This window comes from Neofelis nebulosa, chromosome 15, assembly GCF_028018385.1.
Source record: "Neofelis nebulosa isolate mNeoNeb1 chromosome 15, mNeoNeb1.pri, whole genome shotgun sequence".
NCBI lineage: Eukaryota > Metazoa > Chordata > Mammalia > Carnivora > Felidae > Neofelis > Neofelis nebulosa.
The window spans coordinates 32,254,759-32,398,937 of NC_080796.1; the positions used below are offsets into that span (position 1 = coordinate 32,254,759).

The following is a 144,179-nucleotide window of genomic DNA, read 5'->3' on the forward strand; positions in this document are numbered from 1 at the left end:
CCAGGGAAAAGAATCTGACAGACTCTACACTCGGGGAGACCGATCAATAAATTCTGGAAGCACATGAGTCCTTTTGAGACCTCACTCTGTGCAAGGTGTTGCTCTGTTCTGATAGACCCTGCAGAAGAAATTGCCTTCAAGGATTGTGGTGGTGTTACCATGGCATCACATATGTCCTAACTCCTCAAAATGCATACATTAAATATGTGTGATTGTTTTTATGTTAAGTATATCTCATTAAAGCTGAAAATAAAGGATTTCTTTGATAAATCATAACCTAAGGAAAGAATTAAACAATAGTTCTCTGAGTTATTTATAGTGAAAATAACAGTTTAGATTTAGTATGGGTATTGAAGAGAGTAAGGGTGAGGAGGTGGTTATTATCATAGGTAAATTATTATGATGTACTAAATGTAACTAGGGCTCAGTATGCTCTGGGGTGGGTGAGAATATTTATAAAGACCCAAAGACAGGATATAGTACATTTATTTTCATGCTCTCCTGGGAGGGATGTGAAGAATACAGAGAGGAGCAAGGCAAGCAGAATGCCTTGGTTGGAGTTGAGGAGAGAGTAGGGAGGTGGGGGAAATAGTTGGGAAGCTGAGAATGAAGGTCATAGTCACATATCTCTTGTGTTTCATTTGCCTTGCCTCTGCACCCTGCTCAGCAAATGAGACTAAGAAAAGCCAGAAGGGGTGAAGGGTATGCCCATCCCAGCAGAGTCTGTTGCCTCAGTCATCTTCTCTGACACCTGCACTTCCCACAACTTCTCTTCCAGGTATTCCAGAATGTGCAGGTGACAGAAACCATTCCTGGCTTACCCAGGTTCAAACATCAACAAATGTAACAATACCACAAAAAAGAGAAGCCATAGACCCAGATCATCAAAATGGCAATGGAAGCCACATGCCAGCAGAAGAAGGTGGTGACAAATATAATGTTGTTTTTGTCATCATCCATCCATTTATAACCAGAAATTGGTTTGTACAGCATAAAGCCTATCTGAATCAGCCAAGAGCCTGTCATCATATAAAAGAAGGCCTTCATCACCCAGAGTTGCAGCATATCAGGGGCCCACAGCTCTGCGATCACCACCAACGCCAGCAGGAATATGGCCTGAGTGAGCAGGATGTAAGACTGCAGCTCCACACCTTCTGAGTCCTGCATGTGAGACACCATCAGAGGCAGAAACAGAAACATGCCCAGGGCTTGGGCACCTTGCTCCAGAGCAGCACACCTCTGGGGTAGCACGTTCTGGCTCACCACATCTACACACCCGCTCAGGAAGAAGGTCATATATAGAGTGAGATGCTGCCACTGTTTGCGGTACAAAAAGTTTCTCTGATGATATATCTTGCTGATGAGTACAAACTGTCCATGTATGTTATGCAGCTCTTGAACTACTAAAATGCAGGCACTTAATATCTTCACCAGCCCAACATAGTGTATTTGTCTCAGCCTTGCCCATCTTCCTTTGCTCCAGGGATGGCGTGGCAGATACTGGACAGGGTAGTTGCATATCAAGGCCCTGGAGACTAGTCGTGCATGATAAAGTCCATAGAAGAAGAGAGACAGTCCGGGGTACAAATGACCTTCAAAGCCTCCCATGGGACTGAAGGTAGGTCTGACCAAAAGCAGAGACAACCAGCTCAGAAATGGTCGCCTCAGGTTCTAGAGTGTGGAGGGAGCTTCCTGAAGTCTACTTATATCCTCTCTCCAGCTCATTGCATCTACATACAGAGGGGAAATGGTTTTGGAGGAAACCCAAATTTACGGTGGGGTGGGTGTCATGGTTTCCGTTCTGGTCTTCTGCTCTGGTTCATTGACAGCTAACCATCCATTGCCAATGAAATAAGCATATTCGCCATCACAATGCCTGGGCATCTGCAGTTCTTGGAGATTATACTAAAGGCCCCCTTGCCTCTCTTACTTGTCCTTGACGTTCCTTACTTCCCTCTCAAAGTCACAGAACATAAGAAAGAACTGAGAGAAAGCATGGAGAATACACAATGTCTGGCATATCTCTTAAGACTCCTCGCATATAATCTCATATAATTACTAGGTATAAATAAATGTATTCTCACAGGCATAAACAGTCTTAAGAGTCACAAGTAAACCTACACAATACCCAACTACTCTGATGTTATTTGAGGATTACCAGAACGATATTCACTCCTGAGAATCTCCTGCTGATCTCCAGATCAGAAATGACATGCCACCACCTGAGATTCTTTCCTTTGGGCTGAAGCAATGTTTTTCCAAGTTAAAATGCAGGTGAATAGGTTCTACTCAGAGGTACTGATTCTGAATTTCTTGGGGGTGGTGTCTTGTAATAAGCATTCCAAGAAACGTTCCCAGGTAGTTCTCAGGCACATTAAATTTTGAGGATCACTGAGTAAAATGTAGGTACTGGTAAGAAAGAAGATCTTATTGAGGTGCCTGGCTGGCTCAATCAGTTAGTGTCTGACTTCAGGTCAGGTCATGATCTCACAATTCAGTGTTCGACCCCAGCAACAGGCTCTGTGCTGACAGCTCAGAGCCTGGACCCTGCTTCAGATCCTGTGTGCTTCTCTCTCTCATTTTGCCCGTCTCCAGCTTGTGCTTTGTCTCTCTCTGTCTCTCAAAAATAAATAATCATTAAAAGTTTTTTTTTTTTTTTAGGGGGTTCCGGAAGATGGCGGCGTAGGAGGACGCTGGGCTCACCGCGCGTCCTGCTGATCACTTAGATTCCACCTACACCTGCCTAAAGAACCCAGAAAACCGCCAGAGGATTAGCAGAACGGAGTCTCCGGAGCCAAGCGCAGACGAGAGGCCCACGGAAGAGGGTAGGAAGGGCGGAGAGGCGGTGCGCGCTCCACGGACTGGCGGGAGGGAGCCGGGGCGGAGGGGCGGCTCGCCGGCCAAGCTGAGCCCCCGAGTCGGGCTGGCAAAAGCGGAGGGGCCGGACGGACTGTGTTCCGACAGCAAGCGCGACTTAGCATCTGGGAGGTCATAAGTTAACAGCTCTGCTCAGAAAGCGGAAAGGCTGGAGGACAAAGGGAGGGAGAGCTGCTGAGCCCCCGGACGGCAGAGCTCAGCTTGGCGGGGAACAAAGGCGCTCGCCAGCGCCATCTCCCCCGCCCATCCCCCAGCCAAAATCCCAAAGAGAACCAGTTCCTGCCAGGGAACTTGCTCGCTCCGCGCAAACACCCAACTCTGTGCTTCTGCGGAGCCAAACCTCCGGCAGCGGATCTGACTCCCTCCCGCTGCCACAGGGCCCCTCCTGAAGTGGATCACCTAAGGAGAAGCGAGCTAAGCCTGCCCCTCCCGCCCCCATGCACCTTGCCTACCCACCCCAGCTAATACGCCAGCTCCCCAGCACCACAAGCCTGGCAGTGTGCAAGTAGACCAGACGGGCCACACCACCCCACAGTGAATCCCGCCCCTAGGAGAGGGGAAGAGAAGGCACACACCAGTCTGACTGTGGCCCCAGCGGTGGGCTGGGGGCAGACATCAGGTCGGACTGCGGCCCCGCCCACCAACTCCAGTTATACACCACAGCACGGGGGAAGTGCCCTGCGGGTCCTCACCACTCCAGGGACTGTCCAAAATGACCAAACGGAAGAATTCCCCTCAGAAGAATCTCCAGGAAATAACAACAGCTAATGAACTGATCAAAAAGGATTTAAATAATATAACAGAAAGTGAATTTAGAATAATAGTCATAAAATTAATCGCTGGGCTTGAAAACAGTATACAGGACAGCAGAGAATCTCTTGCCACAGAGATCAAGGGACTAAGGAACAGTCACGAGGAGCTGAAAAACGCTTTAAATGAAATGCAAAACAAAATGGAAACCACGACAGCTCGGATTGAAGAGGCAGAGGAGAGAATAGGTGAACTAGAAGATAAAGTTATGGAGAAAGAGGAAGCTGAAAGAAAGAGAGATAAAAAAATCCAGGAGTATGAGGGGAAAATTAGAGAACTAAGTGATACACTAAAAAGAAATAATATACGCATAATTGGTATTCCAGAGGAGGAAGAGAGAGGGAAAGGTGCTGAAGGGGTACTTGAAGAAATTATAGCTGAGAACTTCCCTGAACTGGGGAAGGAAAAAGGCATTGAAATCCAAGAGGCACAGAGAACTCCCTTCAGACGTAACTTGAATCGATCTTCTGCACGACATATCATAGTGAAACTGGCAAAATACAAGGATAAAGAGAAAATTCTGAAAGCAGCAAGGGATAAACATGCCCTCACATATAAAGGGAGACCTATAAGACTCGTGACTGATCTCTCCTTTGAAACTTGGCAGGCCAGAAAGGCTTGGCACGATATCTTCAGTGTGCTAAACAGAAAAAATATGCAGCCGAGAATCCTTTATCCAGCAAGTCTGTCATTTAGAATAGAAGGAGAGATAAAGGTCTTCCCAAACAAACAAAAACTGAAGGAATTTGTCACCACGAAACCAGCCCTACAAGAGATCCTAAGGGGGATCCTGTGAGACAAAGTACCAGAGACATCACTACAAGCATAAAACATACAGACATCACAATGACTCTAAACCCGTATCTTTCTATAATAACACTGAATGTAAATGGATTAAATGCGCCAACCAAAAGACATAGGGTTTCAGAATGGATAAAAAAACAAGACCCATCTATTTGCTGTCTACAAGAGACTCATTTTAGATCTGAGGACACCTTTAGATGGAGAGTGAGGGGATGGAGAACTATTTATCATGCTACTGGAAGCCAAAAGAAAGCTGGAGTAGCCATACTTATATCAGACAAACTAGACTTTAAATTAAAGGCTGTAACAAGAGATGAAGAAGGGCATTATATAATAATTACAGGGTCTATCCATCAGGAAGAGCTAACAATTATAAATGTCTATGCGCCAAATACCGGAGCCCCCAGATATATAAAACAGTTACTCATAAACATAAGCAACCTTATTGATAAGAATGTGGTCATTGCAGGGGATTTTAACACACCACTTACAGAAATGGATAGATCATCTAGACACACAGTCAATAAAGAAACAAGGGCCCTGAATGATACATTGGATCAGATGGACTTGACAGATATATTTAGAACTCTGCATCCCAAAGCAACAGAATATACTTTCTTCTCGAGTGCACATGGAACATTCTCCAAGATAGATCATATACTGGGTCACAAAACAGCCCTTCATAAGTTTACAAGAATTGAAATTATACCATGCATACTTTCAGACCACAATGCTATGAAGCTTGAAATCAACCACAGGAAAAAGTCTGGAAAACCTCCAAAAGCATGGAGGTTAAAGAACACCCTACTAACGAATGAGTGGGTCAACCAGGCAATTAGAGAAGAAATTAAAAAATATATGGAAACAAACGAAAATGAAAATACAACAATCCAAACGCTTTGGGACGCAGCGAAGGCAGTCCTGAGAGGAAAATACATTGCAATCCAGGCCTATCTCAAGAAACAAGAAAAATCCCAAATACAAAATCTAACAGCACACCTAAAGGAAATAGAGGCAGAACAGCAAAGGCAGCCTAAACCCAGCAGAAGAAGAGAAATCATAAAGATCAGAGCAGAAATAAACAATATAGAATCTAAAAAAACTGTAGAGCAGATCAACGAAACCAAGAGTTGGTTTTTTGAAAAAATAAACAAAATTGACAAACCTCTAGCCAGGCTTCTCAAAAAGAAAAGGGAGATGACCCAAATAGATAAAATCATGAATGAAAATGGAATTATTACAACCAATCCCTCAGAGATACAAACAATTATCAGGGAATACTATGAAAAATTATATGCCAACAAATTGGACAACCTGGAAGAAATGGACAAATTCCTAAACACCCACACGCTTCCAAAACTCAATCAGGAGGAAATAGAAAGCTTGAACAGACCCATAACCAGCGAAGAAATTGAATCGGTTATCAAAAATCTCCCAACAAATAAGAGTCCAGGACCAGATGGCTTCCCAGGGGAGTTCTACCAGACGTTTAAAGCAGAGATAATACCTATCCTTCTCAAGCTATTCCAAGAAATAGAAAGGGAAGGAAAACTTCCAGACTCATTCTATGAAGCCAGTATTACTTTGATTCCTAAACCAGACAGAGACCCAGTAAAAAAAGAGAACTACAGGCCAATATCCCTGATGAATATGGATGCAAAAATTCTCAATAAGATACTAGCAAATCGAATTCAACAGCATATAAAAAGAATTATTCACCATGATCAAGTGGGATTCATTCCTGGGATGCAGGGCTGGTTCAACATTCGCAAATCGATCAACGTGATACATCACATTAACAAAAAAAAAGAGAAGAACCATATGATCCTGTCAATCGATGCAGAAAAGGCCTTTGACAAAATCCAGCACCCTTTCTTAATAAAAACCCTTGAGAAAGTCGGGATAGAAGGAACATACTTAAAGATCATAAAAGCCATTTATGAAAAGCCCACAGCTAACATCATCCTCAATGGGGAAAAACTGAGAGCTTTTTCCCTGAGATCAGGAACACGACAGGGATGCCCACTCTCACCGCTGCTGTTTAATATAGTGCTGGAAGTTCTAGCATCAGCAATCAGACAACAAAAGGAAATCAAAGGCATCAAAATTGGCAAAGATGAAGTCAAGCTTTCGCTTTTTGCAGATGACATGATATTATACATGGAAAATCCGATAGACTCCACCAAAAGTCTGCTAGAACTGATACATGAATTCAGCAAAGTTGCCGGATACAAAATCAATGTACAGAAATCAGTTGCATTCTTATACACTAACAATGAAGCAACAGAAAGACAAATAAAGAAACTGATCCCATTCACAACTGCACCAAGAAGCATAAAATACCTAGGAATAAATCTAACCAAAGATGTAAAAGATCTGTATGCTGAAAACTATAGAAAGCTTATGCAGGTAATTGAAGAAGATATAAAGAAATGGAAAGACATTCCCTGCTCATGGATTGGAAGAATAAATATTGTCAAAATGTCAATACTACCCAAAGCTATCTACACATTCAATGCAATACCAATCAAAATTGCACCAGCATTCTTCTCGAAACTAGAACAAGCAATCCTAAAATTCATATGGAACCACAAAAGGCCCCGAATAGCCAAAGTAATTTTGAAGAAGAAGACCAAAGCAGGAGGCATCACAATCCCAGACTTTAGCCTCTACTACAAAGCTGTCATCATCAAGACAGCATGGTATTGGCATAAAAACAGACACATAGACCAATGGAATCGAATAGAAACCCCAGAACTAGACCCACAAACGTATGGCCAACTCATTTTTGACAAAGCAGGAAAGAACATCCAATGGAAAAAAGACAGTCTCTTTAACAAATGGTGCTGGGAGAACTGGACAGCAACATGCAGAAGGTTGAAACTAGACCACTTTCTCACACCATTCACAAAAATAAACTCAAAATGGATAAAGGACCTGAATGTGAGACAGGAAACCATCAAAACCTTAGAGGAGAAAGCAGGAAAAGACCTCTCTGACCTCAGCCGTAGCAATCTCTTACTCGGCACATCCCCAAAGGCAAGGGAATTAAAAGCAAAAGTGAATTACTGGGACCTTATGAAGATAAAAAGCTTCTGCACAGCAAAGGAAACAACCAACAAAACTAAAAGGCAACCAACGGAATGGGAAAAGATATTTGCAAATGACACATCGGACAAAGGGCTAGTATCCAAAATCTATAAAGAGCTCATCAAACTCCACACCCGAAAAACAAATAACCCAGTGAAGAAATGGGCAGAAAACATGAATAGACACTTCTCTAAAGAAGACATCCGGATGGCCAACAGGCACATGAAAAGATGTTCAACGTCGCTCCTCATCAGGGAAATACAAATCAAAACCACACTCAGATACCACCTCACGCCAGTCAGAGTGGCCAAAATGAAGAAATCAGGAGACTATAGATGCTGGAGAGGATGTGGAGAGACGGGAACCCTCTTGCACTGTTGGTGGGAATGCAAATTGGTGCAGCCGCTCTGGAAAGCAGTGTGGAGGTTCCTCAAAAAATTAAAAATAGACCTACCCTATGACCCAGCAATAGCACTGCTAGGAATTTATCCAAGGGATACAGGAGTACTGATGCATAGGGGCACTTGTACCCCAATGTTTATAGCAGCACTCTCAACAATCGCCAAATTATGGAAAGAGCCTAAATGTCCATCAACTGATGAATGGATAAAGAAATTGTGGTTTATATACACAATGGAATACTACGTGGCAATGAGAAAGAATGAAATATGGCCTTTTGTAGCAACGTGGATGGAACTGGAGAGTGTGATATAAGTGAAATAAGCCATACAGAGAAAGACAGATACCATATGGTTTCACTCTTATGTGGATCCTGAGAAACGTAACAGAAACCCATGGGGGAGGGGAAGGGAGAAAAAAAAAAAAAAAAGAGGTTAGAGTGGGAGAGAGCCAAAGCATAAGAGACTGTTAAAAACTGAGAACAAACTGAGGGTTGATGGGGGGTGGGAGGGAGGGCAGGGTGGGTGATGGGTATTGAGGAGGGCACCTTTTGGGATGAGCACTGGGTGTTGTATGGAAACCAATTTGACAGTAAATTTCATATATTAAAAAATAAATAAATAAATAAATAAAAAAACAAAAAAACAAAAAAACAAAAAAACAAAAAAAAAAAGTTTTTTTTTTTAAAAGAAAGAAGATCCTATTAAGCTAGTAACCTTAGTGTGAATTAGCCATCAAATATTTTCTCTCATGAAATAAGCATTTAGTTAGAATGTAATGGTCGTATTACCCTTCATGACAGTCAATCAAGTACAAGAATGTCTCAAGTTAAATTTGTGTCATATTGCTCCTATATATTTCCATTTTGGTTTATTTATTGGTAAATTCTCTTTTGTTCCTACTATCAATGGATCTTCCATTTTATTTGATCAGTTTTACAAATACAAAAAACTATAATTTTATATTGATCTTCATATTAATCGTCTTGTTGCATGTAGCTACTGCTCTTACTAATTTTCAAATGATTTTATATAATCATGTTATTTTCAGTAATGAAAAAATAATCTCCTCTTATATATACTTTTGTCTTTTCTAATTGCCTTTTCCAATTGCATTAGCATGATAGAATTCTATTGTTGTTTTAACTATGAAATCTCCTGGGAAGTGTCTCCTCAAGCCCTGGGGGTTTAGTGGGAGCTATCATTTTCTGATAAATCCTGCTTTCCCAGTCACAGATAAGACAAGGGACGAGCACCTAATCCAGTGAGGCTAATCTAAACCCTTCAGCAAAAATTTTTTTAATCAAAGAAAACACCTCCCAGATCTTTCATAGATTATATCAATTCTGTTCACAGCTGAACTAATTAGCATATTTGAATTTTATTTCCTTCTCCATGGATCCAATAACATATTAGTTATCTGTTGTAACAATTTAACACAATTTAATTTAGTGGCTTAAAACATCATGCATTCGGGGCGCCTGGGTGGCGCAATCGGTTAAGCGTCCGACTTCAGCCAGGTCACGATCTCGCGGTCCGTGAGTTCGAGCCCCGCGTCAGGCTCTGGGCTGATGGCTCGGAGCCTGGAGCCTGTTTCTGATTCTGTGTCTCCCTCTCTCTCTGCCCCTCCCCCGTTCATGCTCTGTCTCTCTCTGTCCCAAAAATAAATAAAAAACGTTGAAAAAAAAATTAAAAAAAAAAAAAAAAAAAAAAAACATCATGCATTCATTTCAGTTTCTGTGGGTCAGGATGCAAGACAGCTCTCTATGGGACCTCTGCTCACAAGTCTCACAAGGTACAGTCATGGTGACACCCAGGCTGCACTTCATGCTGAAGCTGAGTCCTCTTCCAAGTTCACATGGTTGTAGCAGAATTCCATAGGACTGAGGTCCCATTTGCTTGCTAGTTATCATTTCACATGTACCAGATAGACAAAAATGAGCTTGACAACAGTCTGACAATGTGAAATAAATAGAATGATTAATACATTGCTAGTGGAAATGTAAATGATACACTTTGTTAAAGAATTTGATGTTATGTGGCATTATGTAGTAAAGTTGAAGATACATATCCTTACTTGTATAAACTGTACAGTAACTCTCATACATGCATAAACGGATCATATTTAGGAATCTCCATAACAGCACTGTCTATAACTGGCAGAGAGAAGGAGGAATAATCAAAATGTCTTTCAACATTAAAATGTATAGATAAACTTTTTTTATAAAATGAAAATGATAGAGAAGTAAAGGTGAAAAATGAAAAATACAGCTATAGTCAACAACATTTTGATAGTTAATTTTATGTGACAACTTGACTGGGCCACAGGGTGCCCAGGTTAAATATTATTTCTGGGTGTGTCTATGAGATTAACATTTGAATTTAGTAAAGTAGATTATCCACCCCAATGTGGGTGGCTCATGAAATCTGTTGAGAACCTCAATAGAACAAAAGGTAGAGGAAGATGGAATTCATCCCTTTTTCTTCCTGCCTCTATACTGGACTGGGACATAGGTCTTCTTTTGCTCATGTACTGGGGCTTATACCATCAGTTCCCTTGGCTCTCAAGTCTGTAGACTCTGACTGGAATTATACTACAAGGTCTCTAACCTAGAGACGGTGAATGTGGGATTTCTGTGCCTCCATAATCACATGAGCCATTTCCTCATGATCAATCTCCTTTATATGTATACATCTATTGGTTCTACTTCTCTCGGGAACTCTGACTGATACCAATGTGGAACTTCAAAAATATAATTTTATATGGAAAAAAAATGTCACAAAAGAATATATACTGTATGCATATATATACTGTATGTATATACATGTGTGTGTGTGGATATATATATATAGTTCAAAAACACACAAAACTAAACAATGTGAACACATATGTGGAACATAAATCAAATTCAGGAAAATGTTTACCCCCCAGAGGGGAAGAATAGGATAGATTTGAGAAGACGCAGAGGCATGGAAAATAACAATGGTTTTCTGTTCTTATAGTTGGTGGGGACCACAGGAGTGTTGATTGTATCCCAACTCTGTAGAGTTTACATGTAGTCTATAAATGTTATTTTTTATCTACTGAATATTAATTTTTTTATTTGAGAGAGAGAGAATGAGTTGGGGGGGAGGGGCAGAGGAAGAGAGAGAGAGAGAGAGAGAGAGAGAGAGAGAGAGAGAGAATCTCAAGCAGGCTCCACATGGAGGCTGACTCGGGGCTTGATCCCACCAGCCTGGGATCATGACCTGAGCTGCAATCAAGAGTCAGATGCTCAACTGACTGAGCTACCCAGGTGCCCCACTATTAATTTGCTTTTACAGAAGTAAGAAGACTAAGTAGAAGTGCTGTGTAGGTAAGTACGAATTGATGTCTATTAAGTCCACTTTAGGGTGAGAAGGTGGGAAGACAGCTGTTTGCAATAGGCCTCTCCAAATGCCAAAATGAGTTTTTCTCTAGGACATCAACACTTACGTGTATCATTCTACAACTGGCTGTTTTTCACTTAGTCATAGAATGTGTTGGAGGCAGAGCTATTTTGTTATATGATAGCACTATTGATTCCATTTAATATTATCATATTTATCTAGCCCCATAGTGTTGGACATGTTGGTCTAGCTGATTTATTTTTTAATAATAAATTCTGATTAAATATTCTTCTTTAGAGTACATAACCATAAACAGCATTTCTGAGTCACAGACTATTTTTTTTAATTTAATAGTTAATTAATGAATCTCCCTTGTGGTCATACCAATTTTCAGTCACCCCTACAATATATTAATCAACAAGTTCTCTGCATTATTTATCCCCACCTACTGCCCTTGTCCAAGCATCACCAACTCTGCATTGTTGCAACATCTCTTAACTGAGTCCTAATCCTCATCTATTCCTGTCCCCATTGCAGCCAGAGTGAGCTTTGGGAATAAAGAGCAAATAATGCCACTGGCTAATTTAAATTCTCCAGTAGCACCCCATTAATTTATGGATAAAATCCATACCCTTAGAATAAGCTTGAAGGTGCCTCTTACTTTGGCCTGGCCTCATTTCCAGTCCCTCCTCACATGTACCATTGTCTCCAGGCATATCAGAAGCTTCCAGTTCAGTCTTGAATGGTCTTCCTGTTCCACATTCTTTTTCTATCCAGGAAACTCCTCCTTTCTCCTTTAAAGCTCTGCTCAAGTACTGTCTACTGTCTCTCCTTCCAACTAGGAAAGAAATCTCTCTATGCAACTTATACACATCTCTATAGTTACACTTATACACATACACTTATGCACATCTCTACAGTCACATGGTTTTACCACTCTTTATTTACTGGGAAGTATTTGAAGTTGGAGACCATGTTCTGTCTTCTTTGTCTCTTTAGAATCTAGCCCCACACCTGGAGATGCTCAGTGTTTAATAAATGAATAAATGAGTGAACTATCATATGAACACATGGTCTCTACCATAAAATGTTTTATAATCTAGTTATAAAGACAGAGTAGAAACATACAAATGACGCAAAGTTGCTAATTCTAAGAGCTAAATATCGAATAAGTGAAACAAATGTCCAGAACTATTTAATTAGAGGAAAGAGTTCACTCCTGCTGTCGAAGTCAAGACAAATACAATCATTCACAATGAACAGCTGGAGAGACTAACATATATAAGTTCAAATTTTATCTTCCAACTCCTTTGTCCTTGGATGAAAAGGGTGTGGAGGACTTGGCATAATTGTAACACAAATATTCACTCTCTTGGGGGGCAATATTGCCCCTATGGAGAGCACATGGTGTAAACCAATGGCAGAGTGTAATCCCAGAAAAGAGCTTAGTAATGCAGAACAGAGCTCATATTCAAAGAATGTCTGTCTTTCAGTGATAGGCGTTGAGGGTTCATTAGTGAGGGGTAGACTAGATGGTCTCAAAGAGTCTACCAGGTTCTGCATGTGTGGCTGTCAGAGCCCACATATTTCATGGTGAAAGTCCTGGTATAGTAATTAGGAAAGTCATGTGCTATTAGAGGGATGTAAGTGAAAATTTCTCTCCTCTTACTCCTCTCCAGACAATAACAGAGGGACAATTATATGGAAGATGAATGTGTCATCTAAAAGGATGAAAGGAATGGGCATACCCTATTGGTTGGGAGACTTATGGCCAAAAATAAGTGGAATGTAAATCAGGTCCCTCTGTTTGCCCAAATGTGGCAGAAGCAAGTAGTTTTCCCTATTGAGCCAGATATACCACTGATGGGGCAGACAGCTGGGATGGGAAAGGAGCAAGTGCCAAACTCATTAACTGATGTCTCATAGCCTACAAACAAGGCCTCCACCAGAGGCAACCCTCCTGGTACTACTGTAGATACTTGGCTACCCCTAAGAGAGGGTCTGGTGGGCACAAGTCCCAACAGTAAGGTATGAATCTTGCTGGTCATCATAATCATCTCAGAAATTTTTTAAAAATAGAGTACTAAATTTTTACCCTGACCCTACTAAATAAAGTCTCTGGGTGGGAAGCCTAGGAATCTGCATTTTGAATTATAACCACTGCCCCCCTCTCCTGTCCTACCACTGGTGATTCCAATTCAGGCCATCTTTCCTGAGGCTTGGAAACCATTGCTTTAGACTAGAAAACACCATCCTGGTCATTAGGCTACACTTGGGCTCCATCTTCCTGCTTTCACAAACCCACAGATTCACCCAGGAGTATGGGGTGACATCTTTATAAAGGCAGAACCCAGCAATATTTATCAAGAGAGGCTGTCATGCAGAAGGAAGAGAGGGAGGGCAGAGGTGGGAAGAGGCTAAATGAAAGATGGGTAGGGGAGGGAGAGGGAAGGGAAGGTGGAGGACAGAAAGAAAAATGGAGAAAACTGAAAGAGACATGGACAACAACTCAACAGAAAGGAAAGAAAGGGTGAAAGCAGCCCAGAGTCTGAGAAGAGAGAGACAAGGAAAAGAGGAATTGGAGGAGACAGAGGCTGTGCTCTCTCTCCCAAGGATGTGAGAGAAGTAAAAAATCCTCCATGTCCAGGCTCCAGGAGACCTTATTGGTTAGTGATTAAGAAAATAAGGAGTCTGATCTGTGTTTGAGACCTAGTTTGGCCATTTGTTAGGTAGATGCTTTAAGACAAGGTATTTATCTTCTCTAAGACTCATTTTCCACACAGGTAAATGTGGGATTGCAAGGTCTCCATGAAATACTGTAATTTAAAGCAGGTTATAAATATAAAGTACTTTAAGTTGGTAATCAGAGGGCTGAATGAGACTATAGAGTCAATTTCTTCCAAATCCCTCTTTTCACAAAGGAAGAAACTGAAGCATAGATGGTGACTCACAGGATGTCACACAGTTAGTGAGTTAGTTCGTAACAAAGTCTATGCCGAGATACTGGGTCACAAGCTGACTGCCTACAAGGAATACAAGAAAACACCAGCTCCACATGAAACAAAGCATAAGTGGACCAAGGCTGTGAGCCCCTGTGAGGAATAAGCTTAGGAATTCTCTGAGCCTGCACTGATGGGTTAATAAGGCAAAAACAATCAGAAAGCCATAGGATGAACACACCCAAGTTTTGGGTAAACAAGATTAGGTAAGTAAGATTAGGTAAACTGGGCAAAGGCCCCCAGTATAGGACAAATGGGGCAAAGACCCCCAGTATAGGACAAATGGGGCAAAGGCTCCCAGTATAGGACAAAGATGTACGACAATAGCAGAAAGCTGCTTTCACAGAAAGGAAGGAAGGACCAAATTAGGTAAACAGGTAAATAGGGCTATAGACCACAGCAGGGTAAGTTGCCCAGAGTGGAGCTAATTAGCAAAAGAAAGATGCCTTGTTGACCCTAAGGTAGCATGTTCTGTCTTTCTTGTCTCCTAGGCCAGTTTAGGTCATCAAGGGCCTCACGTTTGCTGTAAACAACCTTCCACCCAGCACCAGAATCTTGTTTTGTATTGACCAAAACCCCTAACACCTCATATCTCCAAAATCCCCTTTCCCCACACCCATGAGTTAATGTTTATAGTTTCAGTGTCTCTCTGTGCACGCCCATCATGCTTGTAAGCCTTCTGATTTAATAAAAATGGAGCAAGGACCCTTATTCGGGGCTCTTGTCTTCTCCCAGACATTAGCCTCTGTCACATTTTCAATCCTGTGTCTTTCTCTCTTGCTGGACAAGAGAAAACTTCAGACCCAGAGTCTACGACAAGCCCCCTTCTCAGCTAGCCCCTCTATTGATGGGGCCTGAGATCCCAAAGAGCCCAGCCCTCCAGCAAGCCCATGGGCTGGATCTGGATCTGTCTCACTCTGTCCAGTCCCGCAAATCAGTTATTTGAAGCTGGGCTTCCTGGTAGAAGGATGTGTTGGCTGCAGGGGGAGTGGCTTGTCAATATGGAGTACAGAAACAGATACTTGGTAACAAGAATTTATTTGTCTTTATCCAGCACCACCCAAGGAGAAAGACTATATTTGGGAGAAAATAAGTACCCTATTATAGGAGTGAAGTCTTTTTGGAAAAGGGACAATTTGTCAAGCCTTTTTTTTTTTTTTACCTGCAAGTTCATTTAGTTATCTACATTCTGAGTCAAGGTTCTGAGTTAAATTATCCCTAGGCTACCTTGATCCTAGAGTGAGGGGTTGGGTGGCAGGGAGCATAGATGGATGGTGGGGAACAGGGGAGTATCTCATTAGTGGGCACTGATATTTCTGTCACTGGAAAGACATATCCTCTAATGTTAATGAATAAATCCTGCCTTCTTAAGATCCCCAAGTCCTGCCCCTCCCCACTTTCTGCAATCCCAGATACAGTTGTCTAATGTTGCCCAGATCACATGTTTACATTTAAAGGAGACACCTCAGAAACACCAGTGCCTTGATTTGATTCATTTCAATTCCGTGAATGTGTATTAACTACCTGTAATCACCAAGACACTGTGCTAAAAGCGGGTATTACAAAGATGAGTAAGACATGACACCTGTCATCAAGGAACTCAAAAGCAGTATGTTGCCACTCAAAGTGTGGCCCACAGGCCACCAATGTCAGCATCACTTGGGAGTTGTAAAAATTCAGACTCCTAGGCCCCAAATCAGACCTACAGAATCTGAATCTCTAGGTGATTTGTATGCATATAAAGTTTGAGAAGCACTGATTTAGTAGGAAAGACCCAACAAAAGCCATTTTGAAATAAATTTTATGTTGGTGGAATAAACCAAGTATAATGGGAAAATAAAGAAGAATGTGGTTAATTAACTCTGATGGAGGGGCAGACATTTACACTGAAATTTAACTTGAGCAGGTCAGTAATGTGGGTGGGAATGGGGAGCAGATGAGAGATGATAGGAGCATTCAGGTGTGGAAAATAGCATGAACAAAGCTATGAATGTGTATGGTGTGTGAGGGCAGGAGTGAGGGTGAGGATAGGCCCCATGCAGAGCCAGACTGGGACAGACTGGAACAAAAGTCTTTCAAGAGCTTTTAGATGTCACTCTGGGATGGATGGCACCATCCAGGCTTAGACATTGTGTGCTCCTTTATGCTGAATTGGCTGGGGAGTCTCTTTCTACCCTTGTTACCAGCCCTCCATGCTAGGAGCTGATCAGTGCATGGACAGGAAGAGGCCTATTCTCAACCTCTAGCCCTCAGTGACCCCTCTGGGATGAGGGGCTGATGTTTTCAGTCAGCAAAGGATGCCGAATCTCAGATCTCATGCCAGGCCACCTGGTCCCTGGCAGCAACTCTGCAGAGCAACCTTGGGAGGGAGTGGATGCACAGATTCCCACAGATTCCCATGGACTCCCACGAATTCCTGGCAGCCCAAACAGTCTTTAGGGAGAAGGCTTCCCTCTTATTCAGGTTGTAAGGGAAGTTGACTGTGGAGAAAGTCAAGAAAGTAATGACAAATACTGGAAAAGGATCGAGGCAGGGTCTGGAGGCTGGATTTCAGTCCCAGCCTGGCCTCTAGACCAAAAGGAGGTCTCTGGACCTCAGCTGTAAAATGAAGACGATGGTATATGATTTCCAGGTAGCCCTGATAGCCTGTGATTATGGCATCTTCTAGTCTTTGAAAGGGCCACCATTTTTCCATTTTACAACTACTTACATTCTCTTGGAATTCACTGCCCAGTGGCAAAATAAAACATTCTTCTTAGGGACACAGTCTCTACCCAACACAAGGGCATCTGGGTTATACTGTACATTAGGATTAAATTCAGGTGAAAAAAAATTATCTATTTGTGTATCTATCTCTATATGTACTTAATCATTAAATAGATGTTAAGCATCTACTATGTGTTTTGTTTGGTAGCTGAATTGGGCACTAAAGTAGAAGCCTGAGTTCTGGCCAAAAATTTTCTCACATATATGTGGAGAAATATGACACATCTTAGTATAGAAGAAAGCAGTACATAATTCCATAATAAAGTGTTTTATTAATGATAATTGTTAACATTTCACAGTGCTAAACACCTTATAGGAATTACTGCCTTCATTCATATAGATCTGTGAGGTAATAAATCACTTAGGATGTTTGGGTTGTGAATGATAGAAAACACTGATTCCACTGGCTTAAGCATTAAGACATGTATTCTCTCACTTAATGAGAGCTTCACAGGTAGTGCAGCTCCAGAGCTGGTAGTACAGTGGCTGAGTGAAGTCATCAAGGACTCAGGTTATCTCAAGTTTCTCTCTCTTCTATTCTCATTGGTCTTGTCCTCAGACTAGCAAACATCATGGTTTCAAAATGCTGCCACACTTCCAGATAGCACCTCCATACAGAATATCCAGAGGCAGAAAAGAGAGCTTTGTTTTTCATTATGTATCTAAAATCACCCAGCCTGGAGATATACTCTATAGAGATAGATAGAGACAGATATATATAGATATATATATGTATATGTATAGATATAGATATATACAGATAGAGATAGAGATATATAGATAGATATATAGATAGATATAGATATAGATATAGATATAGATATAGATATAGATATATATATAGAGAGAGAGAGAGGGAGAGAGAGAGAGATACATAGATGATATAGATATATACATAAAGTATTTCTTTATGATGGGGACATCTCCCTTACTGAACCTGGATTTCATGCCCACACCTAAACCCAACAGCAGTAAGGGAACCACCACTGGGCTCAGCCTGCTTCACTCTCTGCAGCTGTGGCCAGTGCCCAGGTCCACCTCTTCTGATACATGGGAGGAGGAGAGTAACTAGCCCCCCCCAAAAAAAAAGAGGGAGGAGAGTATTTCTTTAGGATGAAAGAAAAGGCAGGTGGCTAGTAAGAAGGCAAATAAACAAATAAATGTTTCCATTTTACAGTTTGAAAAAACAGAAGTTTTGAGAATTAAGTAATTGGTCCACGGTCATACAATTTGTACAGAGTAAAATTGGAATTCCAAATGGAGCCCATACCCTGACACATTCCAAATCAGGTCTAAGTGACCTGCACCTTCCCTGCCTTCCTGACATCTACCTCCAAGCAGTTACTCACCCAGGGTCAGAGGTTCCTTGCCCCCTCCGGTGCTGCAAAGCACATCTGTTATTTGCTCTCCCAGCCTCCTCCAGGGCAGGGACTAGGTCTCATTCATCTTTTTATTTCTCTTTCCCCTCCACCCTCTAACACCACTGTGCTCACTTGCTTGTAAAATAAGTCTCCATCTATTATCCCTATTAGACCGATTTTCCTCCTCAGGATAGAGCACATGTGCTTCCTTTCTTTTGCTTCTTTCTTAGCATCACTGCTGCCCAGAACTCAGCCCTAATACTGGGAAATATTCAGAATAAGTAAAGGCGTAAACATTGGGTCCAGACAGGAAAAAGGTTCAATTCCAGCTCTGCCATTGACCAGACACGTGAGTTCAGGCAAATGACTGCACCTCAGCCTAGTCTCCTTATCCATAAAATGAGGAGATCTACCACACAGGGTTATGGTAAGGATCGAAGGAAATAAGAGTTTAGCACACCCCTCAGTAAATGGGAGTTCTTGTTTTTAATTAACTAAATTAATAAAAATGAAAACTCACATGAGCACAGTATATCACAGTTTGTAGAACATTCTTTACATGATCTCATCTGACCCTCATAACAGCCATGTTAGGTGAATGTTGCTCCCTCTTTGTGAAGGCGGAGGAAACAGACCCTGAGAGAGGTTAAGAGCCTCTTCTGTTTCAGGTTCTTTTAGTACATTCTATGGTACATTCTTGGGTGCTTTTCTCCCATTATGTGTGTCAGGGGACCCTTCTTGTTGTGGATTATCTCTGTCATGAGTTGAATTGTGCCTGCTCCCTAATTTGTACATTGAATTCCTAACTTCCAGTTAATACCACAGAATGTGACCTTAGTTGAAATAGAGTCATCACAGATGTGTCTAAGTTAAGATGAGGTCATAGTGGAGTAGGGTGCATTCCTAATCCAATATGACTGGTGTATTTATGAAAAGAGGACATTTAGACACAGACACACAGAGAGAAGGCCACGTGAAAATGAAGGCAGAGATGGAGATGATGTTTCTATAAGCCAAGGAACACTGAAGTCTACCAACAAACCACCGGAAACCAGGAAAGAGGCATGGAACAGACTCCTCCTCACAGCCCCAGACCGAACAACGCTGCTGACAGCTGGATCTCAGACGCTTCACCTCCAGAACTATGAGACAATACATTTCTGTTCAAGCCACTCAGTTTGTGGTACTTTGTCACGGCAGCTCTAGCAAACGACTGCAGTCTCCTTGGGCAGGGGACTACAGATTTGTGAACCCACTTCTCCTGGGTTGCTTTTCCCTTTTGGAATCTTGTTTGCTTCTGCTGGGCACCCCCTGGGTTTCACCAGGTCAGTGCTAACTATATTGTACATTAATTTCATGGCTTGAGATTCTTGCATCCCCCAGACTTGAATAGTGTGAATTCAGAGAGGCCCAGATTCTCACTTATGCCTTATTTTATTTCTACCCTGAGCTGTTAGCAGACAGCAGCTTCCTTAGTTCCTGAGCTGGTGGGAAGAGTTTATTTAGGCTCTCTTACACTGACAGGACCATTTCCAAATCCAGCCTTTATGCAGAAATCTGTGTTTTAGTTAGAGTCCAAGCCCTTACCTCCTGTCCCTCTATTGGCATGAAAACCCCAGCTAGTAGGGGCCTCTATCTGGGACCAGTCAAAACCTGCCTGCCGACTCATGATCTTGCCATCTAGCTCTGAGTTACAGTTTATATTTTATCACTTGGGGATTAGGGGTTTCTTCTTTAGATCTTGGATTTAAAAAATAATAATGTTGTTCTGCTACATCTTGTTTGTTTTATCCCCCATGTCTTTTCCGGTGGAGGTGGGACGGGGGTTAGATCAGTCTGTTACATTGCCAAAACTGGAAGTCCTTGGAGTAGTTATTAAGGACAAGCTCATCTTCTAAAGGGAGCAAAGGTGTTTGAGTTGGGGCAGTTCACACATCCAGGTGGGTGCTTTGCTTTCTTTCAGGGCATGGTGTTTCTGGTCTAGCCAAGCCACTGTATGCATGTGGCTGGGAGAGGATGTTCCACAATTTAGAAGGAGCCTCCTCTGGGGGCTCAAGTTGCTCCCACAGGAGGGCCCCTGATATAACTCTCTTCTTTCCCACCCATTCCTGTCAGATTTCAATACTCATGAGAAATCAGAGAACATCGCTGGATTGCAATGGAGTCTCAAACCACCTGAAAAGGATTTTGATTTCTCTATTCCTTGAGAGGATAGACATAAGGGAGCCAAGTACAGAAAATCCTAACTACTTAAATCAGGGTTAGAGCCATCAGAAATATCCCACTAAACCCATAATCTGTGTTAATGATCATAATTAAGAGGACCTGCCCATTCTCATTAACATTGTCTCCATCATGAGCTTAACAGAATCAAGCCCACAAGGGAGCCCGATTTCTCATGTGAGGGAAGCAGTAGAGGGACTGTTACTTAAGGCCTTCTGAGAACTGGAAGTCCCCCCAAGTGTCCTTAGCAATCCCATCTGCATCTGCTAGATTTGGCACGGTGATGCCTCAGCCAGCTAGTCAGCCAGCCGCAGACACTGGCCAGCTTTCAGAATAACCCTAAAAACTACAAGTACTCCAGGCAATATGGAAGCTCTCATTTCTCATGATGGGAAATGCAAGCAAGTTTCTCCCCTCAGAGAACCTCCAGGGCCCAGACTTAATTCTCAATGTGCTGCAACACCAGGCTATTCTGATATATCTTTGGCTGGCTAACTAGCCAGATGAAGCATCGCCATGCCAAATCTAATAGATGCAGATGAGACTGCTAAGAAGAAGAGCATCAAAATAACCATCTCCTTCGAATAGCCCTAAAAACAAATGGTCTGGTTATGTGAAGACCAGACATGAAAGGATATAGCCCTTTTCCCTGGTCTCCTAACTACCCAGATGTAAAAATATATATATGCATAAAGAGTTTCACACTCTCTGGACAGAAGTAATGTCATTCACTTCTGAAATGAAAATAGAACTGGCTCCAGCTGCAATCTACCAGATTGTCAGGAAATGGATCCTTCATCATCTACCATTCCCTATCTCCCTCTTTCTCTAAGAACCCCATGGCTAATACAGTCCCAGAAGTCTGTCAAACAGCCTTTCTTACAAAGAGAGGAGACATGGCATGGTGCTCATGCTTTTGATACAGAGACAGCAATGGTGTCTATGTCTTTGAATCTCTATGTCTCTAGTGATACAGCCCCAGTGAGGTAGTGGCTACCACAATCTAGTCCCTGCTCAAGCTAGCAGAGGCCTATGAAGGAGTGCCACTCTGAGCAACACAGCCACTCAGTGTGGCCTCAGACACTAAGGCCTGTTGCCTGGGCCCCGGGACCTTATCTTTCCATTCAATCCCTGGGGACCCTCTCTGAGGCCTACTTAGAAGAAGTGATTGCATTTACTCCCAATCCCTGAAATTTTCTCCAGGGCCAGGATGCTGCTTACTTCTAACTTCCTGAAGCCCAAGGGTCCATTCTGACTCCTTCTGCTTCAATAGTTTGAGCACCACCAGGAAAGGTCTGTATTTTCAGGGCAAAAAGAAAGTCATCCACCCTACTAGGAAGGAGGAGTTCCAAACTTTAGGAACACAAAAGCCTATCTGCTACCCTGGCAGTGTAGTCAGGGCAATACCTTTTATTCCTTCGGGATGAGTTTCCACTTTCTTCCCCAGCAGAGAAAGGGGGACTTTTAAAAAAAAATTATGTTTATTTGTTTTGGAGAGAGAGAGACAGAGTGCGAGCAGGGCAGGGGCCAAGAGAGAGGGAGACACAGAATCCGAAACAGGCTCCAGACCCTGAGCTGTCCACACAGGGCCAGACACAGGGCTCAAAACCATGAACCCGTGAGATCATGACCTGAGCCAAAGTCGGACGCTTAACCAACTGAGCCACCCAGGTGCCTGGAGAAAGGCAGACTTTTATTATAGCAGGGACACACATACACAACATGCAAATGACAAGTCCTCCCTGGTCTTCCTGACACACAGAAACACAAAATTCAAATTGAGCTTTTAATGGCTCGCTCTTTTGCAATAGGAAATGATGTGCCATGACTTTGAGATCTGACCCACTGGTCCACTGCACTTGATAATGGTTATGCAAACGAATTACTTTTTAGTGAGGATAAAACTTAAGTTTGTCTGCCATTGAATTGCCCAGGAAATTGGAATAAAAATAGGTTCTCTTTTTCTTCAGTTTTTAAAACAATTTTAGGCATCACTATTGCTAAAATGTATTAAGACACTTATCTGTTACCTTTGACAAGTTCTGATGAATATATTTTACTTTTTCGGCTTTTTATGGCTCAGTTATCCTGTTCTGCCATCATACAGGAAGGCACACCATGAAGCAGGGGATGGGATACAGAGTGAGCACTGTGGTTATCTACACTCAGACCCAAACTGCTAAAATCTTTTAAGTTTTATTCTGCTTGTCACAGCTTTTTTCTCTCGTCAGGCCACCGGCTAGTTCTTATCTGCTGTCAGTGGGTGAGTTTTCTTCTTCAGTGGTTATGCTGCTTCTAATCTATACCGTAGGGAACGAATCCGTAAGACAAACTAGCACTGCATATCGAGGCAGGATAACTTGACTTTGAATGAGGTTTTTAGGTGCCTCTCTGTAAAACTTGAACTTACAGAGTTCAAACTTACACTGCTTGAACCTTAGAACATTAACTCAAATGAAAATTTTTAGGGGTGTTCTTTTCTCTTGGACATTCTTTACATTCTGAATATGTGAGGTTTCCTATACATGGTTTTCCAAGGTGAATGGAGTGCGATTACATATGTATTCTCAGAGATTGCACTGGTTAACATCTAATTCCATGCATACAAGTATGAATGTGAGCACCCCCTTGCTTTTCCTTCTGTGTGCCCTCCCACTCCTACCAAATACTGCCCTGTCTCCTTCTCTCCAAGTGTTCATGCTGACAGTGTACTGTGATAAAATAAAATTGGCATTTGAAGTTGGACCACCCCACTGAATTCCTCTTTTTTTTTTTTTACTTGATACACTTGGAAAGTCACATAGCTTCTCTGAACCTCAATCATCTAGTTAAAAAAGAATGAAGATTGTTTTTAGATATTATAGTCTCCTTAGGTGTTAAGGTGTTGTGAAACTTGAAAGTGATCATGCTTGAAAAAACATTTTCTAAAAATGTCATTATCCTAATGTAATATTCTGGTCCTTGTTGCTAACATTTACTGAGGTAGTCTGAGACAAACACTGAGCTGGCTTTATAGTTTTTTATCATTTAGTCTTCGCAAAAAGTGTCTGAAATTATGCTAATTTATTCTCACTTTGAGACCGAAGGCCCTGATGCTGATAAAGCCTAACTAATTAGCATGAGTTCACACAGCTAGTGAATACTAGAGTAAGGGTTTGAGCTCCAGACACCAGCTCTGGGTCTCCATACAATGGCAGAATTCAGGTATTTTGGCTCGTGAGGGTCAGGTAAAGAGAAGAGGCAACTCAGGAGAAGAGATTATGGAAGGCTTTTCAGATCACATGCTTCTGTGTGGCTATCTCTCCACCTTTAGAGAGATATGCCCTCTCTCTATGGGCATAGAGGCAGCCCTGGCCCCCAGTTCCCATGGCCAGCCTTCAAAGTTCTACTTGAAGAATAATTTAAACTCCCTTCCATGTAGAGGAGTTAGACTCACCTCCCTCACTGGCCATAATGATTCCTGTGGTTGCCCATATGTAGCTAATTTTTTGGCTACATGGAAAAATTTTTGGCTGCATGGAAAAACTGCAATTTTTCCATGGTGGAGTGGGGCAAGCCAGGCTCTGACACTCATAGAAACATATCTGGTGCCTCAGTCATCCCAGCCAGCAGTTGACAATCTAATAGAAAGCTACAATCCAAACTGCTTCGAGAGCCAAAGCCACCTGTCTACATTTTCTTTGCCTGCTCATTCCCTGAAACTATGCACCTGTACAATCTCCCTATGCCCCAGGATCAAAAGGGATATTGAGTCATAATCTAATAATCTAAAAAAAAAAAATTCAGATATGACTGCAATCTCCTGTTGGAGCTTTCCTTATAACTTGTACCATGTGAGCAAAATAGGATTGCCAAAGAGTAGACTATAATCTGAGGTTGAGAGGGGCTTAACGAGGTTCAGCATCTTCTCTGACAGATAAAGTAATCAGGGTTCAGGGACTTGTCAAAGGTCACATAAGCAGGAGGTGAAAGACTAATTCAAACCCAGGTCCAGCTGGAGCCAAAGCCTGGCGCTTGCCCCCTGAGCCACACCACTTCTTAGACAAATCCTCACCACTCATTCCTCTGTGTCCTGGCCTGCACCACCCTACACAGTCAGGACCTCAATACTGTAAATGACAAGACGAAAGACGCTGACTAAAATATCCCTTGAGGTCACTGTTTCCTCACCCTGACTCATGGAAATAGGAGAGACACCCTTAAGGCATACACACCCCTGCTTCAAAAACCAGAGACTGCTGCTAGCAGCCAGCTGAGACAGCATTCCCCAGTTTCCTGCAGAAACAGTCTGTTTTTAAGCCAACATCAAATGTGCTTATTCAGGAGGACCCCTTCTCCCCATCCTTCCTTACATCCCTAAAGGGAGTTTCTATTTTCCATTAATCTTTATTCCCCAGAATTTTATTCCCAGGATTGTCCTAACCTAGGGAAGAAACTAAGAGTTGGAGTTAACATAAAAACATGTGCTTCTCATTTGATCGTCTGGAACATGAGTTGTAACCTGTCCAACTTCAACACTTGGAATAGAAGCACAGCATGTACTTGAAAATACAATTAATGTTATATTCCCATTATGTCCCTGACTGCTCAAGATCTCTGGCTCCCTACTGATTCATCAGACCCAAAATAAATGCCAGTCTGGCATTCAAGGTCTTCTGTCAGCTGTATCTCCAGGTCCTCCTATTCAAGCCTGGTTGTTCCCCCGCAAAGTCCCTGGCATGGCAGGCAGGCTGTCCCTCCCTCAACATTTCTCCTTCTTGGTTCCTTGGCTCATGACCGAAACGCCCTCTCAACCTCTGTGCTCCTCCTCTAATTCCATCATTTCTTTTAAAACTCAAAAGAAAAGACTCCAAGAAGCCCTTCCTGGCCAGCCCCTATACATACATTTCTTTTTGGTAGTACCTAGGCAGTAGACCATTTCCTGAGCACCTCCCAAGGGTCATCAAGCCCTCCTCTGACCCGAATGTACTGAGCCCTTTCTTGTCCTAGGCACTGTGCCAAATGCTCTGCCGATCACCCTATTGCTCTGCTTCCCTGATACAGAAAACCTCCTCAAAGAAGTTGTTTATTCTTGTGTCTCAATTCCTGTCCTCTCACGCTCTTTTGAACCAACTTCAAAGAGACTCTTGTCCCCACTCTGCACTGAAATTGCTCTTTTCAAGGTCACTAATGATTTCTACGCTGCTAAATCCAATGGTCAATTTCCAGGGCTCTTCTTCACTGATCTCTCAGCAGCAATTTGTACAAGAATCTGACTGTATTCTATCTTCTCATAATGCATAAGTTTTAAGAGAAGTTAGATAATATCCCCCCCCGCATCTCTTCATATTTGACCTTATGAAATAAAGACTGAATAAATGTATGTACACATACACATAAAACCACTGTAACTGTGTCCACTACAACTGTAGGCTGACATAAGTGTGGCTACTCAAATAACTGGTGCTGCTGGTAGCAATGTGTTTTTTTCCCCAAGTGGTGTATAACTTTCATAAAATTCTAAACAAAGTACAATGTTCCTTTGATATAAATGGTTAAATATTAAATGTACAGCAAACTGTACTAAGGATGTTTTATAAAGCAGAAATAGAGTCTAGGGGCGCCTGGGTAGCTCAGTTGGTTAAGCCTCTGACTTTGTCTCAGGTCATGATCTCGCAGTTCATGGGTTCAAATCCCACATCGAGCTCTGTGCTGACAGCTCAGAGCCTGGAGCCTGCTTCGGATTCTGTCTCCCTCTCTCTCTGCCCCTCCCCCACTTGTGCTCTGTCTCAATCTCTCTCTAAAATAAACATAAAAAATTTAAAATAAAGTTAATTTCTAAAAAAAAAAAAAGAAAGAAATATAGTTGGGACTCAAATAATTCAAATAATTATATATTTTTTTTCACTAAAGTGAATGCTTAACATTGAAAGTTGTATGGGACATGAGAGAAGTCTTTTTGTGTGACACTGTCCTGTACATTGCAGGATATCTAAAATTCCCAGCTCCTGCCTGTGAAATGACAGTAGCCCTCAATCATTATAAAAACAAAAAGTGCCCCTTACAATTTCCGTAGTGCTCCTTAGCGGGTGATACCATGTAGAGAAGATGATTCTCCATGGTCTCTTGGTTTCTGCACAGCTCATGAGCAGAGATGATGGCTGACTTTATTCTGAACTATCTTTTCAGGGATGTTTGTGTAGCAAACAGATTTGAAACCTGGAGGTAGTGTCCCCTTCAGGGCCAAGGGTAGGTACACTTACTGTGCGTTACAAAGATGCTGGTTTCCTCAGCCTGGGTTCCTCTCCTGTCACACGACCTATGTCATTTGCAGGTATCTCTGGCCCTTCCACATTGTCCTGGGGAAATGAGACTCAGGGTGCTGGGGCAGGAAAAAGCAGATACTCTGCCTACTCTGACTACTGTGAGTAATATAGGTCTTTATCTATGACTCTAGAGGTTCGTATCTTCTGCCAACATCCATGATGCTGTAGTAGACTCAGTTGTTGACTCATAAACTAGGTAAAATTCAGATACTTCACAGTTCTTGACAACCACTCCACTGACACTCACTAGAACTACACGCTCACTCCAAAATCTAGAATCTAGCCTTGACCTCTCCCTGAACTCCAGGCATTTCTAATTAATTGCCTTTAATACTTGAATATCAAACAGGCATCTCAAAGTGAAAGTGCCCCATATAAACTTCTTATCTTTCCTGCAAATCCTTTTTCTCCTGAAGCCTTTGCCAACTCAAAACTATGCAAATACATCTTTCCAGTTTTTCAGACTGAAAATCTTGGTGTCATTTTTGATGGCATTCTTGCTCTCATATTATTACACATCTAATGGTTCTCTCGATCCTTTTGAAAAAAACATGTGAAATCTGATGACTCCTCACCCTCATCACCTCTCCTCCTGGTCCATAGCACCATAACACCCCACGTGGATAACTGCCATAGTCTTAACCAGTGTCTCCCCTAGATATCTGCATGGCTCACCAGCTCACTGCTCAGGTCTCTACTCAAACATTGCCATTATCACATCAGGCTTCAGTGATATTCTCATTTAAAATAGCAATCTCTCACAGGCCTGGCACGTCCTAGTCCTTTTCCCTGTTTCATTTTCTATTTAGCCTTTACCAGCATCTAATATATAAATGCTCATTTTTAATTGTCTTTCCCCTTCCACTAAAATGTAATTATTTGTTGAATGAATGAATCAATCAATCAATATAATCACATAATCTCACAACACACCCCTATCATTCCAAAAGTAAAAAATGAAATAGTCTTTAGAACTGAACTGCTCATAACATGTGTGGAGGGACAGGATTAAATGCCATGGAACAACTAACAAACAACACTAGAAACTAGGAAGCCTGGGTTCAGTTGCTAGTTGTGTCACTGGCTAGCCCTGCACTACTGGGTAAGAGAATAACACTGACCCAGTTATTTCATTCACAAAAAACACACATTCCCCACCTATCCCATGGGTTGTGATAATTGTCATGAAATAAGATATCCACAAGAACTTTGCAAACTGTAAAGTGCAGTGAGAATTTTGTTTTATGGTTTTTATCTTTAAAACACTGCATTTTAATTCCAACTGCCATAGTCACAGCCTATATAATTTTGATCTCCAAGCATTCCTGCACATTCTTGTATTTTCATCTTGTCTCAAGCAGTTCTGTCTGTATTAAATGCATTTGCCCCACCCATACCATTTGCTCCAGCTCAGATCCCTTCCACAAAGGCTCTCATGGGGATCCTAAGATGGAATTTCTTTCCCATTTCCCTATATTCCATTGGAACATTACTGTCAGGCTTTTCAGGGTATGCCTTTTATTAAAGGTGTTCCTGTTCTCTAGCAGCTCCTGGATTGCAGGCAGTGGGACGTGTTTACCTCCGTGACTCCCACAGCTCCTAACACAGGTGCAGTTACAGCACAGACTCTAATTGGTTGAATGAGCCCAACCTATCCAGGTGCAAGCCAGAAGCAATGTATTCTTTCTTACCATGGCCCCCTAAATGTGCTCTGTGGAACTGATTTTCTTTGCTCCTGGGCCAAAATCTCAGTCACTCAGATAATAAAGGTCCAGTCTGATACACTCATCAAATAATCCAGCCCAAAGAGACTCTTAAATATGGAGAACAAACAGAGGGTTACTGGAGGGATTATGGGAGGGGGAATGTGCTAAATGGGTAAGGGGCATTAAGGAATCTACCCCTGAAATCATTGTTGCACTATATGCTAACTAACTTGGATGTAAATTAAATAATAATCATCACCATCATCATCATCCAGCCCAATTCACATAAATTTTCTAAACTCTGAACTTTTGTCCAGTTCACAACTCCTCATCTCCTAGCTTGGGCTGCTTTAGGCTCAGAAGTCCACAGAGGTGGTGGAGGTGGCTGAGGTGGCATGTGGTCAGCTACTCTCCCTTCCTCGCTTCACCTCTGCCCACTCTCTAGCTGCCCTACCCGGTCTGTCCCAGGTTGGACTCAGAGAAAAAGAGACTGGGGAAAGGAGCATGGTCTTATGAGGCTGATATATTTGTTCATGCCCTCTGCATGATCCTCTTTCCAAAGGATACCTCTGTCTTCCTCAGAGATTGTCCACTGAGCCACATGAGTACTGGCTAGGCTTTCTCCACATGGCCACCTGAGACTCCCCCTTTGAGCCCCTTAGGTCCCTTTGCCCCTCCAGGGTGCTTTCTAGGGGAAGAACCCTTGAAGAAGCCCAGGCCTGCTGACTTTCACAGGGTTCATATGCAGCCTTTGGACACTACTGCCATTGCCCTTCCGTCACTCCCTCTGTACCACCTCTCCCCACTCTGCACTAAGCAGGCACAACCCCATAAGAGCCTCTTGCCACTGGACTCCCAGGTGAGAATCAGACATTGACCTTCTGTCCCTCTAGGTAACACATGTACTGCTCTCTGTGTAGCACCCTTGGAGGCCCTGTTGCATGGCCTGGAGTAAAGGGAGTGCACCTTTATCCCTCTCACTAGCCAGTGGGGATGGTGCAGAGAATGCATAGGACACTGAAAGTTCTCTGCAAAGAAATCCTCATTTTCCAATCTCTTGTCAACCTCTACTTCTTAGATGGGCAAGAGGTAGGTGGTGAGCAAAAGCCAGCAGCATGACTCCAGGACTTTCCTTTAAAAGTCTGACATAGACCTCCCGCACCTCCCCTTGGAATGACAATGAGATTTACCACCAACAGTTTTATGACTAACCTTTGAAACTCAGAGACAGAAGGATGAGTCTCAGTTAAGATCCTGTTTTAAATGTTTGTTAAATTCGATACCAAAAATGGAAAATGACAAGATATGGCTCCAAATGAGTCCACTACTCTTGAGACAAGTCCAGAAGCCCAACTCTAGTAAGAACAGATCATCTGATGGATTCTTAAGCTCCTTTCTGGGAAAGTCTTCAACCAGACTTTCAACCAGAAGCCTGGGGAAGCAGTGAAGGAACTGTCCTTGAAAGAAGAGGTGTTAGGTGGTATAGCTGTGATGGACACTCAGAAAAGAGGACCATGCCATCCAGGAGTTTGTAACAAGGACAGGAACAGTAGGGATAATCAGTCCAGGATTGATTCTATCCAGGATAGGGCCCTTTTCTGATAGGAGGAAACTGCCTCTGCTGAGGACTGTCTGTGGCAATCCTAAACTCCTTATTTAAACATCAGTATTGACCTGCAGCTCCTTTTTTTTTTTTTTTTTTCCCCCAAACAAAGTAGAAATTCCAGTAGGGATGCCCAGTAGAAATTCCTGGGTATATGCTTCTCACCAGCTTAGGGACTGGACTAAGGAGAGAAATAAAAATAAGCATAAAGGGACACTAAACTACCATCATTCAACTATATATATATATATATATATATATATATATATATATATATATATATGAAACAGAGTAAGTATAACTTTCTATTACCAAAAAGTTCCCTGGTCTTCCCTGCCAGTTCTCACCATGTGCTCTACCTGAAAGACCACTGCTCACCCCTACCTGTCCAGATCCCACCATTCTTAAAGGGTAGCTTCAATCTAACTTCCTGCATATAACAGTCTTGGTTCCCTTCAAGGTGGAAGCTATTGTTCCTTCCTCAATCTGATGGAAATTTGTACCTCTTTTGTTACATGTCACAGTCCCCACCCCCTTCCCTCCAACACACAATGTGGCCATTTGTGTGCATCTTATTTCCTCTACTAGAACATAAAGTTCTTGAGGGCAGTGGCGGTGTCTTACCCACCTTGATATTACCCAAAGCATATAATAAAAGCATTTGAGCGCGATTCATGCTCACAGTAGGTATTCAACACATGTTTGTTGAATGAGGAACACAGAGACATTGCAAAAAATGAAATCTCAGGTATACTGAATTCTCAGAGCCCCTTGTTTGCAGCTCAAATGAACAAGATCTGAAGGTTCACTGTCATCAAAAGCAAACGCTGGCCCATCTCCAGAGGGCATCTACCCCATCCTGGCTTCTGCTTCAAAGTTTCCCCTAAGTCCTAGTCGCAGCCCTCTTGATCTTTCCCTGTTTGCTCATTAAAGTTAATTTGGGACATGAAAAGATCTAGGACTGAATATTTCATTAAGGGCAGGTCTTCTTAATGCAGCAACTGCAGACAAAATGTAAACATAGGACAGAGGTTGCCAGTATGAGGCCAACACCTGTAGCACCTGTTTAAACCCCAACTGCTCTGTTCACTGACTGACAACTTCAGTCAGCTTTGGGGATACTAAGAATACCAAGAGGAGTAGATTATGTCTCTTCATGAGTCCTCAAGGAGCTCCAAGGCTCTCCTTCAGGGAAAGGGGAGGACCATAAGGAAACAGCAATTTGTATGAAAATAGTCTAGTCTAGAGTCCTGGGTGTGGACTAAGATGATTGCTTACAATATCAGCTACCATTTTCTGAGTTCTTACTGCGTATCAAGCATTGTGCCTAGTGTTTTTACATGGATTGTCTTTTCTAAACCTCACAGTAACCCCATGAGGAGATACTATTATTGACCCCATATTATACTTATGAGGAATAAATGAAATTCCAACCATGGAATAAGAGATTCCAACCATGGCAGAGTAATCCTAAAGTCTGTACTATTAACCGCCTCACTCTATTGTTTCTTAGGATCTCTCAGAATGTTCTAGTCTTAGCAGGCAAGAAAGATTATAACCAATAACTGGTGCACTTGATGGTGTGGCTTTGAATGAGGTACCGGTGAGGTGCGACCTTCATTTTTCTTAAATTTGGGGATTTAATAAGTGAATTTTACACATAAGTGTAAAAATTCACTTATGAGGAATGAAAGAATAGAGGTTTTCACATCAACCACTGGTGCTATGAGAACCCACGGACAATTTTGACTTATGTGACATGCCAGATGGCATATGTCAAATTTCCAAGATTCCACAGGACTATTTGTAAAGTTTTACAAACCTGGAGCTGAAGGGGTATAAATGTGGAGAGCATAGAAACACAGTAATGTGTCACCAGTCTCAAGTCCCATAACCTTCAGTTCCAAGAGACATTTATTTATTTCAGTGGAAATTTTAATTCTGGGAAACATAAGTTACTCATTCCTATGGAAATATTTCCAAGGAGGAACTGGGGTCAGGACCAAAAAAGGAACACAGAACCATAAAATAAAAGGTTAAAAAGAAGTCTAAATATATCAATGATCACAATAAGAGTAAGTATCTTAAATTGCCCTGTCAAAGTAACACAGATTTTCAGAACAGGTTAAAATACAAAGTTAAGGTAAGTACAAGACATGCTTACACAACAGACACCAGAGGATTGAAAACATATGCATGTAAGTATACTATAAAAATAATAAAAGAAAATAAGATATTAAAAAACTAATATCAAAGAAAAGAAAACTAGAGATGAGAACCATAATAATTAAAAGGGAAAAATATGATTGTTTGTGTTTTTTTAGAGTTTTATCTTTTTTTTTTTTTTTTGGTAATTTTTATTTATCTTTTGGAGAGAGAGGGAGAGCAGGGGAGGGGCAGAGAGAGAGGGAGACAGAGGATCTGAAGCAGGCTTTGTGCTGACAGCAGACAGTCCAATGTGGGGCTTGAACTCACAAATTGTGAGATCATGACCTGAGCCAAAGTCAGATGTTTAACCGACCGAGCCACCCAGACACCCTTGTTTTCTTCTCTTATATTCACTTCACCAAAAAGATATGACAATTATGAATTTAACATATTAACATTAGGCAGCTATGTGCATAAAATAAAAACTGAAAAAAATAAAGAGAATTTTAAAAAGAAGTAAAAAGAGAATGAACAAATCCAGAGTCATAGTAAAAAAAAAACAAACAAAAACAAAAACATAATACACCCGTCTCAGTAGTCCTCATAAAAACCACATAAATAACACATAAAAATTAATAGGAATGTAGAATATTCAAATACTTCTCATGGAATATTTATGAAGAACAACATATTTGTAAAAAGCAAAATAACATCAACATAAAAAGGATAATTTAAAAAGGATGTGCAAATTAAAAGATGTTTTCCTAGATAACTTTTGGGGTAAGTAGAAAATAAGAAGACATGTAAAATTATTTAAAAGTAAGTGGTGATGAGACCACTCCATATATCAAAACCTGTGGGATGCAGCCAGAGTGAATTTAGATAAAAAATGAAGTGTCCTTGCCATTTCCCTGAGCCTTCAGACTCCCTATATTAGAACTGCATCATTCAATACAATGGCTACTATCCACATGTGGCTAAATTTAAATCACTAAAACTAAAAATTCAGTTCCCTAGTTACACTGGCCACATTTCAAGTTCTCAATAGCCATAGCTGGCTAGAAGTTATCATATCGGACAGCACAGATTATAGAAAATTCCCATCTTTGAAGAAAGTTCCATTTGGCAGTGTTTCTTTAGAGTCTGCCAGGGAAATTCCAGTATGTCAACTTCACTGACTGTAAGCCACCATGAAGTCCAGGTTTCAATTGGCCAACCTAGTTGACTTTTTACATCATTCCCAGATGCTTAAGCTGCATATTAAACCTAGAACCGCAGGAAAGTAAACTCATATTGATAACTGTGTCTCAATCAGCAATCCAATTTCACTTCATGTGGTCAAATATCCATGCTCCCCACACTCTTGCCAAAACTGATTTGTGGGGCCTTGTAATTCTTTTGGTGTATTGGTTTCCTCTCCCACTTCAGACTAGGTCCTGTACATACATGTCTGGGCTCTGTTGAGAGCTAGTCTTGTTACGGACATGGATCCATTAAGAGTGATGTGAGTGGGTCCTACAGAGACTAGCATCCCCTTGGACAGGACTCTCCCTGGTACAGTCATTGAAAGGTGGCCATGCAGAGGAAGCCTTTTTCTCTCAGGTAGGAAGAGAGGTTTCCTCCATCAGAAAGTCAGATCCTAAGGAACTGGGGAGGTCAAAGTTCTCAGCCTCACCTCTTTTCCCGTCCCATCCCAGTCCTACTCCTTCTCCCATAAGTGCCCTTGACTTAGCATTAGAGACTGATGGTGCAAGCACTTGATTGACCCTGCCATTCTAGAACACACATATCCTGGTTTCTTAGTCATATCTCCCCTGCAATGATAAGAAATGAAGGATTCTTTAAAAGTTGGTATAAAGGCTTTTGAAAGCATGGCACTAAAACCTTCCCTGAGTTACTAGCAGTTTTCTAGGACATATCTAAGGATAATTCTGATTAAACTTGAACCTCCCTCACAAACAACTCCTGTCATTGAAATTTGAAATGCCCTCTTCACACCACTCAGCATGACATTTACTAATTCTACACAATTCTGTAATGTATATTTGTATATTTTCTATGTACGTGTGTATCTATGTGTACTACACATTTAATTATATTGGAAGCTTTGTGAGAACAAGATTATCTCACAACATTTAGTAAATTCATGTTCACTCACTTCCTGAGGACATTCTTGCTCACTCTGGCATTTTGTACCAGACAAGTGGCAGTGGCTGTGCCTGAGGCCCCTTGAGAATGGGGGTGGTGGGGGGAGGTCAGGTCTGAGGGTAGTCTCAGTGTGGAACAGCCAGGACTTGTAGGACCTCCATGGGCTCCTGTGATCAAGCAAAGTTACCCCCATGAAACAGCTGTCCAGGTACTCACTGTCCACAGACTCTGGAGCTGTCTGCCAGTTCTGCTAATTATTCACCAACTTTGGCTTCCTTCTCAGCTACTCGTGGGCAGTGTACCACCTGGTTTGGGATAGGTGATTCCTATCTTCAGAGTCTGAAATCAGGATGTTCGTGTTTTAATGAACAACATGTAGTGCTGGTGCCTGGTCAACGTGGCGACCTGACGGAACCTGAAGTGGGACTGCTTTGTCCCCATACTTGCCACTTTCAACCTCGCATTGCTCTTGGGTCAGTACTGTTATTTTCTCATCTCCTCTGATCACTGCCTCACGGCTACCAGGAATGGCCAAAGCTGAAGATAAATGTGGTGGTCAGTTGATGGACATTTAGGCTCTTTCCATAATTTGGCTATTGTTGAAAGTGCTGCTATAAACATTGGCAATGAGAAAGAATGAAATATGGCCCTTTGTAGCAACGTGGATGGAACTGGAGAGTGTGATGCTAAGTGAAATAAGTCATACAGAGAAAGACAGATACCATAAGTTTTTACTCTTATGTGGATCCTGAGAAACTTAACAGAAGACCATGGGGGAGGGGAAGGAAAAAAAAAAAAAAGACGTTAGAGAGGGAGGGAGCCAAAACATAAGAGACTCTTAAAAACTGAGAACAAACTGAGGGTTGATGGGGGGTGGGAGGGAGGGGAGGGTGGGTAATGGGTATTGAGGAGGGCACCTGTTGGAATGAGCACTGGGTGTTGTATGGAAACCAATTTGACAATAAATTTCATATTTAAAAAATAAAAAAATAAAAATAGCCCAATTTACTTTTCCACATCAAATAAAAAAAAAGATGTGGTGGTCAGGAGATAAGTGGTATCTGCTTGTCCCTCAACATCTACTATGTCTATTAGACCCACAGAACTGAGGTGCTGGAGATAACACTACTAGTGACCCCAGTCTTTTCTGACACCTGCAGTCCATTCTAGGTAGAATTGAGCTACTCAGAAAAACACACCAGCTCTTTGATGATGGTAGATACTCAGTGGAGAAATGGGCTTTGCTGTACTGAGAGCCAATTCCCCTCAGAGCAGCTCAACAATTCCCCAGGTCAAGACAAGAACCACAGAGAGTACCAGAGATTTCTCCTCCCTAGTCCGCTGTATCACAATGTCATACTCTTGCTTCCCTTTATACCTCCTCTCCTTGACCGTTCCAGCTCTTTGAAGTTTTCTGGGTGTTTTGACCACTAGCTAAAAAGGAAAAATTGTGGGGTGACAAAATCATTCCCTATACAAACCCCCCAAGTGTTTCCCTCCCACCTCCTCCCCATCCATACTCTCTATCTCTCTCTCTCTCTCTCTCTCCCTCTCTCAACTTAAAGAATACAGATGCCACAGTTCTTTCCTTTCATTAATAGAGAAGCCAAAGTTCTACTCATTAGGTGGACATTGGGACTGGAATCCTGGTTTCTCAATTTCGTCATTTTTTTTTCCATTTCACAGCCCTGCTTTCATAAAGCTGGGGTTTTGCAGTGGTTATCATCAAGTTTGGAACTACAGGCACTTATTTTTCTCTCATTTTGCTTATGAATTTTTCTAAATTTTTTCTATGAGGTCTATGTGTTAGTTTTGCATTAGCTTGGGTATTCTAGCCACAATAGCAAACACATGTGAAAATTTCCATAGCTCAAGAAAAATAGCTTATTCCTTGTTTATTTATAGTCCAAAATGAGTGTTCCTGAACAAAAGTATAGGTTTCCTAGAAGGAGTGGTCCAGGAAACCTGTTCCTTCCAACCTAGAGTTCCTCTATTCTCAACAACATATAGTAAGCTGTGATGTTTTGTCTAAAGCCAGAGAAAGGAAAATAACATGGAAGAGTATGTAAGGGAGAATTTAATGAGTGAGACCAGGAAGTAATCTGTATCATTTCCATTTATACCGATTGGCTAGAACTCAATTGCAAAGCAGGGTAGGAATAGTTTATCAGTACGCAAAGGAAGAAAAGGATATGAATATAGTGAATTGCTGGCCAATGTATGCCACACTTGTGTAAGAAAGGAAAGTTGAAATTAAAATGGAAAAAGGAAGGTAAATCCCTCTGTAATCTTCAGCTCTCTCTCGTACAGCACTTTTATACTCAAATCCTCACTCTCCCACTGTCAAGAAATGGCCTTCATCCTCAAGGGCATGGACAGACTGGGTTCGGTTTTTTTGTTTTTGTTTTTTTTGTTTGTTTGTTTGTTTTTTTTTTTTTTTGTTTTGTTTTCTGATATAAAGTGGGTGTAGGAAAGAGAGATACTGGTCAGGGCTCAGAGTCAGTGCTGTGACTTGGGTGTAAGTCCTCCTCCCCACTGGGGGTGCTATCAGCATATAGGTGCTGCCTTTCTGCCCCACAGTATTGCTTGTACTCTGATTATGCAGAAGATTGTGATGTCTGCATTCTTTATCTCGAGTGATGAACTTCCTCCTCTTCCACACACCTATATCACTGTCAGAGTAACTCTATTCCCCGTACCTCTTGCAATAAATCCAGAACCACTGTGTGCCCAAGGGCCTGACTCATGTTCCCTGTACCTTGCTCTTTACCATCCCTCTATATGAAGCCACTTGCCCAGGATGTATTACCTCAGATGCAGCTGGCTATCAACCACTGCCTAAGACTTTTTCTACTTACAAGTATTAGGCACATAGCAAAAGTAATTAGAAAATAAAGTTGATGAACTTATTCACATTAAATATAAACAGCTTACTGAATCTATGTCTGAAAATATTTGCATTTTAACAACAAAGTACACCTTAACATTCCCAAATTCATCTCAAAAAGTGGTTTTTCAAGTTTATCTACTATCCAGTGGAGAGAGATTTGGGGGCAAATGAGGGGCTTTCTTGGTGGGTCCCCAAATCTGTTACAGAGAAATGAAGTGGCCAGGTAGGTACTTAGTATGCGTGTATGTGAGCATATCCCCAAATGTTTACAAATTTTTATTTTCAGGGAGAATATATTTTCTTTCAATATATGGTCAAAGATGTGAGTTAGCGTTCTTAAAAAGTACACAAATATTTGTGAGTAACCAAGGCCGTTTCTGGGTAATCTACAGTTCATGCACCACTCTACTGCTTCTCTAAGCACTGGACAGGAGCAGAAGAAAGCAGGTCATGGGAGAGAGGGACAGTGTGACCAGAATCATCTCAAAAGGCCCAAACACAGAGCTCATGAGAGTGCACATTCTCACAGGTACATACTAGGAAATATTCACCTTCCTTTTTTTGGCAGAAGTCAGTTTGTTCCCAGTGTACTAGAATGGAATGGAACAATGAGACTCATTACCAAAAGTGTAGGCTCTTGTCCAGAACTTTGAATTCTCTCTGGGAGCAGTGGGCAGAGAGAGATGATAAAAAGAGGTAGAAGTTAGCTTTGTATATGTAGCCTACAACTTGAAGGGCCCTCAATAGAGAGGAGAGCAGTGAGGTCCTGAGTTTTGTCCTCACTCCTTAGGAAGACAGAACTATAATTTCATGGGAAAATTCATAGGGCATATATACCCAGGGCTGTATCTTTTCTCCTATGGACTGTATCAGGCCACAGTGGTCTTTAAGGCCATGATAGTCAATGACTCTCTCCTCTGTCCTTCATGCCCTCCCAGGCATAAGGGAATATGGGTCAGGCTGTGGATAATATCCTACGGAGGTTTGCTGAAGATAGTGACTGGTTCCATCTTAACAATTTATGTAGTCTTCTGTCTTGATGATGGGATGGTGTTGATGAACAAGAAGTACCCACCAAGATTTCTGTACCCCAAAGAGTGGCAGCACCTCACTATGTTCATCCTCTTCACCCTCAATGGCTGTGTAGATGTCATGAGCAAGAACTTGCTACCTCAGAGGTGTGTGGTCCTAGAGAAAGGTACCCTGGTCCTGACCTTCTATGTGCTCCTGCTGCTGTTGATGTCACACGGCCAGGACTCAACCGGGATAGAGCTTCAGATTCATTATCTGCTCATCGTGGTGGTGTTCCTGTTGATGCTGGTGTTGACCATAGAGCTGTGGACTCCTGACACATTTCACCTCTTGCTGATTGAGACTTTTCTGTTTCTGACGATGGGCTCCTGGCTGATACAGGGGGGCTTTATTCTGTACAGACCAGTCACTGGCTACCCATGGCAGGATGATGACATCAGTGACATCATGTTTATCACCACCTTCTTCTGTTGGCATGTGATGATCAATGCTTTGTGTCTGCTGGGAATCTATGGAATCTCTTCCTTTTGGCATCATTGTTACTGTCCCAGCTTGAAGCTGATGGAATCCAAAGAAGCTCCACATCACAAGGGCACTACAGGACCCCTCTACAAATTGCTGCGGGAAGTGGAACAGTCAGAGAAAGATGACCAGGCTCCTCTCCTTTCAAAGAGCTCTCCCTGAGACAGGGCCTAGAATGCCTGGCCCATTGTCCACTCATCTTTTCCCTTGTGTGTTCTCTCAGACACGTGCAATGTACCCTTTTCGGTCCCCAGTGAAGGTAATGGCCATGAAGGAGAGCAGTTGGTCTCCATCTGCTGGTACATCTCCTGCCCTTGATCTTCTAGTTGCTGAGGAGACGAGGAGAGAGGAACCTGAGAAAGAGATGCTGATGGGATTGGTGGGGTGGTAGAGAGGCACCAGGGGAGTAGGAAAGTGTAAAAGCCATGAGGGGCAGAGGATGCGATAGAAGGGAGGCCTTCAAAGGGAGGAGAGCAGAGTCTAGCAGTCATGCCACCACCAGCTACTTCTCTAGGATTTTACTCAAGGAATAAAAACTTCTCATAAATCAAAACTGCAATATTGGGTGTTTCTCTTTTCCAGCTTAAGTGACAACACCATGTGGAAACAGATGTGGTACAATTCACTTATCCCATTGAAGTGGTAAGAATCTCATATATATTTTTGAATTTGGGTAGATTCATATCATTTCGAATTTTGCACATAAAGTGAAAATCAGTAATTTCATATCACAATTTTTCAAATTTCCATAAGCCAAATTTTCATTAAATGCCACCACATGTCTTATTCCTGACTTCTAATCCAGGCAAAGCAAGCTTATAAGCTACTTGTTTACCACCAGTCCCACCAGCAATCTACTAGATCCTAATTTATTATGTACTACTCTTGTGCCTTTGCCAAATAATAAGGTGTACAATTTAGAAAATGCCAGTGCCAGTATTTAGTACACACATATTTAGTACACAGTTATTTTTTTACCCAGCATTAAATCTCCTTGCACTGCTACCACCAAGAATTCCTTCTCCAGAAACATTTGTTATGTTCCTTTGACCTGTAACTCCTCAGCAACTCATCTAATTGTGCTTTGTGATTTTGCCCACACTGCTGATACATTCAGCTCTGTCCTATTTCTCATGAGGAAGTTTTGCCTCACTGAAAGTTAGGCTCCTTAAGAATGGAGAATTTGTCATATCCTAGTTACCTAATTTGCTTTGCATATTCCAGGATATAACATTGTCCTCTATGTGGTTGATACTTAAGGAAGTTTCATTTTCTTCCAGAGCCTCCTTTTCCTGTGTCTCCTAAATATAATGTTTGACTGCTCTGTGAACTCTCAGGGAGGCATCTACAGTCTAAAGTCTAAATCATCTAAGCAGTGTGTCCACTCACTTCCTGCTCTGTGTGTAAAATAAAACCTCCACTGACCTATTTGAAAAAGTTTCTCTGTATGTTATTGCTTAGTTTATCTGCATAAGGTACCCCCTGTTGGCTTTCCAGAAGTTTCTACAACTAAGACTCTGATAGGCTAATGTGCCCAAAGACTCATGGCTGGCCAGAGTCAGGACAGAAACCTAAGCTGGCAGGTCTGAAAGTCAAGTGCCTGCTTCTGTAGCCTGGGCTCCACTGACTTCTCTGTAGAGGAGGGGTTGACTGATCCAGACAAGGAATGGGCAGAAAGTAGGCAGTGAGGATACCCACTGTGCATGAATAGAACAGTGCAATTACCCATGCCCCTCCTCCTAAAGAGTATGTTTGTCTCTACCCCCTTGGCTCCTTGGGGTATGAAGAGGCTGATAGGCCCTTGCACTTCTGGCTGGGGCTTATATTTCTAGATACAGGCCAGAGCAGAGCCAGGAACAACATGTTTCTTTGAGTATTTCTAATCCTTCTTGTTTCTCCTGTTACACTTAGTTCCTGAGTGCTTTCCCATTAGTTTTCTTTGGGGCTCCCAATTTTTTTATTGCCATTTTAATATAATCATGGTAAATGATGAAGAAATACAGAAAACAACTCATTGGTCTTAACAAGTTATTTGTGCCCCATTTCTAAACTGCTAAGGAAATCTCTAATAATAAATTAATTTCTCCTAACATAATACACCATAAAACATACCTTCCAGGCAACATACTTGAATTTACAGAAATGTTTTTATGTATGTATGTATGTATGTATGTATGTATGTATGTATTTATGTATTGATTTTTATTTAAGTTTATTTATTTATTTATTTATTTATTTATTTATTTATTGAGAGAGAGAGAGAGCAAGTGGGGGAGGGGCAGAGAGAGGGAGAGAGAATCCCAAGTAGGCTCCTTGCTATCAGTGTGGAGCCTGACATGGTTCAATCCCGCAAACTGTGAGATCACGACCTGAGCCAAAACCAAGAGTCAGACATTTAACTGGCTGAGCCACCGAGGCACCCCAGAAACCTACTTAAATTAAATATACTTCTAATCAAAAAATTCTCCATGTTATTTTAATTGAATTCAGTAAACTTATTCTAAAATATATCTGGGAAAGAAAGATAGAGAAGACCCTAGGTCTTTTTTTTCCTAGAAGAAAAAAGTGAGGAATAAATTGCTTTACCAGCTTTCATAATACACTATAAGAATTCAGTCATTAAAACTGTGGTGTAGGAGAAAGCAAGTATCATCATAGAGCCTTAAATCAACATTGTGTAATGTGACAAAGTCTCCAGAAACAGAAATACATAGTGGAAAAATTAAATACATGTTAAGAATGGGCTCTTCAAAAAATGTGAGGAATAACTGGCTCTGCCCTTGGAAAAACAAAACAAACAAATAATAATATCCTAGTTTCTATCTCATACAACACACACACACACACACACAATAATAGATAGACTGAAGGAAATAAACATGAGCAAGTAAACCTAGAAAAATGTTTTGAAGGGATTAAAGGAGGATATTTTATATTAAAAGACATGAACATTTTTCTGGGAAAAAAAACTGAAAAGATTACCCATTTTATTTAAATTTACCATAACTAAAAGACATAAGCAAAAGAGATAAAAGAGATACTGTGAAGGATATTTTCAACAAATGGAACAGAGAAAAATAATCTGATGCTCAGGATATACAGAGATGTTCAAACATTAGCAAACAAAAAAGCAACATAATATTAAAAAAAACGGGCAGAAGATATAAATGACTATGTCTCAGAAGAACAAATGGGTAATAAATTTTTAAAAAATGTTTTAAAAATTGGTTAACCAATTTTGAGAAAAAGCAGATTTTTAAAAAGTAGGATCTTTATTTAATATCAGGTTGTCAAAAATTGTCAAAAGTATTAAAGAAATAATACTATCTGTTGCTGGAGACCATGTAGGAAAAAAGATGTAGGGAATTATCATACACTGCAGGTGGCAATGTGAATTGGTCTACGTTTCTTTGAAGTCAGTTTGGCAGAGGGTGCCAGAATTTAAAGTGTACATATCCTTCAACAGACAGCTCCACTTTATGCTGTCTGCAGTAGACATGTGTCATATGAGTCTAACACCATCTTTAGACTCATGAAAAGAGCTTCCCAACATTTGAACAATTTCCACTTTATCAGGCTTGCCTTCCTGGTAGATCTTTATTTTTAATTCCTGGTCTCCCTTGTAGCTAGCTAGGGTACAGTCATGTGACCAATTAGACGCACCCACTTAAGACTTCACCTCACAAGTGAGCAATGTAAGGAAACTGGCTGTGCACAGGGTTGCTATTCTGTAGGAGACTAGTGTCAATGTGTGTTTGTCAACACACTGGTCTGCCCTGTAGTTCTGGGGTCAGTGTCAAAAGCAGCAACCTAAGCCCATTTCGACAGTGCAATTCTGAGCATTGGTCCTTCACACTTAAACCTGAAGTCTTATTCTCCAGCCATCCTAATGATTCTGTGAACTAACTTATCTATTTAAACAAATTCCTTCTCTTAAACTAGCCAGAGTAGATTCTTATTGTCTATAGCTCTGACACAGTATCTATTCTAGAAATACTCACACATCTATACAAAGAGCATATACAAGAATGGTTACTGAAGTATTTTTTCCATGAGGAACTTTAAATAATAAACTATCACCAGTAGGGAAATGGTTCAATAAATTAGGGAGTACTGTACAGGACTTTAAAAGAACAGGGGAGATCTGTATGTCCTGACAAAAAAGATCTCCAAGATGAAAAAAGCTAACTTCAGAAAATATGGAGCATCTGATCCAGGTTTTGGAGACAGTTATGTTCTTGTTAACTTCAGAAGGTCTTAATTCTTCTTCTTACACCTACCAAGAGCAGTCAGGACCACAGGGCAATTGGAAGAGATGACATCCTGATGGTGTGGACACTTGCTTCATTTAACATACTGTGCAGAAAACTCTCTATCCATCTGAATACTAATCCAATTGGATTTTAGCCTATAACTAATGTGACCATGTAATTTATCATTCAAACTTGAACCCTTGAGAAAGAAAAGGCAAAATTAATACTTGTACTGGGACAACAGGTAAAAACCAAACTCCAACAGACACATTGGGATTCTTGGTTACTTTACCTATAACCTAAAAAAGACATACTGTTTATCTTAAGTTTGCCCCTCCAAATCCACCTTTCACTTCCATCCTGCTCTTTCCCACGTGACTGCCCTGGTCTGTAGCACATCATTATTCCTTACCCTTGGCTTCAGGCAACCTTTGGCCAACGACAAGCCCCAGCAGGAGGATTGTTAAGAGAATGAGATTAGGGTTTTGATTTTTTGCTTTTTGCTCCTGCCTCTGGGGTCACATCAGGCTGGCAGTATCTTGCCACCATGACACCATCAGTATCCATTTCCTAGACTACCATAACAAGTTACCACAAACTAAGCAGCCTACAACAGAAATCTACTGTCCCACAGTTTGGGATGCCAGAAGTCCAAAGTCAAGGTGAAGGCAGTGTTGAGTCCTTCTGGAGGATCTGAGGGAGAATCTGTCACATGTCTCTCCCTCAGCTTCTGATGACTGCTGGCAGCCCTTGGCATTCCTTAGCTTGTAGATACATCATTCCAAGCTCTGCTTCCATCTTTACATTGTCTTCTCCTCTGTGTGTTTCTGTGTCTCAAATATTCCTCAGACTTTCTCTTATAAGGTTACCTGTCATTGGATTTATACCCTACCCTAAAACCAAGAGGATTTCATCTCAAGGTCGTTACCTTAATTATATCCACAAAGACCCTTTTATCAAATAAGGTCACATTCACAGGGTCCTGAGGGTTAGGACTTGGAAATATCTTTTTAGGAGTGACCATTCAACCCACTACACAGTCCTAGCATATGCCAGAACTTCTCCTACTTAGGTACTTTGGTGCCTAGAGGTAATAACAGCTCCTACTGTTACTCAGCTCTCTCTTGTGATCTCCTTGCACCCTGCACACATATATATAAGAAGCACCTTTTATTAAACCTTTCTTGAACTATCCCAGTGTGTGTGGCCATCTATTTCCTAGTGGGACCCTATCTGAAACATCAGTGAAGTAAGTGTACAGGAGGCCAGAATCCTTAAATACAATTCTCCCTCCAGATATCTGGAACAGTGACAAGAGAAAAACTACAACCGAATTTCACAAAAGTGAACATATAATGAAGGAGACTAATTTCCAAATATGTGGGTAATAAATTAAGGGGGTCTTCCAACTTCAGTCAAGACAACCAAAGGATTTAATTAATGTATTCAAAAATCCTAAATAGCCGCAGGAAACAAAATCAATGTACAGAAATCAGTTGCATTTATATACACCAATAATGAAGCAGCAGAAAGAGAAATCAAGAAATAGACCCCATTTACAATTGTGCCAAGAACCATAAAATACCTAGCAATAAACCTAACCAAATATGTGAAAGAACTGTATGCTAAAAACTATAGAAAACTTATGAAGGAAATTGAAGAAGACACAGAAAAATGGTAAAACATTCCATGCTTATAGACTGGAAGAACAAATATTGTTAAAATGTTGATACTACCCAAAGCAATCTACACATTCAATACAATCCCAATCAAAATTGTACCAGCATCCTTCTCAAAGTTAGAACAAACAATCCTAAAATTTGTATGGAACCACAAAAGATCTCGAATAGCCAAAGTTATGTTGAAAAAGAAAACCGAAGCAGAAGGCATCACAATCCTGGACTTTAGCCTCTACTACAAAGCTGTAATCATCAAGACAGTATGGTACTGGTACAAGAACAGACACGCAGACCAATGGAATAGCATAGAGAACCCAGAATTGGACCCATAAATTCATGGCCAACTAATCTTTAACAAAGCAGGAAAGAGTATCCAATGGAAAAAAGACAATCTATTTAGCAAATTGTGCTGGGAGAACTGGACAGCAACATGTAGAAGAATGAAACTAGACTACTTTCTTACACCATACACAAAAATAAACTCAAAATGGATGAAAGACCTAAATGTGAGACAGGAAACCATCAAAACCCTAGAAGAGAAAGCAGGCAATAACCTCTTTGACCTCAGACACAGCAATTTCTTGCTTGACGTATCTCCGAAAGCAAAGGAAATAAAAGCAAAAATGAACTATTGGGACCTCATAAAGATAAAAAGCTTCTGCACTGCAAAGGAAACAATCAACAAAACTAAAAGGTAACCAATAGAATGGGCTAAGATATGTGCAAATGACATATCAGATAAAGGGTTAGTATCCAAAATCTATAAAGAACTTATCAAATTCAACACATGAAAAATAAATAATCCAGTGAAGAAATGGGCAGAGGACATGAATAGACATTTTTCCATAGAAGACATCCAGGTGGCCAACAGACACTTGAAAAGATACTCAACATCACTCCTCATCAGGGAAATACAAATCAAAACCACAATGAGATATCACCTCACACCAGTCAGAGTGGCTAAAATTAACAACTCAGAAAAAAACGGATGTTGGCAAGGATGTGGAGAAAGGGGACCCTCTTGCACTGCTGGTGGGAATGCAAACTGGTGCAGCTGCTCTGGAAAACAGTGTGGAGGTTCCTCAAAAAATTAAAAATAAAACTACCCTACAACCCAGCAATAGTGCTACTAGGAATTTATCCAAAGGATACAGGAGTGCTGATTCATAGGGGCACATGTATCCCAATGTTTATAGCAGCACTTTCAACAATAGCCAAATTATGGAAAGAGCCAAAATTCCATCAACTGATGAATGGATAAAGAAAATGTGGTTTATATACACAATGGAATACTACTTGGCAATGAGAAAGAATGAAATCTTGCCATTTGCAACAATGTAGATGGAACTGGATGGTATTATGCTGTTATATAAGTCAGAGAAAGACAGATACCATATGTTTTTCCTCATATGTGGAACTTGAGAAACTTAATGGAGGACCATGAGGGAAGGGAAGGGGTAAAAATAGTTTCAAACAGAGAGGGAGGTAAACCATAAGAGACTCTTGAATGCAGAGAACAGACTGAGAGTTGATGGGGAAGGGGGGCGAAAGAGGGAGTAAATGGGTGATGGGATTTGAGGAGGGCATTTGTTAGGGTGAGCACTGGGTGTTGTATGTAAGTGATGAATCACTAAATTCTATTCCTGAAATCATTATTACACCATATGTTAACTAACTTGGATTTAAATTAAAAAAATAAATTAAAACAAACAAGCAAACAAACAAAAAACATGTGTGGCCCCATTAGCGGAAGACTGTAACCAAAATGAAGCAGGGATCCTAATGAGAATGAGAAGCTTCAGGACCATGAAGTTCCTTTGCTCTCTGTCTATAATTAATTACAAGGCAGCCTTTGTGAATTTAGTTTCCTGAGCCCTAGAAACACTGGCTTGAACAGGGCACATGAGAATAATTCTAGACTTTAAGATACTGAAAGCAGAGAAGGGAGTTGGTTGGGAGAAATCAACTTAACCCCTCAGGTAATTTGTCGCATTAATGTTGATGGACAAGTGTTGAATTTACATGAGCTTCCAGGGTCCTCTTGGAGGCCTGGCAGACAATGTACACTAACTGATTTAGAACAGATAAATCTAAATCTTGTAGGCTTAACACAAAAGAAGGTTATTTCTCCCATACTTATAAGTCTTCTACCTGGTCTTTCAGATGTGACTCCTTTCATCTTGTGACTTTGTCCTTGTCTAGTGCCTCACAGTCCTCTGTATTCAGCCAGCAGATACGGAAAAATAAAAGGTGAGGAATAGGAGGAAGTTTCTATAGGTCCTGTCTTGAAATGGTGTACATCACTTCCCTACACATTTCACTGGCCCAAACTCAGTCACTGAGTGGCTGGGAAGTGTGGTCCCAGCAATACTCTACATTGTGGGAAGGGAGCAAGAGTCAGTGGTCAGATAGCTGTATCTCTCACAGGGAAATCTGAGATTTACCATGAGGTTCCCAAATTGCAGAATTAAGATTTCTGAACAAGAGGGAGCAAAAGTTAACTCCTAATTGGGGTATGCATATTCTGGTTTAGAAGAGAAATAATCTATGGAACAAAACAGACTCGTGGTCCTTGAGTTCTGTCCTTGGCCATAGGTATGCATTAATAGCATAGTCATAAAGGAATAAACAGGTATAACAGAGGTAAGTTGAGTACATACTTCTACCTTGCCAAAAGTTTCCAGAAGAAAAATAAATTTGCAGCTGTTGAAATGTGATCGTCAAAAAATACCTGAAATCAATTACATAAACTGTGAAACCTAAGTCATAATTATGCAATGAGGTATAAAGCTCACGTTTTAGAAAATTTCAAAGAGGAAAATTATAGGCTGGTGTGCCAAGAGAAATAAAGTATATATATCCTTTCAAACAAAGAAATTAGAATGTTGTTTTCCATCTTCTGTGAGCCTTGTTTTGAAAAGTCAATGACAAACCCCAAGGTTTGGTAACCCTTACTAGAAATAAGATGAAAGTTAGGCCCATGAACAATGGGCTATCTCTGACCTTATGCCTATTTTCATGGACCCACTTCCTGTGTTGTTCTGCTTGAGTTCGCAGCCTCCGTTTTTCTTTCTTCCTGTGGTGTATTCTGCCTTGCAGCAAGGTGAGTTGCAATCATTTTTTGTTGTTGTTGATGATGATGTTCCTCGTAAACAAAAGGAGGTAAATTAAAAGATGCTTTTGGAAAGCACCATAGTAAAACCCCATGGCTATCAAGAAGTTTATACTATAGTTCTCTAGATGCCATTTTTGACCAGACTTCTATCTCCTCCATAATCTGTTCTTTTCACTAAAACTTTAAAATTCACTCAACATGTCACTCCATACTGTCTAAATCTGCACAATCCAATATGGCAGCCACTAACCACATATAGGTATTGAGTGCTTGTAATATGGCTTGTCTGAACTGAGATGCACTATGAGTATAAAATATAGACTGGAGTTTGAAGACTTAGCATGAAATGAGGAATCTAACATACTTCATTTTTAATTTTTATATTAATTACATGCTGAAATAACATTTTAGATACATTGGGTAAAAATAATACTTCATTAAATTTCACCATTTTGTTTTTAATGTGCAAAATTCAAAATTTAAAATTACATGTCATATTTGATTTCTATGGAAGAGAGGTACTCTAAATAGTTCTCTAATGTCTGTATTGTGTGTGTGTAGAGATGTGTGCCTTCAACTAAATCATAAGCTCTTTGAGGGTAAGAACTATGTTATATATTTTTTTATATGCCCTATTATATTCAGTAGAATCCAGAGTAGTAGAAAATTCCTCAGGAATTTGAAGACTTTCTTGCTCATTCTAGCATTTTATGCCAAACAATCAGCAATGGCTGTGCCTGGGGACCCACTAGAATGTGGGGAGGGGGGTAAGGTAGGTCTGAGGGGAGTCTCAATGTAAAGCAACCAGGACATGAAGGAACTCTGTGGGCTCCTGTGGTCAAGCAAAGTTTCCCTAATGAGACAGCTGTCCAGGTACTCATTGTCCACAGACTCTGGAGCTGTCTGCCAGTTCTGCTAATCATTCACCACCTTTGGCTTCCTTCTCGGCTAGTCGTGGGCAGGGTCTTGTTTGGGACAGGTGATTCCTATCTTCAAAGTCTGAGATCAGGATGTCCATGTTTTAATGAACAAAATGTAGTGCTGGTGCCTGGCCAAGGTCGGGGGGGGGGGGGGGGTGCTGAGCATTCCAGACGGGACCTTAATGGGGGCTACTTGTCCTCATATGTGCCACTTTCAACCTCGCATTGCTGATGGGTCAGTGCTGTTAATCTCCCTTCTCCTCTGACCACTGGCACCTGGCTCACGGCTGCCAGAAACAACTGGGAAGATGAGTGTGGGACCTGGCCTGAACTCTGCTGCCCCTACTTCATTTGGAACACAGCCTTGAAGTATGAGAAGCAAAATTAAAAGTGACTGAATGCAGTTCCCTGGGGCCTGTGGACCATGCACACCCCAGCCAGTCCTCCTATTACTTAGGGGAGTGATGAACCCTGTGTTTCTGCCCAGAGCAAATCCAAAAACCAAAGAGAATCCCTGGGGTCCTCTCCTCCCTTACTCACCTCAGATGTGTCATGCAGCTTTTCCCTTTGACTCTCCTCCCTCTGAGCACTGAGCTCTACCATTCTCTCCAAGCGTTTTGTTAATTCACCAAAAGAAAGAAAGAAACAGGAGATAAACAGGCTCACTCTGTGTGACAACAGGCATGCTCTTTTATTTCCACATCAGTAGAAAGCTCAGTTCAAAATTCAATTTTTTTTTCACATAAGAGGTATGACATACAGCAAATGAAGAGAGAACTGGAATTAGAACCCAGATTTATGACTTCCAGTCGATGCATTTTCCACTTCCTTAGGCTTCCTTCTTAAAACTGTATTTCTAAACCTCATTGGTGGCAATGGTCACTTCCAGATTATAGGATTAAAGATGATTTTTAAGGTTGTTCCTTTGCTTATATATTTACCTGATTTTTCTGACATGACTATACATGAATTGAAAAATATGCCTAAAAATAAATTTTAAAATAAGCAAATCCCTTAATAAAACAGAATTAAGCTTCATTTTTCCAACTTGCCTTTACACTCAAATCTTAGTCCTGCCAAATCTCTCAATAGTAAGAAGCAATCTGAATTATTGCCATCTTCAAGGGCAGAGAGAGAGATTTAATTTTTCTGGAATTAAGTGCACTTGAGAAAGAGTAGGTATTTGGATGGGGGTGAGGGCTCAGAGGCAGTGCTATGACCCGGGTGTAAATTCACCTCCTCTCTTCTAGAGGTGCTGTCGGCATACAGGTGCTGCCTCTCTTCCCCACGACTATGCTTGTACTCTGAGGATTGATGGCAGAAGACTGTGATGTCAGCATGGTTCATGCTGAGTGATGGACTTCCTCCCCCCACTTAGCACAATTGCCACACTCCAAAAAATTCCTATTTCAATACCTCCTGCAATAAACCCAACTCCATGTGTGGACCTAGGGCATGCCTCACATTCCCTGTACCTTTCTCTGCACCATCCTCTCTGCCTTATACTCAGCTCCCTATTACCCAGTTCCTATACTCTGTCTTGTGAGGTGCATTAGACACTAGTGGAGTAACAGATAAATGAAGCTGATGGGCTAATTTGCACTGAAATACAAACGACCAACACCAATTCACTGGAGTCACGCACTCATCAGTATCTGCATCTGAAGAATTACACCTTAATCCCTTGTATCAGTTAAGAATGAATCAAGGGAGCAAAGGGTATGAAATATGGTTTTCTTATGGATATTAGACCTTATACATTTGTAAAAGAAGTCTACAGAAGGCTGTGGCCTTTCTGCTATGTGATGAGGCCTAAGGTCATTTCAGGTCAATATGGCAGCAGTCAGGAAAAGTATATTGCATGAAGTTAGGGAATATCAAGGACAAACCAAAACAGATGAGAACAAAATTGAGCCCATGTGTGCCTCTCACCACCCCATACTTCAACGGCAAGTGACCTGCAGAAGAAGCTGGTGCCCTTGACATGAAGACAAGCTGAGGGAGCTATAGGCCTGGCTGCTGCCCATGCCAAGGAGACGGGCATCAGTAACAGAACACATGAGTAACATGGCAGTGGCGCCTGGCACTCTATGCCTTCAGAGCATGTTTAGGTTGAAGTTTCACTTCCACCTTCTCATGTAAACCTCTCCTGTAGCCAACCCATCCTGGAAATGTCTATAAACAAGGAAATTCCGGAAAATATGGCTTAAGCATAGTTAGGATGACACACTACAAAACCACCACAATCCCTGAAAATCAATACCAAAAGACAGCTTTTCAGATCCATTTATCGGCCAGTTGAGATGTTGAAGTAGGGGTGTGGGCATGAATGGAGATCTGAAGAGGAGGTGGTGGTGAAGGAAGCTTTCTTGGTGATCTTTAGAATGTGTCTATAAGAGAACAGAAAACCCAAGCAGAAACTAGGTGTATATTATATGGTCACATATCCAAATGTCTATTATAAATACATGTGTCTAGAAAGGAAACCTTACAGTTGGACCGAAGTTACGTCTGAGAACAACTGAAGAATACTGTAGGGTTTGTGAGTGTCCAGGCTTCCTCAGGATACCAGAGCAACAACCCCCACCCCCATCCCATGCTCCTCTCCTTGTCTGAGTGCTGGGCAACACAAGGGGAGGGAAGCCATGGGAGAAAGGGACAGGTGTGAACAGAAGCACATCAAGGGCCATAGAGAGGAGTCTCTAAAATTACATTCACAAGTATTCTTCTTTGGCATAAGTCAGTTCTCAATGTTCCAGAATGGAATGGAACAATGAGGCTTTACTCCACCAAATATGTAGGCTTGTTTCAAGAAACATTTCCTCTGTGTGGGAGCAGTGGGTGGGGTGGGATGATAAAAGTTGGTGGAAGGCAATTCTTTCCAAAGCCCAGACCTTGAAGTAGTCCCAGAAGTTGTGGACTTGCCCAAAATTTGCTCTTCTCTCCTTCATTAGACAGATCTGTAGCTCAATGGGAACCTTTATTGGTCATGTGTACCCAGGGCTGTTTCTAATCTCATATGGACTGTGTCAGGCAATAGTAGTCTCCAAAGCTATGATATTCAAAGACTCGCTACTGGATCCTTCATGCCATCCTAGGAATAAGACAAGATGGGCCCGGCTATGGAAAATATCTTATGGAGGTTTGCTGAAGATGTTGGCTGGCTCCATTTTGATAGCTTATGAGATCAGCTGCATTAAAGGAGGGTTGATACTAATGAACAGAGAACTTCCACCAAGATTTCTGTACCCCAAAGAGTGGCAGCACCTCACTATGTTCATCCTCTTCACCCTCAATGGCTGTGTAGATGTCATGAGCAAGAACTTGCTACCTCAGAGGTGTGTGGTCCTAGAGAAAGGTACCCTGGTCCTGACCTTCTATGTGCTCCTGCTGCTGTTGATGTCACACGGCCAGGACTCAACCGGGATAGAGCTTCAGATTCATTATCTGCTCATCGTGGTGGTGTTCCTGTTGATGCTGGTGTTGACCATAGAGCTGTGGACTCCTGACACATTTCACCTCTTGCTGATTGAGACTTTTCTGTTTCTGACGATGGGCTCCTGGCTGATACAGGGGGGCTTTATTCTGTACAGACCAGTCACTGGCTACCCATGGCAGGATGATGACATCAGTGACATCATGTTTATCACCACCTTCTTCTGTTGGCATGTGATGATCAATGCTTTGTGTCTGCTGGGAATCTATGGAATCTCTTCCTTTTGGCATCATTGTTACTGTCCCAGCTTGAAGCTGATGGAATCCAAAGAAGCTCCACATCACAAGGGCACTACAGGACCCCTCTACAAATTGCTGCGGGAAGTGGAACAGTCAGAGAAAGATGACCAGGCTCCTCTCCTTTCAAAGAGCTCTCCCTGAGACAGGGCCTAGAATGCCTGGCCCATTGTCCACTCATCTTTTCCCTTGTGTGTTCTCTCAGACACGTGCAATGTACCCTTTTCGGTCCCCAGTGAAGGTAATGGCCATGAAGGAGAGCAGTTGGTCTCCATCTGCTGGTACATCTCCTGCCCTTGATCTTCTAGTTGCTGAGGAGACGAGGAGAGAGGAACCTGAGAAAGAGATGCTGATGGGATTGGTGGGGTGGTAGAGAGGCACCAGGGGAGTAGGAAAGTGTAAAAGCCATGAGGGGCAGAGGATACGATAGAAGGGAGGCCTTCAAAGGGAGGAGAGCAGAGTCTAGCAGTCATGCCGTCACCAGCTACTTCTCTAGGCACAAGTGATTGCCTTTTACCTGAAAGTATAATGATTTGTCGCAATTCAAAACTGGAATCATTCAAGTCTTATCCTGATAAAAGTGAGTACTTCAGTTTGCTCACTAAAGTTGCACTGCCATGTGGAAGTAATATAAACAATTTATAATTAATTTATACGTGTTGAAATTATTATTTTATACCCCCCTCCCGTTTTTAAGCATTGCTTTCATTTCAAATCCAAATTCATAAAGCGAGACTTTATTAATGCTTTAACATAGCAATATTTCAAATGTGCAGACTTCAAACATAGAATTCAAATGCTCAGTGCTTTTCCAACTTCATATTTTACTACTCCTATTCCAACCAAAGCTTACCTATTTCACTATCACCACCTTCACGCATATAGTTTCCTAGATCGTGTCCTTGGGTCATATACTTGGGTTTTTGGGGAGGTTTTTCCTCAACACCTAAAGCATAGACTCCCAAAGGGTAAGGACTTTGCTGTATCCAAGTTACATAATTTCCTATGTATGTGGCAAAAATGTAGTGTAGGTAATGCTTAATAAAGGTTTGTTTGCTTCCAGAATCTCTGCCTACCCCTGTTGCTTCTAAATGTGTTTCAGGTCAGGCTCAAGGTTCTGTGAACCTTGGGGAAACACCAACAGTACTAACACCTGAATCATCTCCTTAGTCATGACCCCACTCTCTTCCTCATTCTTGGGGAAATAAAATCCACTAACCTATTTCTGAATTGTTTACTCTGTTAGTGCTTTTTAATCCGTAAGGAACTTCCAGAAAACTGAGACTCAGCAGGTTGATTTACCCATCTTATAGCTGGTACAAGGCAAGACAGGAATTTGAGTGCAGGTATGTTTGACTCTAGCCAGTGACTGTGTCCTCTGGGCCACAGTGACTCTGCTAATGGCAATGGTGAAGGAAATGATCCTCAAATTGAAATTGTTTTATTTTTTGGTTTTTTTTTAATGTTTATTTATTTTTGAAAGAGAGAGAGACAGAGTGTGAGCAGGGGAGGGGCAGGGAGAGAGGGAGACACAGAATCTGAAGCAGGCTCCAGGCTCTGAGCTGTCAGCACAGAGCCCGACGTGGGGCTCGAACTCATGAGCAGTGAGATCATGACCCAAGCTGAAGCCGGGCATTTAATCAACTGAGCCACCCAGGCGCCCCATATTGACATTGTTTTCAAAAATAAGAAAGAAAAAAAGGGAGGGAGGGAGGGAGGGAGGAAGGAAAAATGGCCACCCAGAAGGCCCAGCTAGAACAAAGTGGCGCATGTACATACCCTAGACGCCCCCTACAGTGCGTGTCTCTGTCAGACTTTCTGTCCACCACCCAATACCCCCACCCCAGCCTCCCCTTTGAGTGAGAGTCTGGCCAACTCTCAACTTCTGGCTGGGTCTTAAATTTCTGGGCTCAGATCTGAGTGAGGGCTGAGGATAAGATTTGTTTGTAACCACGTTTTCTGATCCTCGCCATTTTCCCCTTAACTCTTGGGCGCTACACCCTTTTCCATTACCCTTCTTGGGGGACTTTGTCTTTACCTCTTCCACACACTGGTGGGAGATGATGAAAAAGCACAAAACACTGTTAAGCTGCTCTTTTCTAGTCATTTGAAGCCTAATTTTATAATAAACAAATGTCTGGTAATCAGTTGATACTCCCAACATAGTATCTCTTAAATATCCACTGTAGGTAATAAACGTGCATGTTATTAATTTACTGTATTTGAGATATAACACAGAGGCTCTCCCCTTGAAGGCCAGTCAGGAAAAAAATTCCCACCCACTCTTAAGCTTGGGGAAGATATTTGTAATTCTCAAAAATTACACCAGAGGGCGCTACGATCACACCGCCCCAGCCAAGCCTCTGGCTCTCCAACCTGGTAAACAAGTCTTCTCAGAACTGATTTAAAAGAAGGGGGGGTGGGGGGGAGGAGGTCAGGAAAAACAGAACTAAGTCTAAGTATTGCCCAAGCATCCAGAGAACATATCTCAGGGTTGTTTGTTTCCCATTAAAATTTGGCATATGAATGTGAAGTAAACAGGGATTCCAATCAACTAATGGGTTAGAGGTGAGGGAGACAGGACTGTGGATCCAGTTGAGGATATCTCTGGGAAGGGTACCAACTAAAGGACACACTCTGGTCCGAGCAAATTTTTTTTTTTTTTTTTACCACAATGCTAAATTTCCTAGGCTTTTAAAATTAAGCTTCACAACTGTTTAAATCAATCCAGAGAACAGAGAGAGATCCATACATATACTGGGAATAAGGAACAAGATTTATCTATGAAAATTTCAGATTCACAAAATAATGCAACTGCGACAGATTACTAAATATGAAAAATTATCTCCAAAGATTCCTTTAAAGAGAACCTGACATAAAGCATTTTTTTTTCCTGGTCATCTAGTTACTCACAAAGAATATATTGAATGTCCACCATATACACGGAAGGCACTGGGTGAGCCACAATGTAGGATTCAGAGGTAAACTGGTCGGTCCCCTCACTGAGTCCTTTCCTTAATGGGGACAAGAGGGATGGCAGCATTGTGATGGTGGTGGCGGCCCCAGAATGCACCAGCCGAGACCTGAGGACACTGGAGGAGAAACATAAAAGGCTCTCAAGGGAGTCACACCTGTGAAATGCATTAGGCTGCCCTAAGGTGACCTCAGCAAGTGACTACATGTGATAGCGGCCTCCCTCAGCCTCCTCATCTTGTAGCATGATGTGTAGACTAGTTCTAGAATTGCACAGCTTCAGTTTTCTCAGCAAGGCTTATTTTCCATGTTGTTAGCTATGATGAACTTCATTCTTCCCAGCTCCCCAGTTTCCTATTTGACTCAAGATTTAGGATAAGGCTCAAACACACCCAAACTTCAGCCAGAACACGCAATTTGGGAAATGGGGGTGTTCCCTATATTCAAATGATTTTGAGGGGCCTTCAACAAAACGCCTATTAGGCTAAAAAACAAAGAGCTGAGACCTGAACTTCTAGTTTCCTATCCGGAGCTTAAGAATATCAAACAATCAGAAAGGACATAAAGAACAATTCCTCTATGTTCAGTGTTTGGTACTGAATTGAGGTAAAACCTAGTCCTTCCTTCTTTCATTATGTAGGTGAAACTGGAAAGCTTGGCCAACTGTAGCTTCTCCCCAAAATTTGGTTTAAGAGTAATGACATCAACTTCCAAGGCTGTTTCTTTTGTTCTTGTTTTATTTTGGTTTTAAGATTATATTATAGTCTATTCTTTTGGAAAGAACTGGTGTTTATTTAAAAAATAATGATAATAAAGGAATTTATAATTCTGGGTTAGGTTTCCAGGGTGTTCCTCAAGCCTGGGTCTCGGCTATTTTTCTTTAGCCTGAGCTAAGAGTTTTGTTGAATGTCTATTAGGGAAAACTAATGTCTATATAGGGAAAACTCCATTTCCCAAACTGCCTGTTACGGCTGAAGGTTTGATTATGTTTGAGCCCTACACCAAATCTTGTCTGTAATGAGTGCAAAACAACCACACAGGCCCTGGGAAAGCACTTCCAGATCACTAGATGGAGAATTTTACAACTTGCAGAGTGAAAACGGGTCCTTTGGAAGAGAGAGAAAGAAATTGAGAGAAGAACTCACAGGTAAAGCCCACCCAAGACAAAGCCTTTACTGAAGGTTAGAGAACAACACTGAAGAAATGCTTTCAGTCCCCTGCCTGCTCTGCAGATTTGGAAGGAACAATTTTTACCTGTAATACTGCTCTCCCACTCCACTTACCTGGTGGATGCAACTACCCTACACTAAGAGAGAAAAACCAGACTTCAAAGCACAGGTAATAGAACCCGCAGTTGGCTTTGATACTGGGTGTACCAAGAGATGCAGTAGTTCACGGGTTCAAGCATTCTAATGCCCTTTTTATGGAGAGGGTGGGAAATGGGGGCGAGTGGCAATTTAGAAAAGAAGGGGGGAGAACAAAGGGCAGCAGACAGAACAAAGTCAAACTTCAGTTTGGAACAGACAGTCCTACTTTTAACTTCTTTAAAAGTACAGTCTGGGTTTCTGGGGGTGAACCAGTTAACTTCATCTGCTTTTTCTTCCCTCGTACTCTTTTAAGCTTCCCTGATCAGTCCTTGGACTCCTTTGAGCCCTAATTGGGTTGGTTTAAGTAAGTATGGGGCTGACCAAGGACAAGGCCTCTTGTTCCCTCCTGAAAGACTCAGTGGTCATGTATTACGTTTCTAACCTTCACAAAGTATGCCTCTGGTCACATGAATGGATCAAAGCAAATCCATTTCCATTCTTGGAAAAGCAGCTCAAAGCACATGTTCCCTTGATGGTGCCGCTGTCATTTCTGTGTGATCAACAAACATCATTTATTGAACACTCACTCGGGACACCATTGGGGGATAGAAAGATGAATGCATTGCTCAAGGAGGTGAAGATACCTAGCAAATGAAGCAGGTACTCACATAGCAAAACATAATACCATAAGTTTTAAAAACTGCATTCTCTTCCTACTATATGCATCTCAGATGCTGGTGGTGATGAGCCTAGAGGCTCTGGTTTATGCTTAGGCAGTTTGGCATCTGAAAATTAACATCTTTTAAAATAAAAACATCACCTTTCCTCTCTCCCTCCTCAACCATTTAACCTTGAGACTGAGTTAGAAAGTTGTACTTAATGGGGGAAAAAAATAATCCAATCTCTTTGAATTACCTTGATCTATAATAATTACAATTACTGTTTTTTAAGTTTACTCTATGCATATAGTGTATATGCTATCAGAATTAATCCTTACAAGGTGGCTGATCTCCCTATTTTGTAGGCAAGAAAACTGTGATTTCATGTGGCTAAGAAAGCTAACACAAAGTGGGTAAGAAGTAAAGCCCAGATTTGAACCTGTTTGTATGACCTGAAGCCCAGCCTTGAACCACCATACCTAATGCTTCAACACGCACTGAAACTTAAGATGGAATCCATCACATTTGCAAGACACCTTACCCAGTGCAGAATGTCACCTGTCTGAAATATAACAAAATCCCATTGGAGATGAAAGCTGCATCTGTCATTTAAATGCATTACAGTGTCAGACACACTCTGGGATGGAAGGATGTTGACCAAAGAAGCCAAGTTATGTGTGTGTGTGTGTGTGGTCACAGGCAACATTTCTTTTCCAAATTTGTGGTACAAAATATAACCACAAGAACAAACTTCTTCCCTTCCTCTTCCAAAGGCACTGAAGCCTAACTTCTCAGTCTTTACACAGAAAAATCTCAAAGTCTCAAATATTGGGACTCCTGAAAAGATGCTATAAAAGTGAGACACCATCAGGTGGTGAATTTCAGGCAATAAAAATAAAGAAGTCAAGTAAGGAGCACTGGTAGCAATGAAAATATCATATGTGTGTTGTGTTGAAACAAGCATCCGTTTCAATATTGTATTCACATACCTATTTTCTCAACCATCACAGAAAAACTGAGAGAAGGAAGGGGTCCCCACTCATTTTCCAGATGAAAAAGAAGGCACAAGGGGCAACTGCATAGTTTAGTCTGTTAAGCCATCAACACTTGACTTCAGCTCAGGTCATGACCTCAGGGTTTGTGAGTTCCAGCCCCCACATGGGGCTCTGTGCTGACAGTGCAGAGCCTGCTTGGGATTCTCTCTCTCACTGTTCCTCCCCCGCTTGTGCTCTCTCTAAATAAATAAATAAAGTAAAAAAAAAAAAAAGGCACAAGAACTTACTTGAAAAACAAAAACAAAGCATTATATAAAAAATTCTAAAATGTTGACATACCCTGGGCTTCAAAGGAGGCTCCAGAAGACCTCCCTTTTCTTTCAGCCGCCCTCCCTTGGGGGAACAGCTTGCGCACAGAATTTCAAATCAGGTGGGCAGCTCTAAAGGTGCTCTCTTGAATCGCTTTATTTGCAGATGAGGAAACCTGGGCCCAGAGAGTCGCTGAGAGACTGGTCTCAGGAGTGGCAGGCGGAATCTGACAGGTCTCCTGACCATTGCTAGGCCCGCCAGGATCCTCTCTAGGGAATGGCAGGCTCAGCACGTTGATTACAGACGTGAGACCGCCGACTGCCATTGGCGTCCCAGTCCCACCGCGAGGGCGGGCCGCCCCCTCGGACGCGCGCGGCGCGGAGAAGGGAGGGCTGGGGGTTCTGTAACAACAAAAGGCAAAATTACGTTCCTGGGGGCGGGGGGGGGGGGGGGGTCGGAATGTCCCCAGGGAGCCGTGGGGTCTGCGGCACGACCTCGAAAAACACAGGCCTCCCGCACAAAACTATCCAACCTGAAGGCTGCAGGGGCGGAGGCCGGGAGATCCACTGGGCGCCTCGCTCGGGCCCGGGGGTGGGGGCTGCGGGGACCGCCCGCGGAGGAGAGCGGCAGCCGGGCCAGGCGGGGTCCTTCCTGGCAGGAACTCGCCCGTCCGCGCGCCGCGGGCCAACCCTTCCTCTGCTCCCCTCCCCCCGCGCACCCCCTCCCCCCACGGCGCTTTCCCTTTCTTTCTTTCCTGGTCCTCGCGCCCCCACCCCGGCGGCGCCCGCTCGGCCGCTCGCCCAATGGCAGCGGGGCCCGGGCGTGCATCAGCCGATCCGCCCCGGCTCCCGGCCGCTGGGAGCCAATCAGGGCGCCGGGGGCGGTCCGGGCCGCCGATAAAGGGAGCGGGGCTGCAGGCAGCCTGGCAGAGCCGAGAATGGGAGAAGAGCGCGCCGTCTAGGCTGCACACCGGGCCTCCTCTTCTCGCCGCACCTCGCTCTCGCGGCCCGCCCGCCCTGACGCCTGCTCGCAGCCCAGGTAAGCGCGCCGCCGGCCCGGGGACTCGAAGTGGTGCGCGCCGTCCTCCGAGCCCCCGGAGTCGCCCGACACCCCCCCCCCCTCCCTCCCCGCCTTCTTCCTCCGGCCCTGGGGCTCGGAGCGGCCCCTTCCTCCTCCAGCCCTTACGGTGCGCCTCTACCCCTGCGCCCTCCGCGTGCTTTCGCCGCCCGCGGCTCCCGGCGGCTCTGGGCTGGCGTTTGTGGGGCGCGCAGGTCGCCTGGCTGGGAGGAGGGCGGGGAGTTGTTTTGATCTTTCTTTCGCTGCTTGCGGCCCAAAGCGCCGCCCCTGGAGGTCGCTAGGCGAGGCGTACGGTGGAGCCACTGCCCGGGCCCGGCGCTCCGTGTTGTGTGCGCCGTGGATGGAGTGGCCGGGTAGCCTCGCGGGAACCTCGCTCTCTGCTCCGCGGTGGCGGGTCTCGGGGGACCGTCGTGGTCTTGAGGATCTTTAGACGCCTACCTTGAGGCGAGTGGCGGTGAGCGTCGCTAGTCCTGAGGGCCCTGCACTGTGACTGAACAATGGGGAGTCCGGGCCGCGGCGTGGCCGGTGGAGAGGCCCGGCCGGGCAGAGGTAGGGGCGGTGCGCTGTCCTCCCCCGACTCCCCCACACCCCGCCAGCCTCGGCCCTCGGAGGGATATGGCCCCCGGGACTAGGTCCTGAGATCCGGTCGGGGGCCCGAGGGGCGGGGCGCCGACTTCTGGGACATTAAAGTGGGAAAGGGCTGCTCTCAAAGTGGATTATCCCAACTGCCCCGGGGGCGGGAAGCGGGGATCCCCCCCCACCCGCAAATCCGCGAAGACCTCAAACAACGAAGATGAAGACGACCTGGAGTTGCGGTCCTTGGAGTCCCCCTCCAACTGCTTTGGCTTCGTCAGCTACTCCATGAACTCGGGAGAGAAATCACGAGTCAAGATTAGGACCGTGACCCAACATCCTTCGTATTCCTGCTCGTCCCGGTGCGATACCGATCGCTCCCCGACCGCTTCTCCGTCTCCCTCACCCAGAAAGCTCCAGTGCATGGACCAGCGAGAGCTGGTGAACCAGGAGAGGCGAGACCGCCATTCCAAAAGGAGAAGGGCCAAAGAGGGCAACCCCAACGATCCGATTGCCCTTCTGTGGCTGGGGTGAGTGAAGAGACAGGGAGGAGGACCCCGGAACCGGCGACAGCTGCAGAAACCACTAGAAAGTGCAGAATCCCATCTTTACCCCCCAAGCATGTAAACTCAGCACCACAGCAGCACCAGTCTATGACAGTAGACTAAAATGTTGGCATCTAATTCGTCTCATCGAAAAGAGCGGGAAATCTGGAACTGAGGCTTAAAGGGAGAAAGTGTGACTTGATGTTGGGGGTGTAGCAGGTTGGGGAGGAAGGCCAGAGCCTGGGTTGTAGCTTTTAGTGGGAGCTGAAGGGATCAAGTATTGTTTCTTCTGGCCTTCAAAGGCTGGAGTGGGGGTGGGGAAGGGGTGGGGGAGGTGTGTGACCGACCTGGACCTCTGGAGGAGGTATGCAAAGGTTCTCCAATACAGGAGACCAGACAAGAGGAGGTTCTGCTCTTCCCCAAGGGAAGGGGTGAGGCTCTTGGAGAGGCAGTTCTGTTTTCAGCTGGGCAAACATGGACGGTTGCCCATAGAAACTTAGCCACTGTACTTCAGAAAGTTGCCCAAGTCGTTGGAGAACAATATGTTCCCTTTCCAGCCACTGTGGGCCACTGAGCTGGGAGGGAGGGGTACAACATTTCCTCCTGTGTTGGCTTTCTCTTCTTTCAGAGGTTTTGTGGCAGTGGCTTGCAGATTTAGCAGGCCTCAGCTTTTAAGAACCCGGTTCTTTTTGTTACCCAAGTGGGAATTTCCTCATTACTTGAAAAGTTCCTGGTGGAATCTGAGAAGGTCATTGGCAAACTTAAACCTACCTTCCTAAATGAGAAGACCTATGGAAATGATGGCAGTGTGCATCTTAGAATCCAACAGATCAGCTCTTTTGATGTTTTGGGGATTGGGGGATTGCAATAACTGTGCTGCTTTTCGGAAGTCCCCCAGCCTTTTAAATCTTCCAGCTAGCCCTCCGCCCCTTGTTTCTTCCTACCATATCAATGTGTGGGGTGCCTTGTGGAAAAGTGGAGGAATTTCCAAAAAGGGTTTTTTTGAGATGCTGGCTAGGATGCAAAGAAAAGGCAAGACTGCCCAAGAAACCTTGCGTGGTTTTGTTTTTTGGGTTACCTCCCACCCAGTGTCTTAGTATAAAAAAATAAAGGACTTCCCTCTACCTTAGCTACCCTGAGGAAATTAAGCTTAGTCCTCACAAATGTAGATTCTAGCTTGAGGAAGCCTGTAAGGAGATTTTTGTCTACTATCAAAACTTAAATCCCGCTGAAAGCGGAATGAATAAAATGTACCTTTAAGAGTGTTCCTTCCAAAGGGAGGAGGCAACCTTCCTACCTTCTAATCACTTTGTGATTTGATTGTCCCTATTGAGTCCTTCCTGCCAAGGATCTTAATTTTGGTTTTGCTGGTTTTTCTCTGCAGAACAGCTTCCACCATGGCCACCTCTGCGAGTTCCCACTTGAACAAAGGCATCAAGCAGGTGTACATGTCCCTGCCTCAGGGCGAGAAAGTCCAAGCTATGTACATTTGGATTGATGGTACTGGAGAAGGCCTGCGCTGCAAGACCCGGACCTTGGACAGTGAACCCAAGTGTATAGAAGGTGAGAGACTGAGCAGACTGGGAACCAGGTTGGGCGGGGGTGGGAACAGACTGAAACCAAGCCTCCAGATTTGGCTACTTTATTATTCTGTTTGTGAAGCTTTTCTAAGGCAGGGTTTTTCAGACTTCATTCTGTCGACTTTAAGCTCCTACTCTGCCTCAAAGCATAGCAACAATGGACTTCTTTATTGAAATAGAAGCTCACGTGTAAGCCAGTATATTGAAGAAAAAAGATTAAAAGTCTCGTTGGGGCACCAGGGGGGCTGGAGACTTTGCTGTCTTGGGCATCCCTACTTAGTTGGCTCTAAGGCGTCCCCAAGAACCTGATTTGAAAACCACCGCTCTAACCTGACTATGCCATCTGCTTTACGAACTCTTTGAATACTGTTGTGTATTCCTTATCAGTGAGGTTCTAGATGCAAAGCAAACTCTGTAAAGTGGTTTCTAAATAGGACTAGCCATTCATTTGTTTTTAGTTGATGCCACTTTTGGAAATTCCTAAATCACCTGATTGCCTAAATCACCTGATTGTTTATCACACTCTGAGCTATTTATTAAATAAGAGTTGTGTCCTTCATTTTTCAGTATAGAGCAAGCCATAGCCCTCTTTCTAGAAAAGGACCGGAGAAAAAATACCACCTCTTGCCTACTTTTAGAATGGTTTACTCTTTTGATAATATTCACACAGGAATGAATGCATGACCATAAAATAAAGTATATATTGTGCGTCTGCTATGTGGCAGGTATTAGACAAGCACTGGGGGTACAAGGTGAGAGAGTCTGCTCTCTGTGCCTTCAGAGAACTTGTAGTCAACCTGAGAGATGAAGAAACCAGCCTTTAAAACGTAGTGGGGAGGGGCGCCTGGGTGGCTCAGTTGGTTTAGCGTCTGACTTTGGACTCAGGTCATGACCTCGCGGTACCTGAGTTCAGGCCCCATGTCAGGCTCTGTGCTGACTGCACAGAGCCTGGAGCCTGCTTCAGATTGTGTCTCCCCCTTTCTTTCTGCCCCCCCCCCCCCACTTGCACTCTATCTCTCTCGTAAAAATAAAACACAAGAATTTTTTTTAAAAAACCTAGTGGAGAGGGGCGCCTGGATGGCTCAGTCGGTTGAGCGGCCAACTTCAGCTCAGGTCATGATCTTGGAATGTGAGTTCGAGCCCTGCGTCGGGCTCTGTGCTGGCAGCTCAGAGCCTGGAGCCTGCTTCGGATTCTGTGTCTCCCTCTCTCTCTACCCCTCTCCCACTCATGCGCGCGCGCGCTCTCTCTCTCTCTCTCTCTCTGTCAAAAATAAAAATAAACATTAAAAAAAAAACCTAGTGGGGAAATGATAATGGGAGTATTCTTGAGTAAGTTATCCTGTTGTCCATTTCCTCATCTATAAAATAAGGACATACGGAGCTAGAACAGTCCATAGACTCAGTGGGGAGAAGATTTAAAGAAGCAATACAGTGGCCTGGTGGGTGAATCAGAACCTTGTTTCTCCTATTCCAGTTTTTTAAATAATAACTAAAATGTCACAATAGTTCAATGTTTATTTTTGAGAGGTGGGCAGAGAGGAAGACAGAATCTCACGCAAGCTCTGCGCTGTCAGTGCAGAGCCCCACTCAGGGCTCCAACCCATGAACCATGAGGTCATGACCTGAGCTAAAACCAAGAGTCGGACGCTTAACCAACTGCACCACCCAGACGCCCCCAAAATATTTCAATTCGTCTCCTTATTGTCCAGTAGACTACTTAGTCAAGATAAGTCATTCTTAGGTTGTTTTTGTAACTGTTGTTTTTCTTGAGGAAGTGATGCGGTGGTGTTAACTTAGAACTCACACGGGAAGGACATTAAAGTACTGTGCAGTTATCTATCAATAGAGTTTGCATATTAATGCATCACTGAGTTCCTGGGGAAAAGAGTAGCTTTAGAGATAGAAAGGTCAATGAGGGGCTGTACTCTTATCCAAAAAGCCATGCATTTGTAACTTAATTGTCCCTTCTCTTTTTACCCCAGAGTTGCCTGAGTGGAATTTTGATGGCTCTAGTACATTTCAGTCTGAAGGCTCCAACAGTGACATGTATCTTGTCCCTGCTGCCATGTTTCGGGACCCTTTCCGCAAGGACCCCAACAAGCTGGTGTTCTGTGAAGTCTTCAAGTACAACCGAAAGCCTGCAGGTATGTATAGTATAGGTATGGATGTTCATCCCCAGTCCATGAGTGTTGTAAAGGGGAAGGACAGGGTATTCCAGAATTGGTACTGGGAACACTAGATAATCTCAGAACTGTTCCAGGAGTCTGGCCAATTGGACATACATCTCCACCCCGAACTTCCTCATTCAAAGAGGGTATGTGGCCCATCCTCCCACGGTCTCCCCTATTTGTTTTATAGAACAACAGTGAATTCCTTTAAATCTGTTTTCCGGTAGAATTCCCCCATGACACAGCCCTCCTGCCTACCTGTAGATTTGAAAAACCTGGATTCTGAAGTCACAATGTTGGGTTTGAATTCTGGATCTGTCACTTACTGGCTGTAAGCCTTATCAAGATATTTATCCTCCTACTTTCCCTGATTTTAAAGTGGGGGAAAAATCCATCTCCTGCCTAGGTTCACTGGTAACATACATGTGCCTCAAGGGTCACTGTAACTGGTTTTTGGTTTTTGCCTGATGTGGCCATTGATCTCGATTCTCAGCCATTCATCTTTTTAAACTCAGCTGAAGTCCCACCACTGTTAGGTCTCCCGCTGTGCTTGCAGCAAGTTCTAGTAGTGCCTGGACCTTAACTGCCTTTGTTGTGAGAGGCAGTGTACCATGTTGTGGTAAAGGGCATGAGCTCTGAAGCCCAGGTAACCATAGCTTTCCCAGCTCTGCTACTTGCCCTGATGTCTCAGAGCTGAGCTGCATTTTCTCCTTCATAAAAGTTGGAGGCTTCTCATACCCACCCCAGGGTGGCTAGGAAGATGTGGTTGTGGGTTTTCCATAAGGTAGAGGTCTTGAAATGGTTCTTGGGATGTAGTAAAGCTGATAAGTCTATATTTACTTACCTTCTTTAATGTTTATTTATTTTGGGAGAGAGTGAATGCATGAGAGAGTGGGGGATAAGGGGGGAGAGAATCTCAAGCAGGCTTCACGCCCATTGTGGAGCCCAATGCAGAGCTCTATCTTGCAAACCATGAGATCATGACCTGAGCCAAAAATCGAGAATTGGACACTTAACCTACTAAGCCACCCAGGCGCCCATATGTTTACTTGTTTTAAAGTTCTTTTCTAGCTTAGAAATTGTTTCCAGGTGAGCTCATCTCATTTTAATATTTTATTTTTGTGCTAGCCAACTTCTCCCTTAACTTTCTCACCTAGAATGTGAGGCCCCTAACAGACAAATGATTCTCTCAATGAAAATTGTAAGTTTGGCTCTAAATGCTTGAGAAACTAGGAATAAGTCTGACAACTAAAAGCAGCTGTCTTGTGAATAGAGAGTTTGAAGTGCCTGACATGTGGTACTTGGGAGGCGGCCAGCATGCAGATAAGGTGCATATTTGCTCTGTTCTGCATCTACTGTCATGTGATTGTTTGTGACCCAGCAGTATCCCTACATACAGATGTATGATTACTGCTTCTCCCATTTTCCCCACTTGGGTTGATGGGACACAAAAAAAGGTTTACTCTTCATCAGTTCAGCTTATAGTTTACACTTGAACTTTATGGAATCTGAAGACCTTTTTCCATTACGACCAGGATTCAGCGTGTTTGTCCATATGTCTCTAATGGCACATTGACTCTTTTTTTCTAGAGACCAATTTAAGGCATACCTGTAAACGGATAATGGACATGGTGAGCAATCAGCACCCCTGGTTTGGAATGGAGCAGGAATATACTCTGATGGGCACAGATGGGCACCCTTTTGGTTGGCCTTCCAATGGCTTCCCTGGGCCCCAAGGTAAGTCCCCTTGGTGAGAGATGAACCTCCTGTTCCCTACTTGCTTAATTGCCAGGGAAATTCCCTCTCCCCAGAACTGGGAGTGACTCTTATGGATCAGAAAAGCTGTGGGAGTATCCATCCCTGAGGCTGGCTGAATTAATACTGTAAAGAGACCTCCTATTACCCAAATCCAGACATGGATATTTCAACATTAACATGGAGGGAAACCCTTTGGCTCCACTGAGGTTATGGCCAAGAGGATGCCACAACCCACCCCCAGGTGAAGGCAGGCATAGTGATGCAAAGAGCAAGTGTTGAGAGCTTTCTGATTTCTGACTTGTGGAAAGCGATTTCTTGGTTTTCTTGTCTCTTGACATTTCATCTTAATGCCTCTCCAGGTCCATACTACTGTGGTGTGGGAGCAGACAAAGCCTATGGCAGGGACATCGTGGAAGCTCACTACCGGGCCTGCTTATACGCTGGCATCAAGATTGCTGGGACAAATGCTGAGGTCATGCCTGCCCAGGTAAGTGGCTCATTCATCTAGAGGACCTGTGGACAAGTGGGGAGTTTGCTGGTGCCCCTTGTTAACCAGAATCTTACGTGGGTTGGAATAGAGGTGAGAAAAGAGGCTTTGGAGCTTCTGAATTGGGGGAAGCAGTTGGCTTTCTTTTAAAAGCCAGCCTTGTTCTTTCTAGTGGGAATTCCAGATAGGACCCTGTGAAGGAATCGACATGGGAGATCATCTCTGGGTGGCCCGTTTCATCTTGCATCGTGTATGTGAAGACTTTGGAGTGATAGCAACCTTTGATCCTAAGCCCATTCCTGGGAATTGGAATGGTGCCGGCTGCCACACCAACTTCAGCACCAAGGCCATGCGAGAGGAGAATGGTCTGAAGTGAGTGCCTTCTGAGAGAGCCATCTTGTTTTCTTTGCCACAGGGTTTGAGGTATTGGGTCCAAGTAAGCCAGAATTGTTGGCTTATGCCTTAGCTTTTAGCACTTGGCTTCAAAAATTGTCTCCCAGTCCTATTGTTTTGTTCCTATTTGAAGAGTACCCCAAAATATCCTAGGAATAGAATTCAAAGATTGTGATTGGGAAAAGAGGACTTAGTGTGTTTGAAAATCTTCAATATAAAGTAGAAACAAAACAAGCATGTGAATGAATATAGTGCTTATGGGTGGGGTAAAGTCTTTGATTAGGGTATTTTCGTTCAATAAGTACCATCAACTGAGTGTCCACCACCATTCTGAAGCACTGGGTGGGACACACAGGTAACACGTCAAGAGTTGCTAGCCTCATGGAACATTTGATTTGTGGAGATCACAGATTTTGAATTGGAAACAGTCTTTGATAGAGGAGTCCCTCTGTTCTTAGATCCATACTTCTTCCCTTGCCCTTGAAGGGCAGATTTCCTGGTGCCAGGTTGGACTCCCATCTTGTCTGTTTCCTTCAGGTACATTGAGGAGTCCATCGAGAAACTGAGCAAGCGGCACCAGTACCACATCCGAGCCTACGACCCCAAAGGGGGCCTGGATAATGCCCGGCGCCTAACCGGATTCCACGAAACCTCCAACATCAACGACTTTTCTGCTGGTGTGGCCAACCGAAGTGCTAGCATCCGCATTCCCCGGACTGTCGGCCAGGAGAAGAAGGGTTACTTTGAAGACCGTCGCCCCTCTGCCAACTGTGACCCCTTTTCGGTGACAGAAGCCCTCATCCGCACATGTCTTCTCAACGAAACTGGCGATGAACCCTTCCAGTACAAAAACTAAGTGGACTAGACTTGCAGCCATCAAACCCCTCCTAGTTCTCCATCCTGCCTCCGTGTTTGCCCCTCTCTTGACTGTCCTAATAGCTATAACTCAAAGGGCAGAATATCAAGGTCTTTTTTTTATTCCTCATGCCCAGTTAACATCTCTTGCTTTCTTTGACCAGGATAAGAGGGGTCAAGTTCTTAATCTTTTTACATCCCCCCCCCCTTTTTTCCCTGTCACTGAAACTGTCTAGTACATTAGTGGGGAGGGGGTGGGGAGACATAACCACTGTTTCCATTTAATCAGGTGTGTTTGTCCAATAGGCGTAGCTATCCGGACAGAGCATAGTATTTGTGAAGGGAGGGGGAGGGCTTTTTCTTCGAGGTAGCTGAGTGCTGGGGTGGGGGGAGGGTTACTTACTCTGGGGTTAGGTTAGGATTTCTTCTCTTGGTGGGAAGTTCCACTTTGTTATAAAGTTATAAGCAGCTTTCTATTAAAAGTGAGATTTAGGAGAGAACCAGGCAGGAAAATGCCCCTCTCCTCCTGGTACAGCATTTCCCTTACCTGGGGCTATATGCCCTCACCTGAAGACAAGCTCAGCAGAAGGATGGATTGACCTACCTTAGAAGAAAAAGTTCTTACTGCTTGGTGTCCTCCATTTATAACACAAAGCAGAATAGTATTTTTATATTTAAATGTAAAAACAAAAAAAATTATATATATGGGTGTGCAGATATGTGTGTTTTTTTTGTTTTGTTTTGTTTTCCTAAAGTAGGAAAAACATTCTGGTCACTGGGGTCCAAAATTTGAGGTGAATAGTCTGGTTAGAAATAAGGATCTCCTTTTGAGTGGGGGTGAGGGAGGCATGCTTGAATAAGTTGGCTATCTAGGGCTGTCTGTTGTTCCCTCACCGTCACTGCAGGGCTTCTGTGCCCTGGCCACTCTTGGGAGCGGGTGGACACCACTTAGGTAACCGAAGGAAGCACCTTGTGGAAGGAGCAATCACCTGAGCCCCGTGGCTTCAATTTAAAAGACACACACATACACACAGAAGTTTAGAAATAAGAGTTGGCTGGTCAACTTGAGCATGTTCCTGACGGGTTATTGGGATTACTTTCTGGTGGGACTAGCATGTCACTAAAGCAGGCCTTTTGATAATATTAAACATTTTTTAAAAGCAAAACAGAAGTTTAGACTTTAATCCTATTTGTAAGGTTTCTGAGTCTTTTACAAAGGTCGCTTGTTTGCTTCACCTGTCACCTTCCCATCTCTGCTCTTTGAGGAGATGGGGGGGGGACCTCCCTGGCATCAAAACACTTATAACTTTGTATCCTGCTGTCTGTTCTGAGCATGAGATGCTCCTTTCCTTTGTGAAGATTCCTGAGGAGTTATTTCTTCCTTTTACGTAATAAAAAGCAAGCCCCGCCTTCCTCCCTACATTTTCCTTACTGTTTCTGGCTGTTTTCATGTTGGCTGCTGCAGGCCTGCTGTGGTTTTCTCTTGCCATGACGACTTCTAATTGCCATGTACAGTATGTTCAGAGTTAGATAACTCCTCATTGTAAACAAACTGTTAACTGCCCAGAGCAGCTTTCATAAATCAACCTAACATTTATAAGATCTATTCCGACTTGATTCTTTGTGTTTCTTTTAAATCTCCCTATGCCATTTCATTCTTTTCTTTCCTACCAAGAAAGGGGAATTTTGGTTTTGGGGTTTTAAAAGATGCAAAGTAAGCTCAGGTTTACCTATTCAAGGGATTAAAAAATCTATCTCGAGTCTTGTTGCCAACCAGCTCTTCCCTGTACTTTGGGTATTTGGAACCTCAGGATTAAGGCATATCCCAGCCCTAGAGTTTGGCAGTGGAATATAAAACCCAACCCTCCCCTCCCTGTGCTCCAGAGCTTGGCTTTGACTTACAATGGTACAACATTGTTTTAAGCGCCCCTCTGGCTTAATTTTATAGCAACCTGAAGTCATTAAGGTGTTATCAAGGGTTCTCACTATCCCTTCCTCTGAAGAGCAGGTACTGACCCTGTGGCTACCTTGGTTGAAGCCTCCCAAGACTGGCTGTGCTCCCCGCCAACCCAGATATGCCTTGGACCTGCCTTACCTTGCACTAGCCCAGTGAGCTGTTTAGGTTTCCCCTAAAAACCCCAAGTGCCCACGTGACACCTCCATGCCCTTGTCCTTGATCCCTTTACCTGGAAGTTAGTTCTCCCACCTAGTCCTGGTTCATTCTTCCCTTAGTTCATTTCCACACCATAGTAGGTAGGAGCACCCTTTTCCATAGTGCTGTGTATGTACCTCTAGCAAAAAAAAAATACTCATCTAACACTTTAACCTGATGTGCCAGGTATTATGGGCAATAATTACTGTCTTTTAAAGGTAATGTCCTCAGGGCACCTGGGTGGCTCAGTTGGTTAAGCATCTGACTTCAGCTCAGGTCATGATCTTGCGGTCAGTGAGTTTGAGCCCCGTGTCAGGCTGTGTGCTGACATCTCAGAGCCTGGAGCCTGCTTCAGATTCTGTCTCCCTCTCTCTGCCCCTCCCCTTCTCACTCTCACTCTCTCTTCACTCTCGCTCTCAAAAATAAAACATTAAAAAGAAAAAAGGGTAATGTCCTCTGAGTTTGGAGGTACTTGGGGCCAATCCCAGCAAACTTAGAGATGACCGTTTTCTTTGGGCAAGTGTATATTTTGCTCTAGTTTTAGGCAATCCTAGATACTTTTTTTTTTTTTTTTCTAGGAAGGTTGGCTCCTGACATAGTTTTCAAAGTAGGATGGTCTTACCGGTTTGCTGAGTATGGTCTTAGTTTGTACTGGTTATTTCAGCATGATTATTAAGAGTGTCCTCTGTCAGCATTTTCCTGGTTTTGCTGATAAACTGTGGGGTGTTCTTTCCATTGGAGCTCTACTTCCCTCTTCCCAGCTGAAATTGGCTTCCTTTCACTGCAGCACCCCTTGCAGTTCAGGAGGGTTTCGGGGGAGGGGGTGTTATATTTAACACAAGCACTAGATTGAGGCAATGGCTTGAGTGCAATTCCCCAGCAAAGATTACATGAAAAGGAATTTGAAGTTAATATGATCAAGAACTTAGGTGGAAACAAGTTTATTTCCTTCTCTACCCTCTCACCTAGAATTAGCTTTGACCTACAGGTCACAGTGCAATCCCCTTGTATTTCTAAGGTGTTTTTTTATAGCTCATTTAACAGACACTGGGTTACATGATAAGTTATCAGTGATAGATTAAACAGAATGGCAGCCAAGCCTTCAGTCTTAAAGGGACAGAGGCCAGTGTTCACAAAAGGCGTTCTCCATTTTAAACACGTTTCCTTAATTCCATCCTGCCAGTCACTGGGTAGGTGGTAAATGACTGCATAAGCTAACAGAAGAATGTCTGGGAGCAAATGGAGTATCACAAGGAGTTCCTTGGATGGTCACGTTGGCACCATTTAACAAGCCAGATCTGTGCTCCTGGGTGGAATCACACACAAGGAGAGAAAAGAAGTTCCAGAATACACCTGTGGCACCAAGGCTTCAAATATCTCACCAAAGAGTTCACTCATAATTCCAACTACTGCTTGGCCCTTAACACCAATAAAATCAAGTCTGGAAAGAAACTTGCTATCCTAAAGAAAGCCCATTGTTCAATAGGACTTTATGATTATAAGCTTCAGGAAGGCAGGGATCCTGGTTTTCTCTCTCAGCACTATGTCTCAGACCTGCCACGGTGCCTGCAATACTTGCTTAATGAATTATTTTTAAGTATCAGTTTTATGAGTTCTAAGCCTTTTAACTCTATTGGTGATGTCAAACCCATGAGGTCTTTGGTGGTTCGGCTGTATTTTAACCCTGGCCATGGCACTAAAGTTAAATTCTGTTTTCCTGAGCTTAATGACTGGTGACTTGGTTAATCCGGCTGGAGTCAGGCTGCCAAGAGCCTTGTGTTGCTTTATGAGTTATAACTAATATAAAGTGGCAATTCATTATGTAATTCCAAAGGCTTCAGGTAAATTGCAACTGTAAACAAATTTGAGCTGATTAGAGCCCTGCCATTTTATAGCCTTTAGCTCAACCACCAACCACTCATTTTAAAAAATGTCATACATGCAGATGTACTCACATTCACATAGGCACAGTATAGGCATACACCATATTTGGACGTGCATATATGTACACATCAGATATACAATACAGGTGTCTTACATGAACTTTTTCCCAAGACACAACCTTTCATAAAGGAGACAGGAACTTATGAATATCTCTTCGAGAAGCAGTACACACTCAATAGAATTCATGGGGCTGATACGCCATCACTAGCAGTGGGAAGGCAGGACATAGAAACTGTAAGTCTCAGAGCATGGTTCTGCAGCCAAGTCTTTCTAATAACACCCTCCCCTCAGCTTTATGGAAAGGAGGTTTTCAGGTACTGTCAGCTTAGAAGTATTTGTCTATGCTTCACTGCCCGGAGCCCTCCGATATCAGGAGCTGGTGCCTAGTCCCATTTTACCAGAGAAGTGTTTGCACGGTTCCTGTGGTCATTTAATGACTTGTTGTCTGGAGGCCTAGGACCTCAGCAAATTGTCCACCTTCTCATGGATTTCAGATTGAGTTACTTGCATTGTCTTGAGATTGCAACGGGTCTCAGTTTGCTCAATTCCTCCACTACAGGGCCCTGTAGTGTCCCTCAGGACACTCAACTAATCTGAACTCTGCCTGGAAGCTTTTCTGCATTTGCCTTTCAATACAAGTGCAGAAAAACTTCTCCCTTGTAACTATTATACTGCTATTATATTGACATTGAAAGGAAGAGGCATTCACATACCTCCAAAATTTAATAAAATGGGCACCAAATAGGCACTATTTTTGGTATTTCGGTGCAAGCACATGGCTAGGGGGTCAAATGAATGGACATTCTCTTCATCTTCTTATGCCCTCCTCCTCTTAAGCTAAAAGAATGTCATGGGACATGACAAGCCATATGGGACTTCTGGTCCTGTCACTGTGTGTACTAGCTTATCTTCAAACAATTTTACAGGCTGTTTTGATAACTCTCCTCAAATAATGTTATACATAAAGAAGTACAGTATTATATTTGTAGGAGGGAAAGAGGATTGGTTTTTGGTTTTTGGTTTTTGTTGGGAAGAAGTAAACATTTGTGTCTGGGAAGCAATCTGTGATTCATTAGGATCGAAGTTCAGAGAGACAGGAGAGTGGGAGAATCCACTTCCCCGAGCCTTCCTTTAGAAGAGATCATAAAATGAAGGTACTGGAATTCTCCTCCCCAAAGAACCTACCACCAGACTCTTTCCTAGGTGGGCTTAAGGATCCAGAACCGCCAACCTACGAACATTTTTATATACATTTTTATACATTATGACCTAGCCCACTTAAGGCACTTAGCCAAGTAAGCCTTCAGTAAATGTTTGTTGAATTAGGTTGTTAGAGAAAAGTCACTACCAGTAACACTGGCTAAAGGAAATGGATAAAAGCCCGGGGGGGGGGGGGGGGAGCAGTTTATTCACATGCATTAATCTTAGGTGTTAACGGTTTGTATGTGAGCTGCCCCACTCCTGCAGTTAATCCCAAATTACCTGCTCCAGATATATCTTCTCTCTGACTCCAAATGCAGGGCCATTTGGAGTGATCATCCCAACTGCTATATCCTGGTAGCAGCTGAGTCTTCAGGCTCTTTTCTTCCCTTGGTAGGGGATGAAATTCCTTCCAGATTTAGAATTCTATGCTGCGAACTATCATGTCCAGAACAGAAACGAAGCAGTTCAGTCTTAAATTTGCATTCTTGGAGGAGAAGAGTGGTCTTCCAATTTATGATTACTTATTTCTCATCAGGATTCTCAGCTGAATTCAGAAAGTCAGATATGTTAGAGAAGTGTGAAAGAAATGAGCAAGCCATATTTTAATACAGCATTTCTTTGGGGGGAAAATTATGAGATGACATTTTAGTATGAGCAGTAATAGGGATATTTAACCATAAGTGATTTAAAACTTATTTCTTCCAGGTTAGAGAGCATCATGTCCCTGTTTGAAGATCCAGGTTCATGTACAGGCATCCTGAAGCTGGGTAACAATCATCCTTAGGTGGCTCAGCCCACTGCTCTCCATCCCTCAGGGATATATATCATTTGAAAGCAACGTAAGTGTATTGATTATTGTTGCATAACAAATTACCCCAAAAGGCAGCTTTGAAACAGCAAATATCTGTGATTTCATTCAGTTTCCTAGGGCCAGGAATCTGGGAGTGACTTAGATGGGTGGTTCTGCCTCAGAGTTTCTTTGGAGGTTGCAAACTGTCAGGACTGCAGCCCATGAAGATTTTATTAGAACTGAAGGGTCTGTTTCCAAGCTTATCCACATGACTGTTGGCAGGAGGCTTCAGTTCTTTGCCACATGGACCTCTCCATAGTGCTGCTCATGACATGTCTTCCCCCAGAGTGAGTGAACCAAGGAAGGAAATCAGAGAGAGGTAGAGAGAGAGAGACACACACATACACACACACACACACACACACACACACACACACACACACAGAGAGAGAGAGAGAGAGAGAGAATATAGAAGCCACAGTCTTTTTATAACCTATTCTTAGAAGTGATAGCCCATCACTTTTGCCATACTCTGGATGCTAGAAGTGAGTTACTAAATTCAGTCCACACCTAAAGGAAAGAAAAGCCACACCTCTTTTGGAGAAGAGTATAAAAGAATTTGTGGGTAAACTTTAAAATTCACCACAATGGGCAGCTTTCACCCTGAGACAATAGTAAAGATTAAAATAATATCCTAGGGAGAAGGTCTTTTATTTAAGGTTTTGGGTTTCCTTCCTTTGACTCTAGTTCTAATTATACCCTCTTGTTTGTCAGAGGGTAGAATTAAGGATTTCCAGTACAATTTCTGTACTTCATTGGAAGTGAGGGATAATGGTGGATTACTTCTCTCCCTTTCTCCCTCCCAAACAGTAGGAGGGTCCTCTGGGAGCCATTCAGGGAGCCTGGAGCAGGAAGAAAGACACCATGTCTGCAGGGACCAAAAATGGCCCTAAGTGTGTGTTTATGCATGTAAAGTAATGGCTAGACTGGACTCCTATAGACCTTCCAAAACCACTTGCAACCTCTGCATTGACATTGACGTTGGAGCCCATGCCTGCGGGCTTCTCTGGTAAGAAGTCTTCTTCCCATCAAAGATGACCTTGAGAGTCTTTGTAACCACATTTGACCTGGATTAAAGTGTTAGGAGAAGATATATACATACAATGTGATCGATTCCCTCTTGACTCCAGGCTAATCTTTCTCAAATCTTAAAAGACAAACAAACAAACAAACAAACAAATTCACAGGCTTCCCTTCTTCTGATACTTAAGGAAGAAATGTAAATCCTCAGCAGAAAGAATATAAATTCAGATACCCCAAAAGACTTCTATATTCTTGCCTTAGCATTCTGGCAGGGAGCCTAAGGGGCCCGATTACATTTTCTGCCTCAATAATCAGGATGTGGGAGCCCGGGACATCTCCTAGGGGGCAAAGCTAACGTAAGTCACTTCGGGAAGCTTCAAAATATCAGTATGGCCCTGCCCCTTTGTCTACAGAGCTGTTGAAAAGCCAAGAACCACTTCCAGGGGCCACTACACTGATGTGAACTGGGCAGTGTTCGGGAGAGATGCTGACTAAGAATTCCAGAGGCGTCACAGAGGTGGAAGGCTCTTGTCTTAGTCGTCACGTAATTTAACAGTCAGGTCTCTCTCTACCAACACCCATTCTGCCCCCACCCTCCCTCGTCTCTGGCATGTTCTTTCTCTGCCTTTTAACAGATTGGGATACTCCAAGACCTGACTGAGTTCATCCTGGGAGAGACTCAGTTGTCCGCTGGACTCGGGGCCCATGAGCCCTCTGCTGCCCATCCTCCTGGCAAACGGTCCAAGAAAGTCCAGGAGCACCAGGTGTTTTCCTTTCACTCTGGGCTTCACCCAGCCTGGCACGGCAGACGGCAGGGTTATTTGCTTTCATAAGCCATATTATGTAAGATCTGGAACAGTGACACCGAGCCAACTTAGAGGTCACAACAGAAGGGGAGGAGAAGAAGAAAGAAATGGAGACAGAATGAGGAAAGAGCAAGAAGAGAGAAAGAGAAGAGAGAGAGAACAAATGGGGGGCAGGGGAGACAGACCGAGGCCATTTAATGTTTACTGCTTATTCATGTTCTTGGTCTCCAGTGACAGAATATACTACCTGAAAAGTTCTCCCCTCCCCCACCCCAATTTTAGCTGTGCAAGAGGCCTCCTTGTGTTCACTATCTGCGGAGGATCTTGCTGAGTGCCAGCTGCCTGCAAGCGTCACCCTGGGGCCCATTGGTGTCTCTGTTGGAGGCTGTATATGCAGCCTGGCATGGTGCAACACTGAGTGTTCTTGCGGGAAAACGAACAGGCATGACACTGTCACCATTCACTCAGCTTCCATTGTTATGCCCAGAATTCGTGATCCCCAAAGACCACTAGGGAGCCGAGTCCGATGCAAAAGCAAAGAGCCTTTATTCGAGCTCGAGCTCAATCCCCTACCTGCACCAACGCAGCGGTGAGATACCAGGGAGAAAGAGCAAGTTTCAAAAGGACAAAGGTTTTATTGAGGCCTAGGGGCAGTTGGTGAGGTAATGGCTATGGCCTCAGCCGATTGGCTGGGGAAGGTTCCTGGGGAAGGGTCCGAGTCCTGTTAGGCAGGTGGGGGGAGGGGGGGGGAGGTTACTCAAGGGGAGGAGGTGTGGTCAAGGTGAAGGACACAGAACAAGATGGGGTCGGCAGCGTAGGCCCACCCTTTCACCATCACCATACCATGCTTAGCACATGAGTCAGAGGTTTGGTGAGAGAAGTTCCAAAGAGGCCCGGAGACCTAGGCGTTTTTCCTTTGCTCTGTTTCAGAAAGTAATAGCCCGCTTCCAGGAACTTGGATAGACAGTAGGAGCAGGTGCCAAAGATAGGGTAGATGGTTCTGAATTCACACCCACAAAATGTCACTTCAAATAAATTCAGAGCCCTCTACCCTGTCTTTGGCACCTGCTCCTAAAGTCTATCCAATTTCCGGGAAAACACTCAATAAATCTTTCTCAATTAATAGATGAGTTTTATGGACGCAACCTACTCATCTGTATTCCTCTTCTACCTTTTTTGAACATCTGCTTTAAAAAATTATAAATGCTAAAAGATTCTATATCGTAAAAGACTTTATCTATAAAGATTTTCTGCACTCTGCCTTGGTAATTACTGCACGTCAGGTGCTGTTGACTCATTTCAGTGTTCAACAACACTTTGGAGTGGCATTACTATTATTAGTCCCATTTTACAGAGAAAAGGGCTGAGGTCCTTAAAGATGAAGTGATTTACCAAGGGCCACTAGTAAGAAGCCAGGTCAGGACCTGATTCCAGGTCGTCTAATTCCATGGTTTCCTGGGTCTCAGTATGTTTGCTCATCTTTCTTTCTTTCTTTCTTTCTTTCTTTCTTTCTTTCTTTTTATGGTTTTTTGTTTGTTTGTTTGTTTGTTTGTTTTTGAGAGAGAGTGCAAGCTGGGAGGGCCAGAGAGAGAGGGAGACACAGAATCTAAAGCAGACTCCAGAAAAAAAATAAAATAAAATAAAATAAAATAAAATAAAAAAAAATAAAGCAGGCTCCAGGCTCTGAGCTGTCAGCACAGAGCGCGACATGGGGCTCGAACCCATGAATTGTGAGATCGTGACATGAGCAGAGCGGACACTAAACCGAGTGAGCCACCCAGGAGCCCCCTGTTTGCTCATCTTTAACACGGCAATGACCACCAGCCTGTGTACACCATTCCATTGCTGTGAGCACAGAGTCAGCCAGAAAGTGCTTTGTAACTTGTACGAGGTGGCATCAAGGTACATTTCTCATACAAGAGATAAAGAGTAACAGACCCCTTACTCTGTGTTTTACCTTTTTTGTGTGACATGGCCACAGTTTTATTTTGGAACCTGTGTTCTTGGTGGCTGCTCATCTGCCGTCTTGTCTCACAGGAGAACATCTCTGATGCGGTAAGTTGTTTGACTTCTTGATGCCTTCGGTCTCCTCCCTTACAAACTGCAATCTCCCCAAACACACAAACAACAAAGTGCAATCTCCCAATTTATATTTAAAAAAAAAAATTTTTTTTTAACCTTTATTTTTGAGACAGAGAGAGACAGAGCATGAACGGGGGAGGGTCAGAGAGAGGGAGACACAGAATCTGAAACAGGCTCCAGGCTCTGAGCTGTCAGCACAGAGCCTGACGCGGGGCTCAAACTCACGGACCGCGAGATCATGACCTGAGCTGACGTCGGCCGCTTAACCAACTGAGCCACCCAGGCGCCCCTCCCAATTTAGATTTTTAATTAACACTGATTGGGAAGCAATTTGATGCTGGGATGGAGAGAGGAGATGACAGAGGAAGATCCTGAAGGGAATAGGTCTGACAAGAAGAAAGCCTGACAATGGCGACTCTGTTGTCTTCTTAAAGAACTGCGCATAGGAGCTAAACTTGACCAGGTGAATGAAGGAATTTTCCACTGTGATTCTCATCATCAACTTGGTTCCTCACATCTAAGTATTAGCAGGCAGTTGCCCTAGCAGGCAGCGTCTTGCATCTTTAGGCTATCCCTAAAAGGCAGGTGGAGAGGAGGTTCTAGTGAAGAAAGGAACGTGGGAGGGAACTAAGTGTGATGTGCCTGAGGTCCCTCAGAGAAATGCTTTTCTGGAAGTAGCGACTGCTAAACAGCGAGTGTGTTCTTTGACCATACCAATGTTGCTTTTCCAAAGGCAAAGGACTTATTTGTATGTTGTTTCTTTTTAATCCTCAGGGAGACATTAGTCTAAGTTATAACTCACTTTTCGCTTCCATGCCACCTTTTCCTCAAACTTTGTACCCGTATAAAAGATGGTCTTCCAAAATTCCAAACCAACCAAGAGTTCTAGGCGGCTAGCATCATCTTCTTTTCACAACGGTGGTCATAGGGGCGTATTGTAAACTTTCAGAATCTGGGACCTTGCCCTAGAGCTAACTACATTAGAATCTCCAGAGGAGATTAGTTTTTGGTCCCGTTATTTACCTGTTTTGTGATATTGTGGTTTACTTTCTCTCTCTGTGCCTTACTTTTCTCATCAGTAAAATGGGATTAACATAGCCTTGCAAGGTTGTTATTAGGATTAATGAGATGGCATCCATAAAGTGCTAAGCAGAGTTCTTCCTGCTACTACGTACTGGGCATGGTACTTCTAAAGATGCTCACTTTCATATAATTGCATCCCAAGTAAACTCATTTAAGGATTATTTAAGATGTCTTCATAAAAATGCCCTGTTTTTATGGTCTGAATCAAGGACATGCTGTGGGCAACTTCATCATGCAAACTAGTAGAATGAACACGGGGAGAATGGACATCGCCCTCGGAGAACAGACTTTAGGGAAGGAAGGAAAAGCTTCCTGGATCCATATAGTGAAACACTGCCAGCTATCTATACAAGCCCAGGAGATCCAGAAGAGACAAGGTCACATTTTGCAGTAGCTCCATGCCAGCTCTGGACTATGCGGCTCAGAAATGGGGCTGGTCATTGGAGCCTAAGTTGTTCAGTGATTTGTTCAGAAGGTTGGTTTGCTTTCTTTACTTGTAGGAGCTAAGCTAGGTAGAGACAGTAATGCTTCTATTGCATCTAAATTCTGCCTTTCTCCTGTGTCTTTTATACCTTGTCCATGCGGAAGATGATTTTTACATAAAAGAAAAAATAAATGCTAGACTTAAAACCAGAAGTCCTGGATCTGGGCACTGTTTCTGTTAGATGCAGATTCTGGACCTTTCTGGAAGGTTGGAATCACTGGCAGTCTCTCAGACATTGCTAGTGGAAGTGTGAATTGGGACATCCTTTTGGGAGGATGGTTTGGCAATTTAAATCATTATTTCCAGTGTACGTATCCTTTAAAAAAATTTTTTTAATGTGTATTTATTTTTGAGAGAGACACACACACAGCTTGAGCAGGGGAGGGGCAGAGAGAGAAGGAGACACAGAATCAGAAACAGGCTCCAGGCTCTGAGCTGTCAGCACAGAGCCCAACGCGGAGCTGGAACTCATGAAGCTGAGATCATGACCTGAGCCAAAGTCGCTTAACCACCTGAGCTACCCAGGCACCTCACCAATGCACATATCCTTTTGACACCCAACATTGTCTTCCTAGAAATGTATATGCTTGCATATGTGCATAAAGATGTGTGCAGGAAAGATCATTACCACATTGTTTATATTAGCAAACTATTGAAACTAATTGGTTAGATAAATATGGCTCATCCGTGTATATATTATGCAGTTGTTTACAAGAATGAAGAAAGTCTATTTGTACTGATAGGGAAATTGGAGCTATATTAAGTGAAAAAGCAAGGTGCAAAAGAGTATACTGTATTCTACGATTTGTGTGTGTGTGTCTGTGCATGTAACATACACATGCATGGACACACAAACTTATACACTTATATTCATAGACTATTCCTGGAAAACTTTACAAATACTGATGGTAGTGACTTAACTAGAGACAGGGCTAGGTAAGAATTGTTTGTGGTTGTTTTTCCCCACAGTTTTGAGTTAAAAAAAATTATGCATTTATGATCTTTTGAGAAAAGGTCTACACTTTTTAGCACCATGGTATTAAGTCTACAACACTTGGTTAGCAAAGGAGAGATGTCTAATCCTGTTATCTTTGGGCAAGTCACTTAATCGTTCTGAGAATTTTCGTCACCCATAACATGATTATAATGATGTACAGCCCTCGGGATTAAGCAAGGCCACTATGTGGACGTGCCAGAGCACGATAGTAGGGATCACAATAAATGTCTAACAAATTCTTGTCAGGCCCGCCTTCTGTCCCCCTGTCATAGGTAGAGCCATCGGCAAATCATCTCGCGTGGCTTGGGTCCTTTCTTAGGCCAGGAAAGTTGCTGTAGATGCCATAGCTATTTAAGTCAACTGACCTTTACTGTTAGGGCTCCAGGACATCTCTATCTTAGGCTGGAGATGACTAAGGTTGCTGATGACGGAGGTTGCTGGGGATGTGTTGGGAGGTGGGGCAGGGGTGGGGCTGTACCTTCCTCAAACCCATATGACCTACTGGCACTCATGCTCTCCAAATTTCTCTTGATAGAGATGCCTGCCAGCCAGACTGGTAATCTCTGAGAAGATAGAAATAGCAGAGCTCATGGCTCCAGCTCCCATCCCCTCCTAGGCCTGAAGTCTTTCTCCACTGTTGCCAGAGTTTTAATTTCCTTTCTCCACTGTTGCCTTGGCTGCCTTAAGCCCTTTCCTGAGGATGATGGAGATTTGTCAAAGCCGCAGGGTTGGGCTGGCAGACTTTCTGGAGGACAGAGGCCATGATCTAGAGAAACAGACAAGAACAATTCATTATTTCCTTAAGAGGCATGTCAGGATGTCATTGTCCCTCCCGGTTCCTTCAAGCCAGGTGACCCTACCAAGGGAATTCATGTAATTTAACCACCCCCACCACACTTGCTCCCGTGCCCATCATACAACCTAAACAAAAGCAGTGTGCTTGTTCACTCCAAGAGCGTAAACCCATTCCACTCACACCACCACCACTAGCATCACCTACTAGAAAACTCCTGGAATTAAGCTGAAATTGCTCAGGGCTGAACACCTGACATGGTTTCCGTAAAGCTTGGCACAAAGACCATTATGGTATGAGAAGCAACTTATAGAGAGGTTCATTTGATCCTTCTCACTTTTATTTATAAAAAGCCTTTATTTTACAAAATGTTAATTTTATGTATCAATGAGGCTGAGCCATGTGCCCAGATATTTGGTCAAACATTATTTTGGATGTTTTCTGTGAAGGTATTTTTGAATGAGCTTAACATTTAAATTGGTTGACTTTGAGTGAAGCTTAAAAATAAGGGTTGGCCTTTAGAGGCTCATGGGGCACCGGGGAGATCATGAGATAGAGCCACATTAGGCTCTGGGCTGACAGTGTGGAACCTGCTTGGGATGCTCTTTCTCTGTCTCTACCCCTCCCCCCTCTGCCCCCTCCCCCCGCATGCATGTGCACTCTTTCTCTGTCTCAAAATAAATAAATCAACATTTAAAAAAATGTGGGTCGGCCTCATCCAATCTGTTAATGGCCTTTAATGGAACAAAGGCTGACTTTTTCTGAGCAAGATGGAATTCTGCTTTGACTGGAACTGACTCTGGATCTCCAGCCTGCAAGCTCACCCTACCAGATTTTGAACTCCCCAAGCCTCCACAACAGTGTGAACCAATTCCTTAAAATAAATACCCCTCTCTCTTCTCTGTCTTCCTCCTCCCTCTCTCTCCTTGTCTTGGTCTCTGCTCACTCCTCTCTCTCTCTCTATTCGTATTTATAGTTTTGGCCCAAGAGCAAACAAAATCCAATTAGATTGTTTTTATCAACATCTTACCAAAGTCAAAATGAAGAAAAACATGCTTTGGTAAACCTGGAAAAAATATATTCAATGTTAAAATTAAATGGTGGAACAAAAGGTAGATTTTCCTCTAGACTTCGTAAGTGTGGAATCATGAAAATGCATTACTTTATAATGAAAACATTTACCATTCATGTCCTAATAGGGAGGTTTATGTTAGGACAAAACAGAATTTTGAATTAAAATTCACGTCAAAAAGCAACCCTCTGCTTGCTATGCAAATCCAGCTTTAAATCAAATAGCCCAAGGCTCGGGGCGCCTGGGTGGCGCAGTCGGTTGAGCGTCCGACTTCAGCCAGGTCACGATCTCGCGGTCCATGAGTTCGAGCCCCGCGTCGGGCTCTGGGCTGATGGCTCGGAGCCTGGAGCCTGTTTCCGATTCTGTGTCTCCCTCTCTCTCTGCCCCCCCCCCCCCGTTCATGCTCTGTCTCTCTCTGTCCCAAAAATAAATAAAAAATGTTGAAAAAAAAATTAAAAAAAAAAAAAAAACAAATAGCCCAAGGCTCTATTTCTACCAGATTCTGCCGCTGAGACCCTCCATCCTTGAGTCCTGCCGCGCTGGGGTCTTCCCTGAGACTAGGGCTGCAAGTCCCCCCACATTCAGCAGTCTGCAAAGGCTACCTGCCAAGCTTGAGCTAGGTGAGCCCTCACTTGCAGCCAGACTTCATCTGATTCTCACAGCTATGGGAGAGGAAGGATATTCTTACACGAGACAGAAAGAAGCTGAGGCTCCAGGAAGCAATGTGATTTGCTTCAGGCCACACAGCTAGTTAAGAGGCAGTCAGGGTTTGAACTCTAGTTTCCTAACTCCATCCCCACTGCTCTTGTCTCTGTATCACGGCCGAGTTTCCTGGGGTCCCAGGAGACTTGGGAGAGAGGAACCCCAACAGTCTGGTTCATTCTAGATCAGCTTTTCTATCAGAAGGGGAGGGATGTTTAAAAATGCATATGATCAGGATTTTGCATACCACTTCCTGGGGGGGGCATCTTCCCCACCTGACCAAGTCTCTAGGCTCTACACTACAGCTGCCTGCTCCATACTAAGGCCAGTTCACCCCTTATACTCAGGAGGGGCAGTAGGGCCTGATCCTCTTTGGCTTGGGCCTCAGCCCCTTCCTGGCCACCATGGTCCCTTTTATTCTTCTTTCATCCTTCTTGCCTGCCTCCATCAGAGGCTGGGAACAAGGTGAGGACTTCTGTTGACATTGAAAGGAGGTGGGGGTAGGGGACTGGGAGAGCAGGACTGAGGCACAGTGGGGGTAGCTTGGGAGAGTGGAGAAAATGCTGCTGAGAAACCCAAGGGAATAGAAAGAAGTGGTTAAGAGCACAGACTCCCTGGAGCCAGATTATGTGGCTTCAAATCCCAGCTCTGTCCCTTACTGTGTGTGACCTCAGGTGAATGACTTTGCCTGTCAGACTATCTATGTCTAGGGTTGACGTGAAACTTCAACGAATGAATGGATGTACAAGTGAGGAGTTACTGGTATATGTGCTCTGTATTTGCTTTTATAATTCCCAAACTAGCTGGGGTGACATTAATAACATAAGAGGGTTGGGGCGCCTAGGTGGCGCAGTCGGTTAAGCGTCCGACTTCAGCCAGGTCACGATCTCGCGGTCCGTGAGTTTGAGCCCCGCGTCAGGCTCTGGGCTGATGGCTCGGAGCCTGGAGCCTGTTTCCGATTCTGTGTCTCCCTCTCTCTGCCCCTCCCCCGTTCATGCTCTGTCTCTCTCTGTCCCAAAAATAAAATAAAAAAAAAGAACGTTGAAAAAAAAAAAATTTAAAAAAATAACGTAAGAGGGTTGAATTCGACGATCCAGATTCCTTTCCAACTTTCAAGTTCCAGGCTTCTGACCTCTTTTTAGTCACTGGAAAATACTCTCAAGTTTCTATCAAGGGCAGGTTCCATGGAGAGTCATTTAAATGATTTAAATGATCATTTACATAAAATGTCATTTAAATAAAAAGTCATTTCAATGATCACAGTGCCCTTATCACTCAGCATCTAGTGATAACTTTATGTCTTTGGACGTTAGAAAAGTTTTAAGATCTGCTAGCTGAAGTTCAAATTCTCTGGGAGGTCCCGAAAGCAAAAAAGATTGAAGGACCCTAACAACCAACAAGGGAGAGCAGGCACCATGGGAGGCGAGTGGCAGAGGGGGCATGGCTGCAGTTTACCCCAATCTAAAATTCCCTCTCACTTGGTCCCTTCAAATCCTACCAGCTACTTATTTTGCCTAGACAGGGCTTCCTTCCTCCTTTCCACCATGTTGGTAAGCTACTGCTATGTTTGTACCTTCGCCGGCAGACCTCAAGGAAGGATGGTCAACCCCAGCCACTGACTTTGCAGGCCAGCTTGGCCACATCCCCATCCTCCCTGGCCTCTCTAAGGAGCACCACCCAGCTGACTCTTTCTCAAAATGCTCCTCCCCTTTAGTGTTGGTGACTGACACTCCTGTCTCTTCTTCTGCTCTTTTCCCATCTTTTGACTTTCAAACAGCCTCTAAGTCTGCTGGAGCCGAGCCTTGGACCAGCCCAGCCCTTGGGGTGGGCAGGCTCAGGGAACTGACTAGGGGAACAGAACCTATGGAGACTTAGATCTCCCTACTTCACTCAGAGAACGGAGAGCGCCTGCCTTTCTTCTTTTCCCTGCTCCTCAGCTCCTTTTTCCACCCCCAGAAATGTCCCCCTCCCTTGCCTGCTTTTGAAACAAATGTTCAGGGAGCTGCCCGGGCAGGTTCAAAACAAACAGCTGCCAAAGCCCCGCCCTTCCCCCTGCGGCGCTTGCTGCTGCTATAAGCGGACTGGGATCTATAGCTCTGAACGCGGAGTCAAGTTGCAGATACGCAACACGAGCAGACTGACCTTCCGCCCTGGGTTTTTGCTGAGGAGGAGCTGAAGCGCCATGGAGCCTCTGGCTCCGTTCCACATTTCCCTGTGTGTTTGTGGGTTGTGGCTCTGTTTGCTGGCCCGCTGTGGCTGCCACATGCCCGGTGCCTGGTGGTCCCAAGGGAACTGGGACGCCGGCAGCAGGAGCAAATCTTTTCCATTTTCAAAACCAGGTGAGGCTAAGGCCTTTTAGGCATCCTGCTTTTTCCCCACAAGGAGCCTGTGTAGACCCCCATGTGTTCGTTAGACTACATGTGTCAGCATGGAACCTGACTGTGGACTTAACCAAAAAGAGGTTTCTTTTTCCCACACTAGTCAGAGGTAGCTCGCTGGGCTACTCAGCAGCTCCAGGATATAATTAACGTAGCAAACTCCTTTTAGATGGCTTTTGCATCTCCAGAAGTATTTCTGGAGAGAAAATATCAGGAAGGCAGAAACGGGTGATGGACAAAAGGCCAAAGTGGCACGTATCACCTGCACTGGCCTCTTGACTAGGTCTTCCTGCAAACATACTCTGCCTACATCTCACCCGCGGGCACCAAGCCTGCCCCTCTGTGCAAAGGTGGCTGTGAGAATTTTCAATGAGTGTTGACCCCTAGCACCCAGTCAAGGTTCTCTTCGTGAAAAAGAAAGGGGAAGTGGTTATCTGTGATGGGAGCCCTGTCCGCCATGACTGTACTCTCCCTCTGAGGACCCCCGTTCAAGTTCACAAACATCTCCAGCTCTACTGCCCTAGATCATCTATGGTCTCTCTACACTTGGGCAAGACAGCATGGAGGTTAGGAGTCTAGACTCTGTGGAGTCAGAAACACATGTGTTGAAACCCCTGTTCTGTAGTTGCTAGCATTATGGCCTTGGTCAGGTCACTCAGAGCTTCAGTTATCATACCTCCAAAGCAGGGGTAACAATTGGTCCTCATTCTGAGGTTGAGATCAGGATTGATGACTTAATCAGCAGACAGCCCATGGTACATAATAAGAGCTCAACAAATGTTAGCTATTATTATTTGATTGCTGCACAGATCATATTGAATTACATTTTAATGCATCATTTAAAAGATTGTGAGCCTGTGGAGCTGCCTTCTTCTCTTCTCTGCTTTTAAGTATGAAAGCAACTGTTTTAACTAAACAAGGGACCTATAAATTCACTTGCTTTGTAAAAATTAAAAATACTCCGGAGAAGGCTAAAGGCCCCTTTGACAATCCCATCTCTTCACCATCCCTTTTCCTAATCCCTGGAAATGAATACTGATATCACTTTTTGTTTTTCCTTCAGACCTTTTCTTATACATTTCATGTATGCATGTGTAACCATGGAAAACATGGGGCTTTTTCAAACATGTCATTTATATCATATGATATGGATGGTCCTTCAACTGCCTTTTGTTTGTTTGTTTTTAACTCAACCATATATCTTGGCAACCTATTCTTTTATTAGATGTAGCTTCCCCAAGTTGTCTTTTATTTTCCAAACTAGTTCATGGTATTTCCTAATATGGATATATAATACTATAGTTTATCTAGCCAATCCCTTATTAATTGACACATAGGTCATTTTCAACTCAGGCTATTCCAAAACAATGATGCAAGATTATCCTTATACATATGACTGTTTTGCACATGTGGATACTATAAAGTGAAATTTCTGAGTTTTAGGATGTGGGCATTTTAAATCTTTAAAGATACTGCCAGGTGACTCTCATTCCCTGGCAGAGATACCCATATCCAAGAACGTGGGTTTTTTTTCCATCTTCAACTCAGGTCTACCTGTAAGCCTAGCACAGTCTAAGCTCAATAATCTCTTGTTAAATTGCATGCTCCACCAAGATTTTGTATGGAGATTACAGGAAATTTGATGTATCCTGAGGCCTCTTTAGACTATTTTTTTTTCTTTCTTTCTTTCTTTCTTTCTTTCTTTCTTTCTTTCTTTCATTAATTTATTTATAGCACAAGCAAGCAAGGGAGGATCAGGGAGAGGGGGAGAGACAGAATCCCAAGCAGGGTCCACGTTGTCAGCACAAGGCCCAATGGAGGGCTTGAACCCACGAACGGTGAGATCATGACCTGAGCTGAAACCAAGAGTCAGACACTTAACGAACTGAGCCACCCAGGCGCCCCTAGACTATTTTCTGTGTTAGAAAATTCTTTCTGTTGAGTCTAACGTGCTCTCTCTCTTTAATGTTACACTTTGGTTCTTTTCTACTTCCAAGAACCAGGGAGAACAAACCTAATTCCTTTTCACATGATGTGCCCAGCCTGTATCAGGCTGTAATTCCTGCTTCCTAACTCCACTGTGCTCGTTTTTAATTTCTCAGGGTTTTTGTGAAGATAAATGAAATAAAGTTTGTGAAAGTAGCATGAGTTCTTTTCAAGGCTAGAATGTAAGTGTGGCAACAATATGTCCTCCATTTCAAGTAGCAGACATAGAAACACCTCATGGTCTACCAGCTAATGTCTAACCAAGAAGAACAATTAGACTGAATTATGATTTGTTTTCATTTGCTATGCCAGAGCCAACTGCTTGTTTATTTAACCAAGAAGTTCTAACTTACTAGTTTAAACAAGGTTTGGGAATCGAAATTAAAGCAGAAGGCTAATGAATGAATTTAATTCCTCTTTCCAGATGGTGACCTTGATTGATAATATTTCTTAGCAGTGACATATCACATGTACTGTTTATCTTTTTACCTCTGATAAGTCATATTCTGTGTATTTAGTTTGTGATTCAATGCCTTGTTTTCCACTAAATGTCTGGAAGTTAACTCTGTGAAATTGAAACATTTTTTACATGTGATATGAATTTGTATCCAAGTCTTGATTAATCTCTGCATCAAAAATTTTGTTTCAGTCTCAGGTCTTGGGGGCTCTCAGAATGTGTATTCAATTTTAGACTTGGCCACTGATTTCATATGAGAAAGAGGAGTATGAAGGAGTCTCCTTCATCCTCCTTTTTGAGAAACAATTTGTCTTCTTTGCAGAGGGAAGAATGGAACTGAATTTTCCCAACCTAGACTGTAAACATGCTGTCAGATGCCTAGAAATCCTGCCTAGCTTTGAAGGATCAGCTCCCTTGCCCACCCTTTTGTGAGGTTCCTGCACCCTGCTAAGCAAAATGGCCTGTTTGATCCTTTCTGCTCTGACAGTGTTTTAAAACTCTGCCTGAGGGGCATCTGGGTGGCTCAGCCAGTTAAGCACCCAACTTCGGCTCAGGTCACAATCTCATGGTTTGTGACTTCAGGGCAGCATGGGGCTCTGTGCTGACAACTCAGAGCCTAGAGCCTGCTTCTGATTCTGTGTCTCCGTCTGTCTGCCCCTTCTCGGCTTAAACTTCTCTCTCTCTCTTAAAAACAAATAGACATTTAAAAAACAAAAAACAAACAAACAAAAAAAACTCTGCCTGAAATCATGGTGAAGTGGGAATACATGTCCCTCTTTAACTTGGACCCTCTATTTGTCCGTATGCCCCTGGAGAGCGTAAACTCATTTACGGGAATTCCTGTAATCCCCAGTATTCATTATCTTACTTGGTACATATTAGTTTCCAAATAAATCTCAGTTTAGTTTGACTTGGTTAAATAATTGAACCCTCTCTTCTCAAAATTTCTGACTGCTTGACAAATATTTATTGGTTATTCCTTTTGGAGTTTATGCTTTTGGAATATTTCCTGTCTGCCCAGAGAGTGGCATTGCTGTGTTGCATTCAGTGACAGATGACTTTCATATTCCTCGTCCTCCTCATCCCCAACATCATCATCACTATGAATAAATGCCTCTTCTATGCTGGACATTTTACACATAATTGCATCTGAAATTTTGCAATTGCATTGCATGGTGGGTCTTCTTATATCCATTTTTCAGATGAATTAGAAAGCTGAAGCTCAGAGAGGTTGACAAACTTACCCAAGGTCACCCAGCTCATAAGTGGGTAAGCTAGAATACAAATTTGGATCTTTGATTGCTGAACATCTATCTGTTGCCTCCACTGGGTCATTCCATTCTGGGATAGAGGAGGGAGTCTGGGGAAGCTCCAATGTGGACTAAAAGCTTTGGTCAAAGACATTCTTATTTTCCTTTCTCACAGGACATTCAAAACCTTGGTGGTCTCTCAGATTTCTCCTCCACAGGAGAGTCCTTTATCTGTTAGGATTGGAAAGACATGGGTTGCCTGCACAGAGGTTTAGTTTGTTTTCAGTAATGCAGGGATCCACTGGAAGGGACATCTGGGGTGCTGAGAACCGTCTGGCATATTCCGATCTCATTTCCTCCTGTCCTATAGGTCATAGCTCCAGCATTGTGCAAGGAGAAGTATGGGCAGTTTGGAAGGGAACATCTGAGGCAAAGCCAGCAAGAGAAGTTGGGGTGGGGCAGACCCTGAGAATATTAAAGCCCTAATGAGGCCTTTCTATGCCGACTGCTCAGTGACCTCTTGAACAAGGTTTTTTGTTTTGGTTTGGTTTGGTTTGGTTTGGTTTTCTTACGTCTTTGCTTCTGGTCTATCTTAGATAGGAAGACTATGTAACTTACTGTCCAAAGTAAGACAGTTTTGAAAAGAGAGCCCTGTTAATAATACACAGAGATATCAGAACTCTCTTGGGGGAAACCAAGATGCACGGTCTCCCTATTTGGAAGTCCTATTTCCGTAACATTCCAGAACCCCAGAGGTGATTGTCTCTGACACCTTTAAACACAGAGAACACATCTCTGTACAGGCTAGCTGGAAAACCTCATAAGGCAGTAAACATTGATGAGGCCTTTTCCAAGTTGCAAGACCTTGCATAAGCCATTGAACTCAGTGTTCTCATGCATATAATGGGCACGATAGTATTTATCTTAAGGGGCTTACATAGAATAAATGAGGTATCATGTGTACTAGGCTGGGGCACAGTAGTGTTTTTCTCAGCTGGGTTGGGGACCCTGGTGGGGGTGGAGGGACCACTGAGTATTTGGTCCAACTTCAAGGGGAACTCTTGGAAAACTCGAGAGATGATGTGAATTTCAGGTTCTTGTGATTTGAGGATTCATGCCTCACTCTTAGCTGATGGCAGTGGAGCCCACTGAGTTTTACTGGTTAAGAACCATGCATCCACTAACTGGGAATGAGAGAACGAAAGAAGAGAAGAGAGAGCTTCAAGAGCTGCCGTACTGCCCTGGAAACAAGGCAGCGAAGGCACAGGGGAGGGACTGACACAATCCGCCCTGTGATACTGTGAGTATGTGAGTATGGGAGCTCATCTTGGCTGCTGTGCTGGCAGTTTCCAGCAGAATAAAAAAGGAACCGAAGGAAACAGCTAGGATCCTAAGCTTGGGCTGGAAAAGGCCTCACTTTTGACCTTTTACCTATTTTCTTGGCCCTGGCAATAGGCTGGCATTCTCCTGATTGGGCAATGATCCTTCAGTCATCCAAGCCCATGGAACATTTTCCAAGACGAATTTGAGTTTCAGAGAGACTGTTCAGGGCAGGATTTCCCTGTTAAAATGGCCTCCACCTTAGGCTTCCTTCTTCTAAGGGAAGGAGAGAGGGAGCACTGCATGCCTGAGACCTACTTAGGTTTGCTTAGAAAGTAAGACCCTTGAGCCTGACGCTTGCTTGGGTCAGTCCTAAGTTAACGTTACTTATGCTGGAAGAGCTAGAAAATGGGCGATGTGATGTCTGTTCCCTGAGACTAAGTTGACAACACCAAATAAATAATAGTCCCTAGTTCCATCCAAAGGGGCAAGGACGCAACCGACTCAGGTTACAGGCTTTCAGCACAGCCCAGCACAGCTGGGTCTGGTTGGCGCCTGGGGACAGGGACACTGTCACACATTGTCATCTTCTTCCCTACTTGTGAGCCCCTTTGCCAGGGACTGGAGTTGTCTCTCTCTCTCTCTCTCTCTCTCTCTCCCCCCCCCCCCTTTTTTTTTTGCCCTCCAGGCTTCTCTGCTCTTCCAGTGGGATGGGGAGCAGATGTGCTGAAATGCTAGAAGGCACATGGCTGGGGTGCTATTTGTGGCTTGGGCTGAACTCAGAAGTCCTAGAAAGAATGTTTCTGACATCGCTGGCCTTCTGATAATCCATGAGGCTCAAGGGCAAACTCTGCTTGGCTGTGCTCGGTACTCATTCACACAGGCTTGCAGACCCTGGTCCCTCTGGATGCAGGAGGATGGTGGAGGTGGTGACCTGGCACCCAAGTTGCTCCCCAGTGGCTGGCTCTGAGCGAACTGCACCCCTGGCTGCCTCATTTATTTATTCATTCATGCATTTATTAAGTGGCTACATCTGCCAGACATTGTTCTGGGCACTTGATATACTGAAAAGAACAAACCAGACTTCAACATTTCTGCTTTCATGGATTTTATATTCTAGCAGGGGGAAGACAGGTAATACACAGTAAGCATAATAAATTAGTGAACCGTTTGATGTTAGATGTTGAATACTATGGAGAGAAGAAACTACAGAGCAAAGGAAAGGGGACCGTGCTAGTGGGAAGGTTGCCGTATCAGACAAGGTAGTTAGACCAGATGTCGACGAGAAAGAGATTTTATTTTTTATTTTTTTTAAATTTTTTTTTTCAACGTTTTTTATTTATTTTTGGGACAGAGAGAGACAGAGCATGAACGGGGGAGGGGCAGAGAGAGAGGGAGACACAGAATCGGAAACAGGCTCCAGGCTCTGAGCCATCAGCCCAGAGCCCGACGCGGGGCTCGAACTCACGGACCGCGAGATCGTGACCTGGCTGAAGTCGGACGCTTAACCGACTGCGCCACCCAGGCGCCCGAGAAAGAGATTTTAAACACTTGAAGGAAGTGGCTAATGTATTTCCCATCTGAGGGAAGGGTGATCGAGGTAGAGGAAACCGCTAGAGCAAAGGCAAATGATGGCAAGAGGTGTGGCATGTTCAAGGTACAGCATGAAGCCAGTGGAGGTATAGCCGGAGCAGAGAGAGCAGACAGGAGAGGAGCACCAGAAAGGGTCTGAGGAGAGGGGCCGTGATCCTCCAGGGCCTCCTACACCATTGCAAAGACTTCGGCTTTTCCTGGGCGTGAAATGGAAGTTGTGTCAGCACTTTTGACAAGTAGCATGATCTGACGTGTTTCAGAAGGAGTGCTCTGGAAAGGTGGTGGCAGCATTGTTCTGGGACCTTTCTGAATCCCCACGTCACAACTGATGGAGAGACTGGAATGAAAACTAGAAACCTTTGGCCAATATTTTGCTCAAAACTAGGTGATGGGGTATCCTCACAAACACCAAAATAGAAGTGGACAGAAACTGGGGCGCCTGGGTGGCTCAGTGGGCTAAGCATCAGGTTCTCTGATGTCAGCATAGAGCTCGCCTTGGATCCTGGGTCTCCCTCGTGCTCTCTGCACCTCCCCTGCTCGCTCTCTCTCTCTCTCTCTCTCTCTCAAAAATAAATAAACTTAAAAAAAGAAAAAGAAGAAGTGGACAGAAACCAATCGCTCAAAGCCTCAAGACCTGCCTGGTATCGGCATCTCAGCAGAGGAAAGGAACGGGACCTGAGGACAGGACGGCCCCAGAATAGTCAACAGTTAGTCATTCACTGGAAGGCTCAGGAGGCCAGTACGGGAAGGGCATTACACTGGGGGAGAAACGTAGGGGCCTGAAGCACGCCAGCCCCCTGAGCATTTGAAATGGCTCACTCCAGGCTCCCTTCCTGGGCACTGTCCTCCCCGAGGAAAAGCTGCTGGGGTGGACTCAAAATAGAACAAAAGAGGACAAAAGAGATGTGGGAAGAGGAGCCCCAGAACAAAAGCGGTGGAGGGGAACATAACCAGGAGATCTGAGAGAGCGAGCTGTAACGGTTCGTTTCCTCGATTCATTTCATTTCGTTTGTTTTTCACAAAAGGAACGGGGGAGGAAGCTCTGTGAAATTAGAGAAGTTCCCTTAAATCCAGGCTCCTTCTAGCAGTTCTAGAAAGTTTAATTCACATAACAGTAAGCAACAAAAAGTTCCATATTTAAATCTATGTAAAAATGTTATAAGAAAAATGGGAAAAAATGAATAATATCCCTACAGATCATGAAGTCATGCCAAAAAGGTCTGCTCCAAAAAAAAAAAAAGATCAAAAATAGAGTATTTTTTTTCAAAATGAAATAAGACACTAGAAATATGTCTTGGGGCACCTGGGCAGCTCAGTCGGTTAAGTGTCCGACTTCGGCTCAGGTCATGATCTCACGGTTCGTGGGTTCTAGCCCCGTGTAGGGCTCTGTGCCGACAGCTCGGAGCCTGGAGCCTGCTTCGGATACTGTGTCTCCCTCTTGCTCTCTGCCCCTCCCCTGCTTGTGCTCTGTCTCTGTCTCTGTCTCTCTCTCTCTCTCTCTCAAAAGTAAACATTAAAAAAATTTTTTTAATGTCTTATATCAAAATTAGATAAGCTCCGAAATGAGGTGACTAAACTCAAGAAAGAATTGGAATCAGAAGGAAAAAAATCAAAATAATATCAAATGAGGACTACAGAAGCAAGCAGACATACAAACTAATACCTTAACCAAAATAGAAAGTAAAAAGGCATAACATTTTTTTCTTATTTTACATTTTATTTTATTTCTTTCATCATGATAAGTGTAGTCTTTAATATCCATCCCCTATTTCTCCCACCCCCTCACCCCTCCCCTCTGGTAACCATCAGTTTGTTCTCTATAGTTAAGAGTCTACTTCTTGGTTTCTCCCTCTCTCTTTTTTTTCTTTGCTCATTTGTTTTGTTTCTTAAATGCCACATATGAGTGAAATCATATGGTATTTGTCTTTCTCTGACTAACTTATTTCACTTAGCACTATACCCTGTAGCTCCATCCATGTTGTTGCAAATGACAAGATTTCATTCTTTTTTACGGCTCAATAATACTCCATTGTGTAAGTATACCACATCTTCTTCCATTCATCTATCAATGGACACTTGGACTGCCTCCATAGTTTGGCTATTGTAAATAATGCTGCAACAAACACAGGGGTGCATGCATCCCTTTGCATTGGGGTTTTTGTATTTTTTGAATAAATACCCAGGAGTGCAACTCCTGGATCATAGGGTAGTTGTATTTTTAACTTTTTGAGGAACCTCCATACTGTTTTCCAGAGGGGCTGTACCAGTTTTCATTTCTACCAACAGTGCAAAAGGGCTCCTCTTTCTCCCCATCCTCGCCAACATCTGTTGTTTCTTGTTTTTGATTTTAGCTATTCTGAAAAAAGTCACAGCCTCTTAAATACTAAAAAGGAATGAAGATGACAAGGATTTGAGAAAACATGACCAGTATTTCATATTGGCAAAGAAGATATAATGTAAAGATAATGGGAATCTTGAAGAAGAACACCAAAACAAGGAAACAGAATGAAACTAAATAGTAAGACTTAAGAAAACTGGCCTGAATTGTAAAAAGGAAAGAAAAATATTTGAAGCAACATGTTGAAAGAGCATAAAATGTGCTGGAATGAACACATGCTAGATTTTTAGATTTTAAAGAAAATGAAACATGTTTTGGGCACTTCTGTAAAAAGAGCATGTTGCTTAATAAGGGAAAGAAAATTACTTTATCATCAGATTTTTGACAGCCATGGTTGATGCCAGAGGCAAATTGAGTGCCATGTTTAAGGTCTTCAACGAAGGAAAATGTGAACTAAAGATTTTATTTCCAGCAAAACTTACCTTAAAGTAGAAAGGACCCTGACAAATGTATCAACATGCAAGGACTCAAGGAACATTGTTCCCATGAGGGCTTCTCTATGAATTTTCTGAAAAAAAGTGTGCTTCAGACAACAAAATGACTTCAGAAGAAGCAGCATTAAGAACTGTCACTGAGTATTAAATATATAGTTACCTGTAGAATTAGATTAAATGAGAGTTAAAAGGCACGGGGCCTACTATGTGTAATAGCTATATGTTCTGACAATGTAAATGTAGTATAACCATTAAAAAATAAAAAGAGAATAGGAATAACACAAGCAACAGTTTTTAAATTGTTTTAATAATCATAACTGGTGGTGACAGTATTGGTATTCTGAGACTGTTGTATTTATAACAAAGGATAAAGCAAGTTATTTTAATATATTCTGTTTTCTCTAGGTCCTTGAGAATTAGGACGCTCAGAATTTGAATTGGAAATACCATTGTGCATTCATGAGAATTTTATCTTCATTTTATCTTCAAATATTTTCATTCCCCCTACCCCTAGTTCTATCTACTAAAATGGCCAAGAAAATACTCCAGATCTGGGTCATAATATGGTCAAGAGGAGCCTGAAATATTTTTTCATACCAGAGTAAAAAATTATCAAAGGCTATGTATTAGCTTCCCCGGGTTACCCTAACAAAGTACCAGAAACTGGAATGTTTAAAACAACAGATATTTATTCTCTCACAGTTCTGGAGTCTGGAAATTTGAAATCAATGCATCAGAAAGAGTGGTTCTTTATGGAAGCTCTGTGAAGAATCTGTTTCATGAATTTCTCCTACCTTCTGGTAGTTGCTGGCAATCCTTGGCTGGTAGATGCATTACTCCAATCTCTGCCTCTATTTTGTGACATTTTTCTTGTGTGTCTGTGTGTCCAAATGTCCTTCTTCTTATAAGGGCACTAGTCATATTGAATTGAGGGCCTACCCTAGTCCAACACAACCTCTTAATTTGATTACATCTCCCAAGACCCTATCTCCAAATAAGGTCATGATCATAGGTTCTGGATGGACACAAATTTTGGGATGATGCTATTCAACTCAGTATGGACTGCTATGATCACGTCAAAATAACTCACTTGAAGAGTCTTTCATTGGCCAAAATCTGGATGAAATAAAGTATTTTATTCCAGAGGAGACTCTTCAACTTGGATAATTATTGGCAGACAAATAAATGGAAAAAAGAAAGCCACAGTCTAAGATGAAAACTAAAGGGTCATGAACATCTGTTCATTTCAGTGACCTTGGTTGGAGTTTCTGATAAATATATGCTTTTTGGAGCTTTGGTAAGGATAAGAAATGCAAAGAACTGAAACTCATCATATATGTTTAAATCTATGAGTTCAAAAAAAAAATCTATGAGCTCAAAATTAAACACACACACACACATATGACACAAAAATTAGTCAGTTTTTGATAATCACAGGAAATCAATTTATTATCTTGAAAACTGAGGAAATAAATGGGAAGAACCAAGCACATTTCCTGCCTTTCCTCTGTAATACTAACAGAAGGAAACATCTCCTCATACAATTATTCCAGCTAATAAGTGGAAACAAAATCATGCAATTAGAGTATGCGCATTTTGCAAACTCTAATGAATTAATGGGTCTAGGCAATGAGCGTCATGGGCCACTAACATCAAAAAGAATGAAAGCTAACAAATGAAGTTTTTTAAAAACAATAAAACAAAAAGAATGAATACCAGACTTTCAATGGGAAACACATACCACGGTTTGCCGAAAGGATCAGACCAGACTGATCGGACTCTGGATCCAGCTTTCAGTGTGCAGGACGTACAAGAGGACAGTGGAGCATGTTGAATACGTTATGGAGTTCAGTCTGTAAAACCCACACTACAGGAGAGTGTGCAGGCCACACAGCCCAGGTTCTTCAACAGAAAAAAAAAAAAAAAAAAAGGAAAAGAAAGAAATGGAGGGGATCCTATAGATTAAAAGAGACTTAGAAAACATATCAAGTTTTTAAAAGTAGACAGGTCTGAGCTGTAGTACATGGGGATACCCATGTGGATGAGAAACCATGAAGAAACACAAGGAGGTGAGTGCTATAAAAGTCAGGATAATGCTTACCGTTGGGGGCACAAAAAGACTGTGTGATGGGGATGGGACACATAGAGGGGGTCCTATGGTGTCACATTCTGTTTCTTGATCTGGGTGGTAGTTACAAGGGTGTTTACCTCACACAAATTCACTAAACTAGACTTTTGTAGCTTTTTGTATCTATGTTTTGTTTTTTTACAATAAAAAAACCTCCAAAAGGTGGGGATCGCTCTAGCTATAGTGTTAAGAATAAACTGTGGAGCTACAGGGGTAGAAGCAGGGAGACCAAGTAGGAGGCTCTATTATTTAGATAAGAGAGAAGATGATGTGTCATACTAGAGGAAGTGGTACAAAATGGTCAGATTCTGAATGTATTTTGAAGATAAGTCAACAGAATTTCCCGATGGTTTCGATGTGTGATCTGAGAGAAAGGGGAGGAATCAAGGATGATTCTGGGGATTTGGGCCTGAACAACTAGAAGGATGAAGTTACCATTAGCTGAAACAGAACCACCATGCGTATTAGAGGGCTTTGTTTTGTTTGAGGGAGGAGGCAGGAGCTCAAATTAACCATGTTGAATTTGAGTTGGCTTTCGGAGGTGCAAGTGTTGAGTGTTTTATTCCAGGAGTCCTGGAAAACTTTGTTTGTTTGTTTGTTTGTTTGTTTGTTTTTAAAAAATCAGGAGTCTGACTGTCAGGAGAGATGCCTGGGCCAGAGGTTCTATCTTTGGGAGCCAATAGCACAGAAATGGTACTCGTGTGCATGTAAAAGTCAGATGGAGTCAGATGACGTGAGGCTAATTCTTCCTACTAGCTTGTGCCATCCTTAGCAAATTATTTAATGGCTGTGTTACTCATTCAGTTTCTTCATTGCAATGGTAATGGTCCCTAGCTCATAAGGTTGTGGTGCTGTGAGTTTGAAATGAGAGAAAGTATGTCAACTGCTCAGTGGAGTTCTTACATAGCAAAGTCTCAGTAATTGTTGGATGTGATGATGTGATGGTGATGTTCTCACCTCACATCCTGCTTGCCCCAGGCATCTGGTGAACTTGGCTCAATGCCCCAAGCCCCTCAAGAGCCCCACCCCAATCATCTCTTCTAGATAGCATTCCACCGCCCAGTTTATTCCTTGTTTTCTACCTATCCTGTGTTCCATTTTCTTAAGCCTCTGTTTCTTGCATTCATATGATAGATAAAATTGAATCCATTAGTGTTGGTATTTAAGGAGCTGTTTAGACATGATCAGTGCTTACATTTTCACAAATGTTTTTGAGGCCACAATCTAAAGGAGGAAATCATGAAGGAAACATTTGGCACCCAGGGGAAGCAGTGGGAACACAGTGCTGATACAGGAAGCCCTGTATTCTCTGCCAAATGAAAGTCCTCTCTTCAGTCTTGCCCTAAGAATAAGCTCACGATGAATGTCCCGTAGACAGCAAAAGTATTTGCTCCAATTCAACCCTTACCCAGACCTCCCTTTGTTTCTCTTAGCCTTAGTAGATTGAGCTCTGTTATCTTCTTGTTGAGCCATTGAGCAAGGAGAAGGTAGCACAGAGTGATGGAGAAAGGGCACTGAGTCCACCTTCTGAGGGATTTTTCAGAATAAAGGTGCAGAGTCTTCTGTTCTGGGATCTGGAGGACCTACCTGGTCACTGTCTCCCAGGGCTGGTCTGGACTCAGGGTTCAGTCATGGGTGTGTGAGGAGAATTCTCTGTCTCTGTAACCTCTGCATCACCCCACAGAGAAGGGCAGCAGGAGCACTCGGTGATAGAAACATCGCCTGTGTTTTCCTTGCTCCCTCCTTAGCACCCAGCCTCGGTTCTCTGAGCCAGGCAGAGATCTGCACTCAGCGCCCATACTCCCTAACACTCTCTCCAGGCAAATGGGCAAGAAGGTGGGTCCAGCCAGGGGACCAGTGGAGACTCCCCTGCAAGCTCCAGCCTTCCGCTATGCATAGCATCACTGTTCAGTTCCCAGAGATGAGGGAGTTCCCTCCTCTGAGAGGAGGATGTAAGGGTGTTTGTCCCCTAGTGGAGAGTGTTTGTGTTGAAGATTTTCACTGTCAGTGTCCCCTTGCCCCCCGTAGATTACCAAGAGGCAGGCATGGCACTTGTGAGCACTAATCCTTTTACATTATAGGACTTTTATTTTGAGCTTTATATTGGCCCTCAGCATATCTAGAAACCTGTAATTGTGTGAAAATTTGATGAATGTATTTTTCTCCTAGAGACTTTGGCTGTAGTTTTTACCAGATTCTTTTGTGTGTGTGTGTGTGTGTGTGTGTGTGTGTGACCAAGAAGTTATTAATGAAAATAATGACACTGCCCTTTCGATATATCCCTTTATTATCTTTACATGCTCTCTTTTCACTTTGTGATAACTTTCTCTCACTTTCTAACCATTAAAACAATAAAAAGCATTAACAAATATTTGTCCAGAAATGTCAAGTATCCAAAGCTCTCAATGAGAGCTCCTTTATTTTTTTTTTAATGTTTATTTATTTATTTTTTTTGACAGAGAGAGACAGAGCATGGGGGGGGGGGGGGAAGGGGAGGGGGAGGGTCAGAAAGAGAGGGAGACACAGAATCCGAAGCAGGCTCCAGGCTCTGAGCCGTCAGCACAGAGCCCGATGTGGGGCTGGACCTCACAGATGGCGAGATCATGACCTGAGCCGAAGTTGGACGCTCAACCGACTGAGCCACCCAGGTGCCCCAATGAGAGCTCCTTTAAAAGCTTTCAGAGAGACCCTGAGGTTAAGTGCTCTGACCACTGCATTTTACAGAGGAGGAAACTGAGGCTCAGAGAGGCAGGAAAATGATCAAAGGTGGATCTAAGATTCGACTGAGGTCTTTCTCACTCTGGGAGTGATTCTTCTCTCACCCTATGCAGAGCTGACATTGTACAGCACTGTGCCCCCCAGACTGCCAAGAAATTGTGTGCATGTTGAAAAAAGTTCCACTAAAGCAATGGATACTCAGTGTTTGGTGGGAAAGAGTGATTTGCTTCCTCCGTAGACAATTTTCCTTTGACACATCTTATAGGGGTACGCATGGGGGTTGGGGTGAGCACCGTTCTGGAAGGCTGCTTTTTCAGAAGGAATCAAAGGGCTAGGGTGGAACAAAATTCTTACAAAGGCAAGTATCCCCTTTTCACGAGTTCTCAGGAATGTCTCCTACCATAGCCAGTGTCTTCATTTTCATCCGTAAAGGGGTCTCCACTGAAAGGAGCTTTGCAACAAAGTTCAAACGGCCGCCCACTCACATTTTTCTAGCCCACGGGCTGTTTCCCTACGCAAACAACATCGTCCTGTGTCACTGCAGGGCTATCTCCTGTGGCTGTAACAATACCCTGAAGACATAGCTTTAGACAGTTCAGGAGTTCACATTTTTATTAAGTTCCTCATTTGCCACCTGTGTTCTTTTTGGACCAGCTTCAGATTCCTGGGCCGCCAAGAACAGGCTGACGGGAACCGGACTGTGCAGATTTAAAGCCGATGTTCCATGTTGTCCTTGTTCTCCTGAATCTGCATCTGTAATCACGAGGAATCCCACCGTGTCACGCATGAGCCCTCTCAGGCGCCCGGGTGCGCAGTGTCTTCCTGGCCCGGACAGAATCAGGGTCCCCAGGACCTCCACCTCCCGTGCCCCCGTGCTGCCCCCAGGCTCGCTTCCTTCTTTCCCGCCCCTGGACCTTGAGCCTGATGTACCAATGCTTGGAGTGGGGCTCGTTATGTAAGTTTCCTGGTCCCTGAGCTGGGTGACTCAGCGTGAGGTGGTGCCCCGCTCCTTCCCAGCCTGGGGCAGCATGCTAACCAGCGCCAGGTCAGCGGCAAACCGGAATGGAAAACAAGGCCTGCTAATGAGGTCCAGCTGAGTGCCTTCACTCCCGGTGGTGTCTGGTGAGCCCAGGAAACCCACGGGAACCGTTGGAGGACTGCTGGCAATGAACCCATGGGTGGAATTCTCCATCTCCCTGCTCACTTCCTGTTCTCTCCTCCCCTTGTCTCTTTGGCCACAGATCACAGAAGTTTCATATTTGGTTCCTCTTTGCCCCCAGGCTGCCACTTCCTGGGTCCCTGTTACAAATGGAATGTTTGTGGTCTTCCAAAATTCTTATGGAGAAGCCCTGACCCTCCAGGGTGGTAGTGTTAGGGGGTGGGGCCTTTGGGAGGTAGACTGAGATGAGGTTATTAAGGTGGAGCCTCCATGATGGGATTAGTGCTCTTAAAAGTTAGAGCCCAATGTCCTACCCCCGCCCTCCTTCTTACGAGGATCCAGCAAGAAGGTGGCTACCTGGAAAGCCAGGAAGTGTGGGTCCTCACCAGAACCCCACTATCCTGGCACCCTGATCTCCCAACTTCTAGCCTCCAAAACTGTGAGGAAATAAATTTCTGTTTAAGTCTGCAGTATATTGTTAAAGCAGCCCAAGCTAAGGCAGTCTCAACTGACCTGAGCCTTCACCTCCGGGTCCTAGCGGGGCTCAGGAAGGAGGCGATATTGGTGTGTGAGGATGCACCCTTGGGTGCAGCTCAACCTGGACCCAAACTCTCTCTCCTCCACCCCAGGTCTCCAGCACAGAGTAGGAAATCAGCTGCAAACACTGGTTGTAGAGAGGACAGGGTTTGTTTGGCACTGGATTTGGGCTTGTGTCTGGCTCTGCCTCATTTGTCTCTCCTGCAGTCGTGTCTTTGAGTTTTCTTTCCTTTGCAGGACAAAGATGGGTGCTAGCATCCTGCTAACCGTTGGACGAGGAGCCAGAGACCTCAGATTCTAGTACAGGGTTTGCCACTAACCAGGTGTTCAGGGAAGGGCAGCAAACTTTCTCTCTCTCTCTGCTTCAGGGACTCATTTAAATGACACCTGCCTTAGGATTGTTATGCATTAATAAAGATTGTGTGCCAGATCTGTCCAGTGTTGGGATATGGTGCTAAACAAGACAGCCATGGTCCCTGCCTTCGTGGCGCCTCCCTCCATTCCAGGTGAGGACACGATTAGCAAGGAAACAGGGAAATACGATAATTACCGAATGTGACAAGTGCTCTGAGGGAGACAAACAGCATGATGAAATATGAGAGGAACCTGGAGGGGGTGAAATTTATTTAAAAACCTCCACCTACAAGCTGAGAAGAAGCCAGAGCTGTCAACCCGGCAGAAGCCTTCCAAGCAGAGTTATGGGCTAACGAAAAGTAAAAAAGCTTTACAAAAGATATAATGCTACACAGATAGCCAGTTTAATATGAGTTACACCACCTTCATTATCTGTGGCTTTACCCCACGTTCCTGGACCAGGGTCTAGAATTCGCACGACTGGCTGGTGCCTGGAAAGCAGTGCTATAGGACAAGCTAAGTCACACAGGAGGCCAGCGAGAGGGCCCCCCGGGGGGAGGGTGCTGTAGAAAGACAAGTGTTGGGGAGCCTGGGTGGCTCAGTCGGTTAAGTATCTGACTCTTTATGTTGGCTCAGGTCATGACCTCATGGTTGTGAGATGGAACCTCACATTAGGCTCCCTGCTGAGTGTGGAGCCTGCTTAAGATTCTCTCTCCCTCTACCCCTCTCCCCAACTTCTTCTCCCCACCCCGTCCCCTCTCTCTTTCTCAAAATAAATAAATACAGGCACCTGGGTGTCTCAGTCAGTGAAGCCTCCGACTCTTGATTTCAGCTAGGTCATGATCTCATGGTTCATGGGTTCAAGTCCCACGTCAGGCTTCGTGCTGACAGTGCAGAGCCTGCTTGGGATTCTCTGTCTCCCTCTCTCTCTGCCCCTTCCCTACTCGCTCTCTCTTTCAAAATAAATAAATAAACATTTTAAATAAGTAGGTAAACATTAAAAAAAAGATAAATGTCTGAGAGGTCTGCTCTCTTTGAGGATATGATCCATCCAATCTATACAGAGGCCCTTCTCCTCCTACAGCCTCCTGTCCCCAAATGCTTCAGCTCTTTGTCACCCTTCTTCCAGCATGCAGCTGGCATTTATGGAGCACCTGCTAAGAGACAGGGATCCTCCCCTCCTCCAAGCAGGAACTCAGGAAGTAACACCCCCTCCTACATGCCTTAGGCCTAAGGAGGTCACTTCTCCCAGCTGTTCATGTTTGGGTCCATGTTGGCTACAGTCCATTTTGCTTATTATTGTGCTCTTTGGCTAGATTCCTTTGGGAGCCAGCGGGGCTCCAAGCATGCTGTGTTTGTAAATTGATGCCATTAACCACCCCGAGGGGCCATCTAGGGGCTGGAAGGTTTCAGCATAGGTGTGTGGAATGGTCATGCAGCACATCTCCCTCCGGCAATCCCAGTATCCAAGTCTGCTGACAGACCAACTAAGCCTCAGCACAGTGGGCACAGAGGGGCCTACTGATTTAGATTCTCCCTGGACACGTTTCCTGAGAGCCAAGAACAGGGAGCCACAACATCGGGGTTTCCACCTCCTAGGCATGGGACCTGATCTGTAGCTTTATCTGTTAGTTATGCCCTCTATGTTCAGCTGCATGACTTTAGAAGGACGGTGGTTTTCAAACTTCAGCAGTCTTCAGAATTCTCTAAGAGCTAGTGAAAGCGCAGATTCTTGCACTTGCTGAATCAGTAGCTCCTTGAGTAGAGGTGCAGGAATTTGCATTATCAATAGGCATTGAAAAGAGTTTCTGATTGCAAGTAAACTACAGTTTGAAAAACATGGCTGTTTAAAGTGGCTACCACCAGAGAGCAATTCAGTGAATTCCTCCCTTACAGGACTAATGGTTCCTCAGCCAGCCTTGAAGCCGGCTGTCAGGTGGGGCTCCTGGAGACAGCATTTATAATGAGAATGCCTCCTCAGAGGTGGCCCCAACACTTCACACAGGGCCCAGAGCCTGTGCGCAGTAATGCTGGTTCAATGAATGAAGGGCCCAGTGACTTGGAGAGGTGGGAAGGGGAGGTGGGTTAGACTATTAATGACTCATATGTGTCTCTGGAATGCAGATTTCAGAAAAGTAGGGGCCATATTCTTAATTATTCCCAGCACCTGATATATACTGAAAATGTTGAATACGTTAATGACACCACCTGCTTCTCTCTCTCCCTCGGATGAGAGAGAAGATCTGAAAGCCATTGAGGTAGACCTACCCCTGTCTGAAGGAACTCCCTATTTCCCCAAATATCTGTTTCAAACTAATATAGAATCACCATTGTATGATTAGAAACCAAATTCAGGTTGGGACATGAAGGTGTTTTTGATACACAGGGCCATGACAAACATATCACCTGGGCACAATAAAGTCAGTCATACAATTTCGATTGTAATAAGAAAACATGGGGTAATTTATTTCCCTTTAAACCAGGGCCAGAACACCTGGCCCAGTAGGAAAATTTGCTAAATAACAAAACCCATTAGACACAAAGAAATAGCAAAACCATTTGCTAGCAAATGGCTAGCAAATAGCAAAACCTGGTAATGCAAAACCATTTACATCTATCAGATTATGGTAGGATCCCCTCCCTAAGAAAAAAAACCTTTCAAGGCAACCTGACTATACATGACAATATCCCTCAAGACCTTGTAACATGAGACCACTTAATCAGACTGCATGTTTGTGTGTTACCATATATGGCAGACAAAGAAGTAAAAAATATATATAAAAAACTATGCCAACCTACCTGAGTCGTGTCGACACGAATAAAGTTGCTTCCTGGAAAGAAAAGCCTCGGTGTCACCACTCTCTGTGCGAGAATCCTCCTACAAGACGGGCAAAAATTAAAAGGTATGACAATAGCAAGTGTCAACAATAGCATGTGGTGTATAATAAAGACACTGGTAGACTGCTAATGGTTCAACCCCTTTGAAAAACAGGGGGCACCCGAAGCGGGGTTGTAAATGTGCCTGCATGCTTTATGACTCAGCAGTTCCCTCCTAGAGGGTTATTCAATGCTTGCTCATCTACACGACAGATATAGGGGCTCCTGGGTGGCTCAGTTGGTTAAGCATCTGACTTCGGCGCAGGTCATGATCTCGCGATTTCTCAGTTCGAGCCCTGTGTTGGGCTCTGTGCTGACAGCTCAGAGCCTGTACCCTGCCTTGGATTCTGTGTCCTCCTCTCTCTGCCACTCCCCAGCTCGTGCTCTGTCTCTCTCTCTCAAAAATAAACAAACATAGGGGCGCCTGGGTGGCGCAGTCGGTTAAGCGTCCGACTTCAGCCAGGTCACGATCTCGCGGTCCGTGAGTTCGAGCCCCGCGTCAGGCTCTGGGCTGATGGCTCGGAGCCTGGAGCCTGTTTCCGATTCTGTGTCTCCCTCTCTCTCTGCCCCTCCCCTGTTCATGCTCTGTCTCTCTCTGTCCCAAAAATAAATTAAAAAAAAAAAAAAAAACGTTGAAGAAAAAAAAAAAAATAAACAAACATTAAAAAAAAAAAAAAAAAAAAGACACTGTAAGAATTCTCATGGCAGCATTGTTTCATAGGCAAAACCCTGAAACAAGCAACTCAAAATAGTAAAATGAAATGATAACTAATTAAGAAGAGTACTGCTTTCATTTGTATATTTACTTCATTGTAAGTTTATGTAAGTTTTCAAATGTACATCAACAGTAGAAGAATAAATCAACCATTAAGTAGATACAATATCAAACTCTGTCAGCAGCAAACATGAATGAACTATAGTCGTGCATCAACAGGTGAAATTCAACAATATAATACTAATTGAAAAAACCAAATCACAGAAGAATATGTACACCACGATTCCCCTGATTCAAGGGCCAGTAACGGAGCAAACAAAGCAGGGTGTGGAATTTGCACAAAACATGTTTTATAATCTTTGTGGATTCTTTTCCTGGAATTCCCATCCCTATTTTATTTAACTTGGAAATTTCTTTCGTAAGAATAAAACTTGAGTCGCTTCCTCTGTAATGCCTTCCCGAATGGCTCCAGGTAAAGTTATTGGTCCCCCATTTTCTGATAGATCTTTCGCGGGCACATACATCATCCCAGCACTTGTCACACTATATTGCAAATACCGGCAGCATCCAAGCCAATCGTGTTCTGCTAAATGGTTACTAATTGGCTTTTCACATATCTATCTATCTATATATATAGGTATATATATAGATAGATATACACACATGCACATATATGAATATTTTCTCAATTTTCTGTGACATTAACAAAAATTTGTTTTAATGTTTATTTTTGAGAGAGAGAGACAGAGTGCGAGTGGGGGAAAGGGCAGAGAGAGGGAGACAGAATCCAAAGCAGGCTCCAGGCTCTGAGCTGTCAGCACAGAGCCCAAGTGGAGCTCAAACTCACCAAGTGTGAGGTCATGACCTGAGCTGAAATCGGATGCTTAACCTACCTAGCCACCCAACCGCATCTCAATTTTCTGTGTCATTTACAATATAGTGGCTACAGGTATGATACACTTTGAGTTTTCCGATGCATTATTAACATTTTCTCCATTACTTAAGTCCGAAGGTCAACAAAACAATAAATCAAGCATTGATTGTAGCATTTGCCTATTTCCATGGTGCAAATTCTTCCAGTGTAGAAAACTCGGGGTTTTAACATGCCTTCATTAAATGAGGAGTTGGACAGAGATGTGCAGTGACCCCTGTCTTGAGGAACCCTCTTTTACACCTTCATTTATTCGTTCCACAAATATATGCTGAAGCCTGAGGCTAGAGTAGTGTTCAGGACAGGAAACGTCCTCAACCAGAAGGAAATTAATGAAGCCAGAAATAAACAAATGGAGCCAGCAAATAACAAAAGAAACATTGTTGTGCAATGAAGGAAATCAATAAGGTGATTGGTGAGATAAAGGAGGGGGGATGACCTAGAGAGGTCAGCAAGGGCTTCCCTGAGTTGGTGACATCTAAGCTGAGACCTGAAGAATGAGAACAGGGGCCACCTGGGTGGCTCAGTCAGTTGAGCTTCTGACTTTTGATTTCAGCTCAGGTCATGATCTCAGGGTCAGGAGATTGAGCCCAGTGTTGGGCTCTGTGCTGAGCGTAGAGCCTGCTTGGAATTCTCTCCCTTTGCCCCTCTCCTCCACTCTCATACTTTCTCTCTGCCCTTGCCTTGCTCACACTCTGCCCTTTCTCTCTCTCTCTAAAAAAAAATGAGAACAGGCCATCCTTTTAAGTAGCCAGAAGACTATTTCGACAGCAGGGATAGCAATGTCAAAGCCTCTCAGGAGACAAAGAGCCTGGGGTATGAAAGGATGAGACAGAGGGCTGAGAGGCAGGAATGTATTAGGCGGTTGGTGCCCTTGGCTGCAGTCAGATCGTAGCTGGATTTTACTCTAATAGCGGTGGGAGCTCACGAAGGGAGTCTTGGGTTTTTGGTGTATGGCAAGAACTAAGGGTGTGTTCAGCCATCAGTTTTGTTCCTGGGTTTGACCCTTAAAATAGACAAAATCATAGCATTTGATTTCAGGTTGATTTCTTCTAGGAATACACAATCTCCCTTAGTTCTGGCCACGAGAGACCATAGCTGGGGAGACACTGCACAAGATCACACTCCACCTGAACCCCATGAAAGAGCATCTTTTGGCCAGTCACAAGGAGGAGTCTGAGGAGAGATCAGCTTGAGAAGGAGAAGTCAAGGCAATGTTAACCTCAACCTTATCATGGAAAAGGTAAGGGGCTCCAGGGCAATGGTCATGTCTCTTTCTACACAGATATCCTGGGCTTCTGAGATAAAAGGCTGTTTTTCCAATGAGGAAGTCCCGGTGGACAAACACACCTTTCTCTCCTTGGGTGCCAGAATAAACCGAGTTAAATAATGGTTTATAGGCCCCCAAACAAATAGCCATCATATTCTTGACCTGTGTGCTTAATCAATTCTGGATACAAAAGTGCCAAAAGATCTAAACCAGAGGTTAAAAGTAGGAAAAGGAGAAATTCTTATCTGTATCCAAAGACAGCTTTCCCCAAAGTGTATTCTGAAGAATGTTAGTTCCATAGAGTCATGCCATGACAAGAGTACCACGGTCAAGGGAAATGAGAGGATGCTGAAAGCCGTATCTGCTTCTTGGAGACTCACTGTGCACCTGTAGCCAAGAAATCAGGTTAATATTGTTGAACTTGGTCTTTGGAAATAAGGCCGAAGAGCATTTTTGCTTATGACATCTTCTACTGTGCACATTTAGAGTAGTGCTGCCTTTGGATACCTTTTCTCTTCCAAGAGAGGAATTTTGTTTTGTTCAGGATGGAAACTTCATGGAGGCATGCAAGAACAATCTGATACACACACACAGAACAGCCTCCAGCCTCAACCCCCAGATAGGTAGTAGCGGAAGTGTCTGGAGTGAATGGCCGTTCCAGTTCTCTTCCCTTCCAGATGTGAAGCTGCCCGGAGGTATGACATTGGTTGCTGCCTGGGTGGAGCATGGGGGCTGCTCTTTAACAAGGCAGTTAGGGTGGGTGGAGGAAGAGGAGGAGGAAGCTCTGGGAGTAGGTGATAGGCAGCCAGGAAAACCCTGGCCTAGGGAACATCAAGTGGAATTTTCCTCTGGAAATCCTTTTGAACTAAGTGGATTTGAATGTTGCACCCCTGGTTGCCTAGATCCCATGGCTAAGTGATTTTGTCTTCATTTTCCAGTAATGATTAACACTGCTGTAGTCCCTGAAGTTTGGGGACAGTTTGTCTAACTGTGGTGACGGAAACAAGGAGGAAGCCCATCCCCAAGTCCCTCAGCAAAATCTGCTTTCCACTTGTGATTTTTGGTGGGAAGAGGAGGGACATGAAAATACTCCTGTGTTTGGAAGGATTGTTCGGCCTTTTCTTAAACACTTCTCAGTGTTTTATATTCTTTGAACAAAATACCCATTTTGGGTTAATGGATGATGTTTTCTTTTTTTAAGTGTATTTACTTATTCTGAGAGACAGAGAGGGAGGGGCAGAGGGGGAGGAGAGAATCTCAATGCTGGGCTTGATCCCACAAACCATAAGATCATGACCTGAGCTGAGATCGAGTTGGATGCTCAACCTACTGAGCCACCCAGGCACCCCATGGATGATATTTGCATTAATCATCCTAATGAAACTCCAGTGATGGTATTTTTAGATGAAGAAGCAGAAGCCAAGAGGCCCAAATCTTTTTGGGGCAGGATAGGGAAGAATGTGACATCATCTCCTAACCCATTGGAGGCCTCTCATGCCACCTGGCAACTTGTTTGGGTCCCACATTTCACTTAGAAAAGACAAGTTGGATCTGATTACTGAGGTCAAAGATTCATGGCCCTTGGATGAAGTGCCACTGACAGAACCTCAGCATCGCAGAGGGGGCCGCTATATCCCCCCACCCCAGCCCCCAGCCCACTCTAAAAAGCATGGCTTTGTGTTTTTTTATTTGGCTTGTTTTCAAAAGCTTTTCTCCCTCCTTTTTCCCCTTCTTTCCTGTCTTCCTCCCTCCTTCCCTCCTTTCCTTTCTCTCGATGAGAAGGACAACAAAATATTACTTGTTTGAGAGAGGTTAACGAGAGAAAGCCACCAGAATCTGCACCTGGGAGCAAGGGGAGAGCTCCGTTTCCCATGGCACAGTGCATATCACAGAATGTCAAAGCAAGGAGTGACCTTAGGGATCCTGACCCACCCTCTCAAGGAAGATTGAGTCCCAAAGGGGAGGCTCTTGCCCAGAACTCGTAACCCCAACACAGCCTTTTTCTGCTACTTCACACTGAAGTGGGAGCAGCGTTTGTTACCTAATGTCACAAGTTCTGCCGGAGCGCTCCCTGAAGCATAGCATGACATGACACTTTTTGGAACCTTTAGCAGGATCTGTCCCCCAGCATCCTAGTGAGGACCTGCCTGCCTTGGTCACATTCGTGGGGTGAGGTAGGGATGAAATGAGCAGTCTGCTGAGAAAGACTCCTTATCCTAAAACTAAAGATTTTAAAAACACGCATGATGCTTTTCTGAGCACTCAGTCATGGTTGCTTTGCCAAAATTGGACTGAGACTTTTATGATGGAGAAAGAGGGAGACTGAGCAGGGTGTGCAGTACTGCAGTCTCAGGGAAACCTAGCAGGGCTCTGACATCTCTAGAAGCCCCGTGTAACTCCATGTTTGGTCAAGTGATGGCCAGGTTTACGTTCCGGGCCTCTCGGCCATGCTGTGAAAAGTTGTCTCCTACAAAGGATGGCTACCATGCAATTCAGGGCCTGCAGCTGAAACAAAACCTACCCATCTTATTCCTCCCTTAAGGGGGATCTCCCTGTTCATAGTTTTATGTCACTTGGTGCTATAGGAGCCACTGATGCAGAGCATGACAATGTCTGTTCTAGATACTTGATTCCTTATTTTTGTGACAGAGGCATATTCTATTATGTGGACTTTTTTTTTTATGATTGGCAAGTATCAATCTATGATATCAAGTATCAACTATTTATAAACTGCATTCTTAAAGTTAATATGTAATGGCAGAAACTGTTAATTATACCTGTACTGTGCTAATAAAAATAATCTTTAATGTAGCATACAGGGATAGAGACAGAGAGAGACTATGGAGAATAGAGATAGTGAAGACGACAGCAAGGAAAGGGAAAGCAACGTGGAGAGATGCGGGGATTTCTGCAGGTGATCGTGTGTTGCTGTGCTCTGAAATCTCTAAATCTTGGCCAAGTCTTCATGTAATCATGCATCTTGTTTTCTCTGGATCCAGGGTAGTGACTTGAGCTATGAATAGGAATGAGAAAGCATAGGAAATTGCATTTCTCAGTGTAAGGATGTGAGTATATGGTTCACGGCCTCAGAGTGTGTCCCCATGACTGGACGAACTCACACTGGATAGAACACAACTTGACACGTCCTTCACAGTTCTAAAGAGGAGTGGCCGTCAGGGGCGTGAGATTGCTGAGGACGTAAAGACCAACAGATGCTAGTGTTGGGAGAATTTTTGAAGGCCATCTGGTCTCCTCTTCTGCCTTCTAGCTCTCAGACAATGAATGAATGGGCGGTAAGGGGGGTGGGGCTCTGGCCTCTGATTTTGTCCTAAATATCCCAGAAATGAGGATGATATCCTAGCCACCAAGATGCTATCCTAGTGTTTAGTTTTATAGGAACCTCAGTGTATGGATAAGAGCGATTCATATTATTGAGCGCACATAATATGGTGTATGGCACCGTGCTGAGCATTTGCCGTGCATCTTACCTCATTTAATACTCCTAGAAGCCCTAATGAGGAATAACACATAAAAGGGGGAATAACTTAGTCTACACCACAGTTAGCAAGTGGCAGAGCTAGGGCTCAGGACCAGGTTTGCCTGATTTTCACACTTCAAGCTCTTAACAGTACTATTTTATTCCTTATGAAAATCCTACTATTATGAAACAGTTGAATAATTGGTTTTGATTTACGGGCCAAAGGACACTTCCCTTACAAATAATAAGAGGGTCATTATTAGGGTTGCCAGATTTAGCCAAAAAAAAAAAATTAATAATAATAAATAAATAAATAAATAAATAAAGAGTACTAAGTATTTTTGAATTTCAGATAGATAAATAATTTTTTAGTTTAAATAATTTTAGTATAAGTGTGTCCCAAATATTGTGTGGAACATACTTAACACTAAGAAAACTATTCTTTGTTTTATCTGAAATGCCAATTTCCTGGACATCCTTATCTTATCTCGTGTCCTATTCATCATGAATGAGACCAAGTTGGTGAGTTCAGTCCCTTTGGAGGCCACTTGTTGCTTTGTTCCATGACGCCCCTCTATTGGGAACCTCTTCATCTAAGGTTGCTATGAACCCCGTCAGTCCCATAGTCCCTCAATGTCTTTGTATATCAAGACTATGTTTAAGACATTTTACTATTTAAAAATTTTTAAAAATATTTATTTATTTTTGAGAGAGAGAGAGAGAGAGAGAGAGAGAGACAGAGCATGAGTGGGGGAGTGACAGAGAGAGAGGGAAACACAGAATCTGAAGCGGGCTCCAGGCTCTGACCTGTCAGCACACGACGCGGGGCTTGAACCCACAAACTGTGAGATCATGACATGAGCCAAAGTCAGACACTTGACCGACCGAGCCACCCAGGCACCCCAAAAGTAATTTTACTATTAAACGGTTGATGCATACAACCATTTGCTGAGTCAAAAGTTATATGTGCAGCATTGCAAGATAAGGCCAATTGTCTTCCAAAATGATGGTACAGATATTATTCTGTTGGTGTGCACTAGTTCCCGTGTTCAATATCCTCCCTGCATATGGGGTATGGTCAGACTTCTTAATTTTTGCAGCAGTGGGTGTGAACTGCTCTCTCACTGTGATTTCAGTTTGCAGTTTCCTGATTTCTAATGAGGTTGAACATCTCTTCACAAATTCATTGTCTCTTTGTTTTTTCAGATGTCTGAATTTCAGCTATGTACTGGGGTTTCAAAGTCCATTGTTTTAAGGAAGATACTCAGAGATAGTAATTTGAGAAAAGATTAAACAGAGAAGGCCCCAGACACAGAGCATATATTGGCCCTCAGGGAGCAGAATAAGTAAACTGTGCTTTGTGTATAGCACTCTCTGAAGCCTGGAAACCCCTCAGTTGCCCAACCACCACTTAGCTCCTCCCTCCTGGCAGCCAGGTGTTGCGGAAAGCATTTCCAAGCCAGATAGACCTGGACTTAAGTTCTATTTCCTAGCTGTGTGACAGAAAGTCAGTTTTTTCTCTGGGTGTCCGTTTTCTTATCTGTAAAATTGGGATGGAAAGATGTGCCTTTCAGGGTTGCCGTAGGATTAAACAAGATAGCAAATGGAAAGACTGCCAGGTAGGTGCTCAAGCAATGTTGCTTTCTTTCAGGCTTTTTTTTTTTTTTTTTTTTTTTGTATTAAGAACAGAGTAGAAGAAAACCACCTTAAGGCAACCAATATTCTGTTCCATTAGAATCAATTGGAATTTTGCGCTTACGATCTCAGCTGTGGCAAAGATAAGCCTAGGGTTTTCAAAAGAGTGGCTGGGTTTTGGAGGCAATCTGACTGGAGGATTCCTTTCCAGACAATACTGGGAATAGATCACCTGAGAGCTGTTGGCCATCATCCTCGTTCCTCTTCAATGGCAGGTTCCATCACCACCCAGATACCTGACTCAGTGTCTCACGATCTTTAGGTAGTTCAGGGTTTTTCCTGAACAGCATAAACTGTTCTTTTCTTCTTATAGTAAGGGAGCACTGCTATGAGCCAGACATGTGAACTACATAGCAACATCCTGTTGTGTTCAAGTCCCACCAACTGCATTATTGACCTGGTTCACAAGTTATTATATTATGGGAGGTGGGGTCTAGGCCCATCCTCTTAATTCACATGAGAGGTCCAGCCCCTGGCTATGATTATACCACAGCTTTAAGGGGCAAGTGATCTGACTCACAAATCTAGGACTTTTTTTTTTTTTCCTGTTCCCTTATACTCAGGATCTCCTTTTACTGGACATGTGTTCAAAGGTGACCCAAAATCCTTCAAGCATCTCCAAGGGCCAATTTCAGATCTTCTTAACCTGGGAATCAGAAGACCCTAGTCCCAATCTTAGTCCTTTTCAGAGTAGCTCCACTGGAGAATACATGACATTAGAGTTTTTCTTTGTGCTTTTGAGGGTTACTAAGTGTCACAGGTGAAGCAGGAAAATCCTTTGGAAGCTGGAGTCTTTGCATAGGAAGATTCAATTTATCTATATATCTGTATCTATCTCATCTACATCTATATACACACACACATATATACATATATATATAATGGAGAGAAAAATTATATATAAATATATAGAACCTAAATATAAATATTTTATAAATGTTTATAAATAAATATATAAATTTATAAATATTTATAAATATAAATATAAAATTAAAAAATACACAAGTATATATATTTCATGGAGAGAGGGGTTATTACTTTTACCCCAATTTTTTAAAGTTTATTTATTTATTTTGGTGGGGGGAGGGGCTGAGAGATGGGGAGAGAGAATCCCAAGCAGGCTCTGTGCTGTCAGTGCAGAGCCCGATGCGGGGCTCAAACTCACGAACTGTGAGATTATGACCTGAGCCAAAACCAGGGGCTGAAATCAAGAGTTGGATGCTTACCCGGTTGAGCCACACAGGCATGTCTACCCTGCTTTTTAATTTTTTAAAATTAAAACAAAATTTTTTTTTTTTTTTTTTACCTACCCTGCTTTTGAAAAAGAAGTCTAGGACCAAAAAAAAAAAAAAAAAAAAAAAAAAAAAAAAAAAAAAAAAAAGAAGGCTAAGTAATTCATTCATGATTCATTAGTCAGCAAATATTTTTTCAAGTGCTTACTGTATGTGAGATACTCAACTAGTCCCAGAGAATATAATGGAAATAAAATAAATATGATCCCTGCTTTCATTCCATTTACATTATAGTGAGAGAGGCAAATAATAAACAATAAGCAAATAGTAACACATGAAATAACACTTAATGGCAGACTGAAAGAAAAAAAGGAAAACAGTTTAAGAACTACTGGTCTAACTAGACTTTGCATTTCTCCCTGGACTTTATTTGGACTTTATTTTTGACCTTTCTTCTCCTGAGAAAGTGAAACCCCTCTAGAAACAGATTCAGCTTAACTTCTCAGTTGTGATTTGAAGGGTGTGTTAAGTCCTTCAGTCCTCTGACCCTCCTCCTGCTTGAATAGGGTCGATTTGTGCAGCCAGTTTGATTAGATTAACCCTTGATTCCTCCCTGCCTCCCAGGCAGGCAGGATAATTCCAGAAATGAAAGGCAAGTCTGTTTGGCCAGGATCAGCAATGTACTTTCCCCCTTGCAGACTCTCCCTCCGGATTACCGCTGCTGCCCGTGCAAGAAGAAATGATCTGAAGGCCCCAGTAGTGCTGGCGAATTTTTAAAATTTGTGGATTCTCATAAGGAGGATATTGTGCAGAATTTTATCTCGGATCAGGTTTTTGTTCATTGCAGAGTGGAGTTTTATATGTGCACATCTATTGTTTAAAAATGCAAGTGATTTATTACCGCCCCCCCTACGCCCCGTTTTCAATCCTCAATAAACTCACAGAACAATGTAACATTGTGCAACTAGAATTGTTGCTATTTTTGAATTGGGGTTGTCCTAAAGTCACCTAAGGAGGTGGGCAGTAGAAATAAGGGGTGACCTGTTGAAAGTCTCACAATTCAATGGCAAAGTTGAAATTTGAATCTAGGACATCTGATTTCTGGGTCTCTGGTCTCCAGGGACTAGATTAGATCAAACGGCCTTGCTCAGATTACATATGCATGTGCACACAATATTATCAGAATGCTCTGGGGTCAGTTGATTAGAATTTTCAGTCATTACTAATCCTAGAGAAAATGTCACACCATCGACTGAAAAGCTGGTTCTGATTTGGAGAAAAACAGACTGTCAATTAAACATGAGGGCATGGTTGTTAACACTTTGAAGTGAAAACAAAACACAAGTAAATGGGGGAAAAAAAGCTATTGCGGAAGGCTGTGGATATCACTTGGAGGATGAGTAATGAAAAGTTAATGATCATGTACAATTAAGGCTATTAGGTCAGGATGTAAAGTCTTATTGGTTGGAGCACCTGGGTGGCTCAGTTGGTTAAGTGTCCAACTCTTGAGTTGGCTCATAGTTCATGAATTTGAGCCCTGCATCAGGCTCTGTATTGACAGTGTGGAGCCTGCCTGGGATTCTCTCTCTCTTTCTCTCTCTGCCCTACCCTGCTCACACACACACACACACACACACACACACACACACACATCCTCTCTCTCAAAAAATAAATAAACTTTAAAAAATTAAATAAAATAAAGTTCTGTTGGTTGTCCAAAGGGGCCTGATTGATTTGAACTCAGCTGATGGCTTCTCTTTTCTATTACTTTTCTTCCTACCCTTATCTCTTATTCCATTTCTTCCTCCCATCCATTTATATCTTGGGTCTGGTGGGAAGGTGACAGCCCCTTCCCCTGAGAGACTCTTGGGGATGGGCTTCAGGTCATGATATTCTAGCCTTAGAAATGAATTCGCTTTTGGGGGCAAATTCACTTTATTCAACATCACCCTCCTCAGTCCCCTAGTGAAGGCATGGGAAAGTGTCAGCAAAGGAAACAGGCCTGAAATGGAGAGAAAGTCAGGCTCTCTTCCCAGGGAACTATTGACCATTTCTGGAAAGCCAGCCCCAAGATTTATGCCCATTGCTGAGAATGGGTCATGGCACAGAGTGAAACACATTAGCAACATCAGGCCCTGGGCTGGGGAACTGATGTGGGTCTGTCTTGCTCTAGAAGAAACTGAAACCCAGACTGAACAGGCAACTCTTTCTTCACACTTAATGTGACTCAGTCAATTCCAGGATTTAAGCTCAGGCCCCCTTAGGCCTCATAATCAGTTCTCCTGGGAAATGCCATCTGTTGGGGATACTTATTTCTGGGAAGCAAAAATGCTATTCGATTTTGTGTAGTTGCTATGTGATTGCCTCCCATTACCTTGGCCCAGGCAGCAGGGAGAAAGGGTAGGTAGGGGTCTGGCATTTGCCATCGTCAATTCACCCTTTTTGCATGTTCTGCCTGTTACCCCAGCTCACTGTCACCCCCCTCACTACCTTGACCCCACACATGCACACTCAAACCCTCCCTTAGTTTTCAAGCCATGATAAGATTTACATGCTTATGTGAGTTTTCTTATACAGTCTAGTCTTTGTATCAACTGTACTAAGCCTCAACATTTGCCTAGAGTAAATAAGGAAGTACTGTTAGGAAATTCATTCCTTATGATCTTATTTATATCTTAAACAGAGCAGTACCTTTTGTTATTACAGTTGTTTTTCAGTGCAGTGCACATAAGCTTGCTTTTCGGACTCCTTCTCTGGAATGTTTTATTGGTTGACACTCACCCTTAGAATAAATTTCTACCCTTTCTCCCATCAATGGGACAAACTCACAATCCAATTTACACTGATTCACCTTCCCAGTGCTGTGAGTGATTTGAATAGGGCCACCTTCCCAGCACTTCTTGGGCCCAGGTCCACAGGCACATTCTATTAAGGAATGTGGTCCTGGCATAGGAGCTCGAAATTTCTTTAACAGATTTCAGGAGTGCAGAAGCAGAAGCAGAGGTAGAGGAGGGACGCATCTCCTCCTTGCTGACCTGAAACTCTGGAGACAAATTCCTGACCAATGCCTGGGAAAGCTGGTTGTCTGGCTAAAGTCTCAGGGAGACCAGAAATTCTTGGGATGTGGGTTGTAGAAGCTGGGGCTAAGGGTGAAGAAGGGGGGAGCAAGACGTGTGCTCAAGATAAAATTATAGGTGACATTCTTGATGTGTTTTCTCCTTCTCACCCCTCATGACTGATCTGTGAGCAAGTCCATCAGTCCCACCTTCAAAGTGTATCCTAAAGTCACTTACACCTGTTACCTTTACCATGACCCCCAGCCAAGCCTCTACCTTCTCTCACCTGGCCAACCAGATAACCTCCTCCCAGCAGTTTTTGTGCGTCTTTTCTTGCTGCTTTCTTATTCATGCTTCAGGCAGAAGAGGGAGAAATCTTTCACAGTTGCAAACTGGATTGCAGCATTTTCCTGCCTGAATCCCTTCATCAGCTCTCCATTGTTCCTGGAATTACATCAAGTTCTTTTCCAAGGCCTGCAAGCCCCACGTGCTTTGCTACTGCCCACTCCTTAAGTCTTCCCACAGCACCCTTTTCCACGGTCATTGTTTCATGGCCGCACTGGAGAACATTCCCAGCCAAGTGTCTGGATGCCGAGGGGCCTCTGATCCTACTGTTCTTTCTGCATGGATTGCCCGTACCCACTTCTTTACCTGGCTGGTCCATTCTTAGGGTTCAGGTACCCACTCAAATGCTCTCCCTGTGAGAGGCCCCAGATGACACCCTTCTCTAACTAACAACACTTCCCATCCCTACTCCTCAGTTGCTGGTTTATCACCATTATTTCACTTCTAGCATTTATCAGAATCTTGTCATCGTCTCTATTAATTTCTTTACTTACTTATTTTCTAACTTTCCCACATTTCTATCTAGATCTGTGCTGTCCAGTATGGTAACCACTAGACCTACATGTGGCTGTTGATAATTCAAAACACAGCTAGTCTGAATGGTGATGTGCTTTCGGTATAATATATACACTAGATTTTGAAGATTTAGTATGAAAAATCACATTCATAAATTTTAACTGATTACATGCTGAAATGATAATATTTGGATATGTTAGGTTAAATAAAATATATTTTAAAATGAATAATATTTTTGTGTTTTTAGTTTTTTAATGTGGTGACTTAAATTTTTATTTGTTTTTTAAATGTTTATATATTTATTTTTGAGAGAGAGAGAGAAAGAAAGTGAGAGAAAGCAGGGGAGGGGCAGAGAGAGAGAGAAGGAGACAGAGGATCCGAAGTGGGCTCTGTGCTGACACCAGAGAGCCTGATAAGGGGCTTGAACTCACGGGCTGCGAGATCATGACCTGAGCCAAAGTCAGACACTTAACTGACTGAGCCACCCAGGCGCCCCACTTAAATTTTTAAATTACATGCCTGGCTATATTACATTTCCATTGGCTAGTACTAATCTGGATCAGCGTTACTCTCCTCGGTGTGCGTCAAATATTTGTTTACCGGATGTTTGCTTCCACTTTCCTTTTGACATTTACCGAAGATGAATGGCTTCTGGGATTGTCAACTGTTCTCCATTTCCTTGTTCTACTTATTCCAAACTAGGAGAAAGACAAAGCAAAACTCAATATCAACAGCATCAACAGAAGAAGCCCCTGAGCCATCCAGACTCAGCAGCAAACTGAGGAAGGCAAACCCTCGAGTGGAGAATGAGCAGGTCACCTCGAGTAGAGAATGAGCAGGATGGAGCGAGCAAGTTTCAGCAGCTCAGCAGGGAGAGATCTTCCCTTAGGCGTAGGCGGTGACACAAGTGATTCTCCCAGAACTGCTTTGAAACAAGCAGTAAATCAAGTAAACAAGGCAAAAGGTCGCTGGAGCCCTGTCTGGCTCAGTCTGGATGTGACGTTCCCATAAACTGTGAGCTGAAGTACTGGTGAGGAAGTCTTCTCTTCAGCGATTCACATCTTTCTGCTCGAATGGTGGGAGGAATTGCAGCATTTGGAGAGTCAAAGTGGGGTAGGGATTGGAAAAGCCCTAATGATTTTTTTTTCCAGCTCTCCTTTTAACCACTTCTGGAGACAGGAGGGGGTTAAAACTTCAAGTTAAGGGGGCGCCTGGGTGACTCAATCGGTTGAGCATCTGAGTCTTGACTTTGGCTCAGGTGTGATCCCATGGTTTGTGGGATCAAGCCCCACGCTCTGCAAGCGTGGCATTTCTCTCTCTCCATCTCTCTGCCCCTTCCCAGTTCTCACACTCTCCCTCTCCCAAAATAAATAAATAAATAAATAAATAAGCATTAAAAAAACCCCAACAACTTCAAGTTAGAGAAGAGTAAAAACTCAGTGCTAACTCAACTGAGTTTATCTGATTAATCCTGGGGAGTATGGGTCACAATTGCAATCCAACAAAATTAGTGAAATATGGAGAGGTAAACAAAGGTTTGAAGCCTGAGTCTCTATCCCATTCCTTGGATAGTGGGAAGGAATGAAATTGGGCTAGAAGCTGCTTTGTTCTGGGAAGAAAAAAGCCCCCAGGCCAGGTGGAGTTGCCCAAAACTTGCTTCCTTCACAGATCTGAGTCTTCTACTTTAGCCTTACTTTCTTCTGGCTCTGCTCACTCATTCATTCATACCACAAATATTGGGGGCCTACTATGTGTTAAGCCTTTGCTAGCACTATGCATTGAGGACAACACTGAACAAGATATATAAGATCTCCAACTTCTTGAAAACTTACGTTCTAGTTGAAGAACAGACAATTGAAAAGTAAACAAAGCAGTAGTCGAATTACTGGATTATATGGTGTTTACCCAAAGGAAATGAAAACATATACATACCCTTATGTTTCTTGCAGCATTATTACATAGCCAAGATATGGAAGCAACCCAAGTGCCCATGGATAGATGAATGGATTAAGAAAATGTGATATATACACAATGGAATATCCCTTAGGCATAACAAAGAATGAGATTTTGCTATTTGCAACAACATGCATGGATCCAGTGAAACAAGTCAGTCAGACAAATACCATATGATTTCACTCATGTGGAATTTAAGAAACAAAGAAAAAAAAGAGAAAAAAACAAAACACTAGACTCTTAAATATAGAGAAGAAACTGACAGTTCCCATAGGGGAGTTGGGTGGGGGGAAGGGTGAAATAGGTGAAGGGGATTAAGAGTATTTACCATGATGAGCACTGAGTAATGTATAGAATTGTTGAATCATCATATTGCAGACCTGAAACTAATATAACACTGTATGTTAATTATACTTGAATAAAAAACAAGTAAATAAAGCAAGTGTAAACTGAGAAATTCCGTGAAGCAATTAGAGTGAGCAAGAAAGTCCTCTTTGAGGAAGTGACATTTAATCTCAGATCTGGAGGGACAGATTACTCACTGCCTCTTTCGCATCTTGCAGATTTTATGCGTGCATCTATTTATTCATCAAGCATGTATTGAATGCCTTTTATGGTCAAGCTTAGAGCTGGGTTGTGGGAAAAAAAAAAAAAAAAAAGAGTAAATCAGGGACTCTGCCCCAGAAGAGTTTATAATCAAGTGGAGGAGCCCAAGGAGTCAACAAGAAAGCTATTGCAGGGTAATTCGATAAAGCTGAGCTAGATGATCTCTAAGGGACATTCTATCTCTAAACATTCTATTGTCTAATAAGTTCTTACTGTATGTTGAATACTTTGGGGATGCTTATTCTCTCCAAGGATCTTACAATGTAACCATAGGCAGAAGGCATGCATATTTGAAAATTTCAAATCTCAGAGAAACGAGGCTGTAACCAATTATTCATATGTTCTCAATTCAGCCCCTGTCTACCCAGAGACCATTAAAACTTTTAAAAATCCGTCAGGCCTAGCGCCTCTCCCTTACCCATTTTTGGATCCCTTCCAGTATATGGAAGATGTGTGCGCACTGCCTTTTTTCCCAGGATCCTGTGAGAGGGTCTGGAATTAGGATTTGGGCACCAAATTTGGCCATCCACCCATTACTGGCTTTGAGTAAGATGCCTCCTGAGTCTCAGTTACCCTTTCTGCATCGATATCAACTGAGGTCTATTCTGAGTTGTAGCAAAGTGGACAGATATCACACTGGAAAATTAGTTGATCTTCCAGAAACAAAGACCATAGTGAGGTTACTCTCACTGTGAACTCCTAGAGCTGCTGACTGTCCTCTGAGAAATTACAGATATTGCCTTAAGATCTTTAATTAGAGAAGAAAGTGCTTCGTTTGAATGATCAGGTGGGTGGATCCCCCACTTCCTCCTTTTATCCCTTCTCTGTAACAATCTGCAATCCCAAACACTCCATCCCTCTGATTTTTTGTTGAAATCGCTTCCACTGAATTCCCCAGTGACCTCCATTTTATCAGAACCATACCCACTTGCATCTGTGGACTATATACATCTCCTGAAATTCTGTCTTCCTTTGGCTCTTTGGGATACCCAATTTCTTGGTTCTCCTGCATTTCCAGCTGCTTATCTTTTAATCTTCATCTCCTTTGGCTGGCCTTTGAAATGGATATTCCTCTAGAATCCTTGGCTTTCTCCTTTTCTCACTCTATTCACAAATCTTGTGATTGTGAATAACCATCAATAACCAAGATCATAGCTTCAGCTACCATATAGACATGGACTGTGTTCTCAAAACTGTATCAGGCTCTTATCTCTCATTTGACCTTTGGCTATTACATCTGCCTGCTAGAACTCCACTGGACAAACTCAACCCCTAAACCGGTTCTTCTATTACCCCTGTCTTGGGGACTGGCATTACCAAAAACCTATAGGCTTTTTAGATTTATGCTGTCTGTCATAGCATTCATTCAGTGGAGGCATACTGATTCCTTACTAGATCCTACGCCCTGGGCTGTGTGCTGGGGCATACACAAGGGACTGGGCACTTAGAGACAAGTAAACAATCAGAGAAATACACTGTAGGACATCATCAGAGGGATAAGTGCAAGCACGGAAGTGCATACAAAATGCAAGGTGTAGAGAACGCACAGTAGAGGGACTGAGTGGGAGACAGACCCTGAGGAAAGGCTTCCCTGATACAGAGATAACTAACATGGCCTTCCAAGTAGCTTCAAAACTTATCCTTCCATTGAAGTTTTCAGGTCAGTTATGTGCATTGACTAGCAAATTTACAAATAAACTTGCTTAAATTTACAACTAAATTTGTTTCTCCAACTGAGTGTGAAAAACCTAAAGTGAACGTAGAAAGCTTTACTACATCTGTATCTATGTTCTCTGTGTCTAAAAGTTTGAGTTTAGCTTCTTTCAGGTTTTGCTTGGTAGACAAAGGAACTACTTATTTAATAATATCTACCTTACAAATGTGCTGTGAAGAGTAAAGATATTAAAAATGTATTACAGCATGTATTGAATATATTATATATTAGAATATGTGATTTTATGTTACATATATTATATACCAAAACATACATTTACAGAGATAATTATAGGAAGCATATAAACAGCCTTCTGCTCTATAAAAATGCCGTGATCGCCATATTTGCCAGGTTTAGGTAGCATCCCTTCTGAAAGACAAATGGGAATGGCATTCCCATGACAGGCAAGAAATTTATGATATTTTAGGCATTGAGAATAGCACATAAAAGGCATGAGTAGGGGCGCCTGGGTGGCGCAGTCGGTTAAGCGTCCGACTTCAGCCAGGTCACGATCTCGCGGTCCGTGAGTTCGAGCCCCGCGTCAGGCTCTGGGCTGACGGCTCGGAGCCTGGAGCCTGTTTCCGATTCTGTGTCTCCCTCTCTCTCTCTGCCCCTCCCCCGTTCATGCTCTGTCTCTCTCTGTCCCAAAAATAAATAAAAAACATTGGAAAAAAAAAAAAATAAGAAAAAAAAATAAATAAATAAAAGGCATGAGTATGTGAAACCAAACAGCCCATCTGAGAAAACATAGGCAGCATGATATTGAAGGGGTGTAAAGTGCAGGGCAAGGGGGGATTTGGCAGGAAGTGAGCCTAGAATGGTGGGTGGGAGCCACATAGTAAGGGCTCTGTGTGATACTAAGGGCAAGAATAGCTACAATTGATAAAGTGCACTTTACCTACGGGCCCACTAGTGCTTAATCCGCCGTGTGTTCTTATTCACATGCTACAGCAAGTAACCTGAGAGGCTGCGTATCTGGTATGGTTTAGCTGAAATTCACCTCCAGGATCCTTAGACTCCATAGCCTACATCCTTTGCCATACAGCCTGCTGCATGTGCATGATGGTAAAATATCCTTACCTTATGGAACTCTTAATGTGGCACAGGGTGGGGAAGCCTGGATGTGGTGGGTTGCATGGGTTCGGGGGATGGCCTCTGCACTTGTTTGCAGGGTCAGGAACCAGGATGAAGCTGCCTTAGCCACGGCTGATTGTGGGCTCCGTCTTGCCTATTAGAGGAAGCTGCTACCTCTGGGTGTGTACAGTCCTGAGGTTAAGTCAAGTGATTTTTATTTCCGTAATGATTCTTTCCCTTGGCTTCTCATACCCTCCTAATCTGTTTCCTTGCCACTCTCCTTCTCTCTGCAAATCATCTTTTAACACCATCCAAATTTGACCTCCCTCCCTTCCCTACTTAATAAAATCCTCTTGCAGATCTTCATTGCCTTAGGGATAAAGCCCAATTCTTTCCTCTTTTTTTCTTTTCTTTTCTTCTTTTCTTTTCTTTTCTTTTCTTTTCTTTTCTTTTCTTTTCTTTTCTTTTCTTTTCTTTCTTTGAACTTTCTTTCTTTCCTTTATTTTAGAGAGAGACAGAGAGAGAGAGCACAAGTGGGGGAGAGAGCACCAGAGGGAGAGAGAGAGAAAATCCTAAGCAGGCTCCACACTCAGCCTGGAGCCCAACGTGGGGCTTGATCTCACAACCCTGGGGTCATGACCTGAGCTGAAATCAAGAGTCTGACACTCAACCCACTGAGCCACCCAGGCACCCCAAGCCCAATTCTTCACACTCCTTTGCTGACACACAGAATGCTTCCTGGAGAGGGTCCTGCCCACCCACTTTGGCTCTGTCTCCCATCTGTAACTAGGCTCCCACACGACATGGTCTACTCTCCCACATCTCTGTGTCTTTCCAGGTCCTGACGTTCCTGCCTGAAATCCCTGCCCTCATCTGTCTGGGACAGTCTCAGAAAGTTGGATTCCCGCCCCACCCCCCATGCTACGTACAAACTCCTCTTCTCCCCATACCACCACCACTACCACCACATTTGAAAATCTTCCCACCCTTCAGGATAGGGCACATACCACCTTCTCTAGGAAACCTTGTGTGACCTCTCTAGGCTGGGCTAAAGGCCCTGCTTTTGTTCTCCCAGCATCCTTTATATTCACTGCTATCTGTGCACTTGTTATTACTCCCTTCTAATTGCATTAGGGTCAACTCCTAGCCTGGCTTCTTCCTAACTTCTTGACCTTAGGAAAGTTACTTAATCTCTTGACGCCTCTTGACACCTCAATTTGCTCGTCTATAAAAGGGGTGAAAATAATCTCTACCTTTTAATGTGCTGTGAAGATTAAAGATCTTAAAAATACTAAGAATATATTATAACATAGTAGATATATATTAAAATATATTATTTTATTTATGTATTATTATATATCAAAACACATGTTAAAGTATGTGTTAAAATGTTACGCTTGCAGAGTGTAAGCACTTACATAAATGTCACTGTTATTATTCTGTCTGTATTAATGCTTGTGCATACTAGAGTTAATGTCTTGAGGGCAGTGATTTATTCAATATTCAGTATTGAATAGCCTGGCATTTTGTGGGCATTTAGCAGATATTTGAGTCTATATTTCTCCCTGTTTCTCTTGTCTTTTTTTTTTTTTTTTTTTTAATGTTTATTTCTTTTTGAATGAGAGAAAGCACAAGCAGGGGAGGGGCAGAGAGAGAGAGAGGAGGACAGTGGATCCAAAGCAGGCTCTGTGCTGATTGAGCCACCCAGGTGCCCCTCCCTGTTTTTCATTGTTGCCTTTGCCATTTCAGGTTCTCAATCCATTTTGTTTTCTTTTTAAAATTTGAATATGATGAGAAGAAAGGGGAGAAAAAAGATATTTGCATTTACTTCTAGAGATTTCTCAATCCTGGGTTGTGGTCCAGCCCCCAAGGGACTGCAGGGAGATGTTGTTTCTATAGTTAAGAGAGCTTTGGCACCTACCCTAGTCTTTGCCACTGGCCCAGCTCCCTCGCTCTTGCAGAGATCCCTTCCTGCTTTTACTGCCTCTTCTGTCCACTCCTGGGGTAGCTTTGAAGATTTTCAAAGAATGTGGTCCTGGTGGTGGTTGTAGGGGGAGAAGAGAAATTTGTATGTAGCTTGGGGGGAAACTCCCAACTTTCTGAGACAGTCCCGGGGGAGATTAAGAAAGATGAAGTTGTATATTTTCCCTAAGGGCCTGGGGGCTTGGAGAGCTTTATCTGAACAGGAGTGTCCACCTGATCCTATAAGTCAGAGGGGGCAATCACTCCTGTTTTTGTTGAGCATTTGGAAGTCCTGAGAGTAGGGAGTTCATTCATCTGATAAGGGCTCAGAGTGAGTGAGGAGCTGGACTATATTTTCCAAATCAATATAGTATTAACTAGAGTACAAAAGAATTGTTTAAATCCTGATTTGTGATTTTATTTATGTAAAAGAGCACGCAAAGATATAAAACAATGAAATCACATTGAATGAACTGTCTTTATTAAAGACTATAATTATACAAAAGAAAAAAGTGCAGTTGAAAACTTTGAAAAAAATGTTTATTTATTTTTGAGAGAAAGAGACACACAGAATGCAAGTGGGCAAGGGGCAGAGAGACAGGGAGACACAGAATCTGAAACAGGCTCCAAGCAGTCAGCACAGAACCCGACTTAGGGGCTTGAACTCACAGACCGTGAGATCATGACTTGAGCCGACGTGAGACACTTAATCGACTGAGCTACCCCGGTGCCCTGGAAACATTTTAATGTCTGTAATGTCTTACGATAATAAAAAAAAAAGTTAAATTCAAGAATTTGCCCACTTTTGCATTGAGTTGTCTGGCTTTTTTTTTTTCATGTGGTTTCCAAAAGTTCTTTAACACTCTCTCTATGATTGCAAATATATTTTCTCATTCAGAAGCTTGTTTCTTCTTCTTCTTCTTTTTTTTAATGGTGTCCTTTGATGGACAGAATATTTAAATTTTCAGGAAGTAAATGTATCAACCTTTTCCTTTATGGATAGTCTTTTTGTGTTCTCTTTAAAAAGTCTTTGCCTATTTCAAGGTCATGACGGTACTTTATGGGCTTCTCCTAAAAGATGCATTATAAAAGAGAATGTCCAGATGGCTAATAAGCCATGAAAAAAATCCCCAATATCATTACTCATCAGGAAAAAAACAAATGAAAACTATAAAGCGGTACCTCTCTACTAGAATAGCTAAAAATAAATAAATAAATAAATAAATACAAAATATGCAATACCAAATATTAGAGAGGATGTAGGGTACCTGAAATTCTCATACTCTGCTTGCGGTTGGGTAAATTGACACACTAAATTAGCACAATCACATTGGAAGACTTTTGGGCAATATCTGCTAAAGTCAACAAATGGCACGGGGCACCCGGGTGGGTCAGTCAGTTGAGTGTCAGACTCTTGATTCTGGCTCAGCTCATGATCCTAGGGTCATGAGATCCAGCCCCACATTGGTCTCTATGCTGAGCATGGAGCCTGCTTAAGATTCTCTCTCTCTCTCTCTCTCTCTCTCTCTCTCTCTCTCTCTCCTGCTGCCCCTCTCCCTCACTTTCTCTCTCTCTCTAAAATAAAAAATATAAAATAAAAATAAATGCTTGCCCTGTGACTTAACAATTTCATACCTAAGCTAATACACAACAGAAAGGTACAGACATGTCCGCCAAAACATAAACCTGCTCACAGCACTTTTAGCCATCATAGCTCAAAATTGGAAACAATCCACATGTCTTTCAATAGTAGAATGGATACATGCATTCAGCATTTATATTCAATGGAATACTATACAGTAATGACAAAGACCAAACTATTATTACATGCAAAAACATATGTGAATCTTACCCACATAATATAGAGCACAGCTAGCCAGGCATAAAAGAGAACATATTGTATGATTGTATTTATACCAAGTTCAAGAACAGAAAAACCTAGCATATAGTGAAAGAAGTCAGGATACTGGTTGTCTTTGGTGGGGGTGGGGGTTGACTAGAAAGGGGCAGAGGGAAGCTTCTAGAATGCAGATAACATAGTCTGCTTGATCTGGGTAGCAGCTTTATGGTTATATATATTTGTAAAAATTGATCTAGCGTCATTCAAAGGTTTGGACACTTCAATAAAAGTAGTTAAGGAAAAAGAGTTAAGGAAAAAACGTTAGTTAATAATGTATTTGAGTTGTAATTTTTATCATTCATTGACAACAGAAGTTGAAAGAGTATTATTTTGTTTACATTTGTGTGTTTGAAGAATGCAGCTTACTCAGTCATTGTAATGCTCACTGACCTGAATTATTTTGATATTGCCTGCAAGAAATATTAGCGTTTCTATCAAATGTCAATAATTTATGAGGGCTGGGATATTTAAATTTGATCTATTCCCAGAAAATATCAAGAGTAGGGTTACAGAACCTCCTAGATCCCTTCCATCCTAAGATATAAAGAATTGTCTGAGATCATGTATAGTAATAATAATATTATCCCATGATTATAAAAGCAATAAGATAAAGATTTGTTTGAGGTATATATAATAATAGTGTTGTCATTTGATTATAAAAGCTATCCTTAACCTATGTAAAATATTTTGACTTTTTTTTTTTCAGGAGTGTTGATTGTATTTATATTGACTTTACATTTTTATGCAGAAAATGTTCCATATATTTGGATCTTGTGTTATGCTTTTCAAAGAGTTTTTCTATGTATTATGTGACCTGCTACTTATAACATGTTGAGTGAATACATGAGTGAATGAATGAACGAACAAAAGAACATGCCATTCATGTTTTTGTGCTCAGTGCTAAGGTCACAGCAGTGAAAAGTTGGACCTGCTCTCTGAGTGTTTAATATTCTAGTTGGAGAGACTGACCTTAAGCAAGTATGGGCATAGGAGTGCTAGGAAGGCAATATATAGTCTGATCTAAGGGGTCTAACCTAGCCTAGGGGATTTCAAAGAGTTCCTTGGAGCACCTGATGTGTTTAAGGTTGCCAGATAGAGTGGAACAATGGAGGCCATTTGGACAGGGGGTTAACATTCTGAAGCTACGAGAAGTGAGACCTATATATTACTTTGGAAGGAAGAAACAATCCTATGGGTTGGCCAAGATAAGTTGAGGAGAGATGTAGAAGCTCTTAGATGTGGAGGACAGTATTTGCCCTATTAAGGATACTGGACTTTATCCTAGGGCAAGATGAGGCCATTGGATATTTTAAGCAAACAAGCAAGTACATTGATCGTATTTATATTTTAAGCAAATCAAACTGGAATAGGGACAGCTGTCTCTTTTTGGTCTGACCCGTGGATAAGGAAGAGGCGCCGGAACTACAAGTCAGGTCTCCATGGAGTTGGTCCCTTAGAGTCCTAAGTTCTCTGTTCTTTCTTGGTCTCAGACTAAAGTGAAAAGGGGAACTTGGTGTTAGAAATGAAGCTTAAGAGCACAGCTAGCTTCATTTCCCTTCTTTCCTGGTCCGATGCAATATGCTAGACAGAGAAGAGGGCTGACTTCTGCTATGGATTCATGCCAGACACATCGACAGAGCATTCCATTCTGTAGGGCCTACCCTCACCGGAAGACTTTTTGATCCTTTTTATTGATTTTACCTAGAAATGATTTTGTAGGCAAGAGCAAGAATCCCTTGAAACATGGGTCCCCATAAGGCCACTTGAAATTCTGTGAAAGGGTAAATGTCACCTTGGAGAGTTGTAAAAGTTCATTGTAAAAGTTGGTCTATTTCCAGAACATAGTGCCCAGGGTTAGTGAATTGGAAAGCAGAGGTATTTCCCAGGACAGACTACTGATTTTTTTGAGAGGGAGAAGGAGGAGGAGGAGTTATAGAAATGTCACTTCTTGAACGTTCACTCTATGCTCCTTTCTCTTCTTCAGATCCACTAATTCCTAGAACCAGGAGAATTTGCATGTGTTCCTACTATTCTACTGAAACTGTTCCCGCTCAGCTCATCAAGCACTCTCTTTTTGCAAAGCCAGCAGCTTCTTTCTGGTGTTCATCAAAAAGCAGTTGAGCTCCCTAACCTAAAAGCTCAGTGTCATGAGGTCCTAATAACCCTATATCCAAGATCTTTCTTCCTGCTCATCACCCATGACTTGTTTTCAACCGAGGATTTCTCTATGCCAGTGTATCTGTCCTCATAGTTACCAATGATCACTTTTAAAGCACACATCTGATGAGCTCACTCCCTTCTTGGAAGTCTATGAAGTTGCTGAAGGCTCCACATCACCTCCAGGATAAAGTGTCACCCCCTGGCTGTTGTGCGTAGGGCCATCCACAGTCTAACTCCAGCTTATTCGTCAAGGGTATGCCCTGCATACTCTCTGCACTTGAACATGCCACTGGTGCCTACTCCTGCTTTGGTCCTTGCTACTCTCCTGTACCTCCATAGCTTCACCCTCTCATCACACCTAACAAACTCTTCTCCACTCTTCAAAGCTGTCACCTCCCTGTGACTTTTCCTGATGCTTGTCTTCAGTACCCCGATAGAATAAATCATCTTCTCTGCTCCCTCCGGGCTTTGCACCTGCCTCTATTACAGCAGTTACTGCAGTGTTTTGTAACTCTTTGCCTCAATATTTGTGTCTTCCTCTCTTGGGGTGGGGGGGCTTTCCTTATTCCTGATTGTAATCCCCAAAATGCTTGGCGTATAGTAAGCATGTTTTAATGCTTCCTCCATCTTTTGGTTTGACCCCTTTTCAGTAAACTGATTAAAGGTGTAGACAAAGCCCAACTCATATTTTTCCCAGCTGAGCAAGTACAAACGGACACAGCAGGCCCTGAGAAATTGTAAGGAGAGTGAAAGATCAAGGGCTGCGAGAACAAAGAACGCATTGAGTTTTTTTTCAGTAGGGGTGACTGGAATTCCACCACCCCCAAGTGCTGGCTCAGAAAATAACAGCAATGCTTCACATCCAATCCGTGTCTTACACTTTCCAAAGTGTAGGCCAGCTGGTGTTAACATCGCAGTGAGTGAGCCAAATGGTATATGTATATGCTGGTGGGCATGTTTTTGGTGAAAAGGGGAAGGTATTATTTCTGTTTGGGAGATGGGAAACACGGCTGGAATTGGACTGCAGATCCTCTAATGCACGGTTGACCAACTTTTTCTGCAGATACTAAGTATTTTAGACCTTGTTGGTCATACGCGTGAATTAGCCATAGAAGATATATGAATGAATGAGCATGACTGTGTGGCAGAAAAACATATGGACACTGAAATGTGAATTTCATAAACTTCCCATGCTGTAAAATATTATTCTTCTTTTGATATTTTCCCCCAACCATTTAAAAATGTAAAACAACATTCTTAGCTCTCTGGCCATACAAAAGTAGGTGTCAGGCAGGATTTGGTCCACAAGCCATAGTTTGCCACCCCTGCTCTAGTGCTGGTCCATCACTGCACTACCCTGAGTAGTTTTACTGGGAGTGAAGCCATGTGGAGAGTGCTGACCTCATGATACGATCATGACAGCGTAACTTCCTGAGGGTTTGCTGAGTGCTGGGCTCAGTACATGTGTTCTTTCTTTCTTTCTTGGTTAAAAAAAAATTTTTTTTTAACGTTTATTTATTTTTGAGAGACAGAGAAAGACAGAGTACAAGCCGGGGAGGGACAGAGAGAGAGGGAGACACAGAATCTGAAGCAGGCTCCAGGCTCTGAGCTGTCAGCACAGAGCCTGATGTGGGGCTCGAACCCACAGACTGTGAGATCATGACCTGAGCTGAAGTCAGATGCTTAACTGACTGAGCCACCCAGGTGTGCCCACCTTCCTTCCTTCCTTCCTTCCTTCCTTCCTTCCTTCCTTCCTTCCTTCCTTCCTTCCTTCCTTCCCTTTTCTTTCTTTCTTTCTTTCTTTCTTTCTTTCTTTCTTTCTTTCTTTCTTTCTTTCTTTCTTTCTTTCTTTCTTTCTTTCAAGTTTATCTATTTATTTTGAGAGAGAGAGTGAGAGCGCATGAGCAGGGGAAGGGCAGAGATAGAATCCCGAGCAGGATCCGCACTGCCAGCACAGAGCCCAATGCGAGGCTCAAATTCATGAACCGTGAGATCATGACTTGAGCCTAAACCAAGAGTTGGATGCTCAATCGACTGAGCCACCCAGGTGCCCCTCATTTCTTTCTTTTTTTTTTTTTTAATTTTTTTTTTTTTAACGTTTATTTATATTTGAGACAGGGAGAGACAGCATGAATGGGGGAGGGTCAGAGAGAGAGGGAGGCACAGAATCTGAAACAGGCTCCAGGCTCTGAGCTGTCCGCACAGAGCCCGATGCGGGGCTTGAACTCACGGACCGCGAGATCATGACCTGAGCCGAAGTCGGATGCCCAACCGACTGAGCCACCCAGGCGCCCCGCCCCTCATTTATTTCTTACAACAACCCTGTGAGAGAGGAGCTAGGAGCATCTGTTTTACGTGTGATCAAACTGGTCACCCAGCTTGTAATTGTGAGAGCCAGGCTTTTGTAGGCTATTTGGTTCTGAGGTACTTGTTCTTATCACTACCCCATGTTGCTTCCTATGGCAAAATATCATCGCTGTGAAAATTGTATGCGGTGGGTTATGTTTTTCAAGAATGCAGACAGTTTTATCCCAAAGTGGTCAATTTTCCAGAAGAAAAATTGGAGACAAAGAAGACTGAAGGACAGATGTACTCACATCCTGCTGTGGGAAAATTGGCTTAGAATCCCCCAAGACTTAATAACTTTTTTGAACTTGTTATCCAATTCTTTCCCCCAGGAGTTTGGAGGAATGCAGGGTTAATTTCACTGTCCAGAAGGACACTCCCCTCATTGCCTCCCACTATCTCCCACTGCTTCCCCTCACCAAAACACACACACACACACACACACACACACACTCCCCTTGGGTGTGCATGTGAGACTACCGTTAAGCAATCTATTTGGTGTTAACATTTAAAGAACAAATATATCAACCTATTGTCACTTCCAGAAAGGGCCCTACTGCGTAAATGCAAATGTGGGCAATTCTTCCTATAGGAATTGCCCACCACACTTGTGTGCATATTCTTTCTTCCCCTCTGCTTCCATAGTCTCTCCTTTCTGGACACTCACCCACTCTGGGCCCAATACTGAGGGCTGCTCAAGGGTCAGACCATTGTAGCAGTGTGATGGGGGTGGGTGGCATGGGGCTGCCTGAGCTCAGATGCCTTCTCCATGCTTTTGAGAGGTCTGCTCCAAGGTTTCCTCCTCTGCACCCACCAGCTCCACCCGCCACTTCCTCCCTGACCTTGCAAGTTAGTTCCTCTATGAGAACTGGAGTGTGACTGTCACCCCCTCCTGCAAGGGCTGCAGGTCCTGAAGCAACCAGCTCAGACTGTTAGTCCTCTAGAGAATTAGGTTGGGGACGGGGGTGGGGGCTGGAGGCTGGGAGAGGGAGATAAGAGAAACACAAAAGGGAAGGTGAAAGATCTGACAATGAGTAGACTAGGTTGGGGCTGGAGGAGGCAGTGGGATGTCCTTGAGCTGACTTGAACCTTGCCTCCTCTTCCTGGTTTTTTCCCAAGCTCTTCTCTTCCCGACCTTAGAGGTCCTTGGAAGTGCGCCAGCTCTTGAACAGAGCAGTTTCAATTCTTTATTAGAAATCCCCTTCTTGGCTTCTTGGCCTCATTCCCCTCCGTCTCCTGACCCCCTCCTTTTCTCATTTTGCTAATGAATCTTTTTGAGTGAGGTCGAGATCCGGGTGAGCTGGGGTTTGGGGTTCAGCTGTGCAGCCATTGGTAGCCTCTAGGCTTCCCACTTGAGCTTGGTTCTCATAGAGTCTCTTGTCCGAGCTGCCTCTCCTGGGTGGCTTTCAACTCACTGTCTGTCCTCAGATAAGGATAATCACCCTGGTGGACACAGTGCTGAGTAACGGGAAGGAGAGCTGAGTCATGGGGGAGGAAGACCCGGAGGCCTTTGTGCTCAGGTCACTCAACTTTCACCTGGGCTTCTTGATGAGACTGAGTCGGGCAAGGTGATCTACATTCAAAAAACAAATTAAAAAAATTATCCCTCTCATGCAACATTACTAGAGCTACATTTGCTCATGGTAAAAAAAAAAAAAAACCCTAAAAACAAAACAACAACAATACCACTACCCAACCCCCCCCGCCCCCGCCCACCAATCTTTGTCAGCACAGAAACATACAGAAAAAAAAAAAAAGAAGTTAAGATCACCCATAATTCCACAACCTGGAAGAAACTTCTCCTGGCATTTTGATGTATTTCCTTCTCCTCTTTGTTCAATGCCTATTTTTGTCTCTATCTCTGCCTAAAGTACATGGTGTCTACAGTTTGATAGCCTGATTTCTTCCCTCCCTTGCCATTCTTTTTTGAGTATATCCCTGATAAAAATTCATCCAGGGCAATGATCAACATTTAATAAATAGGTATTTGCCTTCCAGGACTAAGACAGTGTTCTTATCCAGGGATTAGTTTTAAATTAGTATGATGACATTAACATCCCCACTCAACCCTACACACACACACACCCCACACACTTCTCCCCTCTGGAAGTTTATCAGGAAGGCAGGTGGATTAAACACCCCTCACTATGAGGCTCTCCATATGGGATCTGTGGGCTTAAGGTGGGGTGGAAGGCTGGGGGTACAGGCCATTGTGGGCACAGGGGAATTGTTTACAGCTGCTCATTTGCCCTTTTGAAGCTCCCACTCTTTGACCAGAGAACTGCCTCTGTGATAGAGTGTGAACCACTTACCTGACAGCTGGGACCATGGCTCAAAACTATGTGGGTGTATATTTTGATGCTCAACCAAAACAATTCAACATGAACTCTGCCAAAATAAAACCGGATTGGACAAGAGACTTTTATCTGTTTTCCTGGGAGTGCTGACATTATTCTCCTTCATCGTGGCTTATTTTCCTCGTTCCCTGGGTTGTCCTTAATCTGGCACATATTCTAAAAGAGATGTACCTTTCTGTGGAGACGGTGGCCAGCACAGTCCAAAAGGCCATTGGCATAGCCGATGTGCCCCCCAACACGGGCACAGTTGTTGGTAATATTTCGGGTTCTTGGGGGCTAGCACAGGACAGGAGAATGGGGTGTAGGTGGGAAGGACAGCTGACAGCAGCTGTGAGCCCACCTCAAAGAATCCCAACACAAGCTGCAAGGGAGAGTTCCCAAGGCATGGCTCTGACAGCCAAAATTCTCAGATTTTGAGGGTCAGCAGCTGGACTCTACAGGGACTGACACCCCCAGGAGTAGGAAAGGAATGAAAGAAAAATGAGTAAAGGAAGGAATAAGAGCAGGGCCGGATTGCCCGAGAAGCCAACTATCTTGCTTGACCAACCAAAAGACAAGGGAACCACCGATTCAAAAGAAAATAGAATTTAGTATCCAATATTTCATAAAGACCATTCATATATTGCCCGGGGGGGGTGATGTGAGGTAGAGAGGGAAAGGTAATTAGGGCCTCAGTGAGTTTAGTTAGTAGGGCCTCAACAGGTTCTTTCATTTTTAAGTTTATTTATTTATTTTGAGAGCAAGAGTGAGAGCAAGAATGAGAGAGAGAGAGAGAGAGAGAGAGAGAGAGAGATTGGGAGTGCACAGTAGCAGGGGAGGGGCAGAGAGAGAGAGAGAGAGAGAGGAGAGAGAGAATCCCAAGCAGGCTCTGCACTGTCAGTGCAGAGACTGACATTGGGCTCCAGCTTACAAAACCATGATATCATGAACCTGAGCAGAAACCAAGAGTTGGACGCTTAACCAACTGAGCCACTCAGCCACCTCTCCTTAGCACTTTAATCCCCAAGGAAACTGTAATGACAGCCTCTCCCTGTGGCATAACTATCTTGGAAACAAGTCGGACCTCAGACCGGATTAAGAAGAGAGGTAGAGTAATTTTTGAATCACTTAAAACTGGAGACTTGTATCTTCTCAAGGTGAAACCCCTGGGTTGAATGTTGGGGTCAAACATGGGAAATCTGTTTGGAGCTTCCTTTTTCCTGCCTTTGATTGGTCTCCAATGGCTCATTACCTGGGCAGAATCACCAAAGATACTGGTGCTGCTACTGCATCAATGCTCTTGGTGTCGTCACTTGCCTTTACCGTCAGCCTCTTGGGAGACCATGCTGCTGTTGTGCAAGCCCCGAATTACAGAGACGAAGAGGATGCATCCTCTGCCTTCAGGTTGCTTGCAGCCTAGGAGAAGAGGCGGAAGATAAACAACCGGCTGGAATTTGAAGCAGATAAAGTGAGTTCTAAATTGTGGAAGAGGTGGTGGGTTGTGGGGACTTGGAAGTGAGGGCAATTTTATTATAGGGTAGGGTTACCAAAAATTTCATGGAAGGGGTATTCAGTTTAGGTGGGCCCTACAAGGATAAGCAAGAATTCTCAAGTAGAGAAGACAGATGAATATTTTCTAGGCTAAGGGAATTGTAAGGGAATTATGTAGAAATCTGGGAGCACACAGTGCTTTCCAGGAAAAGCACCTCTTCAGCGGGGGGCTTGAAGGGAGGGGCACACACAGACCAACATAGTGAAAGTCATGGGAAGGGCACCTGAGAGACCCGCAGGAAGAAAGTCAGCAACTTTCCCATGGACGGTCAGGTGGGAGGCAGTCTAGCGTGGTGGAAAGAGCATGTTTTTCCAAGTTAGGCACACCAGAGTTTGCATCTCAATCCTATCTCATTATTGTTGACTGACCTTGAACAAATTATGTAACATCTCTGATCCTTATTTTCATGATATGTAAATTGAAGATAATATTCTTAGCTCTCAGACTGTGCAAAGTTTAAATGATTTGTGTTTAGAAGGTACCAAACAATTACACGTGACAGACCCTCATGAAATGCAGCCCCTTCTCTTACCCACTGAAATGGAGTAAGTTAGGAAACCTAATTGTGCATCAACAGGTTTTCTAGGGGTGCTTGGGTGGCTCGGTGGGTTAGGCATATGACTCTAAGTTTTGGTTCAGGTCATGATCTCATGGTTTCTTGAGTTCGAGCCCTGAGTCAGGCTCTGCGCTGGCAGCATGGAGCTCACTTGGGATCTTCTCTCTCTCCCTCTCTCTCTGCCCCTCCTCCATTCGTGCTGTCTCTGTCTCTCTCAAATAAATAAATAAACTTTAAAAAAAAGTTTTCTATGCTGTCATTCATTTCACATTTATTGATCACCTACCGTGTGTTAGGTTCTGTGCTAGGTAATGCAAGATGTCCAAGATGCAAGCTGTAAAAGAGAAAAGAACATAGTTGAGATGATATGCAAACAGGTCAAAGGTTAGGTATATAGTCTGAGAAAATAAGCCTAGAGCCATCTTCAGACTGTCGGAGACTGATGAATGAATGAACGTTCAGTCGGTGAGTGCTGCACACGAAGTGCTGGTGGACATAGAGCAGGGTGAGGTCACTGAGGGCTGGTGGGGATTGGGGGGTGGTTGGAAAGGTGTCAAGGAACAGGAGAAATGTGAGCCAGACCTCAAGCATGGTTAGCCTTTGGTGTAGCAGAGAGGGAAGGGAGACTTGTGCTAAGTGGTAAAAAACCAGCCAGGGAGCAAGATGCTTAGGGTCCAGTCTAGTTGGATTGTAGTAGAGGGGTCCTGGGAGGTAAGGCTGAGGGGCGGGTTGAGGCCAGATTATGGAAAGTGCTGGAAGGCACGCTAGGACTTCAGTTTCTATTATAAGCATTGTCTTTTTTGTTGTGTGCTCTAAGCCACACTGCTCTGCCCCCCACACCCCTGCACTTATTCATGCCACTTATTCTTTAGTATTTATATGTTACCTTGTATTATTTTCTCTGCTGGATGTATGTGTCACATAGGGCCCTAAGCCAGATTGTAAATTCCATAGGATAGGTCACATAAAGATTTCCTAACTTGATATGACTCAGTGTGGTAGCATACATACCTTTGAAGCTCAGAGGTAAAGAAGGCTTGGGGGATGTCCGTGGAGAAGCTGGGATCACACTGTTGTGACAGCTTGTAGTAAGTCCCAGACACTGTCTAGGCACTGTGATCAGCAATTTGGTCTCTCCAATGTTCATTTTAATGCTTTTGGTATTGCCTTAACGGTTTGAACCTCTAGTTTGAACAGTGTCTCTGTAGACCATATTTGATGTCCTTCTGGTCCTCAACTATACAGACTCCTCAGCTATAAGTGGAGGGAACACTTTTTTGTTGAAGGGTCTTAGACTTCCAGATTCTTTTAGGTTTTGCCTTGCCCAGCTCCTTGACTTTCCTGAAAAAAACAAAAAAACCCAAATAACAAAAAACAAAAAACACCAACCAAAGTCTCATCATTTAACAAGAGAACTGCTGTGTGCCCCTAACCCTGTTACCCTTTAGAGATCCTGAACTTTGACATTCCCACTGCCCTTCCTCAGCTTAATTCTGAGGAGGAAATCAACCGGAAACCTTAAGAATCAGGTGACTGAGGGCAGAAAGCAAGTACTATGCAGAGCAAACACGGCCTGCCTGGATGTTTGCTTTGGTTTAAAGAGTTACTGGGGATAGTATACTACCCTTTTGTTTTGCAGGCAGCTTTCCTTTCCTGGTAAATAGCTGGTTTTGAGTAGCAATTTCTCCATGTGACCAGTCAAACAAATTCTTAAAATAGACCTGAAATTCTTCTCTGTGGATCAACGAGGATGGCAGCAGTAACACCTGGGCCATTGGTTCCACCGAGGACAATGGCCAATCACAAGCGTGTAGACTTCTTATCTATCCAGGGCACAGCTGTTTGTTCATCTCACAGTCTCTTGAAGCCACAGCTTTTGGTGGTCCAAGTGGTAGAGTCCTCACATTAGTATCTGCCACCCCAGACACTGCTAGAAACCTTCACGATGGGGCGGACGTGTGAATGGTCTCACAGACCTGGAGTAGATTACTTTGGTTCCACAGACACTTTTAAACCTGGTTTTCCATGAAGTAAGAACAGATAAACTGGGGTGGGCGTGAATATGGGACTGGAAAGAGGACATAAAATATCTAGTGATTTCTATAAGGAACAAGGGCAAAATTTCCGCTTCCCCACTGGTGCCTGCTTGTGCAATTATTGGGGAGTAGGGAGAGTCTGCAGCTGCTTGGTTGATTGGGTCATAGCTTAGCCCTCAAGGGATGACTATCCTCAGATTAGTTTTTCTTTCTTCCTGGCCTCGTACATATTTTCATTGGAGCCAGGCTGCCTCTTTACAGACAGCCTTCAACATATACATGTATGCACCTGATGCCAGTTCTCTCCTCTGGTCTATGTTCCCTGTGTTCACACTGTTCTTTTATTCTGGTAAATCCTTCCATTTGCTCTGTATCCCTTCAAATCCTTACCATTCTTCAAGCTCCAACACAACCTACCTCCTCTGTACAGCTTCCCCAGAATGTTCCCTTGCGTTTCCTCACAATTTTATCCTGGTTCTTGTCTCTTTATGTTATATGGGTCAGTTTTGTATGCTCGTGGAATCTGTGAACTCCAGGAGGGCAGACACCATGCTGGATTCTTTTCATGCTTTGCCCACATTACCTAAGATAGTTCTCATTCCCAAAATCACTTATCTCCCCTTTGTCATTCCCTTCTGAAATGCCCATGGCTACTTGCACAAAGTTGGTGATCCATACATGCTTGCTGATAGGTTGATTTATCTACAGTCTATATTAAGGAGAAGACAGTAATCATTAAAATGATGAAAGGCTTAGCATGATCCAAGAGCCTTATTTTGGATCCTTGGAAATGAGCATGTTTAAACACATAATGACCTTCGTGTGCATTTCTCTTTCATTTAGTTACTGGCCAAGGCAGTCTGACTCTAGCCACTCTTCTTAATTAGAACAATTCAAATTAGTAAACACTAAATGCACCTGAGTGCACCTCACTCTGCTGGATTCCGGTATTGGGACCTGTGGCCCTACTCCTGGAGAAGAGGATTAAGAAGCCTTCATTAGTTGCCAGTCACTCATTTCCTTCTTAGCCCTAATGGGAAATGACCGTGAGAGCTACAGTGGTAGCCACAGGTTGCTCAGGGCAAGGAAAAGATAGGGAAGGAGTTCCAAGGGGTCAGAAGCTGGAATGAAGAATGTCAACTTCCAAGAGCAGAAACTGGTTGGTACTCAAAGTAAATATAGTTTTAGGTGACTCAAATGACCCGTTATGCAAGTGCCACAGCTGTCACTAGAACCAGATGAGACTTCCAAGTGAGGGGAGTCAGCCTGAAACTCTTTCTGGAGGACAACCAAATCTTCAACGGTCATGGAACAAAGTCAGCAAAGGCCCCTGAGAAAAGCTAAATATATCCAGGTTGTCTGAAGTGTTTAAGGGCATGAACTTCATGGAAAAAAGTACAAATGAGGAACGACTTATGTGCCAGAGAGAGAGACCAGAAAGGACAGTACCAATGGCTGGTGAATCACAATAGAGAAAGAGGGAAATCTCACCAGTGCTGACCACCAGCAGCTGCTTAGCTGTATCATGGTCTGTTGGGGTGGGAGTAGGGGTGAGAGGGTTGTCTTTAACTGAGGCACATAGCCATTCTGGGGATTTGGGGATGACAGAAGACCATGAACCACATTGAACTTCCACTACCTCTAATGACTTCTAGAAATGTAATGTTTTTTCAAAGAACCAGATGAGTAGCTGAGAGTTACAAAAGCATGTCAGCTCATACCTGGTGATTGGAGCATACAGAATCCAGGATGCCATAACTTGATGACATAATAGAATCCCATCTACTGATGGTCCCGAGAAAATGCTGAGATCATGGTCAATGTAGATAATGTATCTAAGTTGCCAGGAGTTGGAGGAAGCCAAGATGAGGTGTAATCTTGCCCACTCAAGGGTGGCTCTCAAGGGTGAGATGAGCAGCAGGAGGTAAGAGGTGAGGAAGCACGTATTAAGCACCTATTCATACCTTTTTGTGAATTCTGTCTCATTTAATACTTTGTACTAAGTATCACCCCCATTTTATAGGTGAAGAAACTAAGGATCCTGACATTTACATAAGTCGGACAAGGTCACAGTGATAATAATCACTAAAGTCAGGGTTCAAATTTAGGCTGCTTAGCTTCAAAGCCTTGGCTCTTTCTTCTCCACTGCAGTGTTTTCCAGCTCTCTCTACTCCATTTGGGTATGAAATCCCAGCCAGGGAGAGCTTCCAGAGAAGGCCTAGTATAATTAGGACATGGGGGAGGCTATCAGGAGCTCCTTGCTCAGAAAACCTCCTAGATCTTGGGCCAGTCAAAAACTAACAATGAAGCAACACCCCTTCTAGGCCAACTCAACACTCTCCTACTTGAAATTTCTGTGTTTTTCCAAAATGACATTTCTCTGAGAAATATGCTTAACAGGTGAAAGGTACATATCATTGCCTTTTTCCCTTTGCTTTCCATATATGATAACCTTTATGGTCACATCCCAGTCTCACTGGTCTTTGCCCTCAGTGCAGAGAATATGCGTGTTTACCCAACCTTTATGCCACATGGCTCTGAGCAGCACATGCTCTGATCTGGACTAAGTCCACCTAGCAGAGGGTGGGTGGCCTTCTACCGACCCTTCCAGGAAACACCTGTCCTCCCCGGGTTCCCCTGGGGCCTGCGCCAGTGGCAGCAGTGCTGGGATGGGGGTAGAGTGGGCAGCAGCTACTTCTCTGCAGGAAGTCCAGAAACCGTCCCACCAGCTTCTCCAGGATGGACCTCAAATGCCTTTGCTCCCTGTAAATCCTCCCTCTTCCTTTCTTCTATTACTTTGAGCACTGGCTGCACAAGCTTGTAACACATTCTCAATACTCGAGAGGAAAACAAGCAATGAGGATCTCATGCCTCCCTTCAACACATAATACAAGGTAGCATTTGGTGGCAGGTGTATGTTCCAGGAGCCACTTGTCTTGTCCTTTACTCTTCCTGTCTTAAGATTGGTGTTCCTTAGGATTTTGCGTGGGGCATCTTCTCCTTCCAGTGTTCTCATTCTCCCAGGGCATTCTCATTCTTCAGTATGACAGCAATCACCACTTCTGTGTGATGACTCTGACATCTCTTCTCAGCCCCAGCACCTACTTGTCCACTAGACACCTCTGTCTAGAAGTCCCTCAGGACACGGCAGCTGCTTCACATGTCACTGAAGGTCGGCAGTCCAGGCAGAGGTAAGCCTCTGACCTGTTGGATTTTTACAGCACCCCCTTTCATTGTTGTCGCTGTGCAAGGCAGTTTGGAGTGGTGGATGGGTCACAAGTCTCAGAACTATAGCTGCGTTCAGATTATGAACTTGCTCTAGCATCTACATCTATTCGTCTATCTGAAGGCAACAGGTCAGTTTCTGTGGAAGTCCGTACAGAGTTCCATCCAGGATTCCAGATCTGGCTCTGATGCAAGTAAGCTGGGTGGCTTTGGGCACGTCCATTTGCCTCACTGGGTCTCATGGGATAGTTGACCTGGATGATTTCTAAAGTCTCTTCTGACTTTACCTATCAGTGCGAAGTATTCTAGCACCTAAAAAAGGTAAAGCATTTTTTTTCAGACTAAGCTGATAGCTTTTGTTAGGAGGAGATACTACAGATCTCGGCAACTTGGCAGATCTCATTGTTTTTTTGCGGTTTATTTCTTTTTTCTTTTTTCCTTTTTTTCTGTAGCTTTGTCCAGACCTTTCTGGATGAGGCTGAGAACTAGTTTTTGGTTTCAATACTGTTCAAAATTCAGACTTCTGTTCTAGTAGATGTACACATAGCAGTCTGGAAGAGGAAGGTGAAAATATCTCCATCCCACCCAGACACTTAATTTTGTCGAACTCATCCGCTTTTCCTTCTCCCTGAAACATGGACCCACAGAAGCAGCTGTTGCCTGAGTTCACTGGGCAAATGTTGGTCTGCAAGTGTGACTGTGCACAAGGGAGCTGCTGTAACTCCAGGTTGTAAGCGCTTGATGAAATGCCAGAAGTACAAACAATGCATCTAAGTGCGTTGTTATCTTTCTAGGTCTTCACCTTGGTAGGGGCATAGTTATTCTAAAACTGTTTGGGGGCTACTACTTATTTCTGACAGTAAATTAATTTAAATTTTAATCAAAGTGACATAGGCCTTGAGTCGAAACAAGTCAAATGTGCTAGAAACACCAACACAGCAGTCCAGTAGCTGGCTGACCACCTCCCCCATATCTTGCTCCCCAGAGGCAACTGCATTCAGGTCCTTTAGCTCCTTCTTGTCATATGAACTTCCATAGTTTTAAATGACATGCTCCTACTACTGTCACTTGGTTAATAATTTGACATTATTTTTTAAAAGTTTATCATAGATGAGGTTTTAGATCTCTTACACTCCCTTTCCTTCCTCTCATGCTTCCAATTCCTCCAACAGAAAATTAAAACTATATTCATTGTTTAGATTATTATGATCACTGAAAGATTGTTCATGCTAAGCCAAGTAGTGGACTATAATTCTAACCTTTTGTTTTTTTTCCAGTAATTTATGATTGCATTCTTCCTCCTCCCCACCCCCTTCCTCCTCTTTCTTCTTATTTTTTGTCCGTTATCTTTTGTATCTATGACTGAATTCCCCTACACCATTTAACATCCTCTCTGTACAGATTTCTGTGTGGTCAAACCTAGTGTCTGTGGGGGATGGAGATAATTTCTCTTTAATTTTGAAGCCTGCTATACGTACAGCTCCATTTTTTGTCCTGTAGACCTTTCTCCAGGGGTCTCTGTCCTCCAGCTCCTCTCTGGCTTGCTCTCCTGACCCACTGAAAACATGTCCACATGGGACCTCATTTCATAGTCGTTTCATAGTAATTTTTGGAATTTGCATCATCTTTTTCTTATGTTGCATCTCCTATTTCCTGGATCCTGTGCCTTCCCCTTTATTGGTTTATACCTTGTTTCACTGGGACACATTCCCTAAGAATTCTCTGAGGAAATGTCCATAGACACTAAATATTTTGAAATCTTGTCTGCATAAAAATTTCTGTATTTGATGCTCATGTTTATTTGGGGCTCTTAGTTGGGAACAGATGAAAATACTTTTCCTTCAAAAAATTTTTTTGTCTACTAACTTCTAGTGCTGGTGTTGAAAAGTCTGCTCCTATTCATACTCCTCATTTCTTTGTAACATGTTTTTCTCCCTAAAAGCTTCTGTTTATCCACAGTATGCTAAAATTCCATGACTATATACTTCAGTGTGAGTCCCTTTTTCTTCATTGTGTTGGGCACCTTCTGGGCCCTTTCAATTTGGAACTTTGTGTTCTTCAATTTCTTGTATCTTTTTATAATGTTTTTTCTATTATTTATCTCTCTCTCTTTTTTCTTTCTGGAATATCATTGTTTGGAAGATAACTCCCTGGATCGATTCTCTGATTTTTAATCTACTTATACATCACTTCACACATTTTTATACCTTTTGGGAGATTCCTTCAACTTCATACAGTTTCCACTGAGTTTATTATTGTATCTTCACAATAAACTTCATCAATAAAGCACTTTTTCTTATTCTCATGATTCC

The 144,179-nt window shown here is 43.2% G+C and overlaps 4 protein-coding genes across 6 annotated transcripts; 3 read left to right on the top strand and 1 right to left on the bottom strand.

Annotated features, from left to right (window-relative positions):
* Positions 1–468: 468 nt before the first annotated feature.
* On the bottom strand, positions 469–2,464 carry LOC131495455 (transmembrane epididymal protein 1-like). The gene has a single exon (XM_058700403.1). It carries the CDS (start codon positions 1,606–1,608, stop codon positions 835–837), a length of 774 nt encoding a protein of 257 aa, XP_058556386.1. The 5' UTR covers positions 1,609–2,464; the 3' UTR covers positions 469–834.
* A 35,912-nt stretch (positions 2,465–38,376) lies between these two features.
* Positions 38,377–39,353, top strand: LOC131496013 (transmembrane epididymal protein 1-like). The gene has a single exon (XM_058701129.1). The coding sequence runs from the start codon at positions 38,392–38,394 to the stop codon at positions 39,211–39,213; it is 822 nt and encodes a 273-aa protein (XP_058557112.1). The 5' UTR covers positions 38,377–38,391; the 3' UTR covers positions 39,214–39,353.
* Positions 39,354–51,988: 12,635 nt separating this feature from the next.
* LOC131496480 (transmembrane epididymal protein 1-like) lies at positions 51,989–52,894 on the top strand. Its single transcript, XM_058702079.1, has one exon. It carries the CDS (start codon positions 51,989–51,991, stop codon positions 52,892–52,894), a length of 906 nt encoding a protein of 301 aa, XP_058558062.1.
* Positions 52,895–59,891: 6,997 nt separating this feature from the next.
* GLUL (glutamate-ammonia ligase) lies at positions 59,892–70,035 on the top strand. Of its 3 annotated transcripts, XM_058702077.1 has the most exons (8): positions 59,918–60,031; positions 61,054–61,173; positions 62,573–62,751; positions 64,751–64,912; positions 66,527–66,673; positions 67,054–67,181; positions 67,354–67,553; positions 68,112–70,035. In XM_058702077.1, the coding sequence occupies exons 2-8, from the start codon at positions 61,067–61,069 to the stop codon at positions 68,428–68,430; spliced, it is 1,242 nt and encodes a 413-aa protein (XP_058558060.1). In that variant the 5' UTR covers positions 59,918–60,031; positions 61,054–61,066; the 3' UTR covers positions 68,431–70,035. The 3 variants fall into 3 exon arrangements, with proteins under 3 accessions (XP_058558061.1, XP_058558059.1, XP_058558060.1); XM_058702078.1 differs by lacking the exon at positions 61,054–61,173 and having other exon boundaries at positions 59,892–60,031; XM_058702076.1 differs by lacking the exon at positions 61,054–61,173 and having other exon boundaries at positions 59,907–60,031; positions 62,578–62,751.
* Positions 70,036–144,179: the final 74,144 nt, after the last annotated feature.

Excerpts from the sequence above, each read along its gene's own strand:
- LOC131495455 (XM_058700403.1), bottom strand. The coding sequence starts at position 1,608 with ATGGGAGGCTTTGAAGGTCATTTGTACCCCGGACTGTCTCTCTTCTTC.
- LOC131496013 (XM_058701129.1), top strand. The coding sequence starts at position 38,392 with ATGATAGTCAATGACTCTCTCCTCTGTCCTTCATGCCCTCCCAGGCAT.
- GLUL (XM_058702077.1), top strand. The coding sequence starts at position 61,067 with ATGGACCAGCGAGAGCTGGTGAACCAGGAGAGGCGAGACCGCCATTCC. Across the intron at positions 61,174-62,572 it reads ATTGCCCTTCTGTGGCTGGG|AACAGCTTCCACCATGGCCA; the intron begins GTGAGTGAAGAG and ends TTTTCTCTGCAG. Across the intron at positions 64,913-66,526 it reads GTACAACCGAAAGCCTGCAG|AGACCAATTTAAGGCATACC; the intron begins GTATGTATAGTA and ends CTTTTTTTCTAG.
- LOC131496480 (XM_058702079.1), top strand. The coding sequence starts at position 51,989 with ATGGGAACCTTTATTGGTCATGTGTACCCAGGGCTGTTTCTAATCTCA.